The following is a 141,427-nucleotide window of genomic DNA, read 5'->3' on the forward strand; positions in this document are numbered from 1 at the left end:
TACTTCTGCTTTAAGCATTTAGCTCTAAGCACAAATAAAGTCTCATAGAGCCAGATTCTTAATGATTAATTTTTTTTAATTTTAATATTTTACACATCCTGAGGAGATCTTCTGCCTTCCCTCACAGATTGTTGTCTTTTTGTTGTTTTTTCAACCCCTCTTTGCTGCGAGGCTTTTGTTGCTCTACTTTTCACTTTAAAATGCCAATGTTGGGATCATTGTCTTGTTGGAGTAGGAAGATGTAATGTCCTTCACCATGTCTGCTCGGTCACTGACACATACGCACAAAACAGTCTGTTTTACATTGCACGGTTCGTTGTAGAAGTGCATTATTTTCCAAAGAAACCCACTGAACCCTCTATTATTAGTAGCATGGCTCTTCCTGTGTCACCTAACTGCAGCTGCAACCTCCTGACTCGTGTTCAGCAGCCTTCTGTTGCTTGTGCCCTTCCCCCTTCTGTAGAAAGTCTCACAATCTGCCTTCTACTTACTCATTTGTTGAGGCCGTTTCCTATCATGTACAGCCATGCTGCATTCAAAATAGGTCAGGCCAAAATAGAGGAAGTTGTGGTGCACCACTATCAGAGAGCAGCAAAAGAGATTGATGTTTAAGGTTTTAAATGTTAAGAGATTGTCTAAAATGCTGAAGACCACAACTGCTACATCTCACAGCAATCCATCCAGTGTGTTTAGGGTTGACTGCACTGTAAAAAATAAAAAAAAATAAAAAACACAAACAAAGGACACCCACTACACAAGTTTTTGTTTTTTCTCTTGAATTTTATTTGTGCAAAGCAGAAAAGTAGATTTACAGCCAAGATTATTTCTATGCAGTTAACCTGAAACATTTTTATTTTATTCCAATGTATGCTTTCATGAATGCATTCGGTAAAGCTGCATAGATAGCAAAGGTTATCACTGTGAGTCACATGATAATGTAGTTAAGGCTGCTATCAAAGAACAGAATCAGTTTTTCTTTTAAACAAAAAAAAAGTGTATTACATTAATATACATTCTCAAGAATGATAAGGTACAAGTTTGTGTTTCTTCATATTTGGATAATTTTAGCATGAGCCTATATATTTTGTTAGTGAATATTACATAGATTATAAGTTTAACCATTAGTGAGTATGTTTGTTCTCTACCGGGGACAAACTGAAGTTTTACTGAAAGATCAAATAAATTAGATCAACATATTTGTTATTTTGGTCACGATACTGAGAGTTAAGTAACAAATATGGAATGTACTATAGCTACAGACCATGGTGTCCATTTTTTCCTGACATTTTTTTTTTTTTTAAGTGAAAAAAATATCATGATGGAAATAGCAAACAGTGAAAGCTCAGGGCAAATGCTGACTTTTGATACATTACAAAATAAAAGACATCTTCTGGATAAGAAAAATACAGAAGATACAATGAGTGATAATGAAAGGGGAAAAAAGAACTAACATAAAGATTATTGCCTCATGAGAGATGTACCAGTAACATTTTTTAATTATAACAGTTGTAGCATATAGTAGAGGTATTACAAAATAAAGATAAAACTATACATGAACATTCAAAAACAATGTAACGAAGAAATATACAGTAAAATACATTTGCATGTAAAACTAAAACATTTCAAGAACTAAAAAGTCACAGTTATACAACCCCCAAATGTTTAAACATGAAAATACTCAAGTATATATAGTTTCATACATATTTTTAAATGATTTCACTCAATGTGGTAATCAAATCAAAGTTGCCACAGTAGACATTCAAACGCCTCTGGGTGGTTCCAGTATCAACATGTAGGGATCATTTTTAGCTTTGCGATCCTTTTCAGCTCCCATAGATGTGTACACTCAAACACTGTGTCTCACAAAAATTGAGATAATGTACAACTGTACACTTCACAAGAGTCACGTGTTCATTTTGGGGTATAAATCCCATTGACTCCCAGGTAAACAGCGAATATACCCTGACGTATCGATCTGCTACAACTCAACAGGAAGGAATGACCATGGATATGCGTGCTAGCTGTTGTGGTGGTTGCACAGCCTTCATGGGTGGCATCGCAGTCGCACCCCCAGCACAATGTCATAATCACATTAATCTTCCAACAACATTTCAACTCCAGCAAACAAGGGTAAAATAAAGTGTTTCAAACCAGTTTTGTGTCACGCAACACAGATATCTTCGGTTATGGAGACAACGACATGTTGAATATTATAAGCTACTTGCAACCCCAAACAGAGATTGTCCAATCAAGGCATAACATATAAGCAACGCAAAGAGTATCAGTACAGAGAATGCCCTGTGGCAAATTTTTCATCCCAATTATGTGCTTCGCTTTTAGCCTCGGCCTTTTAGCATAGTCTCATGTATGCAGCTATCAAGTGCATTTTTAAAACCCCTTTTATGGAGTTCTTATTAAATAAGAGCTACCTGCAAACATCAACAAGCTATAGGTGGAGGCAGCATTTTCACCAAACACACAGCACTAACGTTAGCTTAATTAGCTAGCTAGCTACTGCAAATAAAAATGGTCACTGGGTCCAAATAAGAGCCCCATCTTTGTCTGTAAAGGAACCATTATTGTAAAAGATCTGTGTAGAAATTCGATGGTGATTTTGTCCTGTTTACATTGCCGAATGCGCACTGTGCTGAAAGCCCGGTCGAAATCTATGTGCCATGGACAAAAAATGTTGTGCGCGCTTTGATAAACAGGTAGATTTTAGACAGGTTTAATCTGTTTGTTCTTCCTCATTGGGTAACACGTGTAGACAACTGAAGTATTTAATGGAAACAAAGCGCTACCGTCACCGTTACCATTCGCAACCAAGTCCGACAGGCACTGCCAACTGTCGTGGCAAGTTGAGGAACTAGCTAAGGAGGAACGCTAACATGAAAAATCTGTTTTCCACCAAAAATGTGAGAAGTGCCAAGCAAAGAAAATAAACTAAAACTCAAAACATACCCAGTTCTCACTTAAAGGCAAAGTGAAGGCTGTGGTAACAGCAGGTGATGTATCGTGAGTGTTTGGTGCACCCTTTAACGGGGTGAGGTAGAATCAAGCTACCCTCGGGATGTTTGGACGAGAGGCAGCAGGACAAAATAGTCACAGTTTTCACTCTCCCATGTCTAATATTTAAACTATTTGGGTTTGACAAGCAGATTACCACCATTTACTGAGCTCGCAGTAGTACAGAGTGGTCTTGGTCACATTTAAACGACTGCCCCGGTTCACAGTTTCTGTCCAGCTACAACTTCTTATCAACGCAAAACTCAGATGTTCAATATGTTTCTGCTTGTGTCGTTAATCTGGATTGTAGGTATGATAATGAGTGAAGCTTGAAGTTGGCAACCAATAATGCCACCAAATAATCCATTCCCACCATAAGGAACCATTGTAATTGAAGTTTCCTTCAATGTAGTGATAACATACAAAAGTAAGAACGCTAAAATATATTCAGTTAGCTCCCACGTCTCCTAGAGACTTAGCAACATTTCCTTGGCTCATAAAGCACAACTGGAATGTCTGTTTGACTACATTTGACAATCCAAATAATACCCAATGTGTAAGATACAGAGATGTGGATCTACTTGTCACAGTGATCCATATATCAATAGCTTACAAACACCAAACTCCTGTTGGTAAAAAGAGGTTGAGAAAAAGTCACAGTACAGCATTTCTAGTAAGGATGCAGCACACAGAACAAGACCTAATTATAATCGAAATACCTGAAGTTTGATGTCTTTGATTTGGGATTTTGGTGGAGTTTAACCAGTCACGCAACTGAATTTGCCCTGGTCTGAAGAAAATGTCAAATACAGCCATTTAAAAATAAAAGTCAAACAAAGCGCAAGTAGTGCAGACATCAGTCTGGCCTGTTTAACAAGTAATGACTCCACTAGCCAACGAGTTAGCCAAATGAGTTTAACCTCAATCCATCTTCCTCCATCTCAAACCTTTGTGTTAGTGATGAGGTTCAAACAAGTCGAGGCAGAGCAGTCCTGACTAGTGATGGTGTTTAGGACAAGTCAATGGTTCTTTTCTCTTTTTTTTGGCTTTCAGGGAGTTACACAGTGTAAACTTCAAGCTGCAATGGATTGTGGAGCGTACTTTAAGCATCCTAGCCATGTGATCAAGTTTTGGCTTTGGTAAAGCACCAACACTAGCCAGCAAATCCTTTCGAGGCAGGGGGGTGAGTAAAGCGTGGATCGTGGTAACTTTATCAGTCCGTGTGTCCTCCTCCTGCCATTCGGCTGAACATGTTGTCAGTCCATCCAATCGCCTCACTCCATTAGACAGCCCAGATCTTCTTCTGCCGGAAGTAGGCATCAAATCTGGCTTGGGCGTACTCCTACAACACAGCAGACAATAGACACAAACACGTTATTGATATATACTGTAGATTTAAATCTAGATAGATAAGATTGCCATTTCTGTCCACCGATCTACACTCAATTGTAGACGACAAAGTGAAAACATTCATAAAAGAATTGAGACTGTGCAGAAGCCCCATTGGCAGCAGTTACAGCTTTAAGGCTTCTTGAGTCTCTACAAGCTGGATTCGGGTAGGTTATCCCATTATTCCTGGCAGATCCTCTCACGCTCCATCAGACTGGATGAAAGTGTCTGTGAACTACCATACAGGATCTCCATGGATGTCCTATGAGGTTTACTCTAAGTCTGGCTTTTGGCTGAGTCAGCAAGGACAGACAGATTTGTCCTGAAGCCAACAAGGATTGTCTTGGCATAGTGCTTTGGGTCATTGTGGTGCCGAAAGGTGAACTCCAGTCTCGGATACTCTGGAGCAGCTTTTCTATGAGAAGCACCTCTATACCATGATGCTGCTACTACCATTATCTCAGATACTTTAAATGCGTTTTTTCAAACTCCAAACAGGTTTTGCTGCTAAACTTCCATGTAACCACACTACTGTAAAGGCCTAATCAAAGCAGTGCTGTTGAGAGCAGGCTCTCCCATCTCTGCAAAGGACTTTTGGAGGCTAAGTTTGCCCAGTTACCCAGTTTGGCAGGATGGCCTCCCAAAGGAAGAGTCGTGGCGGCTTTAAAATGTTTCCATATCGCCACTTTTTCTATTGGTTCCATATCCTTGCCTCGATTTATGCCTCATCCCAATGTTACTGCAGATGTCCACAGTTGAGACCTTGAACTTTGTGGTTTGTTTTTTGTCCTGACATGCACTGTAAAGTTTGGAACCTTACACAATGCCTGCTTTTTCCCACCAATGAATTAAATTTTCCATGACTGGACTCTAGGGGTATAATAACTTAACACAGTAGTCATGGTTCAGTTCACACCATGGTTTGCAACATCACATCACAAATCACAAATGCATTGCAGACAGTTGTGCAGCACTGGAGTAGTTTTATAAAGAGATTTCAGTTGCTTCAAATATGTTTTCACTTTGTCGTTACGGGTAGAAGTTTATTCGGAAATCCTCTCTTTTAACACAAACATAAGAAATGCAATTTTTACTCACCAGGTATCCGAACTGGATGGTGGAGAGCCGGGCCTGGATGATGGACCACAAGCCCCAAAAGAAGTGGGATGCCAGAGAGAATCTACATGCAAAAACACACCAACAATGTGGTTTGCACTTGTTGTTGTACCTCTCTATTGTGTTGACTTGTTTTGAGAATACCACCACACTCTGAGCTCACCTGTTGACCTCAATGTAAAGCTCCTCCTTCAGTTTCATTTGGTCCTCTTCACTCAGGTTGACGAACCCTCTGTCCGACTCGCGCAGGTAGTTTTCAATGAAGTGGAGCTGCACAGAGACATGACCAGTTCAAATGAAGTCAGCTATTAGTCCATCGGCTGAACCAAATCACTGTTAAAGGATAATTACCGTTTTTTACAATCTGGACCTTATTTCTAGCATAAAATACAGTACGATCATTTACTCACCCAGATAACTTTGGTGTCATTACAAGTCATTCCGATGAAATTAGATCCAGCCGAGAGCCGCTGCGAAACTCGTTCATTTCACCAATATTTTGTTATGATATGCTAGTGCTATTCCCCTCCGAGCCCGTGGTGGCATGTTATCAACATCCGGGGTCTGTAGGTTGACCTACTAACCTCTGACCTGGATGATGTCATCTCCGACCACGGTGCGGCGCGGATTGTTGCTACCGCTAATGCTATGGTTAGTTTCTGCGTGTTTCTGACTTGTCTGACTTGACTTGGCTCAGAGGGGTATAGCACTAGCATATCATAACAAAAATATTGGTGAAATGAACAAGTTTTGCGGTGGATAATGTGTTATTTAGAGGCTGCATTGCGCTGCCCTGTGTTCTCACATTATAAGGATATACGCGGCTCTCAGCTGGATCTGGAACGACTTGTAATGACACCAAAGTTATCTGGGTGAGTAAATGATCGTATTTTATGCTAGAAATAAGGTCTAGAATGTATTAACACTGTACATACCTGCTGGGCCTTTGTGGGGTAGCTGTCGGCACTCACTCTGAAGAAAGGAAACTCTTCGCAGTTGTAGTCGTACATCCACTCACAAAAGTGGTTGCCAATATCGAATCCCCTGCAAGGTAAACAGATAAAACAATAAGAGATGATGACTGGAGTTTGGAGGAGTGAGTGAGCCTCTATTATTTTCACGACACGTGTGGGTCTTTAATGGGTTGTTGGACCGGCCTCTGTGCAGTCATGCATTTGTTGTTGACACTGCAGCAAAGACACTTTTTTAAATATTGTTTGTTCAGGAGGACACAAGACTTTGTCAGGGAGGTTTACTCACAGTTTGCAACAAAGTGCATTTATGGGGGTAAAAGTAATAAAACTGAAGCTGATTGGACGAAATGTGATTTGAATCTGTTGTTGGCACTTGATGAAACCAGATCATCAAAGTCTTTAGGAATAGTTCTCTGATCGGTTCCAGGATGTTGCGACATCTCTGCCAGGAACAAAGTGGTTAGTGGAGCAGCCAGTCTACTTTTCTTTTCTAGTTTCCTATTCAGGCAAATAATGCCCTCATCAATATACCCTCATCATGAGATTAAAATTAGAAGACTTGGACATTGGCTCTATGTTATCATTTTCACATTTTGCCCTTGCATTTTTATTCCCATGCTGCTATCAGCAGCTGGGAGATATTTTCCCAACACAAAACCTCCCTCTGCTCTGGGGGAGTCTACTGTATGAACTGGACACATCCCCCTTTTCTGTTTCCACTTCTAACCTATGAGGGGGAAAAAAATCTATACCATGTGTGTCCATTTGTGGGGGGCGTGTTCTTCCTGTAAACGCATGTAGGCACATGTGCTGACATGTTTGGTATGTGTGAGCAGGCAGTCCTTTGTGTACAGAGGGGTCACATGTTCACTCTGCAGCATATGAGGAGACTTAAAGGGGCCACGCTGGTGGGAGCTGCAGGGGGGGCGGGGAGTGGGAGGTGGGAGTATTTCTGTGTGTGTGTGTGTGTGTGTGTGTGTGTGTGTGTGTGTGTGTGTGTGTGTGTGTGGAAGAGATAAAGAGGGGGAGACTTTTGTCGAAGAGACCCACAGTGTGATTTTCCCATGAATCTGAGGAGACTCGAAGGTGCAGAAATAAACGCTCCTTCAAGATCTGCAATCACAGCAGTTTCTCCTGTCCTATTAAGATACATTTTTCCCTGTCCTACTGCACTGCACTGGAAATACACAGCACCACCTCCGGTAGTAACTACGACAGATCTGGTTGAGGCCTTTCCATCGCCTCCATCCTGTGCTTCCTTATCATCCTGCCAAATACTGGTTACATAACATCTGCAGTGAATATTTCAACAGGGGGGGCGGCGGCCATGATTTGTGTCTGCCAGAGGGAAATAGCGATGTAACGCAGACACAAGCCAGATTGCATGCTTTTTTTTCTGTCCTCATTCTTCTTTTTCCGTTTCTTTTTGGCTCAATATCTAGGTCTCTCTCTCTCTCTCTCTCTCTCTCTCTCTCATATATCAGCCTTCCTCCCCCCCTCCTTCCCTGTACTGCAGAGCCAAGGTTGAATAGGAGAGGGATAAGCTAGCAAGATGATGAGCGACGGTGACGCAGCACTGGCAGCAGAAGAATGACTCCATAAATTATGAAATAATCATATAAATAATGTGATAACATGCATAAATGAATCAATAACTTGTGGAATAATTATGATAAAATCAAATTCAAATTTTGTGCAAATACTTAAAGCTGTACATATGATGTAGGACTTCTTCAAAATTACTTAATCAGTGTTGTTGTTGCTCTCGCTGACTTAAGCTAACTAACCACAGTAGCTGTGGCTAACTATAGCTACAGTAAGTGATATAACTGATAGCCATTGTTGCTGAGGCATGTGATTGGCTGAAAGGCGAGTGGGCAGTGACATTAAACTGAGGTGGTTGCTGGAAAAATGTCATTTACGATCGATAAATAAATAATCAAATTTCATTAAAATTAACGCAACCACAAAACTCAAAAATGTTGCTGGTTCCAATGTACACTATTTATCCATATGATTATTCATCTAATTATGTCAGCATTTACTTAAATTAAACCAATTCAGATTCTATAGAAAGATCTATTGACGAGGTGGATCAGTGTTACAGCTTGACTTTATATTTCAGGCTGCAGATGGAAGATGAGATGAGAAGATTTCTGGTTATATAAAATGTGACAGACCAACAGCACTAAAAATATCTGCTCTATTTACTGAGAATTTGCATGAAAGTGGAGTCTCACAGTTCAACCGATGAGACGACCGCACACAGTTTAATAAACAGAGCGAAGAATAACTTTGGCACAGGGACACGAGTTGCCCACCCGGAGTTACTGCAAACTTCCTTTTTCCTCCGTCTAGTTTCATTTCTTTGTGTTAACGTGCCGAGGTCGACTCAGCTAAAAATATTCATCTCCACCTTTTCAAATTTCTCTTTTTGGTGGCCACAAGGAAACTGCAAGTTAACAAAATACCTCCTCTTTAGCTTGGTTTTCACCCAACTCACAGGACACAAGTGACATGCAATGACACAAAACACATCGCTGTAACAGTGTATAACTGGCTTCCGACATTGGGGATTAAACTTAAAGAAGTCTTAAAGGTATAAATCCAGTATTGATATGCTAATACACTAATGATCAGCCTACAAACTGCTTCAAATTTGCCATTTGTCATGTCATTTTTTTAGATTGCTAGGTAATTTCCTCAAACAGCTCAACACTGTCATCGTGGTAGGAGTCACGGTGACTTTCACTGAAAACCAAATGTATCTACAACTACAAATAAAGTAACCTGACCTGACCTGACATGACTCAAACTAGAGTAAACAACAGTGTATTTGCTGGGGACAAATACAGCATTCAGAAGTCAGACGCTGAATCTGGGACTGACTCAAACTGAAATCCAGTGTTGAGTGTTCAATTATTGTCGAGGGATTTGTGAACGATAACAATATAACACAACTCTGCCACACACTTAAAAGTTTGTTTATTACAGCAGTCGCTTGACTTACCTGTAATTGTAGCTGCTGTACTCAAAGTCAATGAGCATCAGTTTCTGTTTGTCTGAGGTCTGGCGGTCCTTCAGCAGCAGGATGTTCCCTGAAGGCAGCACACACAACAGATTTTTGTTTGGACAATGGAAAAGCTAACAAACAGCATAAAGAAGTGAGAAGTGTTTGTATGTTTTTTTACCTTCTTGACAGTCATTGTGGCAAAACACGACAGGAGAGTGGGTGGAGTCCAGTAGAGACCTGATGACACACAGAAGTCAAAAGATTAGATGATGAATCAGGAGCTGTAAACTTAATGCATCTTCACGCTGTATCTTAACTAACATGATACACATCAATGTAAAGCCCCAATATTCTTATTCTATACTTGCAAATAGTTACCCCCCACTCACAATAATAATAATAAAACAGGGCGCAATAAAAAATGAAACTGAAATGTCTGGAGTGTGGTCACAGTTCTTCGGGGACGACAGATGGTTACACAGGATTAATGACGTAAAACCACAAGAGCAGCTCAAACAAATGGCTTTATCCCTTTACATTCCCAGTGCTACCCTACATAGCATGAGATGTCTTGAAAGGGTCGATGTAAATGCTTTTATTTCTGCTTTTCAAGATACAGATTTCAAGAAAGGCGACTATTTTAGTAACTGATTGTGTGCAAGGTTGTGTTTAAATAGGTTTTCTGAGGTAAAACACCATCAAGGAACCTACATGTCATGTTAAGCTATAGCTACATCGTGTTACCTAACACGTGCTGTGTTTGTGTGTGTGTGTAGGAACGTACTTGAGCTGATCCATTTCCTGTTGGAGGTTGTAGCTCAGCAGGCGGTTGAAGCGGCGTAGGTGCGACTCTCTGGTGAAGTTCAGCCTCATGACTTGGCTCAGGTACCTGGGCAGAGCATTATGCACAAACACACAGTTACTCTTAACCTCCTCTGAATACAAATTTACTCTTTAGATGTAGAAAGGTGAGAGCAGAGTGATGTCATGACATGTGAGAGTTGACCAGATGCCGATGACACTGACTCACTGATAGTAAATTATGCCACATCTTGACAATTTTGTCAATGATTGATTTTTTTATGGCTGAGTTTTGTTGCTTTAGCCTGATAGCGGCTGAAGTTTACGGTCAACTAATGGTATAAAAGTGGTGTTAATGTTGGCTAATTACTGTTAGCTGCTAATGTTAGCCAACTAATGCTGGTAGCATTGATATCTAACTAATCTTACTGTAGTTAGCGTCAAAAAAAATGTTTGTTAACGTCAACAAATTACGCTAGTATTGTTAGTTTAAGATAATGTCAGTAGCATTATTAGCTATAACTAATCTTATTGTACACAAAGTAAATCTTTGCTAATGTCAAAAATTAAACATTGTAATCTAATTAAAGTTAAAATAATGCCAACTAATGCCAATGCCATTGTTAGCTAACAAAACTAATGTAGGGCCTATTGTTATCTAACGAAATCCATAAATTACAGTAGTTTTGTTAGCTAATTAATGTTAGCCAACAAACACAAATTAAAGTAGCAGTAAAGTAAAGTAAAGTAAAGTAATTATAAAGAATGCAGTAAGGGAAGAGTGTCCTTGTTTTTCTGGCATGAACTGAGTGTCTGAGTTTTTGTTTTATTCTTTATTGCATATCTTGTATGGGCTGATTTTACATGGCTGGTCTCCCTTGTAAAAGATGGGATTTCCTGGTTAAATAAAGGTAAATAAATAAACAAATAATGTCAAGTTGCCATTACATCAAGGGTATGTTACTGTAACTAATGGCAGTAGCATTAGCCTAATCTTAGTCACATTACTAGATGACTTTATTTTCATTTAGGTACTCCTGCTTGGTTTCCTGTTTCAGTCGTCAGACAGTAGATGTGTTTGAAGTTTGAAACAGTTCCTGTTGCTGCTGCCATAATAAACTTCAAGGCTAAAACCGAATATGGAGACGCCGGATATGGGGAGTTCAGCATCTGTGTTTGAATCATCTGAGGAATTTAACACTCACATTTCACTTGTGAAGTAAAATCCTGATGAACTAATCCCACATAAACCAGAACAAATGACTAACGATCATATTACATAAGACGGGAAACTTTAAAGCAGGATTTAGGAACAGGTCTAAATCAGTGGAGTGGGACGATGGACTTTATCACCACACGTCGATAAACATTTCACAATGTAAACCATGTCAACCCGTCAGAAATAAACTTGAAAGCGATGATTCAGACGGAAGTGCATTGATAAGGGAACCGCCACCTCATCGATAGCTAATCAGTGGTGTAATGTGTTTTCTTGGAATTCAAACTCTCCAACTCCAACCCAGTTCATGAGCTTCCTGATGTCTCTGAAGACAACACAGAAGAGACAAGACACGACAGGACGAGACAGGACTTGAACGACTCACTTGTCCATGGTCCCAAAGAGCCACTTGGGCTCCTTGTTGAAGGGCATCCTCATCCCATGAAACTTGGCCATCTTCTCTGCCACCTCGGCCGACATGCTGGGGATGCCCAACTCACACGTGTCCAGTTTACGGCTCTGCCAACAGGATATTGTCATTGATTAGTTTATCTGTTCGCCTGAAGTTCAACAATAGCACCACAACCAAAATGGGTTAAGATAATCCAATAAAAATCCAGTATTTGGTTTAATGTCCAGTTTACTGATATTATGAAATCCTATTTGATAGTATGATACTACCCATGTAAAAATCTGTGTGTATGACTGTGTAAGATGAATTGTGTAACACGGTGTTGTTTAATCCCGGAACATCAGATGTTTCATGGGTTATCATTTTCTCCCTTATTGATATGAGTCACAGATCATTAAATCGTCACATGCAAAGACATATCAAGCCATCAATGGATCATTAATTCCTGAGCTATAGGTGCTAAATGTTAACATTCACACCAAATGCCAAAACATCATTCCAATGAACGAGCCAACAAGTCGGCCCTGGAGCTGCATTTCTAGAATAATTTATCTACCAAGTATTATGTGTGGTAATTTTCCTACATGGTTGGATTTTGGGATGGCTGGTCAGAGAAAAGTCTCTAACCTCTGTAGTTTTTGGTATTTTGTCTCTCTCTCTCTCTACCACGGTTGTTTCACAATGACAGGATTAACCTATAGTGGTGTTCCTATTATTTTGTCCCGAGCCATTTAAAACAATGTTACATAACTCAACAATATGGAAACAAACAGGGTTACTCACAGGGACGTACTGCTCCAGTCGGCCCTGAGGGAAAATACCGTACAGTTTTGGGCCCAACTCTCTCTCCGCCAAGATCGCAAACATCACACTCTCCAGCACCATGGCCTCGGCGCCCTGAAAACACACAACAGAAAAGAGAGACTCACAACGGTTCAGCATTTAGATATGGGAGCAGTGAGTCTACACACCACCACAACGACCACCATCATCCAACCACCATCAGTGCTGTAAAAAAAGACAGTGAGGAGACAGAATAAGGAATTAGTCAAGGAGCATTTTCTGGTCACCGTGTCTGGAAAGGTGAGAGTTGGGAGTGAGATATGGACTGAAACAATTCTCCTGTCAGCTCCTTTCACACACTGAATATGTGACAACGGTTGGTTGGTTGGTTGGTTCGGGTTCAACTTAAGCAAGTCACTTTTTGGCTTTCGAGCTTTTGAGTCTCTGGTAACATCAAAGGCTGGTACAGGAGCGATTCTCATGACAACAGTGAACAGGAAGCAGAAAATGTCACTAAGAAAAGGCTCATCGCTCACTCTCACTGTTGGATGGTGAAATATGAGTAATGTCGTAGTCGTAGTGCTTCAGTAACCCCAGTAGTGATTGTTTGACAAAAAAAAACACATTCAATTCGACTACCCACAAGTCTTAACCCTTCATAGGGAACTCATTTAAATAGTCAGTTTTTCAAATGAGGTACTTTGTATTACTGTATATAAAGAATAAAGTTAAAGTTAAAGAGGAACTATGCTGGATTTTTTACCTCAATTGAACAGCTTACAGAGTAATTGTGGTGGTAAAATAAATGACTTGTAACTTGTTACAGGGAGAATGGAGGCTCTCTGCCTTCCACCTAGCGTCTCTTGGCCGAAAACCAACTTTGCAAGATCAGAGCTTCACAAACGTGTCCCCGTAACCCGTAAACTCTTGTTTATGACAGATAAGACTACACAAATATACACATTGTAACACGTATATGATATATAAAAGTCATCCAACGCTCCATTGATTGCCTCCTTGCCGGCTTCTTTAAAAACAAATGCACATGGCGGGAGGAGGGTTAGCAAAACAGCGGAAAAGTGATCGGACTTGCATAGTTCCCCTTTAAAGGAATATTTATCAATACATAAAAATGTGTAAAAAATGCAAAAACTCTTATTCTTAACTTAAGTACTTTGCTTAAAGGGACAACGAGGAGTTTTGGAAAAGCGAAGCGTTTTCACACTACATTTATGAGCCTCCGCGCTCACCGTGAAATTCTTTGACCGGCGCAAGACAGACTCATGTTTTCATTCATCAAGAATTAAAGTCAGAGGTTCGAAGACGATCACATACCACCGTAGCTCCGACCATAAGCGGCGATTCGGCGGCGTTATTCTCATAACTCGCCGCAAAACCGAAAGTAAAAAACGCTGCTCGGCTCGACCAGCATTTCCGCCACCACTAATAATAACAAAATAACAATAGAGACAAAACGATATATTTATCGAAAATGGGCCCATTAACAAGCGTGGGTAGCGTAGATTCATCCACATTAATGTGAGACTTTTTTATAACCAAATAGAAACTCCTCGTTGTCCCTTTAAACCTAAAGAACTTTTTTATTTTGTCAAAAACAAGCTGCCAAATGTGGTCACTTGCCTGATAAAGGCTTAAAATAATGAAATGCACTTTGTACACAGTATGTGATGTGAATATTCACATTTGTACACGCTTTATCATGTTAGTGCTGTCTGTCCTGATAGGCAGTGAAGTACAGTTAAAGATTTCTGACGACATTAGGAGGGTGGAGGTTCGTCTGAAAGAGGCTCGGGTGGCGACGCTGTGTGGGGGGGCAGGTCGAGGTGAAGGATGGAGGAGTTTGAATGAGGAGACGTGGCCGAGGCCGAGGTCGGAGGTGGTTGGGTTTACCTGTCACAGTGGTGACACACACACAACAGCTCGATTAAAAAACCTCCAGGAGGAGTGGGCGCACTCGGTGGACCAGTCACCGTTGAAAGAGTCGAAGCAAAGCGGACAGCCTTGTCTCTGTCCCTTTATCTTAAGACACAAACAAAATTCACACACCAACGCACGTCGCCCGGAGCCCAACAGGAGCTCAAGGTTAACTGGGAAACCTTCTTCTCGCCAACGCTTCGCAAGAATGTGTCCCAGAGACTAAAACTGTGCACGGACTTCTCATCCACTTGTGTGTGTGTGTGTGTGTGTGTGTGTGTGTGTGTGTGTGGGAGGGGGGGGCTTCTTACAAAACAACACCCTCAGCTCCAAGGCTGATTCATTCTGTGGGAAAGTGGAACTCCAGCTCCAGTGAAGTGAGTTCACTGGTCGAGCTGTCACAGGATGATTAAAGTTTTTTAACGGTTAAACACAGAGAGAGAGCAGGAAGCTGAGAATAAATCATATCTGGAGCCCAAGCCAGAAAATAAAACACTACAACCAAGCAAAACAATTTGGTTTGTTTTTGTTACATTTCGGCTAAGAACCCTAGCATGTAGCCTGTAACACGCAAAAGTTGTTTGCTATTTATATTTTTTCTTTTGTCTTGATTTGAGTTCATTAAAATACAATGAATCATTTTAATTTCTTGATGTTCTTGTTGACGTGTCATGTAAATGTGACATCACCCGAGTCCTGTGGACTGTGCACAGTGACTCATCAGAATTAATTCACATGATATCACACGATGCTAATCTATGAATTACACCCAGATTAATCTAATGAGTTGTGCGTCACAATTATTCTGGTTGCAGTTAATGACATTAGTCATGTCTTTAGTCCTTTCTTTATTTAACTAACTTTATTTTTATTTTTGTTTAACTGGATGTCGTCATGTTTTTTGTGTGCTGAATATGATTCATTTAGATGAAGGTGATCACATACAGCTGCTTGCAGGGCTATCTATCTCTTTATGGTTGCAGTAAAATGCTGTATTGCACTTTAACCCGATTAAAGAAAAACCTTCAGACAAATTGGTGCAGAGGAAGAGATTTTGGATCGGAGCTGCTCAGATCTGTTGGCTACGAGCCAGGGAATGCGTTTCACACTGACCGTCCAGCAGGAAACCGGCTCAAACAAAACAGCGCTGCCCAATTTGAGACCTTCGAGATGTTGCACATGACTGTGAACCGTGCTGCAAGTTCATTTCTGGGAAACAAAAACAGTACTGATCCACCTGCAGAGAGGCGCAAAAAAAAAAAAACATTCACTGATATGGCTGCTGCTGAAGAGCCGTCAACAAGATCGTTGAGGCGGCGTCACACGTGTCTTCTTATTATCTGAAGAGGGCAACTTGTAAAAACAGTAAAGACCTTTTCATCAAAGAGCGACCTGTATCCCAGTTGGCTCGTTGTCAAATGATAGGGAACTAATTAAGCTGCAAACCATTAACTCACTTAATAGATAATTAATCAAGAAGATATGACATGACATTTATAAAAGCAACTGAGTACTCACTAAATCGATTGAAGGCCTCTACTTCTTTCAAGAACTGAGTTCTGTCATCTGCAAACAATCTACACCTCCGTATTTAATCACACTGGGCTAATCAAACAAAGGAGTCTGGACATAGTTTACTCAGTAGATCTCAACTGGATCAATCAACAGTTAAAGGGATAGTTGAACATTTTGTCAAATTGGCCCATTGCCATAATCCCTATGGTCATAGCAGTAGGTTCGTTACCTTTAATTGTCGGTGCAAGCTAGAACGTTACGAGACGGAGTTGTTTTCGAGGTAAATGCAGAGACTGCTTGCCGAAAAACTGCCCCCGACGGGAATGCGCATCAGCTGTTTTGCATAAATTTAACCTCTAAAACAACTCTGTCTGTCGTTATTATCCCGTTATATCTCATAGCGTGGTGAATGTGCAGGTCACAACTTGTCCACCAGAGCGTTTTGGAGTCGTTGGATTGTGTATTTGATGAGTTTGATGAGGGAAACCAAGAAATCCCATGAGTCTCCGTAGCGTAGCTCTGAGCAGCTCGCGGCTCTGCTCCGCTGTTCTAAAAATAGCTTGCACCGACAATTAAAGGTAACAAACCTTCTCCTGAAATTATAGGGATTATGGCAATGGGCCAATTTGCCAAAATGTTGAACTACTACCCCTTTAACCTTCATTTTCAAAACAAATAATCACTCCAGAAACCGTTTTATTTTCCTCCTATCTTATCTGCACAACATCTCCATCAGCATTACGCTACCAACGCTTCAACATCTTGAACACATCGAACATCTGTCTCCTGCACAGTGAGCTGCTACGTTCTTCTTCATTCCCAGGGCGTCTGCTCAGCGAACGCTCCCGTCGGTTATGTAACGCTTCATCTGCACACTGCTGATCACATCCAGTTTAAATTCTCCAACATGACTTATCCACATTACCATAATCGTCTTGACACACATACAGGCAGACGACGGCCGGGGGGCCAGCTGGTCGCCCAGGGCAACCGCAGAGACTCGAACTCCCGAGGGGTCGGATTAGAGGATGTATCCCTCCTCTGAAGTGTTTCACCGAGTCACTGAGTGCATCATGGTTGATGCACTGACCCAGATCTACAGCGGCCCGGCCTGCATGTGGACCACGTCTATAAATTCAGAGCTTCGCTTGCTGCTTCTTCGGCTGCGTGCCAAGTTAACAGTCGGATCAAAGTGTCAAGATAGGGATTATCAAGTCTGTGCATGATCCCTATTAAAGTGATAACCTTTGCAAACAAGCCTCCGTCTTGGCGTCCAATGACAGGGCTTTTCTCTTTTAGATCTATGCCAGAGATAACAACGTGTAATAATGCATTGTTTAAATTATACCAATACCAATTTATTCCAATATTTGCACTGTGCTGCTGATATAGTGAATGGAAGTGATCAGAAACACTGGCTTCAGATCTTGTGTATGATCTTCTTTTTTTTAGAATTAAATAAAGACTGAACCTCACCAGATAAAAACTGAGCTCTAACTCAATCTGCTTCATCATGAATGGGTGAGTTTGGATTTCAAACAACCCATCGTCATCAGATCCTCCATTGACTTGCTATTTAAAGGCTGTAGCAGTGTCCCATATTGACCCTGAACGCCCCACCTGACTCTCTCTCTCTCTCTCTGACACCCCTCCAGGCGTCCATCAACCTCTGTTTCATTTCCTCTGACCTATTTTTAAATGCTACTGTTTGTTTTCGCAGCCTGTTTGATTTGGCTTCCACTTTCCCAGACAAAAACTTCCACTCGGTCAAAAATGTTAATTCTCAACCAGTCCGATCATAGATGTGTAAAAAAAAACAAAAAAAAAACAGAGACGCTCAGGCTCGCTGCTATTGTGTCCCAGTGGCCACTCGTGGTACTGCAGTGGAATTATTTTCACCACATACCATCAACATACGCATAACTTAATCCATAAAGGTTATATATTTATAATGGTGGTGCCGAAACTCCTGTACATGCCAGTTTCTGTTGAGCATACACTCACGCACATGTCACTCAAAGCAGCCATGTCAACAAATTCATGTAGAGGAATTCAATGCAGTGAGTTAGTGAGCTAGTAATCGCATAATCGCGATTGCAAAACGCGATCGCATAATCGCGTTTTTCTGGAGGGACTGACTAACCAAGCAATATATACCTTAATGCATTGCGATTGTCCCGAGAGAGAACAGATAAGACATTTTATTCTAAAAACCCTATCAGACGACACTGATCTGGCATGTTTTAATTGTGCAACGTAATTAACTGCATGTTTTTTTTTTCATTTAAACCAATAAGCTCACTATATACTATAGTCCTATAGAATTCCTTATAAATAGGGAGTATAGTGAATGAGTGATATCCGACGCAGAACAAAACTGGTTGAGTAGCAGATCCGGACGATGTCACACAAATGAATGACTAGATAACTATTCTTTGTGCCAGGTGACAATTTCCATTCCAGTGTGGGCTCCACCTTCGGTCCGCTATAACTGGATAGCATCATATAGGAATTTCAACACTCCTTCCTCCCACCCACCACTTCCTGGTTCCTTCTGGACAGGGGGCCAGAGACTTCCTCCAGTAAATCAAAATGTTTCAATGAGTAGGTATTTCCGTCATCTCAACCCTCACACATCTCTTTCAGTCTTGACAGCTGATCTGGGATCGGGTTGCTCAAACGGTCACACTCAGGCCCCCGTATCAGCGCCAACGCCAACAACGCCAACGCTAACGCCAACGCTAACGCTCTGTTGTTAGACACTTAGCAGCTGGCCGTGGAGCCATGCAGCAGCAGCAGGTGCCCTATGAGCTGCTGACAGCTGATGCTTTAACCTCAATACTTATCTGGTGTGTGATGTGTGTCAGTAATCCAGCCGAGGGGACGGACTGCTAAGAACAAACCAGTCACATCCACCTCGACTGAGCTGAACCACATTTGTCCCAGTTGTCTGGGCGCCACAGTGAACTCATGTCAAAGGACGGAGATAAGGACTTAAATAACGACATTGGACTGTTATGCAATGTTCACGACCACCCACATAATGTATACGGTATGTAAAAGTAAAATACAGGTTAGATAAAACATCATTACATTCATGTAACTTTTGAGGCCTCAATGCATCAACATATAAGTTTTGGAGCACAGAACATAAGGATGCATTTTTATAACTATCCCTTACAACATGGTTATTAAAGTATTGCAACCTTGACATGTACAGGGTTTTTAGGACCAAAATCAATGATTAACCCATTATTAGCAGTGTACAGTGTATGTCAAGCAAACCGGAAACCTCAGTCCAAAGTGTGTTTACAGTTTAGTCTACAATCTGCACTTTAGACGGTTTATCATTTTTATAAATCTGAAGCTGAAAGGAATGGATCAATATTGACTGGTAAGATAATTAGAGGGATTATTAGACCATTAGAAATAAATGTGTGCAGGTCTAACTCTCCTTTATTCTCTCTCCTAATTTCTGCAGCAATATTAACTGCACCACTGAAGATACACGGCCTGTTTTTAACAGGAACATCAATAATGTATGGACAATGCTTTGCTGCAGCTTCTGTTGGTTTTATGAAAATAAACAAGTACTGGTGAACAGATGGCGACTTTTTCAATGGTATAATGTCCTGCTCATAGATTTTTAAAAATACAGACCGTCAACACTGTGGAAGTACAAAACCCTATCATCAGTTAAAAGAAAACATTCAGTCGTATTCATAGGCACAAATTAGTTTTTTTAAGCAGTAAATGAGTTAAAGTACCGTATTTGTTTGTTTTTCACTCTTCTTTGTATCAAATTTGTATCAAATCTGTTTCTGACACGTGATCTGCTGCAGTGACATCTGAAATCACCCCACAGGGATTAATACAGCGTCATCCAATCTGATCCAAATAGGATTTACTCCGACCAGACAGTGCTGCTGCTGCTGGAGAAGGTGGATCTATGCGAGCCGAGGCCATCCTGAGACACGCTGACCTCGGGTCAGTTCTCGGCATTAGCATGACGGGTGACTGGCGAGGACACTCAACCTTCTGTCGAGCAATCGAGCCGCGAGTCTTGTCAGTATAACAGCGATCAGCGATAACAACAGGCTGAATGGCTGTCTCACCTCGATGACATCACTGAGGAAGCCGTGACTCAGCCTCGTCATGTGAGGGTCGACGGTTGGGATCTCATGACATGATGCAGGGTGGAGGAATGTCTAAGGTCAGAGAGTGTGGGGGTTGGCAGGGACTCTGCTGCATGTGTCGCTGTCGTTGTGCTATAGTCATTTTATTGTGTTGCTCCTGCTGAACTCAATTAATAAGGCCCTTACACACCAGGGACGTGACGAATAAAAGACACAAAAACAACATCAAAACTATTCATCTCGGCATCAGGTGGTTCCTTGCCTCCACGTTGTGTCCTAAAGGGATACTTCAACATTTTAGCAAATTGGCCCATTGCCATAATCCCTATAGTCATAGCAGTAGGTTCGTTACCTTTAATTGTCGGTGCAAGCTATTTTTAGAACGGCGGAGCAGAGGCGCGAGCTGCTCAAAGCTACGCTATACGGAGGCTAATGGGATTTCTTGGTTTCCCTCATCAAACTCATCAAATACACAATCCAACAACTCCAAAACGCTCTGGTGGACAAGTTGTGACCTGCACATTCACCACGCTATGAGATAATAACAGAACGTTACCAGACAGAGTTGTTTTAGAGGTAAATACAGAGACTGCTTGCCGAAAAACTGCCCCCGACGGGAACGCACATCAGCGGTTTTGCATTAATTTAAACAAAAACAACTCTGTCTCCCTCAACTTCACCTTCACACAAAACCTGTGTGGACCTCGGTGATGAGACGGGCGGAGAAGAAACGAGGAGGAGAAAACGATGAAACAAGTTTTGGGCTGAGGTAGCAGTGATGCTGAGCTGAAGGTTTATGATGCTGAACAAGCGCGCGCACACGGTGTCGGCAGAACGAGCTCATAACAGCTTGAGAGGTTGTCACGGTGACTGCGTGCAAAATTAGGAATCATCAAACGTCTGAAATCGTTTTTATGGGAAGAGAAAATGCATCGACTTTAGAGTAATTACACTCAGGTAACAACTTCCTGACATTAATTTGGCAAATATCAACAGAGAAATGAACAATTACAGGATTCAAGATGGGGAATGCATTCTTCATTTCATGCAGTTTCATGTTTTTTTTTTTTTATCAATTCAACTCATTTATGGCAGTCACGCATTGTGTCAAAGAATTAGACAGGTGGATGTTGGCAAAAACCGAACCAAGGGATGTTAGACAGGTTTCTCTGAAAGACTGAGCAGCAGACAAGATCAGAGTGAAACCCAGAGTGAGAGGAGAGTTCAGGGGAAACAAAAGAGTGTTTTTCAGGGTGTGTGTGTGGAGGGGAGTGACAGATGAGATGCAGGATGCTGTGGTGACTGGATGGACACTGGATGGTATAACATCTGTGCAGATACAGAGGCTGGATGGTGAGTGACACACCATCAGTGGTTTACTTACTTGGAAGTCATTCTCTTTGTTTGACTGTCGGGAATCCCCTTTATTACAGGACATCTATCAACAAAAGAAAGAGGAAAGAACTATCCATGAATACAGGTGAAGCCGTCCATCAGCGTCCAACATCAACAACCTAACCACGCCTGCGGTGCAGACAGTACAGTATGAGTTCAGAGTTTTTATTCGAGGGGGCAGGCGAGCGTTTATTTGATCAATCTCCTCCACATATCTCCATTACTGAGAAACGCAGTTGGAAGAGTGGGGGTGGTTGTTTAATCATTAGTACCTGTGCACTCTCTGACTATGACATCTGAGTTCCTTAATCATATTAGCTTTTTTGATGAGACATCGCTAATTCCTGAGATGGCGGCAGTCGCCATGGTGGAGGACAACAGTGCCTTTTGCTCCCTCGGACATCCCGAGCAATAAAAGCCAACGGCTTCTGGCAATTTCCGCTGACTTTAGTTAATACTTAATGCAGGTCTCGATCAGGCCGGCCCGGTTAATGAGCACATAAAAATGAAATCAGGCTCAGACAGACGCGCTGAAGCCGTGTCACTGTGACTTTGTCTTTTTCATTTATTTATTTATTTATTTAGGGAGGATGGAACAAACAGCATGTGCTACAAACAACACCTCAGATTGTGAAACGGCAGCAGCAGCAGCAGATTAGAAAGTGCTGTTTTTAGGGGAACGTGTCGTGTGTAAATGTTTTGAAGTCCTTGAACTCTTGACTCTCAGTATTTGCGGGTTGAATCAATCGAGGGTGCGACAGCGACTAAACACTTATCTGTTGCACTTCTATACGGCAGAGATCATCTGCCTTCACCAGAGGAGCCACGTCATCTCTGCAGCAGATAAACGTATCTCTGTGTGTTTAAGTGCAACCTCTGTGAAGTGTCAGAAAAAGTCATTATCTTTCTGTTTTTTTAGTGCAAACTGTGGAGCAACATCAGGCCGAGCTGCACGTAGGGCAGGCTAATGATGAATTTCTCCTGTTGCTGTTTTTCTTTTATCAGCTGCAAATGTGCAGATTCATCCTCGGCCTCCTGCGTTTGTCCACTAATCTCAGAAACTCAGCTGACGAGGGAAACAACAGGCAAAGAGACAGACAGGAGAGGTGTTTCAACATTTTTTCCCTCCGCACTGTGTCGTGTCGTCCCGGCGCCAGAGGCAGCCGGGGGGTTTGTTGTGCTACATTAAGTGTGTGTTAACGTCTTTGTATTAGGCTGAGATTTCAGAGATCTCATACTGTACCGTGTTTTTGGGTGGGTTCACCTGGGAACAAGAGTGCCCAAGGCACGCTCCTTGGGGAAGCCTACGGCAAAGAACACATGCATGTACAGCCATGGGGGTACATCACCATGTACAACAATGGCTAACACGCACACACACATTCATACTTGCATACATTCACACACACATGTGCGCATGAAAGCTTAACTGCACATGCATACACTAACATAAGCATATGCACAGATGCTACAGATGCACACACACACACACACTGGTGGCGACACAGTCTCATCATCACACACTCTGTTTTGTGTATTGTCTTCTGTCTTTATCAACTCAATCACTAACACTAACATAACCTTTAAACTGTTACATGTCATCACTAGATAAAACCTGACCACTCATCTCTATACTTCTACTTCAAAGGTAAACAAAGTTTGACTTTCTCAACTCTGCTGTTTGTGTGTGTGTGTGTGTGTGTGTGTGGTAGAGCAGCACCTTTCTATCTACCCTATGTGCAGCTTAGCTTCAATAACTAATGAGGGGTGACTACTCACTAACTACTGGGAGAAGCTACTTCCCAGCTACAACACAACCTTTGTGTCTCACCTCTGTGTCTGTCCACTACTAACACAACAACAACACCAACAACAACATTCCTCAGCTGTTTTGTCAAACACAGGTGATCAGATGTGGCTCCCACCTGCAGGATGGCCCCATAGAGGCGCAGCAGGACGCTCCTCGGCTCGTCCCCGACCGCGTCCACGCTGTCGGGGAGGCTGCACAGGAAGAGCTTGTTGCTCAGACCACCCCTGGAGGACAGACAGAGGGACACACAGTCAGTGGACATGACTCAGTATCACATGTGTGGCACTATTGTTTTGTCATTGCATCATTGGTAATTCACCGAACAACCAGCTACACTGTTCATTCTTTAGCATGAACTGTTGGTTTACATTTAGTTTTTTAAAGAGTAGGCTTATAACCTCATGGGGAAAAAAGCTTCAACAATAAAACATCGTCTTCATGAGGCGTTTAATGTCCTCAAAAAATACCCTATTTAAAGGGGAAATCCGGTTTTGAAACAGAAATAACATTCATGGTAGCCTACTACATTGGTGAGTTTTTCAAAAAAAAAAAGTACAGACAATATAATGACAAAGGGAGGATTCAAGACCGGGGGGAATTATGGGTGTTTTTTGTTTGTTTGCTTGTTTTTAGGGGGGCTGGTTCCAGGAATATGAATAATTAACAACCATGAAAGCCTAGAAATGAATTTATGTTACAGATATGACATGAGAGCTGCTTTGTTTTAGTGGTGATAAGTAAAATAGCCATGTCTTATCATCACAGTGCTGCATGCAGCTGCATCATTTGTATGAGGATGACATCATTATCCTTATGACTAAAGACTGCGAGGTTGGATCTGATCAACATATTTAAAAAATATTAGCAATTAACATGATGGACATTTTGTATTTAGGCCTTCTTTTTTTTTAAGTCTGAGCGGTGAAAATCCAGCAGCATCATCCCAGCACTAGGCCTTATTGTCATTCCCACAAGTGAACACACTGTACCTTATGATGGTGATGTGGAAGTCCTCCTCGGCCAGGCTCTTCCAGGCTCCGTGCAGGAACTCCCGGCACCACAGGAAGGCTTTGCGGCGGGTGTCCAGGTCCGGCCGGTCGGGGCAGACCAGGTCCAGGTCCTTACAGTCCTCCTGGGTGTCGGGCTGGACCTGCAGGGCGTTCTCGGTCACCAGCAAACCCAGCGACATGGAGGGGGAGGAAGAAACCCCGTTGATGAATTTGGTTTTCATTTTTGGCTTCTTTTTTTTTTTTTTTGGAAAGACAAAAACAAAAAACAAAAAAAAAACCGAAAAGAAGGAAGTAAAACACTAATTGTCTTTGAGCTGGACGCCCCCTCCCTCTGCTTTATTTCGGTTATTCGGTCACAAATGTCTCTTTTTTCTTCTCTTTTTCTCAATATATTAATGCAGATGCTGGAGTTTGTTTCTTTTCTTTCTTTTATTAGTCGTTGGTAAAATGCGTGTCGTTAAAGCGCAGTTTTAAGGAGTCAGGAGACGGAGACGAGCAGCAGCTGCAGTAGCGGTTCACTTGCAGGGAATGAATAAGTACAACGGAGCTGAGCAGCAGACTAGACACTAGAGACTGTGGGCAGGGCGGAGGGGGGAGTGGTCACATGACGCGGCCGCGCCCCTTCTCGTCTCTGATTGGCTGAGTCAGACACAGCCCCGCACGTCCAGAGAGCTGGCCCAAAACAAATCTCATGGCGACTTCAGGGACCATCGGACATACAGAAGCCTCATAGCGCATATCTATCAATTTTTATCTATTTATTTTATTCTTTTAATATTATCTATTAAATCTATCATCTATTATCTACTATTTTTTTGCACAAATGTGACATTTATTTTAAAAAATATTCTTTTTACTCTCAAATGTGCCTTTTATATATTATACAATATGTAGGCTATGTTAGGTTTCATTTAATTTTTTTTAATATTTCAGTATGATGCCTTGAATTTTTGGGGAATATGTCAGCATATTTAGATTTTAGACCACAAAAAAGTCACATATCCTGGTGTACCCTGGTCAAATATCATTTGTGTCTTTATATGGTGACATTTGCCATTGTTGATATAACGTTTAAAGAAAATGTGATGTTTTAGGCTACATTAATTGACACATATAGGTAAAATGTATTGTGATTTCAAAATGTTTTTTGTTGTATTATTATTTTTATTTTTATTTTTTTACATAATATTGAATACTGTTATCACACTTACATTTATATACCTATATGTAGATATATAACCAAAAAAATAGTTTATTATTGAGGAAAGAAATCAGTGTTTTACAGTTTTTACTGCATTTATTTGTTTGAGTAACACTGTGACAATGTTGCACAAAGTACTAAATGTTCAGATAATAGTGTCTGACAATGTTGATTGTAAACTCAGTACTTCTCACCTCACTGACATACCGTGTTGAGGTTTTTACTTTCATAAACAATAACAATAAATGTGTCTCCAGCATGGGATCAGTTGAATGACAACACGCTGTTTACACGCTGCATGTGATGTCTTTTGTCTTGGTTTCAATATGTGTAGAAAGTAAATAACCCTTTCTACTGACCAGCAGTATTTCAACATAACCTGGAGAGTTTTCATTGTAGACAAAACAAACATGGTCTTTTTTTTTAATTAACATCCTTCATGTATTTTGTGAACGGTCTTACAGAGACACTGCATGCCATGGACATCCTGCTTCATAAAACAGTCGCATAGCACAACCTGCATAGATCTGGCATTTGTCGGCAAGTTATTGCCAACTGTCGTCAGTCACTACAGTTGCCAGGAAAATGTGTGTGTGTGCGAGTGAGTATGTCACGTTACACCAGGCTTGTGATGCATCCACCTGCACATGCTGGTGTAACAAAACACTGGAAAAGTTCTCCAAAACATAACCCCACAGCAATGTTAGACAGGGCAAGGACAAAATTCAGACCTGGACTTTCCAAGGAGTCCCTGAATGCAGCATGAGCTTCTGTCAGAGTTTGCCCCCTCACTTTCAAACTGCGTATCAGGATGTGGTCATTTCTTGCTAAAGAAACCCTTGGATGCCGAGATCTTCTTTTTTTAACGAAGTATCTTCAAATTACAAACATGTAAGGCACAATTTGTGATACAAAGATAGAAAATGTTGAACCAGCTTCCAAACAAAGGGAAAAAAACAGAATACAACAAAAAAGAAAAGAAAATAACCATGTGAGGGTCTTGTTCAAGAAAGGTAAACCAGTCCAAGTCCAGTAAAGAAAAGAGTCTCTGGGCATTTTTGTTTGTCATGTAATACAAGGATTTTTTTTGTATTCATGAGTTTCAAATGTAGCCCTACACCTGCCTTGTTGGGAACCAACACAGGTGTTTCAATTTGAGTTGTGTTTCTGATTGCCGTAGAAGTAATTAATTAGTCTGAAACACCTGTGGGTCCCCAACATGGCAGGTGTAGGACTACATTTGAAACTCATGGATAGCTTAAGTTTGTACGCCCAGATCTTGGTTTGCTTTCCAAGCTGTTGGTTCGTCTGTATTTCTGCAGAGTGGATCCAACCGCTGAAGGACTGCATCTGCGCTTCCTGGCTATCTGGCAGCAGCTGTACCCTTCCTGGCTGAGAATCTGTATCTTCAGGCCTGGCGTGTTTCCTGTGTTAGGTTCCTTGTTTTTGCCATTTTTGTCTCTGAAGAACTTTCAAATGTGCTGGCTTTTATATAGACACAAAGCACGGTCTGCAACAAAAAAATTGTGTCTTTTAATAAAAAGCATGACCTTCATTAGTGGATCACTGGTACCAAAATGACGCAATACTCAAAATTTGTGATGTATTCTTATGGAACCAATCCAATCCAATCCATTTCATTTAGTAAAGTCACAGCCAAAATACTAAATAAACCCTAAAACAGCCATTAAAAACTTAAAATTGATTGGTTCTGTCCAAGGGTTTCTTTAGCAAGAAATGACCACATCCTGATCCGCATGTGCAGGGGATTGTGTTAAGTTTTAAGGGTGTTCGAAACCTTTTTTCTACCAAGCATCTCTCTAATGATGTACTTTTAAACTCACTGGTTAAACAAAGAAAGTCTCACATTTGTAATCTGTCACTACAGTACAAGGAATACATGATTTTCTTTAAAGCTAAATCCACTGAACATATTTAAAAATGCCACGGCCCTGCCTCTGCCTCATTGCGTCATGACATAATATCTGGCACTGAACCAAGAGAAAATATTATGTATCCAGTAGTAAACACTGTTTTCAGTCTGAGGTAACATTTCTGAGCCCAACACTGTTTCTAAACACGCCAACTGTACTAAGACGTGACCAGTGCACAGAATTGCTGCACTTGTTCTTGGAAACAGGACGTAGGAAGGAAAGGGGGCAGTCTCAGAGGATGCATTGCCAGATACATTTGCCAATTCAAAGGCACACAACCTGCAGCACCAAGCCTGCAGCTTTTGAGTGCCATCTACTGGTGGGAACAAAACAACAGCCAACTATTAAAAATAAAAAGTTTTCCCAGATTAGAATAAAAAGCTGCAGTTTCACATGTTGGTGGCTCCTGTTCTTAGTGTTAACATAAACATTAGAAGTCTTGTAAGTATTTTGACTTCTGTAAACTGCACAAAGCAAGATAATACCTTTTACCAATGCAAGGTAGTTTGAGGTGAGAAGATGAGAAGCCGGAGATCTGGATGTGAATGAGTAGAGATGATGATGCAGGAGAGAGGAGAGGTGATTTTAAAGTATGACAGGGACAATGTGATTGGCTGGTTGAGGGAGATCTGATTGGTTACCGAACACCTGAAGTCAGCTGAGTAGTCAGCAGATATCTTGACTTGTCAAATACAGAGGCAACTATGGGATGTGATTAACTATGATTGTCTTATCTGTTGTAGGCTAAGTAAAGTGCTGTGACACTGGCAAGGGCACAAAAGTGACATAGCCTACATGAGTTTTTTCAGCTTCCAAAAAGGGTGAATAAGTCTGGGAACCACTGCTATGAGATGTTTTTGTGTGCATATGTCACTTATTGTTGTTCAGGTTAGTCTTAAGCCATGGTTCATCTCTGTGATTTGTGATTTGACAGGTGAACAGTTTCCAGAAGCTCCTGACCAAACTCACAAGACGAAACAAGAAGACACGTGTATGAAGGAAAGGGGCAGTCTCAGAGGATGCCACATACATTTTCCACTTCAAAAGGCGGACAACCTGCAGCACCAAGCCTGCAGCTTTTGAGTGCCATCTGCTGGTAGAAAAAAAATACCAACCATTAAAATAAGCATAGTGTAATACTTTATCAACGCAGGGAACATACTTCAGGTGGTTGGAGCGACATAGAAATTGTGGATAAAATACGTAAAATACAATATTTGAAGCAAACAACAGACAGAGAAAAGCTTTCTTCACTACCATTTTTTCATGCAACCAACAGAGGGCGCTTGTTCTTTCTTCCGGAATCCCGTTGAAGATTACTATTTTCTAATATTCCCCATCACCTTCTTACCTTTAATCTTGTGTTTCTTTGTTTTTTATTAATCCCCATGTGTCTTATGTTTATGCCGACCTTAAAAACACCCGTTCTCCTACACTTTTCCTTTTCAAAACATTAACCCCCGCCCGACGGCGCGACGCCGAGGAGCTAAACGCGCAGCCCAACGCACTTTGATGACGCCATCACCAACGAGCCACAACAAAAACAACAACAGAACTCAGCTGTTCGGCGGCTAGCTAGTTAGCTCATGCAGTTACTGACTGCTTTTTAGGCTTCAGCGTTTGTATATGTTACTTTACAGCCACCAGTTTACACGAATATTAAGCAGATTTTTATAAAATATTCAACATTGCGCAGTAATTTGCGATATTATTGTAAACTCCTTTGTTTCCTCTGTGCTAGCTCCTAGCAGGTTAGCTGTTTAAACTGAAGACGAGGGGGAAGCCTGTTCCGACCAAAAAGGTAAAGACACGACTTTAGTCTCGATTATTCTCACTATCTATTAAGATTACGATACTTTATTGCCATTATACATGCATGTACAACGAAATGAAGGTGCACAGTCAGGATGCAGACTCATAAAAAAAGAATAAACAATGTGCATCAGTCACACATCAGCATTTATTCACTGACCACACAGCAAAACATCACAAACACACATCAGTACCAATGTATGCCAAAGTACAATGAAATGTCTGTTAAAGGGGTAGTTCAACACTTTGGCAAATTCACCTATCACCATAATCCCTATAGTCATAGCAGTAGGTCCATTACCTTTAATTATCGGTGCATGTTGTTTTGAGATCGACAGGGCAGAGACGTGAGCTGCTCAGTGAACACAATGGAGGTGAATGGTATAGGTCCCCTGCCCTGTCCCTCATCAAACTCATCAAATACACAATCCAACAACTCCAAAACGCTCTCGTGGAGAAGTTGTGACCTGCACATTCACCACGCTATGAAATAATCATGTAAAATTATATAACATTACAACACATGAAGCAAATACTCAGAACTACTTGCGCTTTTGAGATCACTCCACCCAGCCGCTGTGTCTGGGGTGTAGTTTGCCTCTAAAACAACTCTGTCTAGTATGTTTCATGATTATTTCATGGCGTGGTGAATGTGCAGGTCACAACTTCTCCACCAGAGCGTTTTGGAGTTGTTGGATTGTGTATTTGATGAGTTTGATGAGGGACAGGGGAGGGTACCTATACCATTCACCTCCATTGTGTTCACTGAGCAGCTCACGTCTCTGCCCCGCGGATCTCAAAACAACATGCACCGATAATTAACTGCTATGACTATAGAGATTATGGCAATAGGTGAATTTTCCAAAATGTTGAACTATCCTTTTAATCACGTTTGCTTCACTGTTGAGTAACAAATATTATAAAAGGTGTGAGTGTTTGAATGTGCAGCTGCTCTGGACAGCAAATAGGAGCAAATAGAACAAAGATGACCAAGCAACCTAGAGTCTTGTCACATAACGAGTGTCACAGCATTAAACTGTAATGTAATTCCCCCACAACCACTGAGCACATGGAGATCACATTACGTGTAGGTTATTTATTGATCCTTTGGGTTATTTATTATTTAAATGCTAATGTTACACCGACCTGGTCAGCTAGCTGCACCTGGAGTCACTTAGTCAAATGATTCACATTCGATACAAATTCATTTACTAAAGAAAGATGAACCACAGTAAATTTACATACCACAGTCACATCAATATGAGAATATTAGAGCTATAGCTACTGAGTGTTACCTGGTGCAACTACCTATAGATTAGCTTTACAGTTTTCTAGCTTTTACAAGAAGTTAATCAAGTTCACAACCATCAAATGAGCTGTTCAGCTGGACCAAAATTATTATCAATGATGATGATTAGGTTCCCCATTCAGTGCATAATGTATGGTAAATATGGTGTGTTTCCTGTGTTGAAGCAGACCACAAACTGAACCAGAATGGATGTGTTTCTGACTCTAAACTTTAAACACTTTCAGAAAAAAACCCCCAAATAACTTAAATTGTAAATGATCTTCTGCCTGTTTATCTTCTAACTCTAGGACTTCATCAGACCAGAGACATTTATGGCAGATCCAGACCAGAAGACCGGCCGGTGGAGATTCTGACCTCCACCAATGACCACCAATATAATTTCCTCATCCGTCGTAATGTCTCCCCGAAAAAGACCCCTGGTCCCCGTGAGCTGCCGGCGGAAACCAGCGGACGACTACTTCCCTTTCAACTTCCTGCCGGTGGAGTGTCAGCTGCACGTCTTGTCCTTTCTGAACGAGGTGGACAAGTGCAGCTGTGCTTTGGTTTGCCTGAGCTGGAGCTGTCTCGTCCGCTCGTGGAAGCTGTGGCGGGTGGCCGACTACTCCCGTCGCGGCGTTTTCCACCTGGGCCAGGAGGGGCTGCTGGTTTCCAACCGTGAGTTTGAGAGGTGGAAATCCTGGGTGCACCACTACACCCACCACCTCATCTCCCGCCGGGCGAGCCTGCTCACGCTGAAGGCCAGCTTCGACCTCGGGGACCGCTGCAACAAGTGGTGCGAGCTGCTGAGCCACCTGCTGGACAACGTTCACTGCAGAGACCTCAGCCACCTGGACCTCAACTGGACCTTCACGCTTCTGGAGCCGCTGGACCTCAGGGTCCACTCCAGCTCCAGTTCTCACCAGGACAGCATCACCAAAATGGACCAGGTAACTTGGTTTAGTTTATTTCAGCTTTCACAGAGAATCCAGATTAGAATTTAATGGGATAGTTCAAGATTTTGGCAAATTCTCCTATCACCATAATCCCTGTAGTCATAGCAGTAGGTTCATTACCTTTAATTATCGGTGCATGTTGTTTTGAGATCAGCGGGGCAGAGACGTGAGCTGCTCAGTGAACACAATGGAGGTGAACGGTACAGGTCCCCTGTCCCTCATCAAACTCATCAAATACACAATCCAACAACTCCACAACGCTCTGGTGGACAAGTTGTGACCTGTGCATTCACCACGCCATGAGATAATCATGTAACATTACGAGACAGAGTTGTTTTCGAGGCAAATGCAGCCGTAACTACATCCAGACACGGCTGCTGGTGGAGTGATTTCAAAAGCACAAGTAGTTCTGAGTATTTGCTTCATGTGTCATAATGTTACATAATTATACATTATTATCTCATAGCGTGGTGAATGTGCAGGTCACAACTTGTCCACCAGAGCGTTGTGGAGTTGTTGGATTGTGTATTTGATGAGTTTGATGAGGGACAGGGGACCTGTACCGTTCACCTCCATTGTGTTCACTGAGCAGCTCACGTCTCTGCCCCGCGGATCTCAAAACAACTTACACCGATATTTAAAGGTAATGAACCTAGCAGATATCTTGACTTGTCAAACACAGAGGCAACTATGGGATGTGATTAACTATTATCGTCAAAATCTCTTTAGTAAGTAAAGTCCTGTGATGCTGGCAAGGCCATGAAGATTCATTTTCTTATTAGGGGGGTAAAGAAAAGTTGGACAAAGACAAAGTCAAAGTCAAACAAAGACAAAGTATCTTTATTGTCCCAAACAGGGAAAATGGAGACAGAGACATTAATTTCAAACACACTGTACAGATGGACAACAACAGATAACATGTCATAGCAGGCAGAATCAAAGAGAAAAGTTGGTGACTTACATTAGTTTTTTTCAGCTTTCAATGGTGAAACAAGTTTGGGAACCACTGTTATTCGATGTTTTTGTCCACATTAACATGTCACTTGTTGTTTAGATTAACCTTAAAGGGATAGTTCAACATTTTGGTAAATTGGCCCATTGCCATAATCCCTATAGTCATAGCAGTAGGTTCGTTACCTTTAATTGTCGGTGCAAGCTATTTTTAGAACGGCGGAGCAGAGCCGCCAGCTGCTCAGAGCTACGCTACGGAGGCTAATGGGATTTCTTGGTTTCCCTCATCAAACTCATCAAATACACAACCCAACAACTCGAAAACGCTCTGGTGGACAAGTTGTGACCTGCACATTCACCACACTATGAGATAATAACGTAACGTTACGAGACAGAGTTGTTTTCGAGGTAAATTCATGCAAAACAGCTGATGCGCGTTCCTGTCAGGGGCAGTTTTTCAGCAAGCAGTCTCTGTATTTGCCTCTAAAACAACTCTGTCTGGTAATGTTCTGTTATTATCTCATAGCGCGGTGAATGTGCAGGTCACAACCTGTCCACCAGAGCGTTTTGGAGTTGTTGGATTGTGTATTTGATGAGTTTGATGAGGGAAATGAAGAAATCCCATGAGCCTCCGTAGCGTAGCTCTGAGCAGCTCACGGCTCCGCTCCGCCATTCTAAAACTAGCTTGCACCGACAATTAAAGGTAACAAACCTACTGCTACTGTATGACTATAGGGATTATGGCAATGGGCCAATTTGCCAAAATGTTGAACTATTCCTTTAACATGTCACTTGTTGTTTAGATTAACCTTAAAACACCTGGTTCTTCTCTGTGATTTTCCAGGTGAACAGTTTCCAGGAGCTCCTGACCAAACTCACCCACAGCTGCCCGCGCGTCTCCAAGATGCGACTCCACTTCGACTGGTCGGACTTGTCCGTGTCGCTGCTCACCCAGTTCCAGCAGCTCCGAGTCCTGGAGCTCAAATACTTCTGGGTCTTTAAAGGGGTGACTCCCTCCACGCTGCAGACCCTCACCAAGTCCCTGCCCAACCTCAAGTCGCTGACGTTGCACATCCTGGTGCCTCTGAGGAACCTGGGCATCTCGTACACGCTGGAGTCTCAGTCGCTGGAGTTCCTGGACGTGTCGCCCAGCCGAGGCCTCGTCTTCCACTGCCTGAAGCTGCCGGCGCTGCGCGAGCTCCGAGCCAAGAAGATCGTGCGCGGGATCACGCTGGACCGGAGGACCAGGCTGCGGATCCAGCACCGGTGGCCGTGCCTGTACCACGTCCTCCGGGAGGGAACGCCGAAGCTGCAGGCCCTGAACAACGAGCGGCTCCTCCCCACGTGGCGGGAGGAGAGCTACGGGGATCTGTCCGCCATCCTGGAACAGTCCTGTTACTGTGTTCAGCATCTCGACAGCTGGCTTTGGTAGTCGGTCGGCCTGTAAATGAAGTACAGATGGCGGATTCCAGAAGAAACCAATATATTTCCTTTTAAAACTTTGATTTACAGGGATAGTTCACCCAAAATTCAAATTTCATTTCTCATTATCTACTCACCCTCATGTCGACTAAAAGCTGTGAGAATTTTCAGAGTCCTCCGTGCCTTCTCTGAGTTACAAGGGGCGGGGGGGGTCCGCACAGCAGTATTTGTCCATGTAATGGTTGTCAATGGATACCAACTTTCTTCGTCCAAAAAGACACACCAAAAAACATCCAAATACCTCCACACTGCTCGTCTGTAATGTCCCTCTGGTATTGAAGCCCCGACATGAGAAATTGTTCCGAAAAAAATTAAATAAGTCTATATTTTAAGCTTGTTTGTAGCGGAAGCTCCCAGTGTCTCGGTTCGCTGCTCTTCCTGTGTCAGTGCACTGACCGGCAGAACAATTTCTCATGTCGGGGCTTCAATACAAGAGGGACATTACAGACGAGCAGTGTGGAGGTATTTGGATGTTTTTTGGTGTGTCTTTTTGGACGAAGAAAGTTGGTATCCATTGACAACCATTATATGGACAAATACTGCTGCACGGACCCCCCCGTAACTCAGAGAAGGGACGGATAACTCTGGCCTTAGTCGACATGAGGGTGAGTAGATAATGAGTGAAATTAGAATTTTGGGTGAACTATCCTTTTAAATGAAGTGAATGTCGTGCGCCCATGGGGGACGCGGATAAAACTTGAACACTTGAAGTCGAATCAAACGGCTGCAAGCTGTTTCCAAAGCAGTGAGCTGCTGCTGCTGCTGCTGTTAATGAGGAAACATGTTTGTGTCGACATGACAATGACAAACAGCAAGTCTGTAGTTGGTTTTTATTTTATTGGTCCAACATTCCCCCCCCCCCCTAATAGAAAAAAAAAAAAAGCTGATTGTACTGTTTTCGTGCCGGCCCGGGGATCCGTTTCCACTCAGGCTCTGGAAACTTTGCTGGAAAAGTGACGACAATGACTGCAACTTTATCTGAGCGTCTGAGTGCGTGTGTGTGGCCCGTGTGTGATGAAAAGAGACTGAATGACTGAGTGAGTGAGTGTGGTGGCTTCTCTGTGGAAAAAAACTTAAAAACTTTTAAACATCAGAGACAGAAAAACCAGGGCTCAGTGTCGAGGGAAGAAAAACAACAACCATCCGAACTAAAGGCAAAATATTTGGAGAAAGAACCAACTTGACACGGAGAGAGAGTTGTAATTTAAAAAAGAGTTCATTTCATTTCAATTACGTGCTGTGTAATTAAAGTGATAATTTGAAGAAAATCTCAAAATATCACATTTTTATCCTTCCAGTGTCACATTATTATCAATATTACGACTTTTTTTCTTGAAATATACACAGTTCCTTTCTAGAAATATGACAAATGCACAACTGTTCAGTTTTTATCACTGGTTTATTCTCTAAATATTTTGCCTTTCTTCTCTGTATCCAGTCACCAACAATGTTACAACATGTTCTCAATAGCAGAAAACTGACATGTACTGTACTGTATTTTTTTTTTCTTTTACTATTTTTGATGATTATTATTGATTGAAATGAGTCGTTTACTGTTGATAATTGATGAACAAAGCTGTCAAGGCTTTTATTAGAAAATGCGACGTGTGTGATCCCAGGCTCCTGGAACAGGTTTCCACATTGATCTCAGTGACATCAAAACAAAATAATCAATCATCTGTGTTTGGCGGAGACACAGCAGGGACCAAAACGCTTCTCAGATCCACTGTGCACTGAGTCCTCTTTTTAAATTCCTCTCTCAACTCGACGCAGGAAGTGTCATCACCAATTATGTTGTTGAGTTTTTTCACGTTTACCGATACTCAGACTCAGAGGCGACGTTCGGCAGCAGTCGGGGTTTTATTGAGAGACACGAGCGAATTTGACAAACGGCGAAAGCCAAAGAATCAAAACAAAAAACAGCCAGAGGCTCAGACTCAGAGGTCCATCCCTTTAAAACCCGATCAAAACAGGATACCGATAACATCTTTGGCAACTTTTTTAACACGTTGTTACCAGAACTGCAGTCGTTTTTTGGCTTTGTTTTTGCTCCACAGCGTCAGGTTGACTCCTAAGAAGAAGAAAAAAACATATCTTAATTGTTTCAACCAGACCATTTTGTTATTAATCACTTAGTTACCACACACACTCTGGTCAATTAATCAAACAGCCTGTCTGGAACCAGGGCTCATTCCAGTTTGCACCAGATGTGTTTAAAATGTTTTCTTTCCTGCGTTGTTCAGTCTTGAATGTGTGATGTTGGTGTTTTTAGTTTTTAAAAAGCGGAGAGAGCTGATGTGTGGATTTTATACGAGGTTTGAGGACATTTTAACCTGCCTGTCTTAAAAAAAAAAAGACATTTGGAGACTTTATTTGCACATTATATTTCCATTGCTGTCGTCAAAAGTCGATGTGGTTTTCGAATCGCTGCAGCAAACAAGTGACCAAAAAAATAACAACAACCACCTGTTTTAGTTTGCGATCAGAGTTTTCCATGAATGTAAAGTTTTAGATATTTTATTTTTCTCATCATGAGCGGCGACTGTTTCCGGAGAGAGATGAAGTAGTCGGTGCCTTTTGCAGTTTCCCTCCCGATCAGCAGAGGACCTCCTCCGCTAAGACTTGACCGACAGGACTTCACTCCCTCTCTCTAGACACACGGGCGTGTTTACAGCTGGACTAGTGACACACTCGTGTGTTCAGATCAATGGATTCTCATCAGTTCACTCCAGTCACTTGTTCTGCAGATGTGTGTATGTGTATGTGTGTGTGTGTGTGTGTGTGTGTATGTGTGTGTGTGTGTGTGTGTGTGTATGTGAGGGTATTTATTTCTCCTGAATATATCAAAGTGTGCGTGAGGTTTGGTCGATGTCATGAAGAACTTAAAGAGTGTAGAAAAATCACCACGAGATCCTTCATAAGCGATTGTACCCTGTCTTTATTTTCACTTGTGAGTCTGTCTGTATGTATGTGTGTGTGTGTGTGTGTGTGTGCGTGTGTACTTGTATAGCTATACATGTGAGGACCAGTTTGAGTTTTAAACCATCAGAGTGAGGACATTTTGGGAAAGTGAGGACATTTTGGCCAGTTCTCACTTTCTCAGACCCCTTAAGACTTTAAAATAACTAGGTTATTATAATTAGGTTTAAGTTAGGTTAAGAGTGATGGTTAAGGTTAGGCATCTGTTTTGGATGGTTAAGGTTAGGGTAAGGGGCTAGGGAATACAGTATGTCAATGAGTGTCCTCACAAAGATAGCATTACAAGCTTGTGTGTGTGTGTGCATGTGTGTGGCAACATCGTGGCTCGTCGTTTCACAGAGAAACATGAATATTAATAATATGACCAATGACAGGTCTGATCCCGGATCTCCTGCTGTCTGAGGAACAAATCCTCCCTGAAATAACATATCACAGTGTGTGAGTAGAACACCCTGACAGATGTTGTAACATCTGGACCATAAGACTTTTTTTTTTTTTCTTCCACATAATAAATGATTTAAGTTTCTTTTTGAATTCACTGGAATCTGATATGGTCGTTTTCTTGTTTGTTTTCTATTTGTGAGTGGGATTTATTTTATTTTACTTAAATATTTATTTATTTCTATATTTCTATATTTATTTGGAGATGTGTGTGACCAACAAGTGTCAGAACCATTAGAGATGATGTTTGGTGTGAAACCAGGAATGTGGCCTCCACCATGATGATGATGATGATGATGAGCGACCATTGTTGTGCCATCTCACTGTTCCAACATCTGTTCTCAGTACAAATAACCCGTCACCTCCTCAGGCGACTGTTTTCCGTCACCGTTGCCATTTCGTGCCCCGTTGTGTGTGTGTGTGTGTGTGTGTGTGTGTGTGTTTCCTCTGCTGAGGTGAGATCTCCTCCAAGTGTGTGTGGTGTGTGTGTGTGTGTGTGTGTGTGTGGTGTTGGTCGTCACGGTCATGGTGGTCATGGTCGCCTGAAGCTGGGGCTTTCCAACCAATTCAATGATTTCCCAAATCACTCCATCTTCTATTCTCCTCCTCTCTCTCTCTCTCTTTCTCTCTCTGTCTTTTTCTTTTTTTTTGTATATTCCTCTCTCGCTCTTATCCAGCCCACTCAGCACTCCTCCCTTCATATGCTTCTCGTTTTTTAGTCGGGGAGTTTGTCGGTCTCACAGGATCTGTATTTCCATTTATGTTTGGAACTCATCATCATCATCATCTGGTTTCTACCTGGACGAGGTGGATTGGGATGACGGCAGGCGGTCGAAAGGGAACAGACTCAGGACCAGTTCACCACCACCACCACCACGGTCGTAGGTGATGACAGTGATGACCATGTGAATGTGAATGTGATTGTGATGGTTCGGTCGGTGTTTGCTGTGTGTGAGGAAGTGTGTGTGTGATGGGCTTGAGAGTGTGTGCCGACTCAGAGTGAGGAGAAAGTAAGTGTTCCTTGAGGTTTACCTAACCCCTGCATTAGCGGAGAGACCACAGTAACCAGCTCCAGATGTTTGGGAGCAACAATCTGACTGATTATTTACAACAAGAGCGAACGAACATCGCCCTCTTCTTCACAGTTTCACAGAGGTTTTTTTTTACTCTTTGCTCCTTCGCCGATGCCCAAGTTAATGCTTAATCTCAGCACAGGCCCTTAATTGCTGAGGCCAAGCCCTGTTTATGGGAGGGAGGGAAGGAGGGAAGGAAGGAGGGAGGGAGGTGACTTGGACTTGTTCTGATCAGTCACTGCAGACCAGAGACAGAGAAGCTCAGGGACTCATCTCCAGCACTCAGGCACCGGGACTCAGCCGACCAGGAGACGCCACCATGCCCAAAGGAAGCCACATATCCAAGGGCCTCGCCGCGGCCTTCGTCATCCTGACCCTCTCGGCCATCGCCTGCATGGTCACCATGATCATCTTCTACAAGGTGAAACTCTCAGAGATCGACCCCACGCCTCTGCCGACCTTCCAGCCCACCACCGAGCCGCCGCCGCCCGACCTGCGGCTGCCGAGGTACGTGATCCCCCGGAGCTACGAGGTCTTCCTCCAGCCCCACCTCTACAGCAAGATCATCGAGGAGGTCAACGTCACCAGCCCCAACCAGACAATGCTCTTCACTGGAAACTCCACTGTGAACTTCTACTGCGCCCAGAGGACCAGCTTCATCTACCTGCACAGCGTGGACCTGGCCGTCTCCAACGCCGCGGTGAGGAACAAGGACAAGAACGTCATGCTTAAGGTTTCCGACATGTATCACGACGACAAGGGCGACTTTCTCGTGGTCGGATTGGAGGAAAGTTTGGACGAAGAGGGAAACTACAGTTTGTCTCTGGAATTCAAAGGAGAGATAGCAGACAATCTGAAAGGGCTTTATGTGAGCTCCTATGTCGACCAGAGATATGAAGAGTATGAAGACGATCCAAACGCAGATAGGTGAGTAATATCAAATCAAAAATCAAAAAAGTCTAAACTCAAAAGATTTCAACTTTCTCTGTGCAGAAAATGCGTACATTTTTATGTCTGTAAAAAATACAACAGGTCTGTAGAGTTCTCCTCCAATTGAGCGTAGCTATCTGTTCATCTAAAAGATAAAAGTGGCGGTTTTGATGTCCGACTCTATAAACAAAGATGGCCGCCAGAGAAGGTCTCGGACAGTCTACAGAAATACAGTTTCTCTAATAGACACCTTAATGTTACCTGTGCTGATGGACATATTAGTGCCAGGGTCAAAGTGGTTTAGTTTAACCCAGGTGATCCCTGAACGCAGCCTTACCTGTGGAACGGCGTTAGCGAACGTGTTTTCCTAATGAATTCTGGGGGATTGAACTGACGTAGCTACAGGTGTAGGCTACGTCAAACTCCCGTTCAGAGAAGGAACAAGCGGAAACAAAAGAGGTGGAAAAACGATGAAATCGTATCGCAAACTTTTCCCTTTTTTGTTTCTTTTGTTTCCAAAACCCAACATTAAGTAGAATGGAGTAAAAAAAATAATAAATGAAAACAAACTATTGACGAAAACACCTTTCTCTTGAAATCTAATAACACTAATCAGGAATGAGACTCTGTGTTCAATAAAATCAGTCTAATCATTGACATGACATGAAGATTTTACTTTCTGTTTAGACGAACCTGAATACTTCACTTATCTTTGATGTGTGGTGCTAAAAACAGATAAAACCAAATACGTATATATAGAAGATCATTCTACTTACCCTTTTTCTATTAACTATATTAATATCATAATTTAAACAGGAAGTAGGTTTGAATAAACACAACGATGATTAACATGAGTCATAACAATAACTTGGACATCATAAAATGTTGATATTGCTTCAATATAAATGTCATACAGACAATGATTTAGAGCAGTCTGATTATTATTGCCAATTCATTTCAAGTTGACAGGTCAAATCACTGTTGGAAAAGTCGAACACTGTCACGTACACACTAGTATTTTTTTTTATATCGCATTCAATCCGATTGGTTTCCCTTTACACTGAAGGTCTTTTTACCTGGTTAAATAAAGGCTAAATAAAAATAAAGGTTAAAAGTTGAATTATCTTTATTATCCCCAAGGGGCGAATTGTTGTGCAGCCAGTAGCATTTGACTACAGTAAAACACTCACACACACACAAAGAAACCTAAAATCTAAATAAACATAGGTCCAACTGGTAGAAATGTGATCCCATAGCTCTAACAACAACCTCCAAAATCCTTATGAATAATGATAATAGGACAACACAGCACCAACTTAACATAAAACCACCATTGTTTATTTTCTCCCACCAACCGTATATGAATTAATATGTAATATAGCTATAAATATTAGAGCCCAGATGTTAATGCTGTGTAATGAGTCCAGTTACTGCACCACAGACCTGCATTGTTACTGACCCAGAGGAGTTAATCATGAAGCTCAAATCACTTCCTCATGTGTTTTTTTTTAATATGAGCTGCTGAAATACTCACTGTCTTTATACAGATTCCTCGCCGTCACCAACAATGAGCCGACTTATACCAGGAGGATTTTTCCTTGTTTTGATGAGCCCGACATGAAGGCAGTGTTTCACGTGACCATCATCCACAGGGCCGACACCACAGCTCTGGCAAACGCACGCTTTGGTAAGAAAATATAAATAATAAAGTTATGGTCATTGTACAACATACTATAACTGGTGTATGTGTTTATTTGGCTTCTGCTCACACAGTAGCTAATAAAGAAATAACAGCACATCTTTCCCCTTGTTCCTTTCCTTGTCTCCTCTTCTGCAGAAAGCCAAGTTAATCGTGATGGTTGGACATACACCAAGTTTTACCCGACGGACAACATGTCCACGTACCTGTTCGCCTTCGCGGTGTCAGAGTTTACGTCAAAAAAATCCACAAACCATGAACGGGTGGAAATTTATGTACGTATTTCACTGTGGACCAAATGTTGTAAAGTCCATGTTGTTGTTGTTGTAGTCGTTGTTGCTGTTGCTTCATCTTCTTTTTATCTCCCACGCAGACCTACGCCCGTCCTGAGGCCATCGATGCCGGACACGCCGACTACGCAGCCGAGATCACCGGGGAGATCCTCAGCTTCTACGAGAAGTTTTTTGAGATACAGTACTCTCAGAAAACGCTGGGTAAGAGAGACCAATGTTAGAAACTTCTCTTCTGTGACAAAGTGGGGTATGCTCAAAGCCACAGTTTGCTACCCGTCTCATTTTTATATCATTTAATATCATCACTACTGAGAATTTATTTAGACATTCAGGTTGAGAATGTAAATCATATAGACAATGTAATGAATGAATGAATGAATGAATATTTGAATATTTTGTTGCATCTCTCTCTGACATCTGAAGTAGATGCAAAAAGATAAAGTCCTTGTGTCATCGGTATCGGCACTGGTTATGAGAAGCAGGAAGTTAGGGTTAGAGTTATTGTGCATCCCTGTTCTAAAAGGTTTTATAACATAGCGTATATCCAAACACAACCCAGTGAGAGGACTTTCCCAGATAAGACTCCTCTCTCCAGGTCTCAATGAGCAGTAAAAAATCCCCCACAGCTCTGAAAACACTGGGGTCAATCGCCCAACAGCAACATTTAGTTAAACTGACCATGTATCTGAAATCTAAATTGTTACCAAAGTCCAAAACCACTGGAATAATCATCAGGAAATATCCTGTTTAGGTTCTGGGTCTGATCATATCTGGAAGTCATAGTTTGAAACATCTGGGGAACTGTGTCTCTGGACTCGGGGGTAATTTGTGCACCAAAACAAAAAACAAACGGATAGTTCAGGTCTGATGAGCATCACCTCCTCTGGCTTCACTCGGTGTTGTGGTTCTTTTTTGCAATTGTGTTTAATTTTTTCTGGCATCTGGATCTCGAACATTGCCCGTAATATTTGTGCCTCCATACGTGTATGTGTCTTGTCCTTAAAGGGATAGTTCAACATTTTGGCAAATTGGCCCATTGCCATATTTTGGCAAATTGGCCCATTGCCATAATCCCTATTAGTCCTTGGGCCAAGACCCAAAATTTCACATATCGGTATCACCTGGGAGGGCAAATTCTAGTTGTGATTTTTTTATTCCTACACACCCCTAGATTAAGTTTTGATATGATAGACCTTGCTGACTGGCAGCTTTATAGTATTTATCACCTCTTAAAGTAATAGACTGTTGCTGTTCAAAAACGAAAAAAGTGCTTTCCCAGGAACTCATCTTTCTTTCATCATATCCTCTCCTTTGGGTGTGAACTATTGGCCAGCCATAGAGACTTGTAATAAACCCTTAAGTAGTGTTTCAAGTAATTTATCTACAGTAATATAGGTGTAAATAAGCTTCAATTATCCGATGGTCAGGTCTAAATCATTGCAATGTATCTTCTAATTAAGGATACTTTTTGACAAATTTTATTTCTTCCCAATACCTTATTTCAATTAGACAGATAGATAGATAGATAGATAGATAGATAGATAGATAGATAGATAGATAGATAGATAGATAGATAGATAGATAGATAGATAGATAGATAGATAGATAGATAGATAGATAGATAGATAGATAGATAGATAGATAGATAGAAACTATGCTGGGTGGGGTGGTGGTGGTGGTGCCAGCTCACAGAACAACCATGTGGTGTACTGTGCACATTAAAACATTGGATCAGTTCTTTATTTTGGTAACTGAACAATGATGAACGCAGATCAACAAAATGTGAACAAAAGGTGGTGGATGTGAAAGCCCTGTCAATTAAGCTTGAGGCAGCGGATAATCTAAGGTTCTTCCTTCAAGTTTCTCGGTCTGTTGCCTCACTGTATGAAGCTCAAGTTGCTCAGGCTCTCCCTCCAAGCCCAGATATTCTGCTGATCCAGGTAACAACATTGTGCACTCAGATCCATCATCTAAGATGGCATAGGTATCAAAGGTTTTATCCTTGTTAGAGAGTCTCACTTTAACAACGTTAAATTCTCAATACCAAGAATGCAAAGAACAATGAATTTGGGAGATCACAGGTACACAGAATGCTGAGACGATGCGTTCTCTTGATCATAGTGATTGTAACATTCCCACCAATGATCTCACTCTGACTGCAAAATTCTGAAATTACTCTAGGAAGATTTAAAATGGTCTGCATCTCTCTCATGGCCAGCTGGTGTGGTTGACCATACTGTCACTCTAAGGCTGCTAATGCCATAATGAATGGTTGTGGATCATGTGCATAGGAAAGGGCAATATGGCGGGCAGAGAGGAGCTGTAACTGATCTAATAGGATATGAAATTTTTACAGTTCAGGTTCCTCTGTTGGCAACAAGTAAGTCAGAGCCATCTTCAGCAGTACCCATGAGGGTCATCATGGCTGAAATATGGGAATGAAGATCCCTCTACTCATGTTGAAAACCTGGAGCCCATAGTTTGCTGCACAGGAGCCACAGGTAAAGAGAAGCTCGGATTAGCAGGGGGAAAGCTCCAGTAAAGGGTGGGGCATATGAAAGTGGAGCTGGCTGAGACACAGCACCTTGAGCTTGAGGTTGCTGTGCAGGCTGAGGGGGCATGTAATGGAATTGATACAACACTGCTTGGGTGATAAGCAAATGGTTTGGAAGACAGGGAAACCTTTCTGGGGTTCAGAGCAGATACAGGTGCTGATTCAGATAGGTTAGGTTCAGACTGGGCTTTCTCACATTGGGGGGGCAGTAGGGGTCGTTAGAGCAGCAGGTCACAACTTGTCCACCAGAGCGTTTTGGAGTTGTTGGATTGTGTATTTGATGAGTTTGATTAGGGAAACCAAGAAATCCCATTAGCCTCTGTAGCGTAGCTCTGAGCAGCTCACGGCTCTGCTCCGCTGTTCTAAAAATATCTTGCACCGACAATTAAAGGTACGAACCTACTGCTAAGTCTATAGGGATTATAGCAATGGGCCAATTTGCCAAAATGTTGAACTATCCCTCTAAAGTCCACTGTATTATTCTCTGTCATCATTATTTTGACATACATCTGGTTATGTGTGTGTGTTTCCTTTAGACCAGATTGCGCTGCCAGACTTGGCCCCTGCAGCGATGGAGAACTGGGGCCTGGTCACCTACCAGGAAGGAACCCTGCTGTACGACGAAGAAGTTTCCTCATTATTGCTCAAGGAAACGATCGCTTCTATCATCGCGCATGAATTGGCTCATCAGGTCAGGGGAGAGAGAGAGAGAGAACAGTTTGTGTTTTCCCTGCAATAAAAATGAAATAGTTTTATGAGGCCGATTTTACGGGTGAAGCACCTGGCGTCAATCTTTGTCCATCTGTGAGAGGATTTTTTTAGATTCAGATTCAGATTCAGGATGGATGGATGAGATGTTTTTGGAGCACCAACTCTCTGTGTTGTCGTTTACTTACCCAGTGGTTTGGGAACCTGGTGACGATGAAATGGTGGAACGAAGTCTGGCTGAACGAGGGCTTCGCCACCTACATGTCCTACTTGGCAGTGGATCACGTCGAGCCTTCATTCAGCATCGTGAGTTCAGATTTCTGCTGCAGATTCTGTTTCAAAAAAAGTCACTAAAGCAAGTTTTTCTTTCTGGTTGCAAAGCTTTCCTGAGTCATGTGACATTTGCGTCCTCCTTATCTTTGCCCGTTTCAGAGAGACAGATCCTTCATGAGCGAACTCCACGCCGCCTTTGAGGAGGACGCTCTGGCCTCGTCCCACCCACTCAATCCTCCAGCGGACGACATCCAGACCACGGATGAGATCGCTGAGATGTTTGATACTATCACCTACAGTAAGGTACAGTAAGAGTCGTTGTGTTCAGCGTTTGTGCAAACAGTGTGCGACGCAAAATCACACACAACCATGGGATCAGCATGAGAAAACTGTGGCTTTATATATGATCTATGCTTTTCTGGTCTCTGATCCATGCATCAAGTGCCTCCCCAAGCACCGGCAGGAAGCTCTACTTCAACTTGATTTCTTACCTCTTTGTGCTCAAGTCATTCTGGGTCATTTAGCTCTTTATATTTATCAACCTAGTGAAATAAATCTAGTCCATACGTTTTCTTCTGGCTCGGTAAACGGCACATATCTGGCCCCGTGCAGCAGCATTATTTCCACATCTTCTGGCTAGATAATAACCAGAATCTGCCCAGATATGGAAGTATTTATATATATATATATATATATCCAGATGCGTGAGGACAAGAAGTTACATTGGGGACAGCTCTTTTGATACTGTGCAGTGGTGTGTGTGTGTGTGTGTGTGTGTGTGTGTGTGTGTGTGTGTGTCATTAAACTGATATACATGCATGTTTGTTCTTCTACAGGGAGCCAGTGTGTTGAGGATGCTGGCCGACGCTGTGGATGAGAGAGTTTTCAACCAGGGGATCAGAGTAAGCAACAGTTTCATTCAGTGGTTGTGTAGTTGTGCTACAAACAAACCTGTGGAGGAAGTAGTGACCCGGAAACTTTCCTCTACCAAAATAAAAGCCCAGAGCTGAGAGAAGACCTAAACCCAGAGATGTATGTTAAAAATAAAGAGATAAATTCTCCACAATTAACCCAAATGGCCTGGATTAACCAGCTTTCATCCTGTTCTTCTACCTCTGCTTTAACCAGATTTTCTCTGAATATATGTATGTATATATAGAGAAATATACTTATTTGACCCCAGTTGCTCCTTGTGTAAACACCAAAATAGAAAAAGTTGGAAAATATATTTTTTTTTTTACATTAGTGATATTAAATCTCCATGGATCCTGAAGCTGCGAGGCGACCTCTGACACCGGACCGCTAGAGACTGATCTCAATGTCTGTCAGTCAAGACAAAGTTGTTGTTTTGTTTTGTTTGTTGGTGAGGAGATGTGGACACTGTAGCGTACGACGACGACGACATGACTTACAACATGGGCGGGGAACCAAACTACCGCACCGGAGATTTCTAATTTGATGCTTCAGTTTGCAGTAGGAGGGGGAAAAAATAACATCTACATCGTAACTCACACACACTTTATAATATTGTGTTTTCCTGGTCCAAAAAAACAGAAAAAAAGAAAGAAATGTAAACCACATCCAGCCAACATAATCAAGGGGTTTCCACTTACTCTTTGGATACACAGGGATAGTTGTAGACGGACGTATATAAAGCCTTCATACACACAAAGACAAGAGCAGGTTTGATTCGTCCGCCCTCAGATTCCCTCGTGATACTCGTGCAGATTTTCCCTCTGGACCGGACTGAATTCATCGCTAATGCAACAAAAGCTCCGTCTCAGTTACATAAGTTTATTTGCACATCAATAAACAACATTTCCATCATATATCCAAATCCGATCTGTTGACAATAACATCGTATTACTGTTACTCTGAAGTCAAACATTCCAACATCTGGTTCATGTCTGTTGCAGTGGGGAAAAAAGGCAGCACACACACACACAACAATGTTTTTTATCCACTTGTACTCATGAAAATCACCGGGGGTGTTGAGTTGTTTCCCTGTGGGATGGTGCAGACGGTCAGAGTGATCCCGAGCTCCTCTGCAGACCTACAACACCTGCTCCATCATTCGCTAGCCTGTGTCCAGAAAAATCATAGAAAGCTTGTTTTCGGCAAAACATTTATTTCATCATTACATCCTCTCGTGCTCCGCTGCTGGCAGCTGTGTTTGGATATCTCCATCCAGTTTTCAGCATCAGTTATGAATACAGTATTTTAATTGTTTTGACTACAGAGTGAGGTGTGTTAACTATAAACCTGCCTCTCTGTCTGTTTCTGTGTCTTTTAGACGTACCTCAAGGCCAATGAGTATGGGAATGTTGACCAGAAGAACCTGTGGGAGCATATACAGAAGGTCAGGCCTCGTGAGATGTGTTTTGAAATTATTTTTACCACCTCTTGTTTTTAATAATAATTTGAATACAAATATTACTGTCTGCAGGCTGTAGACGAAGATAAAGGTAAGATGAAAGTCGCCAAGGTGATGAGCACCTGGACCGATCAGATTGGTTATCCAGTTGTCACCATCAACACGACCAGTGGAGTGGTCTCCCAGAAACGGTTCCTCTTCAATGACACGGCTGAATCAAGGTTTGTGCTCTACTGTCAGTCGATAAATTATGATGTTCGAAGTGCAGATGAGAAAAACCACAGACCAGTGTTTCTACGTCCTCTAAAACATAAACCATTAAGAAAAGAAGAAGGAAAGAAGCTTGTATGAGGTGAATGAGGAGCAACATGTGTGCATCGTTAAATGTGGCGTCCCACAGGGGTTTCTACTGGGGCCACTACTTTTTTTTAAATTTTTTTATTAAGCTACATTTAATTTAACAATGATTCAGATGACTAATGGTGATGGTTGTAGCTTACATTGATGATCTTACCATCAACATTGTGCTGTAGTTTCCCTGAACTCTACAGCTTTTTAGTCTCTGAAAGTGTTTAATAATGCTTTCCTGATGCTTAATTTTTTGTACTAGTTATTGTTTTGGTGATGTTACCAATATCACAGATCAACAGTTGGACAGTGTCACCCTCTATTTGTAGACAGTTTAGATGATATTACATCTCACTGGGATCTGGATAATTGTTGCCAAACACATAAATAGGTCATAGTAATCATAACTTCTTCCTCCATTGTAATTTTATGTCTTCTCTATGATTAGAAAAGATTGTTTACCTTCACTCCAGTATCTCTCCAAAGGCCAAAGTTCAATCATGTCATTTTATCATGTCACGTTCCTTCTGGGAGGAGTAGTCGCAAAAAAAAAAAAAAATTAAGGAGTCAATTTCCCCACGTCTGTTTTCAGCTGGCAGAAAACCCAAGTCATTACATCAGCACCACCTTGTTAACCAAGTATGTTTCTGCCAGGCCTGCATGAATCACTGCACTTGGCCCTATGGAGTGTTTCTGAAGCAATGCTTTGTAACTATGAGCTCCATAACACCACTGTGCTTGAGTTCAATGATAGATCAACACTGTGACCTGGTTCAGAGTTTAGACAGGAGAACAGCTCTGGAGACTTGATGGTACACATCACTGGACCTTTATTTTGACTTTTCACTGTGTCAGAGCTTTGTAATTACCATGCAGTGTTTTAGGGTTACCACATGTACCTGTTATATCTTGGCTTTGACATTTGTTTTTTGTTTTTTCTTTTGTCCATTTAGTCTTTTGTGGCATATCCCGATGAGAGTCATGTCAAATAAAACTGTATTTCCCCTTTTCTTCTTCTGGGAGAGTGGCCCAGGTAACCGAATACACAGCACACAACAGAGGGAATAAGGGCCAGATGCACTAAAGGGTTTTAACAGGGGTTGATTATTCATTCTGCTGCATGGATGAGATTGAGAAACAAAAATGAAGCCAAATCCTGCAGCGTGATCCCACTTCTTTTAGTGCATCTGGCTCCACGTTTCTCCAAACACTCAATTTTTAACAACTTTGGTTTCATATTTGAGAAAAACAAAAACATTTGAATAGGTAGTCACTGTGTTTTTTTGATTGAGTACAAGTCAGTCATCTTTTTGTTCTAACACTACTTTGACATTTTCTACCATACCAATGATTTTTTTTTTGTTATGTATGACTTGTCTTTAACCAAAATGTGTCTTGTGAACAGTATCACTCCACCAGTTCCACTCTAAAGACGGAGATTGGATCCTGGCAAACGTGAACTGTACTGGATACTACAGAGTCAATTACAACCCAGAGAACTGGGACGCACTCCTGAAGCAGCTGTTAACAAACCCACATGTGAGTACGGAGCCAGACAACGAGTTAACGAAAACCAATCTCCATCTAGATACTGTCCATTTTACAAGGTGCCTTTTTTACGAGGAAGTAAAATTACACCAAGATGCCCGGCTGAATTCTTTGCCCTGAAGTTCTCAGAGAGAGATGGTGGAAGAAATGAAACCTTGACTCATTAATCCAGAATTGAGAAAATTGTTAACATACTTATGTGATTGTTAATTTTGCCATAGTCAAGTGGTTTCTCGACACAAATGCAGAAAAAAGCCGGCAAACACGAATCAAAACACAACCAAGGCACACAAGGAAAGTGAGTCAAAGGGTATCGAATGAAAAGAAAAAAAATCAGCAAGGTTCACACAGTCAGTTTTTGCATTATTGTGAAGATTGGATCAGTTTTGTATAAGAGGAAGGGGAAAAAAAGGCAGCTGAATGTTGTGATTGAAGGAAACCAGACGACTTACAACTGAACCTGACTCCAGAAAGAACCTCGAGGGGAAATAAATGTTTTGACAAGTGAAAAGGTTCAAAAGTTACTGGCAATTAATTTTGGCCAGATCGAGCCCTGGAGGGATTTTAATCCAAACAGTCCAAACTGTGTACCTGCAGGTCATGAACTTGGTGCTGATGATTAGACGCCCCGATCGCTAAAGACCATAGAGGCCTGGGCCCCACTCAGAGAATATAACAAATCAACAATACTAAGAAACCTGCTGTGGTTTGTTCACTGAATTAGGGCCTATAAATTAATTATGTCATCAACATCTGTTTAACATCCCGTGTCTAGTGGAGGCTGTTTGGTCCAACACCTCATCCAGGCTAAAATATCTGATCTTCCTCAAGTACAACCAGCAGATCAAAGGTCATTACGTTGAGCCATTAGTGAGATTTGATGGCATCAACACTTAGTTATTCCTGTCCATGCTGTTGGGAAGACAAACATCTGTACCAGAAAATACAGGAATCTCTTGAATCGTGTGAACGCGAGTAAGAACAAGTCTTGGTCTGGGGACCAAAGAACGCCTGTGAAAAACTTTACGACTCGCTGGTGGAAGGTCAGGGGATCAATAAAGTCGCTATGAATCCTCTTTTGGTGGGAAATGTATGGCTTAATAAAAAGTCAATACATCAAATAGTTGCGGAGACACGTAACTGTAGACCAAAGCGTTGAGCCAACAGATAGACAGTTAATGTCATTCACATGGAAAAGCCTCTGGATCACTGGACAGCTCAAAACAGAAACAGCCAAAACTTGTATTTAATGTAATATTCAATCTTTTTATACAGTTGATCCCAGTGATGAGCAGAGGACAGCTCCTTGATGATGCATTTAACCTGGCAAGGTAAGAACTACTCAACTATTTTGATCGACACTTTCAGTCCACTGGGATCCTGTTTATCCAGGTTTCTACAGCAATGAAAATTATTTTTCTTTCAAACATGAAGTACTTGCTGCACTATCAGGTACTCTACCAGACTTGTAGGGCGTACAACCCCTTCCATACAAGACAAACTTGTAGACTGTGACAAGACCTTTAAATCAAGCTCCCAATAACAAAAGAAGTAACAATTGGTAACAATGATGATCGAGTGTTAATCCAAAATTTATTGATTTAAGTCTTTTAAGTCTTCTAATTGTTGTCGTTTTCTCTTTTCACCTCTGAACTCAACTTTTGCACTGATAATTGATTTTTGACATCTTTTCTACTTGCTGCACTTTGCAGAAGTTGTTTGGTCTCAATACCTAAAGAGATGATTGAGATTGAATGGTCATGTCGGCAACTCATTTGTCATCCTCATTTGATCTGATCAAAGTCTGATTTCTGTGTTCCCCAGGGCCAAAATGGTTGACGTGACTCTGGCCCTGAATATAACTCGCTTCCTTCGCAATGAGAGAGCGTACATTCCCTGGGAGGCCGCTGAGGAGAACCTTCGGTACTTTGTCCTTATGTTTGACCGCACCGAGGTGAACGGACCCATGCAGGTATGTATTGGAAATTTTAGAAACACCTGTTTTGTTACACTACAGTACTTCACTGTTGGTATATTACTGCATGTACTTCAGAAACTCTGCTTTAAAAATGCCTCCTCCTGCAGGCTTACCTCCGACAACAAGTGGAGGTACTGTACAACTTCTTAAGTAACTACACAGATAATTCAACTATCCCTGAGGACCACTCCCTACAGTAAGGAAATATTAATTTTACCACAGGTTATTATTATTATAAGTGGTAAGTTTAGCTGCCACATCATACTGAACACATCTTTAAGTAATTCATAACCATCTTAAGTTGCCAAATTATGTCATATTTCATTCTATTACATTTAAAATACAAGTTCGTTTTCATCTTCATCAAGATCAGTTACATTACATTTACCATGAATTAATTAATTTATACAGTATCTGCTCTCTGTACACTCACTGTAGCCTACATGTGTATGTAAATTGAATTACCGTGTTTCACCCGAAGGCTCAGCCAGAGCATCGCCATAAAGCTGGCATGTTCCAGTGGACTCCCAGCATGTGTAACCATGGCGACCACGCAGTTTGCTCAATTGATGGAACCCAACGGTACCAACCAGTAAGAAAAAACATTACCGGATTCTTTCTACCACCTTTAAAACGCACATAACTGACATGATTATGTTGTAAATTACTGGTTTATAAACCTCTGTCTAATTGTAATAGTTTTCATTATATTCTGTAGCTTTACTTTCCAGAAATGATTTTGTAAAGGTAGGTTCTGGTTAATCACCTTTTCTATGTGTTTATGACTGTTGTATGCATTGTGGGTATCTTTAAAGCTGCACGTGGCAGGATTTTCATGCGAAGATGGACTATTTAAAACTAAATAGTAAGATCTCTAGGAGTGTGATCCTGGTCCTATTAACTGAAAGTAACAAAACAATAACTGGACTCAGTCATGTTTCCAGATGCAGCTTTAAATGACAAACCCATCGACCTCTCATTACTATATTGTTTAATGCTCATTACTTTGACACACATGCATCTGTTTGTATGCATGGCAATTTGTTTGTTCATTTGCCAACATTTGTATGTAGATGTGTGTGTGGTATTTGTATGTGATGCTGCATGTTCAGTAGGCCTAACATGTCCAACTTCAGAAATCGTCAGTTTAATTTCACTTTAAGACTCAACAAGATTATTTCCAGTTGGATTAAAATAGCTTTTTGTAAGATTTGCTAGTGCTAGTAATAGCAATGCCAAAGTTATCTCCTGTTTCCTTATTTAACAGAGCAGTTTCTAAATTATTGCTACATATAGCTAGGATCAGCATTAGCAGCTGTTTACCTTGCAGTCTAAAAGAAATATTCAGCTTCCAACTTGGTCAAATTTTATTTGGTTACTCACCAAGAGCCTTTCTCCAGTGGTAGAAAGTAAACGCCAATGTTAGGTCTCAATTTCTTCTAGTGAAGTTAGTATGCTAACCAGCTAGCGCAGGCCAGCCTGGTCTCTTTTATGATTGTGTTTGGCAGCAGAGGAAAGGAAACATACAAGTGGCCCATTTAACTACACCCGAAGAAGGTAAAAACTGAAATGATACTGACACCTGAAGATCACAACAGAAATGATGTAGATGGATTTCTTTCTTTCGTTCTTTCTTTAAATGGAGAAATTTTGTCATTGAAACATCAACATCTGTAGAAGTTCATGTTCAAGACAATGGGTTAGACGACTGAAAAAGATCAAGTCTGGGAAAACCAAGAGTTATTAAGTTCGGAAAACTGTTTGTGTAATAAAAGTGTGTGTTTATTTTTGATGCAGAATCCACCCCAACCTGCGATCTCAAATCTACTGCCAAGCTTTGGCCTATGGTGGGAAGGCAGAGTGGGAGTTTGCCTGGGAGAAGTATCTGAGCACCAGTGACACGTCAGAGAGAGACGAGCTCCGAAGTGCTCTGGCCTGCACCAAGAAAATCTGGCTGCTCAACAGGTAGAACGGCAAAAAAAAAAAGGGCCTGAAAAACGCACAGTTTTCATTAAGTGAAGAGTGAATCGTCAGTGTCTTCTTATCTTGCAGATTACTTGAGTACACCTTGGACCCTGAGAAGATACGTCTAATGGATGTTGCTTCCACAATAACGGACATAAGCGCGAACGTGGCAGGGCAAGCGCTGGCCTGGAACTTTATCAGGGCTCACTGGGAATATCTCAGTCAGGGGTAGGTCCATTGGGTTGTGCCCCTGTTTTTCTGACTCATGAAAGTCTATCTAAGATTGTGCAGTTGGGTTTGACCAGTATTGATTTGAAGTGGCAGACATGACGATATTAGTTTTGGTCTGAGGTTGATGATGGGCAGTGTTTTGCACCATTGCTTAATTTTAAAGTTTCTATATTTTGTTGTTTTCAATTTAGATGGATTAGTGCAGATTGACTACACGACACTATTAATCGTTTTTATACATGAATTTACCTTGAAAACAACTCTGTCTCGTAACGTTCTGTTATTATCTCATAGCGTGGTGAATGCAGGTCACAACTTGTCCACCAGAGCGTATTGGAGTTGTTGGATTGTGTATTTGATGAGTTTGATGAGGGAAACCAAATTCCATGAGCCTCCGTAGCGTAGCTCTGAGCAGCTCACGGCCCTGCTCCGCCGTTCTAAAAATAGCTTGCACCGACAATTAAAGGTAACGAACCTACTCCTAAAACTATAGGGATTATGGCAATGGGCCAATTTGCCGAAATGTTGAACTATCCCTTTAACAGAAACCCATCACATCTCTGTTTTGTTTTGTTTTTTGCCTTAAGGGCATAAATTACAACTAATCCAAGTTAACCAGTAACTGGGTTTAATTTTGTGGCTTATCAATAATACCAAAGTCAGCAAAAAAAAACAACCTACGGTAACAATGAATTATACAGCTTTAAATGTTTGCGTCTCTAGTATCAGAGTTGGCCACACAATAATCATTGATTACACAGCCACACAATAAAACACTGATTGCACAGCCACGTGATTAAGGCAATAATATCTGCAAATATGGTGGCAGACTCGGGTTCATAAAGCAGTAGCACGCAAACCTATGGTGTCGTGATTGGTGAATGTTGTTGGTGTAGTCAAGGAACTGATGTGCTGATGAGTTACAGATAGACCAATGGTCAATTGAAGACATTTCAATAAACAAGCAGCCTCCATAAAAAGAAGACAACAATGGTGTTTGTATCGTCAAGTACAAAGGTTCCTCTCATTTAATCAGTCCTTATCATTCACACACCTTCATAAAAACCTCACGGTCTGCGTCGTTACCAGGAAGCCTGACTGATCACTTATCAGAGTTTAGATAAACTAAAATAGACTGGGTTTCATTTCATGAGCAAACAGAGACACCTGAGATTGATCTTAATCAAGCAACCAGCAGGGATTTATCCTCTTATAAATACACATTATGTCTATTAAGGCTTGTTCGTATGAATAAAAACACATCCCAGTTTATTCTAGATTACATCTATCTGCTTCTAATATTCAGTTTGTGTTGAAATTCCTATAGAGAGGTGTTTATTTATCTGTAATCCATTTGCTGCTGTTGCCTCACACTGAAAGCTGTTCCTAATAATTTGCTTTATGTCTTTCTTTGTGCTGACAGGGGTGAAATTGGGCTGATGGCGGGAGTGACCAGCCGGTTCTCAACACAGTTTGAACTGGAGGAGGTAATTACTCATGTTTTATCATATAAACATGATAACACAGCGCGGATTGACGTCAAACAGGATGATTGGTAACCAGCCAAGCACCAATTATTGATGAACACCAATAGGCTACACCCTGATATCTTATCATCAGTCCATCTGTCATCAGGAGTTTCTGACTTTTTACCTGTTGAGATGAGACATGGCCTAACTCAGAAATACTCTTGCTCAGTCTTTTTTTCTTCAACAGAGCAGTTTGTAAATTATGCTGTAGGGTAGCTGCTTAGCTAGCATTAGCATTAGCAGCTGTTTACGAGAAGAAACATTGTGAGTTTAAGGAGTAAATCAGGGTTGGGGCGGTGTTTAGCTCAGTTGGTAGAGCACCCGCCCCATATGTTGAGGCTATAGTCCTCCCTGCAGGCGGCCCCGGTTCGAATCCCGCGTCGGACGGCCCTATCCTGCGTGTCATTCCCCTCCTCTCTGCCTCCTGTTTCCTGTCACACTCTCGACTGTCCTATCTAATAAAGGCATAAAAAGCCAAAAAATATACTTTAAAAAAAAAAAAAAGGATGTCAAACTTTATTCCTGTACTCACCAAAGCTTTGAAAGCAGCACCTCTTTTCTTTTCCTCCTACTCCTTAAGTTAGCATGCTAACAAGCTAGCGTGGCTCGTCACTTTCCGATACCGAGTCACTGTAGGCTACAATCCGCCAGCAAGATGAAGCGCAGCTCGGAGAATGTGTTATTTGACTTACAAATATTTTAAAATTAAACATATTCAATTCTCATTTATAGACCTAGAAAACATTATTTTAGAGTAATTCATTGAGGGTGATTACATTTAATATCTTTCACAATGTAAACTAAAATGAACATGAACTGATCCAATGAGTATTTCTTTGTGAACTCAAAGCCTGACCTCTAATTGTTGTCCAGATGTTCAAAACACATCATTTAGTCATGTTCTTTTGTGTTTCTTTTCTCTTTTTTTTTTAGCAAATTGTCACTCAACCGGGAATAACCTTTTGTACATTGTCAGTCATTAATTGTCAATAGTTCCTGCAGCACGAGGGCGTGTGTTATGTGTATGAGTCGGGGTCAAAATGAACTACAATGTGTGTGTTCCCAGTGATGAAGGATCATGTCCCAGGATTAGGGTGTGTGTCCCTGATGTGTTTTTAATAGTATTTGGACAACAAGTGAGTTCAGTGATAAAGATGAATAAGGAATAATCAGAGTAATCAGGCTCTGGCAACACAGGCAACACTCAGGAGGATTATTGATTAATTCTGCTTTTGTTCTTTGCGTATCTGATGAAGAGTAAATGACTGTAGCAATGTATTACGATTATGTATATTTTCTCTTAATTATGAGGACAGTGTGTCATTATTAGTGCATCAGGCTTGTGTGTTTCCTCTTCTTTGGTATAAAGCAGTGTGCTCCTTTATACGAGTATTGCCCTAACATCGCTTTATCATCTGTTTTTGTTCATGCAGCTGCAGCGGTTTGCCAGTGACTACACTCTGGGTTCTGCCACCAGGATGGTGGAACAGGCCATAGAGCAAACCAGAGTCAACATCGAGTGGGTCGGCGAGAACAAAGAGGCTATATTGGAGTGGTTTGAAGGAGAATCAAATTCGTAGAGTGAAAGAAATCCACGTCAAGAACAAGAACAGATCATTTCCAGGTCTACTTTGTGGACGGGGGAAAATAAGACTTGAAAAAGAAAAGGACAGCATAGAGAGTATTAACTCATGTACATTATTTATATTCAGTATATTCAGTGGAAAAACGGGCAAAGTAAATAGATTTCTTAACTCCGCTGTTTGTGATTTTGCACATGATGCTGCTGCGGCATCGATTTTTACAATCAAAGTTTTTTTTTAAGTGTTTACAGTGGCAAATATGAATTTGATGGGGAAAAAACAGCTCCAATTTGATTGCTGCTACTTTCCAGACCAGCCAGAGCCAAAGGACAGAACCTCATGTGTTTGTTTGTTAGTTAGTTAGTTAACATATCTGTATGTGTATAGTATAAGTTTTAATCAATAAATCAATTTATTCTTGTATGTCCCTGAAATTGTTATTTTTAATTTTTTAATAAAACATCTACATCATGTTAAACAAGAGGCCTGTCATTCCTTATGTCAGCTTGATTTGCCTGGAGAACATTGTGCATGTTGTTTTATTTACAGGTCACTACTGAAACAGCTTAGAGGTGTGATTAGATTAAATAAATGACTAATTATGTCTCGCTTTTTGTGTTTTTGGGATGTTCTGATATCAAAATTTCCCTAAAATGCATATTGGCCGATGGAAAATAATTTATTTTGGTGCTCATCCTGTATGGGTGTGCTATGATTGATATGGCGAGGTAAGGTTAAACTCAAATTAATGCGTGAATGCAATTTAATTTCTGTTTTATCTTGTTATTTGAGTTTCAATCATAAAAAAATAAATCCAGGAATGACTAACTCTTCCTACACTGGTCGTCCTAAAACAAAAACCACTTTGAAATTAAAGCCTTGTTGCATATTTTCCTCAGTGAGACCACAAACTGTCTCAGTGTGTCCCCGCAACCCTTTAACCAGTTACTAAAGACATTTCTGCAGCTTCATTTAATGATAAACTGTCAGAATTTTTTTTTTTTTTTTTTTTGGTGCTTGCTATATTTAATCACCCCCGAGGCCAATCCATGACTTTGGGCTGAGCTGCAACTAAAACACTTTTTAAATTTATGTGATGACGCTGTAAAAATTAGGGAGTGTACCGACCGAGTGTAATTACAACACAACCGCTGTTGTTCCACTCTGTCTCTGCTGAGTTATAATCAGGACAAGATATACTGTATATGCAAGTCTAATTCCTGCCTCTATTTGTATTTGTTGTCAAGGGATGTCGTCCAGGGAGATTAGATAGTGACACCGAATCAGTGATCGCACCACTGAACCATCCGAAGCTTCGTTCAGACTACATCAATATTCCAGGAAACACAGCTGCGATAAATATTTACTCCTTTAATTCATTATTCCAGATGCTATTTTATCTGTAGCAGAATAAATGTCTTTTATTTGAATATTGTGAGTGGGAGCTTGCCATCGCCTTTCTTGTGAAATAATCAACATTTAATCAACATTTGCACATTTTTTTAAAGAGTTTAAATGAATAAAAAACAAATAGGAAAATACACTGAAGGTTTTTGATACGTGTCTCTCGCTGCATTTAAATCAGTCACCCACTCTCCACCAGAGAAGTCAATCCCATCTGTGTGTAGTTTACGTAACATTGCTTTATTGTTGTGGTGTGGTCCACACACCGACACAAACAAAAGGAGCTCCAGTCGTAGAAAGGTTGGGATTCAATCCAAAGTATATAAGAAGAAGGGGTGAAGCCTCAAAGACTCGGTCGCAGGGAACAGCCGGATACACGGAGGAGCTGGAGGGATCAAGTCCTGCACTGTTGAAGTGATGCAAGGTTTCAAAACCCCAAGGCCACATGTGTAAGAGGTTCAATACCCAAGTGGAAACGTGGGAGTCCGGTCCAAGGACAGAGACACAGGAACAAAGCCAAGTTGAAGTGAGTTCAACCCCGTCGAGGCTGGATGGAGGCCACGACTTCCCCCGGCTGATGGAGAGATGGTTTCCTCACTCATCCTGAGAGAGAAAGACAAGTGAGGTGAAGTGAAACATCTCTGGTTTCCCCCCTTTTGTATTAACTAACAACATCACCACCTTCATCCTGGAGTGCAGATGCAAAAAAAAAAAAAAGAAAAAACAGAATAAAATAAGCATAACGTGACTGTAGGTGCCAGACGAGCTCCTCTGAAACTGCTGATCACACGTCTCCAGAGTTTTTACCCAGAATGGTGAGAAAAAAGAAGAAAAAGAAAAACATCCAGTCAGCAGCAGCAACAGCAGCTCTGTGGATGGAAACCAGATCAGAAAACCACTCTCTGACAGTGAGGAAGGCTGAGACCGGTCTCAGCGTGAACCACCTATGATGTTATATGTTTTTGTGTCAGAGGAGTGGATGGTGAATGAAAACACTTTTCATTTTTTACTAATCAATAATCTATTTCACTTCCAGGAGCTTCTGGACACTTTTAGGGTGGAAGGTTTTCTTGCTTGCAACTCAACGCAGGATTTTAGTTTGGAAATCAATTCTTAGATCACAAAACAAAACAAAGATGTGATGGGTTTCTGTTAAAGGGATAGTTCAACATTTTGGCAAACTGACCCATTGCCATAATCCCTATAGTCATAGAAGTAGGTTTGTTGTCTTTAATTGTCGGTGCAAGCTATTTTTAGAACGGTGGAGCAGAGCCGCGAGCTGCTCAGAGCTACGCTACGGAGGCTCATGGGATTTCTTCCCTCATCAAACTCATCAAATACACAATCCAACAACTCCAAAACGCTCTGGTGGACAAGTTGTGACCTGCACATTCACCACACTATGAGATAATAACGAAATGTTACGAGATGGAGTTGTTTTAGAGGTAAATTCATGCAAAACAGCTGATGTGCGTTCCTGTCAGGGGCAGTTCTTCAGCAAGCAGTCTCTGCATTTACCTCTAAAACAACTCTGTCTGGTAACGTTCTGTTATTATCTCATAGCGTGGTGAATGTGAAGGTCACAACTTGTCCACCAGAGCGTTTTGGAGTTGTTGGATTGTGTATTTGATGAGTTTGATGAGGGAAACCAAGAAATCCATAGCGTAGCTCTGAGCAGCTCGCGGCTCTGCTCTGCCGTTCTAAAAATAGCTTGCACCGACGGATAAAGGTAACGAACCTACTGCTATGACTATAGGGATTATGGCAATGGGCCAATTTGCCAAGATGTTGAACTATCCCTTTAAACTATTGGTTAATTTATTTATTTCACCTTTATTCTTTCCCTTTCACCAACTCCAGCCCTTGCACACACATACACAAACCAACTTTCACTACCTTTAATACACTTCATATTAGAATAAAATTAAGTTTTTGTCTTGTGTTACTGTATCAATAGTTCATACTTAGTTTTATCTTCCATGCATTTATGTTGTTTCTACTGTTTCTTACCCGTTTTGTACCTGCATCAAAAAATGTAAAAACTAAAGAAAGGAAATCAATCGATACACCATGAATATCAATGAACTGAAGTAAATGACAACTTTCATTGGTCTTTATTAGCTCTATTTCATGAGTGACGTTCAATTGTGTCTTTGTATGGAGAATAAACATTGTGGAGCATCATCCTGGTGAGCAAGTCGTCTAAAACAGTAACAAAACCTCTGGGACGTGTTGAACATGTGCACTGGAAATGAAAATCAACAAACTCTGCAGCCGCCATGTCGACGCCACACGTCCAGTGTGTTCCTGGTATCATGTTTTGGCTCATCATGTCTCCGTAGGATGAACTCATGACCGACCAGCTGGTCTTTCTAAACTTTTCCTCACCACTTTCACAGAAATACACATACACATACACTGTCAGAGAAACATCCAGTGCCAATTCCTGCATTATGAGTATGACTATCCTGATGATGCATGAGGTGTTAACAGTTTGTTGTAAGTCTTCAACAAACACCCTGGACATCTGTAGTGAAGTGTTTGCTGCATGAAAACTGGAATTTATCATCCTTTCAATCTCTAAAAAAGGAAAATTTATATAGTTTTTCTTTTGACCTTGGACGGTTAAGCACTGACTAAGATTATTTAGATTTCAGCAGCTGAACATTTCTACAGAGTAGACAATAGCATTGTTATTGCTGTTATTCTGTTATTGTCTCTTTTTTATGGTTGTCGAGTGTCAATGTCTTTACATCTAGTATCACTGTCTTTACATAATTTGTCGTATGTCACTGTACGTCAAATTAACTGCCACTTTGTGGTATGTCATTGCTTTATGTTAGGCCTACTGTCTCTATTCTTCTTTTCTTTTGTGTCACTGTTGTGCTTTTATTGTCTATATTTTAATGTTATACTCCCCCTCTCCCTTGCCCCTTAGGAGGTCTTTCACCTCCTACCAGGCCATTGCCCTAATAAGAATGTATTCTTAGCAATTCTTGCCTGGTTAAATAAAGGTTTACTACTACTACTACTACTAGACAGACTGTATGTGCAGGATCTCGTTGCTCTCACCCATTCATCCTCCTCCGCTCCCTCTCCTTCTCCTCCGGTCTTCTCTGAGCCGCCGGCGTCTGATTTGTTGGCCATGATCTTGTCCGTCCACGAAGCTCCGGCCTTCTCGTCTCCAGCAAAGTTACACTTGGTCACCGTGCCGCCGTCGACCTTGGCCAGGGAGACTGAAGGCACGGAAGAAGTTAAGACGGTGAGTTTTGTGCAGGAAGCACAAGATGAAACAGAAACTGAAGAATAAGAAATAAAAAACCGAACAAACCAACAGAACAGCTGTGCAATGAACGAACCCAGAGGCTTCAAGCTATTTCATGTGGCTCGTTGGTCTAGGGGTATGATTCTCGCTTCGGGTGCGAGAGGTCCCGGGTTCAAATCCCGGACGAGCCCAAAACCACATAATTAAATGCTCTTCTAACTCAGCAGTACATGTGGAGTATGACTTTGGTTTGGACACAAACTGAGCTTTAACCTCCAGCAGGATTTATAGAACATATGAAATTAGCTCTACCTCATTGTGCACACTTACACTGACAACTGCACGTAGGTGGTGCTAAACCTCCTGTGAAGCAATAAAGTATTCTTTTGTTTTGTCGTGTTTCAATATAAAACTATTAGTTGAATGATAAAGTGATAATAATAATAAAAAACTTTATTTGTACATCACTTTTTATACAAGAAATGTCACAACAAAGAAATTACCTTCACATGAAAAGACATAAACATAAAGACATTTAAAGTAATTGATGTAAAATGAAAAACATAGGATGATAAAATAAATAAGTGAAATAATAATACATTTACATGAAAAAATAATAATATATATTTAAAGAAGAAGTGCTGATGAGTTGGTGTAACACCTGACTGAAAACAACAGATCAGGCTGGTAATAAATCAGCTGTTTTATTATGATGATACATTTCTACTTTAGCGGCCTCTTCATGCTCTCCTTGGGATTATAAAACTCCAAAATGGCTAAAAAAAAAAAAAAAAGTGTAAAAGTATAGGGTGTGAAAAGAGCAAAGCACTCCACACCACTAAGAAAAAAAAAAAAGGGTGGATTGGATATCACAGGGCTGGATGGCTCCTGTGAGGTCAGACTGTGTTCAGGCCCTGGGAGCCGACTTATGAAACTGTTAAAGAAGAGAGCAAGGGAAAAAAAAAAAAAAAAAATTCAAGTTTAATTTCACTCACTCGCTCCCCGCTGCCTCTGAGGTCACCGCCGGGACAAAGCCGGGTCGACGTGAAGAGCATGAAAACCAAACGCAGCCATTTGAGGTAGTCAAAACAAATTAAAGAGCTGCAGCTAATCCTGTGCTGCTTTTTAACTTAAGCCCGGTTCACAGCGTTCTTCCCTTTTCAGGCTTCATCTGATACGAGGACGGACGATCAGCGCTTGCTTTTTTGTTTTGTTTTGTTTTGTTTTGTTTCTGTTTCTCAAAACCAAATATGAGGAGGCGGTTAAGCCGAGAAAACAGGCCTGGTGGTAATAACACTACTGACTCACATATGAAGGGACTGTTTCCTCTGGTCTTCAGCCGGACGTCCTGCCCCGTCTCCAGCTCTGTTTTGTCCATCTCGGACTCGGGGTACCAGAAGGCCCAGGCACCGGCCGGTCTGTGCTGCTCTGTTATTTTCTCCAGCTCGGCTTTGTTCACCAGGGCCGACAGCTGATCCTGGGACAGCAGGTCGGACTCGCCCTTGGCCTCCACCTCTGTGTGGACAGAAGGAGTCAGACGTCTGAGATAATAAAGACAGACAGAGTGCAGTGGAAGGAACGTGAATGAACTCTGATGCACTATGACACTTTTTTTTTTTTTTGAATATACACTTTAAATCAGAGTGTTTTGATTGTTTGTTTTTTTACTTTCTGTTTATTTAAGTTTTCAGTTCTTTTTTTCCAACAAATATGCAAAGAAACAAAAAACAAAGAAAGAACAAAAATAAACAGAGAATAAAAGTGAACAGACAGGTTGACACAGGCCATACATTAGTCGACATCGTTCACACAGACAATGAGTTACATGTTAAAGAATATGAAGTCCAGTGAGCAGCCAAGAGCACTTTATAAAGATAGTTGTCGTGGGCCATAAGTCCAACTGGGATTTTACCCAAATACGGTGTAATAAAAGAAAGTTATTGATTGTTTTCTGATTCAGATTCCTCTGCTGCACACAGGACAGGCATTCACTCCAAAATCTATGATTGGAAAAGCATCTTAAACAGTTTATCATTCAAAGTCCTCAACAAAAACACATTGGGTACATTCAGAGCTCTGCTGTAATGTTGCTTTTGCTCGTGTTTTATCGTTTTAATATGGTTATTTAAACTTGAGTAAAGCTCTAGATAGATAAAATGTATTAATAAATAATCAAAACTCAGAAAATTGCTGTGTGAGACAAAGCGATACATCACTGTCCCTTATTGCTTGATTAGCTATACACACATCCACTAAATCCTATGAGTGACTGTGGCTGAGGAGGTACAGGTGGTGGTTCGATCCCCGGCTTCTCCAATCCACATATGAGAAAGGGCAAAATACTGAACTCAGACGTGATGTAGCATCAATGTATGATAAATGAGTAATAGAAATATGTTGGGTAAATGTAACTATTAGTGTAAAATGCTTTCAGATTAGATGTGTTTATATAACTCACCAGCTGTTACAATAATAACACTTTCTGTTTTCATCAGAAGAGTGATTCACGCTTCCAGATAAGACTTCCCGACACACTCCTTTTTTATCTTTAATGACTTTTTTGGACCATTTAATGACAGCTCCAGTGGAGACAGACAGGAAGTACTGAGTCAGTATAGTTGTGGAGTGGATCCAACGACCTCCTGCTAAAGGCTCAATACAAACTCATGGTACAGAGACAGTGAACATGTGACGCATTCAGGTCCTTAACTTAAAACAACATTATCCACTTTGCCTTTCTGTAACTGATAAATAACATCAGTGAAGTGGTTTGAGGTAAAATAGAGATGTAATGTATCCTAGATGGGCAGCACTCAGTTGTCCTACGTTCGGAGGAGACTTTAAAGGGATAGTTCAACATTTTGGCAAATTGGCCCATTGCCATAATCCCTATAGTCATAGCAGTAGGTTTGTTACCTTTACTTGTCAGTGCAAGCTATTTTTAGAACAGCGGAGCAGAGGTCATGAGCTACGGAGTTGTTTTTGAGGCAAATTCATGCAAAACCGCTGATGCACGTTCCCATCGGGGGCAGTTTTTCAGCAGCAGTCTCTGCATTTACCTCAAAAACAACTCTGTCTGGTAACGTTCTGTTTTTATCTCATAGTGTGGTGAATGTGCAGGTCACAACTTGTCCACCAGAGCGTTTTGGAGTTGTTGGATTGTGTATTTGATGAGTTTGATGAGGGAAACCAAGAAATCCCATTAGCCTCCGTAGCGTAGCTCTGAGCAGCTCGCGGCTCTGCTCCGCCGTTCTAAAAATAGCTTGCACCGACAATTAAAGGTAACGAATAGGGATTATGGCAATGGGCCAATTTGCAAACATGTTGAACTATCCCTTTAAAGTGGATCCCAAATAGAGATTCATTTAGCTATGTGCTTAAAATCGAGACAAAGAGTAGCTCAGTCTCAACATCAACCTCTCAGCTGCTTTATTCTTATTTTAACCTATTTTTGGGCCGTTTTTTGCTTTTATATTGATAGTGAAGTGAGACAGGAAACAGGTGGGATTCAAACCTGTGCCTCTACATCGGGGCTAAGCCGACTACATCCCAACCTCCTGGCTTCATGATGTGTTTTGAACCGTGTCACACACACATACACAGAAATCTGCAGCAGCGTCTTATTAGTGTGACTGCTGAAGCAGTCACACTATTGTTCTTCTGTTTGGCCATTTTCTTCCGCCTTTTTACGGTCTTCTTCTAGTCCTTCATACTTTGTGCTATTTCAACAATTCATATATCAAAATGTGCAGCTTTTTTTGAACTTTATCGGCATTACTTTTCTCTTTTTAACTATTTATACTTTTTAAAATATTTAACTTTTTCACAAAAAATCTCACATTCATCAAAGTCTCAACCTCTCTTCTTCACAACTCCACTGTAGTGTAGGGGTTAGGGTAACTGCCTGCCAATCCTAAGGTCCCTGGTTCGAATCTAAGGGAAGAACTCTTGTTATGTTATGTTGAATTCTGCTCTCCTCCCCCGCCTTCAATTGGTTACAGGTGTTTGTTATCTCCTTGATTACTCGTACCAGTTTGCAGCACATCATCACATTACAATGAATGACAACAGTTTTAAAAGCAGTGTGCTCTCTGTAGCCGAGTGGCAGAGTAAAGGTTTAGTGATCATATGGTCATGGGTTCGATTCCTGCCTCAGTCTTTTCACTTCATTGCTTGACTTTTGATTCCAATTATTCAGCTGTCATTGGACAGTCTTTGATTCCTCATAGTATAAAGCTCATTGTAACTCAGGTTCTCTGTGGCCATATGGTTAGTGCTCAGCCTGAAATTCACAGACATTTTCATTCTAAGTCATTCAAGCTTGACTCTCAAGCTTTCTTGATGTTGACAGTGTGAAGATCATCAACAGACAACAGTCTCTGCAACTGTGTGTGCACCGTGGCCTAGAGGCAGAGTGGAAGTCTACTGACCATGAGGATGTGGGTTCGATTCTGACCTTGGTCAAACATTTGTATGGTGATCACAGCTTGCACTATTTGCTAATTCTGCAACAGCGTTCAGTTGCTGTCAGCAGTCACACCATTTCCATTCTTGGAAATGCTTTTTCTAGTTTATTTTCACGTTCCTGCTGCTGCAGAACATCAGACTCTGTTTCATTCATCTGTCGTTCTTCGGCAGCTCTTCACAGATCTTCACAGATCTGTCTGTTCGCCTTAAAGGCCCTCGCATGTGTGATTTAAAGACACAGCTGCAGTTCATAAATCTCACCCCCACACACATATACACACACCACACTCCAAATAGAAACTGGGGATGGAGATGGAGACGTTTGTTTTCCACTCACTGTAGGAGGACATGAGGAAGCCGGTGTTGACCTTTTTGGTGTCACTGAAGTTTGGCTCCATCTCTTTCCCACTGGCATCGAACTTCCTCTGGTGGATGCGGCCGGGTTTTATGTACAGCACGTAGAAACGGACCTGCCAACGAGGGGAAAATGAGCAAAACAAAAACAAAGTGTGGTTTTCCGTTCGTCTGTCTGTCTGTCTGTCTGACTGTGTGTTTATGTTTAGTCTCTGCAAAAATACAAACACTGATAAGGATTTGGGAAACGCTCTCAACTTCTTGTGACAAAACGGTGGAAGAGTTTCTTTCTAAGGAGGAAAGATGATGTGAAATTGGGGAAATCCTCATTAAATGTATTATTATTTATAAGGTATTACTTTATATTTACTTTTATAATGACATGTGAACCTATAAAAGCAAACGGTTCCTTATCATCCTCAAAATCAAAAGGAAACAATATTTTATTTAATTGAAAGGACAGAAAGTGCTGTCAGTGATTCATCCATCCATTCATTTAAGTTAACCACTATTTTAACACCAAAATGTAGGTGGAGCTGAGTATTGGAAGTTAAAAAGTCCTGGATACAAGACGCAACATTGAGCAGCAACACAATAAAATCAAACAAGTGTCAAGAAATAAAACAACAATAAAAGCAACTAAAACATTCAAAATTTATTTAAAAAATAAAAAACTTACTTAAAATATTAAAATAAGGCTGCATAAATCAGCTAAAACAGGAACATCTGGATGAGTTTTAGGATTTTTCATTTTGTACCTTTTGATTGTTGACATCAGTGATTGAATGTCTGGAAACATCCAATAACTTTCCCTCCAGAAGAACTCCTGGGCCACTGTGTGAAAAATAAATAATACATTTTAAAAAAAAGATCTATCTATATCTATTTATACAATACAATACAATAAAACCTTATTGTCCACCATCGTGGAAAATACATGATCTACTTCTATTTATTGCAATGCTATAAAACAGACTCAGCTTCTAACCTAAAGGTGGTTGTTCTGTTTAATGTACTTGAACACATCATGGAGGGCGTCAGATAAACAGGAACAGTATTGTATAAATACCAAAACACTATTTACAGCTTTATTCAGATTAAGTTTTTTTTTAAGGCCGAATGCAAGAGCAACAATTATTTATTACAAATATAATGTTTAATATTATGTAACTCACTGCTAACTGCACAAAATCTCTAAGAAAGCTTAAATTTGAGGTTATTTTAGATGAGGTTTGGTTCAGTGTCCACTAAACACGGAAGATGAAGCAGCCACAGAGAGATAATGAGATTGACAGTAATCCGATTATCTGATAATCAGATTCCCAGTCAATATGTTTCCATACTTTATCTTTAAAATCCAGGGGGCGCTGCACGGAAACCTGTTATTATCTGTCAGGACCAAACCTCGAACTACAATTTTAATTTATTTATTTAGCTATTATCTAAGTCAACAGACAGAATTGTCTCGTGCCCCTACCTTTCATACGTGGACGGAGCCCACGCGCGGTCATATTTCTCATTGTGGACAGGTTTGTTCTGTAAAGACGTGTTGTGGTAAATTCGGCTCATTATTTTATTTAAAAAACAAAAACAAAAACAGTGTTTCTCTAACTTTTCCCGTCTCCGAGATTTTTTCCCCCGTTTCCGGACTTCCTGGTCCAGTCGCAGCTGAGGTGCGCTCGGTTTCAACCAGAGCGTGCGCCGGCGGCGAGTGACAGCTGTGAGAGCGGGGCGGAGTTAGGTTCACAGAGAACTCAAAGAGGACGAGGTTAACACAATATGCCACCTATAAAAGTATATATTATTATATGTGTATGTATGTATACCTTTTTTGTAAGTTTATATCATTTATAGTTAATTGGTTTTACAAATATCAACAAAAATAGATGCATACAATAAATTAAGTTACAACATAATGTAATGTATTATGTATTATTAATTAAAATGAAATAAAATATAGGTTAATGTCAAAATGAATCATACAGACAACTGGTTAAAGCTTGTTTTCTTCAGGTAACCAGTAACTTCAATCTTTGTGCATCATCCATATTGTGTGATAAATCATTATGCTTTTATTTGACTTAACAAAACCTTTTTGCAATTCAATTCCACATGTGAAGAACAATAGAAAGCAAAATGACATGTTCTATATATCAGCCAAACAGCACATAAAGATTATGATAGAGCATTATGATAGCACACATTGTTTTATGTGGTATAACATGTTGCAACCATGAACATTCACTTTTTTTATTTCATTTATACATGTTAATTTTTATTAAAACATTTAATAAAACATATATATATATATATATATATATATATATATGTTTTATTAAATATATATATATTAAATATATATATATATATATATATATATATATATACTTGTGTATGCTTACCTTATTCATTTCTTATTGATGTTAAATTCCCACTCTCTTCCCAGTCTAATAAAGTGGTCTCTGACCAGGGTACACACTGTTTATAATATTAACGCACATGTTTACAGTCTTTAGGATGGATATACTGTTTACATAACATGTAGCTACAATATAAGATCATATACATCAACATACATAGTTGTTTTGGCTGGAAATATATGTGGAATTTGTAGAATTATAAATATGCTACTACAATGTATTAAAACTCTGCATGAGGAGTATTTTGCAGCCTTAGGACAGAGTCATTCTTGCTGTTTCCCAGTTGTTTACCTCCATCACTTCCTGTTTATCCTTTTCCTGCTGCAGATACCATAGTGTGTACAGACCAGTATACTTAAACTCACATCAGCCAGTGTAATTAAAACCTCTGTTTGCTTACTGCCTGGGCCTCCCCGCGGTTTCCATTTGCAGCAATCACAACAAAACACTAAATATCACATTGAAATAGTTTATTTTTACAACAGGCAGTAGTACTTCAGTGTAAAAAGGTGTGCAAACTTTACTCCATGAACACGGGGGACAGACACATTTGGGCAGAATCCATGGTTTGACTCGTCCTTCTGAGTTGTTTTGGCAGAATCTGTGTGTTTCCTCTGCATCTGGCCTTTCTCTCTCTCGAGGCAGAGCAGGAAGATGGGGCTGCAGATGGATTCCTGCATATAAAAACATGTGAGTTTGTTGTTTGGGGACCGGTGTGAGGTCCAGAGCCCAGATCAGTGGGCTTGTGGGGATACATCCTGTTCCAATCAAGGTGTTTTTGTGTTTTGTTTCACTCTGCTGCTTAAGGAGCTTTCTCTTTGGCCCGGATCGCAGGAGTTTAATTTGTTGTGGAGAGGATCCTGTTGCCGGAGGGATGCTCACATCTTGGGCGCTCAGGTCTCGTCTGCATCTAAAAAACACATTAAACATTACGATTAAATCTTCATCATCATTCAGTGGTAATTTGACTCCATATCAACCACATCATACAGAACTGATCCATGACTTTTCCTCGGAGCTTCAACTGTGATTCACAGAAACGCCTCATGCCGAGAAAGAGACTTTTCTTTTTTTAACTTGGATGCTCGGCCTCTGATTCAGAGTTACTCTACGGGCTCTTCATTCATAATCTTTACAGGAATTGTCACAAATTGTCCCAGTTTTTGTCTCGAATGCAAAATCAATTTCCTTGTGATGACAGAGAGTTTTGCACAGAGATGGCAAAAGTACCCAGATTCTTTACTTGAGTAGAAGTAAAAGTACCTGTGTAAAAAACAACTTAAGTAAAAGTGAAAGTACTGATCCAAATATCTACTCAAGTAAAAGTAAAAAGTACAGGCTCTGAAATTTACTCAAAAGTATTATTAAAAGTAAAAAGTATTTCCATTGCACGATTCACTGCAAAGCAAATAACCACACGATAATTTATCTTGAATCCATTTCATCAATGTTATTGTTTAAACAAACATTGTTCACATAGCCTAAGTTTACCTGCCGGACACAAAATGTATCTTAATGTACTTCACTATGGTCAATCGTAGGCATTTGTATTGTGGTTTACACATCACACTTATGAACATTACGTTGTGGACCAGGATTGGCTTCTAAACTGTGGTGTCACAAATCATGCTCGTAGTCCCAATGTAATAATCTTGTGGATTGAGACACTTTAGGGGGGTTATTATTTATGGCCCTTTTCCACTAGCGCAACTCGGCTCAACACGTCTCTATTAGTTTTGTTTGTTTTTTTGTTGTTGTTTTTTTTTTGCTTTTCCACTAGAACTCAGCTCAAGTCGAACTGTAATTTTATTTTGCCGTAAATTTATTTTGCCGTGGAAACCCTAAATATATTTAAAAAAGTAACAAGCATTTTGGGGAAATGTAAGGAGTAGAAAGTACCGATATTTGCGTTAAAAATTTACTGAGTAAAAGTAAAAAGTTGTCAGAAAAATAAATACTTCTAAAAGTACAAAGTACCTGACAATTCTACTTAAGTACAGTAACGAAGTATTTGTACTTCGTTACTTGCCATCACTGGTTTTGCAATAGTGTCAAGACAACTTCTTTTTAATTAACCCAGATGTGAACCTGCACCTGCTTCTTCCAGTTATTGTTGTTGGAGCAGCTGGGGCCCAAACCAGTTTGCACTTCAAAATAAAAGTCTCCAACAAATTCATGGGTAAATTAATGCAACAATTTAATGTAGCGTGTATTATTTGTGTCACTACAATAACTCTGAGCTCTGCTAAAGGAGAATCTACGGTGGCCTTGAGAGCTCAATGCACTGCAACTTAAGAAAACACATTTACACTGTAACTTTTGTGTCCCAGAAACACTTCAGTTGTGTTGTGAGTTTTTGTTGCAGCACATGTGGGATTCTCACCTTTTGAGACGACCTTCTGCTTCACTCTTTAGGGCTGCTCTCCTCACTGATACTAGAACGACACAAGTCAAATGAGATGAGGAACACTTCATCTACTGTATGCCCCTTTCCCACCTGCCAAAAAAGTAGTTTAAACCCGCTAACTATCGGTGAGAAAGGGTCACTGACCCGCGTTGCCTTGCGCAAACGACTGAGGTTTCAGTCGGCTGGCCTCTGATTGGTTTGCAGTGCGATTATACAGGTCAACCTGCTAATTTCTACATGATGATGTATGGCACTATGTGCACTGGCGCTGACAAGACAGCGAGATAAAAGAGCTTCTCATTATCGGTGGGGAAGAGGAGGTTCAACGGCAGGTCACAGGGGCCGTGCGAGACGCCGCAGTCCACGCTGCTTCCCATTGTTTACGTCGCTAATTTTCTGTTGCACCGGACGCGCTGCAGTGAACGGCCAAACATCTTGGCAGCTGGAGATCAAATGTGGGGTTTTTTTGGCCAGTGGGAAAGGACTGTTTGCGATTGGGCCTGCGTTTAAAAGACCGGTGTCGACCTGCTAATTTTAGTGGGAAAGTGGCTTTATCATATCATATAAATTATACAATACACAAGTTCTGGAAGTCAAAGTAGAACCAGCACGAGACTTGAAAACAGTCTGCATGGTTTCTTACAGGCATCTCTGCAGCATTATACTATGCTAATGCTAGCTGCTTGGTGCCTCAGGTTTAAGTTGCATTGATATCAGCTTAAAAACCCTTCATAAAAAAACACACACAAACACCCACATATATAATTGATTCATCACTTTTCCTCGGAGCTTCAACTGTGAATGATTCACAGAAACGCCGAATGCCGAGAAAGATATTTTTATTTGTATTACTTGGATGGTCGGTCTCTGATTCAGATTTACTCTACGGGCTCTTCCTTCATAATCTTTACAGGAACTGTGACAAACTTCCCAGTTTTCTTCCCAACTGCAAAATTAATTTCCTTCTGATAACAGAGAGTTTTGCAATAGTGTCAAGACAACTTTTTTTTATTAACGCAGATGTGAACCTGCACCTGCTTCTTCTAGTTATAGAGCAGCCAAACCAGAGTGCACTTCAAAATAAAAGTCTCCAACGGATTAATACAACAACAATCTGAAGCAGCCTGTATTATTTGTATCACTACAATAACTCTGAGCTCTGCTAGAGGAAAAAAACTCAACAAGAAGAACTCATTGCACTGCATCTTAAGAAAACACATGCTAAAAGACACAAGCTTCATCAATTTGACAAGACATGCGCTGTAAAATCTCACAACACCTGTGACTTTTTTTTGTCCCCAGAAACACCTGTTGACTGAGATTCTCACCTTCAATCTGCAGCTTCTCCTGATGTCGGGCTGCTCTCCTCATTGATATCTAGAAAGACACAAGTCAAATGACTTATATTATGCAATATACAAGTTCTGGAAGTCCAACTAGAACCAGCATGAGACTTAAAAACAGTCTGCATGGTTTCTTACAAGCCTCCCTGTACCATTATGCCACGCTATGCCGATGCTAGTTGCTTGGAGGTGCAAGGTGAGAACAGGTTTAAGACTGTTACACTGATATAAGATCAAAAAACACTTCAGTTTTGTTGAATATAAATGAAAAGTGCTATTAATATCTTGACATATAAAGGTAAAAGATAAAATATATATATATATAATATACTGTATATATAAATAATATATATAATCTCTACTGAGGGGGTAGCGGCCGAGCTGGATGTTGAGCCAGATGTTTCGTCGTTGAGTCCAGCCGCCTGGAGCTTCCACCTCGTACAGACGCTCCTGATGTTCCTCATGCTGCTGCAGGAACCTCCTGCACACTGAACACAGGAAACACACACACACACACACACACAACCTGTCAACAGGTTTCTGTAGAGTAAGAAGAAGAAGAAACTTGCTATAGAAGGGAGGTTTACTTTGCCTAAAGCGAATACAAATGTGATGAAAAAATCTGTTTTGTTCAGAGCTATCTTAGAGTGGAATTCGTTGCCACTTTATATTGTGTTAACAGATTCTAAAGAGAGGTATACATTCTTGCTCAAACAGTTTCTTCTAATGTTGCAGCTGCAGTAGTTGGTATATGCTATATGATGAGGTGCCTGTTCTCTTCCCTGCCCTATGAGATTACTATTTCGGTTTTTGTATGTTTTATTGTGTTGCCTTCCCCTTGTATGTGTATATTTATTGATTCTCGATTGTATTGTACAGGTGGTGTACCGTCTCTTGTGCTATACGTATGTCTGTGTGTTGGGAATTGGGATTGTGTTAGTTGTTTTGTTCTACTTTATCCTTGATGTACCTGGAGGAATAGTGGTCAACTTTGACTGAATGTTTGGACTCCAGGGAGAATAGCCAAGCTAATGTGCTGGTGCTAATGGAGATCCAATAAATAAATAAATAAATAAATAAATAAAACTTCAGCCGACCTGCCGCCATGCCGGGTGATAACGGAGCGCTGACTCCCAGGAACTCCTCGGTGGGGAAGGAGGAGCAGAAATCCTCCAGCATGAGGAGCCCCAGGCCTCTCCTCCTCCAGCTGCTCCTCACCAGCACCGTGTCCAGAACCGGCAGCAGGTAGCAGCAGCTGCTCCAGCCGTCACACAGGCTGCCTGACACACAGGCAGCGGGACAGTTACTGTGACATGTAAAACACTTACTACCAACTTCTTTTAATTAAGACTTGTCTTGGAGTCAGACCATTCACTTCCTGATGAAGGCTCCCAAACCGAAACACATCAAAGTGCTTGTTTTTACTATGTTCTGCCCATATTTAAATAAAGGCATTTTAATTTTATTCGTCAAGATATAAAGATGCGTGCTTTGGTATTTTTTCAGTTTTTTGCCATTGATCCAGCCCTGAGCCAAAGAGCACCACCATAGCAAAAAGGCAGCACTCCTACTCTTCGGCTTTTTCCCTCCTGTTTGTTTCGTTTTATTGAACTTGTCTCAGCGAGGCGTTGATTCAACAGTAGGTTCATTCTCAGGGATGTGGTGTGTGAAGCTGTTGAGTTTCATAGCATTATACAGATGTTTTGTTATTTAGCTATTTATGGGGTGGACAAAATCACGGACACACTGGTCTGTGGAGTTCAGTACTATCAGAAAATGTGATATTTATTGCACAACTGCTGTTTTAGACTGTATCAAATTATTTTTTTCTTCACAACTTTTTCATGTGGTGGCTTCAGGACACTTGGGTCAGTACAGACGAGCAGTATGGAGGTATCTGGATGTTTCATAGTGTGTGTTTTGGACGATTCAAAAGTGAACTCTATCCGCCGCCATTATATGAAAATACGTTGCCAGCTGGACCCCCCCCCCCTGGAACTCCTAAAGCGTTTTGATGACTCTGAAAGTTCTCCAAACCCTTCCTTGGCATGATGGTCAGTAGATGATTGGTGAATTATTGATTTTGGTCTCTTTTTTTTTGTATTTTTCACTGAGATATAAACAGAGTAACACATCAGAAATGAAAACAAAACTAAAAGAGAAAGATATGGAAACAAACGACAAACATAACGATTGTCCTCCTCCTCCTCGTCCATGGTACCTCTGTGTTTGACGGTGTAGAAGCCGAGCGCCTGGCCGTCTCTCCACAGCAGCTTGCAGCTCTCCGTGCGGGGGTGCAGGGAGAACAGCGCCTCCTCCTGACGACTCTTCTCCACCACTCGACTGAGCAGGAACACGATCACCCGCTCCATCAGGGACTGCACCTGGACACAACGTGGCGACTTAGGAGAGGGAACCACCAGCACAGATGAAAACAAACACCAGCATGCACATCATGGCTCTGCTCGAAAAATAAATACAACGGTCAAACTGTATAAAAGTCGTTGTTCTGAGGCAGTTTTGATCTCAAAAGACTGATTTTTTTTTGACTTGTGGATTTAGCAACATGAAATATACTTCAAAGATAAATATTGTGAAGCATAGGTTAGTACTTTTTGTTCTGTTCCTGATCAAATACTTTAGTTCAAGGCCTTGACTTCAAAAAGTAGCCTTTTGAAAGAGCAGTACAGATGTTTCTTTGCACACTGTTCAGACCTGTGTAGGATTTCTCATCAGTTTGCCACTGTGTTGTATTGATGCTGACAGACAGTCAGATGCACCAGTGCACAGTTACCAACATCAGGCCACTTCTGGATCCGCTGGACGTCCGTAAAAGGTCGTCCACACGCCACCACTTCTGATGCAGATACAAAGCCACCACTGAAAGGTGCACACAGGAAAGCATTAGTCTCTGTACACGCACACACACACACACACTCGATTAGCATTTATGAGGAACAACATGCAGGCTAAGATCCAAAAGGACTTGATTCTTTGTGCCATGGATTTCACAAGACGTTGGAAACATTCCTTGGAGATTTTGCCCCGTGTTGACATGACTGCGTCACGTCATTCCTGCAGTTTTGTGAGCTGCACAATCTCCTGTTTCGAAAAGGTTTTCCACTGAATTCAGGGATGCACTGATGCATCATCAAGTTGCGTAAATTCTGACCTCAGTGACTCTATGAGTCTATATCTGAGGATGCAGTTTTAAACCTTTATGTTTATTTGCACGATTAAAAAAGCAACAATAAAACTGAAAACAAAATTAAATTGAAAAAAAGACATGTGCAGGTGAGGTAGAAACCCACTACAGGCTTATATTTAAACCTCACCTATAAAAGCAATTGCACAAATAACAAAACAAAGCAAACAAAAGAAACATTAATATAACTTAAATAGCATTATAGACAAAAAGAGAGAAAGAAAATGTATTTGAATCTGGGTAAAGACAGAGAATTAGTAAATAAATGCATATTTTTGTTCCAAACCTTGTGTTGGATCATCGGGAAGGTGAAGCGCCATCACTGCACCGTCAGGTTGGTCATCTTCAAAGAGCTGCAGCCACTTCACATTACTTGCTGTTATCTTCACCTGAGAAAACAGGACAGGACAGCTTTATGTTTAGGATAATAGCACATGAATTATAAACATTTTAAAAAGAGTTACGGTACCTTTGATGTCTGTGACACTTCCAACCACTCATCGTTATCGCCACATCTCGACTCCAAAGACGAGAGGTGCTTCTCAGATCCTGATGTCAGGTCACTGCCATCCACATCTGGAAGGTCGACAGGGTACATGGCCTCTCACGGGGCGGCGGCAAACAGCTGTAACTGTTCAAGGAGCAGTTGACAGATAGATTTTTGCAATGGACATCGTGCATCAACAAAGAACAACAATATCTGCACTGACTTTATAACTGGCACCATGTTTGCCAACAAATTGAAGTTTGATCTCAACACAGAAGTGCCTTTGTTTTCTGTCTCAGAAAGTCGATAAGACCTGAATGACTCTGTTCTGCAGATCTTTTTATTGAATCGGTGGCACTGAACAGAAAAATGTCCTACAAGGTATTGTGAAGGTGGAGTTTGTTGGAGGGAATTGCTTATTTAAGTTCAGTTCAGTTCAATTCAGACAACTTTGTTTATCCCGCAAGGGGCAATTCATGTGTACTAGGTTTCCCAGTGCACATTCGTTCACACATTGAGGAGGGAGGAGTCAAGAACCAGATAAAAACAAATGAGCTAAAAGCAGATAGTGTAGAAGCTGAAGCAATAAATAAAACAACAAGTCATTAAGAAGCAAGTACTGTGGAAAGCTGGGAGTATCTGTATCCTCCCACTTCCATTAGGGAAATGAACCTGGTTGAACAGGAACGATGATGATGGTGATCCTTTACTGTGGCTGAATACAACACATTTTTCATAAACCTACATACCTTAAAATGTAATGATCTTGTGGACTATAAAACTGCTCAAATGATGTATAAAGTAAATAATAATATGCTTCCAGGTGGCGTCCAGGATGTTTGAGACTTTCAGACCAGTAGATATGAAGTAAGTGGGACTTATGTGTGTACAAAAGCAAAGGTACGAACAAATGTGAAACAAAGATTTATATCAATTAAAGGAGAAAGAAATAGAAACTGTGTAACACATTTAACAGAAAAATAATATATAAAACTGAATTATAAATACCAGTGTGCTCATAAACTGCTGTATGTAGAATATGCAGGCTTTTTGTTCTGTGTTTGTTTTGTTTTGTATATTTTATACTTTGTCTATTGTACTTTGTACTATTGTTTTTACAAGATGGAAATAAACCCACTACTAAACTAAACTACTTCACTTGAGACTGACATTTGTTGCACTGCTGTTTTTATAGTGGGGCTGTGATCGGTTGTTTGTTTCCTCAAATGTATGTCTTGTTTTCTGGGGGGTTTTATACACCTACTGCAAATAAATTGACAAGTAAACTATACTTGACTGGACTTAATCATAGACAGCAGGGGAGGCATGATGTCTCTTCTGCACCCAGACCACATAAAATATTACGTCACTTTTAAAGTCTCCTCCCTCGTGCCAACACATAATAACAAGTAGCAGATGACTTATGATCTTTGGCAGGTTTGTTAGTTCCTTATTATGGCAAGATCGGCCCAGTGTGTTACCGTAACTGACGCAAATGAACTGAACATTAACCTTTTAGTCACACACACAAACACACGCGCTATGCTAACCTGGCTTTGTCACGCTAACTTTGCTAAAGATTTAACAATTAATTTACTTACTTTACAACAACAACCACAACTTGCACAAGTTTTTAACTATCCACCTCTCACATGCTGTCGATAGAGGTTGTCAGCTTCACCTCACCTGTGGTAACTAAAACTTCCCTAACTAGTTTTTCTTAGAAGCTGCAGCAGCGCCACCCTACGGTAGAAAACAGGAACTGCGTCACCGGAAAACGTAAGGTGGACTTCAAAATAAAAGCTCACTAATTTCAGGCATTCAGGTGTTTTTTCCTGAGAAAAATGTGCCAAATTAATATTTGCCCGGTCCTACTTCTTACATCTGCAAAAGAAAAATTATGTCATCGTGATTTACAATAATGAAATAAAATGTAACAAAATAATACATATTATACAATATATTTTTTGTTGTATTGTTTACTTTTAATTGAACAAGAAGTTGACCGCTCCATGTAATCTTGCGTCTATTTATTTGTCTTTGCTTTATTTCTTTTCATATATTTATTTATTCACTTATTTATTTTTTGTTTTGTTATTTATTCTATATTAGCTTTTGCATTTTTTGCCGGTTTCTCTCTTCTTTTACTCTGACAAAAAAAAAAGTACGAGCGAAACCATTACGCCATAAAAAGCGACGGACTACCACCCGACGTCATCATTTTTTTTTTATTTTTTTTTTAAATATTTTTTTGGCTTTTCATGCCTTTATTCGATAGGACAGTTGAGAGTGTGACAGGAAATGGGAGGCAGAGAGGGGGGGAATGACATGCAGGACAGGGCCGCCCGACGCGGGACCCGAACCGGGGCCGCCCGCAGCGAGGACTGCAGCCTCAACACATGGGGCGGGTGCTCTACCAACTGAGCTAAACTCCGCCCCACCCGACGTCATCATTAGACGACGACTCAGTCCAACATGGAGGGGATTGAGTGTTTTCTGCTGGTGGTTTTGCTTCATGTTATGGCACATGGATTCATTAAATCGACGGTGGAAAGTAGGCGAGAGTTTCTGGCCAAGCGGATTCAAGACGCCCGCGATTCACGACGTCGAGCACGAATACGACTTTTACAGATCGTAGGAGAGTTAGACCACGAGCTGGCAGAGACTCATATCCGCCATCGGGCACTTAGGAGGCGAATGGTAAAAGCATTTCAACATCTATTTCAGCGTCACATACCTTGTGTTGTAATGTTACTATATAGCTAAATCACCTAAATCAACTTATTTTGGTGCTGTTGTGTTGTGTGCGATTCAGATATGCGATTACTACAGAGGACGTTGAGCTTCTCCTTCGGGCGCACAATAGAGCAACGCAACGAGTTGGTGTGGGAGTGGTGGGAGACTGAGACTGTGGTTTCCGACCTTTACCGAAGCTCAGTGGATCCAGAGTATGTCCAAGGAGACATTTCAGTATCTCTGCCGCCGGCTTGGACCAGAACTGAGGCGACACGACACAAACTAAAGAAAGGAATCGCCATGGCATAGGGGGAAGCTTGCAACACCAACAAGGAATAAATACAGGAGCAGGAGCTTGTCGCATTTGTTTGGAGTTGGCGTCACCACGGTGTGTAACTGACTGTGTACGTGATTTCTGCTCTTCTGTGGAGAAGGTGCTCATCATGGCCGACACAATACAGCTTCCAAACGCCGGGAAGTTAAAGTGATAGTTCAACATTTTTGCCAAATTGCCCCATTGCAATAATCCCTATAGTCACAGCAGTCGGTTTGTTACCTTGGCTTTAATTGTCGGTGCAAGCTATTTTTTAGAACGGCGGAGCAGAGCCGCGCTATGGAAGCTAATGGGATTTCTTGGTTCCCCTCATCAAACTCATCACATAGTTACACAATCCAACAACTCCAAAACGCTCTGGTGGACAAGTTGTGACCTGCACATTCACCACGCTATGAGATGATAACTGAACGTTACCAGACGAGAGTTGTTTTGGAGGTAAATGCTGCTTGCCGAAAAACTGTTTTGATAACTCTGAAAGTTCTCCAAACCCTTCCTTGGCATGATGGTGAGTAGATGATTGGTGAATTATCGATTTTGGGTGAAGTATCCCTTTTTAAAAAAAAAAAAGGTATATTTTTTTGGCTTTTTCACGCCTTTATTTGATAGTACCGTTGAGAGAGACAGGAAATGGGGGTCGTCCAATGCGGAATTCGAACCAGGGCTGCCTGCACGAGGACTACAGCCTCAACATATGGGGCGCCTGCTTAACTCACTGCACCACTTGGCGCCCCGTGAAGTATCCCTTTAACATGTAACTCATATTGGTAAATGGGTGCGTACTGCTGAACATCACTGTTGTCCGTACCATTTGTTCTTGACAATAAATGGTTGTCATGTCTGTATGTCTCGTGTGTTTTCACTTGCTCTGCCAGTCACACTTATTATTATTCAGTTTTAGCCAGTTGGATTATGTTTTTAAAAGTCATAATTCACATGATTTTCTGATACTTGTAGATCACACAATATATGAAGAACTCCCAGTACACATAGTTTCAAGTCTATTTTTTTATCAAGAAAACATTCAAATAAAAAAGATGAGCAGTGCAAATAAGAAATGTCCAAATGTAGCGAGATAGAGTCTTGAGTCAAAAGTCAGTCCAACGGGGAGTCGGCTGGTTTGTTGCGGCTGAGGGCGCTGGCTAGCTGCCCAAGAACGGCCAGAAAGCCGACCTGGAAGTCCTGCTGAAGACGCCGACTTTCAGCGGCGTCGGCCTGGAGGAGCTCCAGTTCCTGCCTCCTCATCTCCGTCTCCTGTGCCTGCGCCTCGAGCAGCAGCTGCATGTAGTGGTCACGCTGCTGGTTTCCCTCGTCAATGACCACTCTGGTGGCGTCCTCCAGCTCGCGAAGTGCGTCCAGGAAAGACTCATCGTGATCTCTTTTCCTTTTTCCTAAGCAAGCGACACCAAAACACAAAAAGTAAATACACGAGCGTATCCTCACACAACTCAGAAATGCTGACAAGTTAAGGCCCTTACACACCGGGGACATGACAGATGAGACAATTTTTAATCAAAGTTTTGTTTGTGTCGGGTGGTTCCTTGCTGTGCCTTAAAGCAATAGTTCGACATTTTAGCAAATTCGCCTTTTGCCATAAAAGTAAAATGAGTAGGTTCATTTTACCTTTAATTGTCAGTGCAAGCTGTTTTTAGACTGGTGGGGCAGAGACGCGAGCTGCTCAGCTCACACAATGGAGGTGTGCGGTACTTTTCGCCTTTCCCTCATTGAATACACAATCCAACAACTCTAAAACGCACTTGTGGAGAAGTTGTGACCTGGACATTCACCACGCTATGAAATAATGTGTTTTACAGATTTTCAATGAAAAAACAAACATGCATTTACAGCGACTACTGAAACCAAAGGAGATGGTGAGAAGGAGCACGTGAGAGCTGTTTCCATTCCATTGTTGTCATGGTGTTGTGACGTACCTCCTTTCACGCTACATGATTGGTTGATGCGTTTAGTCGCCGGACGAAAGCTCAGAAGAAAAATCAACCTCACTCAAAAATGATGTTGCATTTTCACTGCGTAACATTCGTGGTCGATGTGAAAGTATTGGATCCGTGATGAAAACCGGTGTTTGGGAAAAAAATTATATATATATATACACATCGATGCACGTAAAATACGTCCCCCGGTGTGGTTCAATGGGCCTTTCGGCGTAACGTTGCACAGTTTACCTCGGCGATTGTGTCCGTCCTCGGAGGACCGGCGAGGGCTGCTGGCCGCTGTCGGTGCTGGGAACGAGGTCGAGGCCGGCTCAGTGTGAAATACGTCCTCTCTCTCCTGGGTAGTCTCATCTGGACAGCGCGGACAAAGAAAAACATTTGCTGCTGGTTAGCACTGGGACTAGCATACGGGTTAGCATTACGACTAGCATGTAGCCGGTTAGCATAAGGACTAGCATATAGTCGGTTAGCACTGGGACTAGCATGTAGCCGGTTAGCATCATAGATAGGACTAGTATGTAGTCGGTTAGCATTGGGACTAGCCTGTAGCATTTAGCTTTTGGCTAGGGTAACAAAACACTTCTGTTAGCAAAGTATTACACGCATTTTAAAACGGGGCAATGGTTTACCTTCGGTGTCGTTTGATTCCGCGTTGTCCTCTCGCCGTGGAGCTTCCACCAACAACGTTGCCGGGTCCTTTTTGGCTGCCGAGCCGGAAAACGCCGGCTTGTGCCCCAGCAAGGAGTCCAGTCGGTCGTACCACTTCCCGGAGCGCCAATCTTCTGGACTGCTCCGGTTGTTGTGGTCTTTTATTCTTCTGTAGTCCTGCTTCAGCTTCTTAAGCTTTTCGCGGATCTGCTTCACGCTGTGGTTAATGTCCATCTTCGCCAGCCTCGCTGCCATCTTCGCGTAAACTATGTCATTTCTGGTCGAAGATTCAAGCCCTCGCTGGATCTCCTCTTCGGCATAAATGAAGAGCAAGGCCTGCACCTCGTGGTCCGTCCACCGGTCCAGTGATTTCTTGCTGGGCTCCATTATTGAATCTTTAATCTTTAAACAGCTGCAAGCGTCGAACAGGTAGAAAGTAAACAGTGGGCTTGCAGCCAGAATTAAATGCAAAACAGAAATCGCGTTTCCACTCAAAGTTTCAGGAACCTGTAGTTCCTGGAACCTTTCGTACCCGGAACTAAATGGTTCCTTATTGGCCCGCTGTTGTCTGCGTTTCCACTGGGGCCCGAAGTCCCGGGGAGATTATGCAAATTACTAATCTTAAAGGGATAGTTCAACATTTTGGCAAATTGGCCCACTGCCATAGCAGTAGCCAGGTTCGTTACCTTTATTTGTCAGTGCAAGCTATTCTTTAGAACGGACGAGCGCAGGACGCGAGCTGCTCAGAGTTACGCTACGGAGGCTCATGGGATTTCTTGGTTTCCCTCATCAGACTCATCAAATACACAATCCAACAACTCCAAAACGCTCTCGTGGACAAGTTGTGACCTACACATTCACCACGCTATGAGTTAAGAACGTTACAAGACAGAGTTGTTTTCGAGGCAAATGCAGAGACTGCTTGCTGAAAAACTGTTCCTGAAGGCAACACGCATCAGCGGTTTTGCACGAATTTACCTCTAAAACGACTCAGTTTTGTAACGTTCTGTTATTATCTCATAGCGTGGTGAATGTGTGCAGGTCACAACTTGTCCACCAGAGCGTTTTCCAGTTGTTGGATTGTGTATTTGATGAGGGAAACCAAGAAATCCCATGAGCCTCCGTAGCGTAGCTCTGAGCAGCTCACGGCTCTGCTCCGCTGTTTTAAAAATAGCTTGTACCGACAATAAAAGGTAACAAACCTACTGCTATGACTATAGCGATTATGGCAATGGGCCAATTTGCCAGAATGTTGAACTATCCCTTTAAAACTACAACGGAGTATTAGGCCACATTGGGACATTTTTTCCACAGACTTTGAGAATAAAGTAATAACATTACTTGAAAAAAGTCATCATTTTATGAGATTCTTTTCAAAGTCCTGATACTGATGACAATGTGGTGCTGATGTGCCAAAATATTAAAGCCCCACTATGTAGGATTAGTTGTGTTGCTTTTACTCTGGTTGAGAAGAGCAACTGTCAGGGAAGCAAAGTAGGTACTGTCCTGAATTTGTTCCCGTTTACCGTTTTACAAAACATCTGTCGTGATCTACAATAGAATAAAATTTCCAGACAAAATAATATATATATTTAACAAAATATGAAAAATAAAATGCACATTAATAAATCAAAAATCCTTGTTAATCTTTGATTATTTATTATGTTGATTGTATTGTTTTTTCTGAACGTAACCACTCAATAACATACAAACATAAACTGACTTTACAGATTGTTTCATTACTGTATCTTTATTTCCAAAAGATAATATTAAAGGAAAGATTGTGATCAAAGAGACATGGAATGTTATTTCATATACAGCATGATGATCATGGTGCATAACATGTGAATGACACAGTAGCAAAATGGACACACTGGTCAGCCTAAAAAACATCCTTTAACCTGAAACTGTGGGTTTCTTACAAACATCCCTTTTTTGAATGTTGTTAATGATTCTTGTCACCTGAGAGTAAATTGAGTCTTTTGTGCATCATGGCAGTCAGTGCCAGTATTTTTGATACCTGTCCTGACATTTATACAGGACATTTTCTAATAGAAATAGAAATTTACAGATGCTGGTAAATATAACTCACATGAATAGTGACAGGGTCATATCACCACAATGTATGTGTATAGTATATAATGTTAGATAGAATTATGGATTGGTCACCACAAAATATTTGATATATTAAATATTATTAAATTATATTATATTATTAAATATTTATATTACTGAGCATCTATTGTTTTCATGCAACCCAAATCGATGGGTTTTGACACTCCAGATGTTCATAGGTATCCTATATGAGTGAAAAATAAATCATAGATTGGCCATAAAGTAAACATTTGAGATTGAATTTATAACTTGCACTATCATTAAAAACAAGACCGCATCAAAAAGACATTTAATGAGAATCCTGTACAGTTTTGTACTGTAGATGCTAGCAGGGCAACTTAATGGACGTGATATCAAAGTGTGAGCACTGCATTATGTCGCTGTGGGCTACCCGTGGTCACGATTATCTGAGCTGTGGAAACAAAGACATGAGATTGAACATTAAAATTTTATATTTAACACTGTTGTAGAATAGCAGGAAAGCTGTCAGTAGGCTCGATGCAGTACTTACAGTTATATAGGCTATGGCGCTGTCTGATCCCACTGAGTCATATTGTGCTGAGCTCAATTCAGAACATGACTAGAAAATAGATTTTAAGCAACTCATTCTCACAATCTGACAAAAAAAATCCATAAAATAAAACAAAAATCTTAAAAAAAATAAGACACCTTCTTGGTTTTTAAAGTGCACTCCCACCCACTCCCACTGTGTACACAATAGCAGCAACCCACATTCAGCTGATTTAGTGGGTTAAAAGCACAGATTTTAAAAATCAGTAACATTGACTTCAACAGGAATGTGCTTGGAAAGAGTTAGAAGAAAGATCAGATACACAAATTATGTCCCAATAAGGCAGCAATGAATGATCCATAATGTTAATCACTTCATTAATTTTTTGAAATCTGTGACTCAGTAACCTAAGAGGCCAAGACACAAACACATCCCTGTTGTTCTGTCAGTTTTGTAGTCTGAGTGCCGACAGAGGACGGACGGTCTGATTGAAAACATGCAAAGAATTCTTCATCTGGAAATTAAATTGTCTCGACTTTGTGGAAGTGGCTGAGGAAACGAAGAGTCAGCAACCAGGTCAATCAGTTTCTGAACTCACTGAAAAAAACTTAAAGCATTCCCCCAAATATAGACGATCTGTTTGCTGAGATACAGTAGTGATCTTCATTTAAAAAGAATGCAATTGTTTCATACAGTTGAGAAAATCTTTTGTTTTTCCATCTTCTGTGATTCAGCACAAAAAAATAAAACAAATTAAAGTTTTAATTTCAAAAGCTTTGCATCAGTGTAGCAGTAATTCTGTGAGAGGCTCAGGCCCTTTTCACATCATGTCAAACAAAATCATCATATTTCATATTTTGTGGAAAGAAGAAGCAGGGGAAGAAAAATCCAGTGACTGCCAGAAGTCGGCATCAGCGTCTCCGTGGTGACAGCTAAGGCTGAGGATTTAAATACTGTAACATCGTCCAGTGACTTTGATGGATTTGGCTGAATATGAAGGACACTGAGTCCAGGCCCTTTCCACGGGTTTTATGTGCTGAAGCTCAGAGAGACTGAAGAACAAAAAAAAAAATAGATGTGTAGCTTTCCAAATACTTGTGGTCTGGACTGAACTGTAACGTTGCTGGGATTTTCATTATCTCAGATGCTGTGAAACTCATTCAGATGAAGGGAAGGACAGTAACGGAGATCCTTGCTACAGTTTTATCTCGTTAGATGGCAGAGAGATCGACGATGAGACATGGACGGACGTGACTTACAAAAGAGTCACTAGAGCAACGTTAAAGGAATAGTTCACTCAAAATTGAAATTTCACTCATTATTTACTCACCCTCATGTCGACTAAGGGCTGGGAGAAGTTTCAGAGTTATCCGTGGCTTCGGTTGCAAATGGATACCAACTGTCTTCGTAACAAAAAGACACACCAAAAAACATCCAAATACTGGCGCAAATCTCGCGAGATTTGGGCGGACCAGGAAGAGGAGCTTCCGCTGCAAACAAGCTTGAAATATACAGGGATGCAAACAGCGCGCCGAAAAGCGAAACTCGCTTTTTTCATGACCAATTAGGTGACTTGTGTGAATCGTTCAGATCCGAAGAGTTTTTGTTTTGAGGGGAGGGGTCTCAGCGTCTCAGCTGGGGTCAGTAAAATGTTTTTCTAACAGGCTGACAGTGACAATCACGTGAAACTGAGGCGAACTCATTCATGGTCTCTGATTATACTGATAACAGCCGACCTCCAATGTAGACGCGACATGCGCGCTCATTAAAGCGGCGCGTATCCGCGTGCAGTCGGTGCGACGGCAATGCCGTTTTTCCCCCCGTGCTCCGTGGAGCTGTGCGCCGCGGACATGCACGGTTCGCTACGTTGCTGTGTCAGGCAGGTGTTTCCACGGAGCTCTGCCCCGTTTAGAGGTGAAGGAAGCTCTAAAGACGTCGCCTCCGCGATGTAGAATGTGTTCAATTAAATTGAAACTAACACATTATATAGGCCTATATGTCTATTACACACTGAATGAAACATCCCATGTCTTTATTTATTCAGTTTATTTTAATAGTAATAATTATGACCAACATTCAGTGAAGACTTAAAAATCAGTATCTCCAAAATGGAAATATTGCAAAGGAATTTTTTTTTAAGTATTTTATTATAGAAATGTTGGCCTTCTGAAAACTATGTCCATCTATATGCACTCAATACTTGGTTGGGGTTGACTTTTCCGTGATATTGTAATGTAATCATTTGTTAATGGTGAACCCCCCCCCCGGGAAATTCCTCTCTTTTTTGGTCCTGACCCGTTTGCATCCCTGAATATAGACTTATTTAATTTTTTTCGGAACAATTTCGCATTTCGGGGCTTCAATACAAGACGGACATTACATACGGGCAGCATGGAGGTATTTGGATGTTTTTTGGTGTGTCTTTTTGTTACGAAGACAGTTGGTATCCATTTGCAACCGTTATATTGACATGCACTGCTACGCCGAGACCCCCTGTAACTCAGAGAAGCCACGGAGGACTCTGAAACTTCTCCCAGTGAAATCTGAATTTTGGGTGAACTATTCTTTTAAGTGCCGGTTTCAGTCATTGAAGAGTTAGTTTTTTTAAATACTTGGTTGAATGGAGCCACCACAGAGCGACACGTTTACCTTTCCTCCCCACATCAGCAAGACAGGAACACCCCAAAGGAAGAAAATAAACCATCCCCGGTCTACTCTACATCTGAGGCGTCGCTGTCAGAGAGGAGGCGGTTGCTGCCTTTTACCCGGATGTAGTGGATGTGACGGTGGCCGTGGGGCGAGGAGACTCCGCAGGAGCAGAGCGGACCCGTGAACAAGCTCTCGATGTCCTCCAGCTGCAGGCCCTGGGTCTCCGGGAGGCAGCCCTGCACGAAGAGGAGACCCAGCACCACCAGGCCTGTGTACAGGAAGAACGCCCCTGGAAGAAGAGTCATGTGTTCATATTCACTGAAATAAAGTCACAACATATATATTATTAAAAATTTTTTTAAAGGGACAACGAGGAGTTTTGGAAAAGCGAAGCGTTTTCACACTACATTTATGAGCCTCCGCGCGCACCGTGAAATTCTTTGACCGGCGCAAGACAGACTCTGTGGGCCCATTAACAAGTGTGGGTAGCGTAGATTCATCCACATTAATGTGAGACTTTTTTATTGTCGTGGAATTTTTCGTTCTGCCGATGGAGAAACTCCTCGTTGTCCCTTTAAATATATTTTAGATAGATAATTTATTATATATCTTTCTTCAAATTGACTATATTTGCACTGATGTGAATACCTGCTGCTGAAGCACAATCGTTTTTATTCATTTATTTTTTGTTTGTTTTTTATTGGGTTTTCAAAAAAAAAAACTGTAGTGAGAAAAACAAAACAATCGAAACTGACAAAGAGCTAATAGACACAATTGCATGAATGCCATACATGGATACAATCTCCTGTGTGCGTCGGATATAATATACATACTGTACTTCATAGACTTTAGTTTTTTGTTTCAATTTGTTACATTTTCAATGTGAAAATTGAAAATGTACAATCATTTTTAAAATATCTCTTATCTTATCCACAATATGACAAAAAGTGTTTCCACATTTGAAGTGTTTAGTTAAATGCAGCTGAAAGTGTTATTAATATATAATATTTGACGTTTTGTTTGTTTTGACATTTTTCAAGTGTGGCTCAAGTGTGAAAATCATTTCTGGGGCCACTGTGCAGACTTAAATTTGATATACGTTACGTTTTAAATAGATTTCATTGTGCTCTCTAGGCCTGAGAAATGAAATTGCAGAGCGGGGCCTTTTGCATTTCACAACGTTAACTCATAAATGAGCATGAAACAGAAGTGGCAGCAGCAGCACCCTCCGAGGCTTGTTTACCACAGCAACTGCTAAACACAGGGACATTTGAGGTTGTTTATAGCTTATTATTAAATTTAGCTCTTAGAGTCTGGGCTTGTTTTTGACCTGCTCATGCTTCAAATCAGTGGGAGAAAGTGAGGATTCATGTAGCTGATGGACAAACGTTCACTGTTCCTCAGATTTTGTCGTCTATAGCTTGGGTGAAGCAACGGTTACAGTTTAATATGCTGCAGCTGTGGTATTCTCCTCACCACTTCTCTGTTGCTGTAAATAAAGACGGTGTGTACAGTGACCACACCTGGTTATATAAAAAAGAATAAAGATAAACTTTAAGGATCAGGGTAAAGCACAAGTGGGGGAGATGCTTTCACTGGCAACATACTCTTAAAGGGATAGTTCACCCTAGAATGACATTTCGCTCATTATCTACCCACCCTCATGTTGACTAAGGGCTGGAAGAAGTTTCAGATTCCTCCGTGGCTTCTCTGAGTTACAGGGGGTCTCTTAAATACAATCTTAATTACATAACAATAATAGAAGAAAGTGAGTTAAATAAACAGGAAACTCTCAATACTCATCTGAACACTTATCACAAAGGATTTAAGCTCAGAGTGACTTAAAGTTGAGTTTGAAATGGCACAGCAGCAGAGAATTACTTCATCCTTGAACCAAGCTCTTCTAATTAAAAATATCTCACCTCTGAGATGTAAATACCGACCCTGATCTGATCCTCCTGACTAGTCTTACCATAGTAGGTCAGAAACTCGGCGATGTGCAGGAAGGTGAGAGACACCAGGACGTTGAAGATCCAGTTGACCCCGGCTGAGCAGGCGTTCCCGGTGCTGCGGGCCCACAGGGGGTAGATCTCAGAGTTCACCGTCCAAGGCATCGGTCCCATACCTAACACACACACACACACACACACAGGAGGATGCATAGTTAATATACATAAAGACACAGTATTTTTACAGACAAACCAACATTATGTTCACTATTTGCTTTTATTAAAAGTTAGTCAAATACACACCTGGAGCGAAGAATGCGAGGTAGAGGATGAGGCCGACCAGGACGACCCAGGAGTAGGACGTGGGACAGTAGTTGTAGGCCCAGATTGGACTGCCAGCTGCCTCTGTCTGGTTGGAACATCTGGATTTAAAATGAAAAAAAGAAAAGGCAAGATATTGAAAAGCATTCTTTCAAGGGAGTCTTAATTATCCAGTATAAAGATCTGGTTTGCAAGAAGCTCTATCTGCTGTATTTTATAAAAACCTCTTTTCAGATTAAAATGAGGATGTTGCTCCTTTAACTTCAGCTTTAAAGGGATAGTTACCCATTACCATAATTCCTATAGTTTTAGGAGTATGTTACCTTTAATTGTCGGTGCAAGCTATTTTTAGAACGGCGGAGCAGAGCCGTGAGCTGCTCAGAGCTATGCTACGGAGGCTCATTCTGTTATTCTCATAGCGTGGTGAATGTGCAGGTCACAACTTGTCCACCAGAGCGTTTTGGAGTTGTTGGATTGTGTATGTGATGAGTTTGATGAGGGAAACCAAGAAATCCTGTGAGCCTCCGTAGCGTAGCTCTGAGCAGCTCACAGCTCTGCTCCGCCGTTCTAAAAACAGCTTGCACCGACAATTAAAGGTAACAAACCTACTGCTAAAACTATAGGGATTATGGCAATGGGCCAATTTGCCAAAATGTTGAACTATCCCTTTAATGCAGATGCTGAAAGTGAAATCTGCCCGTCACGACTTCGAACTGCTGCTGTTGTTGTTGATACCATTTCATGCACAGGGTGTAAAGTTTCATCATGTCCCAATGCGACACACACAAAAAAAAACATCTCACCTTCCCCACGCTGCGTGGTCTGTGGCCTCTTGATTGACGGGAACGCAGGAGGAGTTGTACACTTCGAGCCCGTTGTCGCGGTAACAAAATCCACAGTTCGGATCCAACATGCAGAACTCACAGGAGCTGGAGGAGAGAGAGAGCTCATGGTGAAACATGAAGACCGACACAACAACCAGTTCACTGGAGAAGAAGACGCTAAGAGCCGTTTGAGTGGTTTGTTCACATGAGTGGCTGGAAATTGATATTCTCATATTTACCTAATAGACATTAAATGGAAATATACTTTAGGACACTTGCATTGGGGATTCAGAAAAGGTCAGAAATTAATAATAATTGATTCAAATATTCTTTCAGTGTTTGTATATTTTCAGTTCATGATAGTAAAGACATTCAATTCTTCATAAAGATCCCTGATGATGAAGCTACCTGTTGTTTTTTATTCAGCTCTAAAATTTAATATGGAGAAAAAGTGCGTTGTGTCTCACATTTAAAACCCAACATGACCCGTCTTCTCTACATTTCCAACATGATTGCTACCTACATGTTAATTAATGGAGTGAATCGAATGCAGAGTGATACTGTATAATCTTACCTGTATTGATTGCAGGTGGAGTTCAGACCGTCGATCGGGTGGAGGGTGACGGATGGAGAGTTCAGGGCAGAGAGCAAGAACCCAACTGCCAACAAAGCCAGACTCAGACAAGTACCTGCATTAGAGGAAATAACCACACTCATATTAACTGTGTAATAAAGGCCCTGACAACTAAAATATATCTGTACATCTTCTATTTTATGCACTAACTAAATGCCAATGCAGTAACAACTACACTATCACAATAAAATAGCAAATTGCTTTATGTAAATTGGTTTTTAATTAACTATTTATTGAGAAAGAAGGAGAATATCAATCACAATTTGTGAATTTGAGAAATACAAAATCCTCTGATTGCTCTGAATCTAGGTCACACACCTAGCAGACTGCCCAGCGTCAGCTTCCTGCGGCCCACTCTCTCCACCAGCCACACCCCGACCATCGTGAACACAAAGTTGGTGGCGGAGGTCGCAGCAGCCAACCAGATCGCCTGTTTGTCGTCCCGCACCCCGGCCATCTGCAGGATGGTCGCACTGTAGTACCTGAGAAGACAGATCACAGATCAGTTTGCAGTCCCGTTACCTCCCCCACCACAGCTCAGCCTGGACCAGTTCTTCCAGTTACACAGGATGAATAGATGACCTACATGACGGTGTTTATCCCAGACAGCTGCTGAAACATCTGGAGGCCGCAGCCGACGATGAGGGCCCTGCGAGTCGGCCCGTGGCTGAGGATCCGCAGAATAATGGGACCTCCTACAAAAACACATTTAAAGAAAAAAAATCAAGAACAACTTGTGTCGTAAACTTGTGTCTTATCTTCAGCTCCAAGTTTTCTCTTCTTCTTTTTTTCCTTTCTCATCCTAATTTTCAGAGATGTGTCACCTCCACCCGCCTCTTTCTCCTCCTCCTCGATGCTGGCTCTGATGGTGTCGTACTCCTCGTCGACGCTCCGCTCTCCTCTGATCCGGGCCAGGACGCTGCGAGCCTCCTGGCTCCGCCCCTTCTGGAGAAGCCAGCGAGGGCTTTCGGGGAGGAAGAGGAAGCCGACGAACTGCAGCAGAGCCGGGACGATGGACAGACCCAACATGTACCTGCAGGAGGAGGAGGAGGAGGAAGGGGAAGAGGAGCATGAATGGGAGAAAATAGACTTCAAACTTTCAAACTTCAAACTTTATTTATTTATATAGCACCTCATACATATAAAAAACAGATATTGTACCTCCAGCCGTCGTGGCTCAGGTAGCTGAAAGCTCCGTCCACCACGCTGGCGATGAACTGACCACCGGTGATGAAGAGGGAGTTGACAGTGACCAGCTGACCTCGCAGGTGAGTCGGGGAAACTTCAGCGATGTACACAGGAACTGTCATGGAGGCGAGGCCTGAGGGGAGGAGGAGACGGGATGTCAACAAGATCTCCCACACACTTCACACATCCAGCAACATAATAGAGTGCCTAAGCGGAAGCAGGGAGTAACGCTCGCCATGGGACCTCAATTCGGAAGAAATCTCCATGTGAGTGAACGGGAGTCAAATTTTTATTTTGTGATCCAATTGAGTTGTGCCATGAGAAAAATATATGACCTTAACTTGTTTAAAACATCGCGTTTCATGCCAAGAAATCAGCAGTTTGTTGTAAAACTATTATAAAATAAAATTTTGAAAATCAGGTGGCGTAGGTGACGTCACACGCCACATGTCAGCTTCTCCACTGTTACTGTAGTCCGTAGAGCGTTCTTCACACAAAATACATTCTTCCGTTGCTCTTTTACGACAAACTGCTGATTTTTTAGCATGAAACGCAATGTTTTAAATAAGTTAAGGTCTTTTTTTTTTTCTCACGACACAATTCAATCAGATCCCGAAATAAAATTTTGACTCCCATTCACTTACATGGAGATTTTTTCCGAATCGAGCTTCTCTTCCGCTTAAGCTCTCTATCATTTTCCTATGAGGCATTCAAGCAAACAACCTCACAACAGAACTGGATAGGCAGGTGAGACGAGGTGAAGCTGCTCGGTTTGTTTCCACCAACAATGTACAGATAGGTTAGAACAACAGGAGGCAGAGAATAGATCCGCTCATTTGACAGGCACAGCTTGTTGCTTGTGGTTCGACTTCTTCACTAGATCACACTGTAAGGAAGTGAACAGGTGGTGACCTGAGGGCTGAGAATCTGACCTCCTCGTTGTTGGATGAGCCCAAAACAATGAAATATTGGGCATTTCTAACATGTTTTACAATATTTGATATATAAATATTTGATCAAAGAAGAGGTAAAAAAAAAAAAAGCTTCTGCATGTGACAAACAGCTGATATCAAACCTCTAGGTTAAGGGCTCTAATTGTAGCAGGAGGAGCTATTAATTGATTATCTGTATCAGTATGAAATAAAGCAATGCTGATAAACATGTCACTTTACCTGTATAAATAAAGACAAACAATATGTTAATATGAGGCAATGTAATATTATTGCCTCATTTTATCTCACAGTTTTACTAAGACACTCTAAGTTTTACTTTTACGCCTTCTTCTGATTTAACTCATTTATCCCATCTTTTCGTAACTCATTTTATCTCCTTTTATCATGTATTCCCCCCCTTTTATTTATTTTATCTAATTAACTGCATCCTGCATTTTAATTTGAGTCCTTCTGGTCTCAATTTGTTGTTAGGGTCTTGTATTGGGTGTGTTGCTGTAATGCTTGGACAGCCCATCTCCTATGGCTTGTGACTATATGTGACTTGTTGCTTTAGTCAAGCACTTTGTAAACTTGTGTTTTTAAAGTTGCTATACAAATAAAGTTATTATTATCATGATTATAAAGATGAGTGTGATTTCCAACCCACCTATGCCCAAGCCAACTGTGATCCTGCCCACCAGGAGGACCACCTTGTCCGGGGCGACACTCAGGATGATGCCGCCAACGCTGAAGATGAAGCTGGACACGAGGATGGCCACCCGGCGGCCCAGCCTCCCGTTCAGGCAGCCGCCGCCGAGGGCCGACAGCGCCGCGGCCCCCACGGTGCTGGACACCAGCAGCTCCTGCCACAGGGCGCTCAGGTTCATCTCCTTCTTCAGGAGCAGCATGGCCCCGGACACCACCCCGGTGTCGTACCCGAAGAGAAACCCTCCCAGGGCGGAGAAGAAGGCCAGCACGTACACGAACCCCGGTGTGGAGGCGTCCTGGTCCTCCAGCAGAGGAAGAGGGTCCTGGCCCCCACCTCCTCTGCCTCCTCCTCCTCCGATGAGACTCCGCTCTCCATCGTCCACCGACCTCTGCCTCCGGCTGCTGCTCATACGGCCGCTCATGTGCTTCAGGCTGAATTCATCGTGGCAACTGGACATAAGGAAGCAGTTATTATTTTAACAGCAGCAGCAGCTTCTTATTCTCACTCCTTCATTATTTAGATTAGTTGACACCACTGCCCTACAAAGGCAAAGTGCAGTATCTGCATTTTTTCAAAAAATGTTTTTTGACCAATCGAAAGTGTGGCATATTCTCTTCAATCTGGTAGAATTGGATATTGGTACTGCTAAAATTTCCAGAGTTATTGGACTTTTTTTAAATTTTGCTGTCCATCCAAAAAAGCACTGTGAAACCAAGGCAAAAATACAGTATCTACAAAGAGTACTGTACTCCCTACATTCTATAATTCCATTGTAAAACCAAGTATACCAAACCAAGTACCAGTATCTGCACCAAAACCAAGCCAGAAGTGCAGTATCTGCCATAAAACTGTCTAAATTGGTCAGGAAGACATACAAAATACATTTAATTCAGTCCACCTTTATCCAATTATAGACTTGGTAGTTATTCATAATTTGATGCTTAAACCTAACAATGAAAAACACAAAAAGCTGTGTCTCAGTTTGACATTTTTACAGATAGCCTACACTTTGCCTTTGTAGGGCTGACCAGGAGGGGACTCTGATGTCTGCAGCCATGTCATGTGTAGTTAATAAAATGCCATTAAGACACATTAACAACAACTGATTTAAAGCGGATCCATAAGGAGAAAACTTTTACATAAACAAAGATAATGTCCCGATAATCCCCAAATAAAAACTGCCACCTGAGTGTTTTCAACGCTGAACCCCGAAAACAGAAAGTCTGTAACCAGCAGCCATAGTTAACTTAATATCTGACAACGACAACGCCTCGTTTTAAGTCCCTGTGGTTAATGAAGTGTTTATGCCGCAGGTTTGTGTCACATCAGGTGAAAAACTCGCCCAACCGGTGAATTTAATGAGCTTAAACCGCGTTTGTTTACCAGCGACTCTGCTGCTGTGCTTCCACCACGCTGTGCGGCCATGTTTACGTAACGTCACCTGATCGCCGCGCTGCGTTCAAGTCAGTCAGTTCATTAAAAAAAAAAATTAACAAAAATAAATAAAAGTTCCCCAACAACCTTTAAAGCAACATCTATCTCTAATAACTTACTTACACGCGTAAACACACTAAAAATATTAGCGGTCATTAGAGAAGTAGGATGTGTTTTGAGCGTCTAATAACAACACGCTGGCACTTGACTGTTGCTCTTGAACGCAGCACCGAGCTCCGTTCAAAATCTGTCAATTTATTGAATCACTGTTCTTCTGCAAAACAGACATTTCTAAAATCATTGTGTCTTTTTAATTCGTCATATGTTGCAAGTTCCTTATCCCAATCTTTTTTTATTTAATAGCTGTTTATTTTATTTTTTAACTTTTCCCAAATCAAATTCACCCACAAACAGATGACAAGTCACTGAATGAAAGAGCGAATGAGAGAGACCCTGTGATCCCTTTGGATCAGTAAAATAGGCTATCTCTACTCCAAGTCTAATAGCTCATCATTTCAATGTGAGGTGAATGAAATTGTCTGTGGTGAATGGTAAATAGAGGCTTAGGCTATAGCTACTCCTAATCAAATTCATCAATGAGCTGTAATGCAGGCTACAGTTATTCAACTAGAGGTTGAAAAATTAAACTGGAATGACAAAACAACACAATTCAGTCATAAAAATGTGACGCCATAAAATCTGACAATGCCGACAAGCCAATCACATTCGCTTTTTTTTTTTTTTTTTAACTGAACGACTCACAGGTAAAAACATGTCGTTTGGATCATGAAATAGCCTACGACATATGGCAGGTATAGGTTATTCTTGTTATTAAAGAGCCTCGACTGAACCAAACAGTTGATATCTGTGCAAAAAACTCACCTTTGAAAAGCTTATTCCTGGAGCTCTGCTGCAGCTGGCGTCCTCCTTGAACGGGAAGTTTGTCTCATGGACCTCGATCATATGACCACCAGTTGCCGCAGGACAGGACAGGACACGCCCATTTGTCTTACAATGTGTAGTTTACCTGTGTTCCCAGTGACCCTATAGTAGGCTATAGCAGGCAGACAGGTGTGTTTACCTTTGACAATTTGCATTGTTGAGTAGTAGGCTATAGTGTACGATCCAACTATCATATAACAGCTTTTATTTGGATATTCCTCATTCACCTCTGGCTATAAAGACTTAACAACGTCTGAAATTGAGTTTTATTAGCTTAGGGGCATAATTCCCATGTGACATGGGTGCGGCGAGCAGCAGCAAATTGATTCATATTCAATTTTAAGCTTGAGACATTTTATAAAGAAACCCGTTGATGCAGAAACTGTCTTGTTCATTTGTAAAACTTCACATTCAGAATCTGAATATTTTATGTTTTATGCCACAGCGCATAGGCCTACACAAAAAAAGATAACATTATAACCTATAGGCCTACTCAAAATACAAACTGTAGCCTAAATAATGAACAATATAATCTATATGCCATTTACAGTCGGGTGAGTTACCGTAGGCCAGTGTATACAGAGTTGTTGTCAGATTGTTGCGTACGGTTGTGATTACACGTGGGCAAAACTTGTCCAGGGGATCATCGAATTGATTGTTAGAGGGAGGAGTTGCATTGGTTGAATTTGGCTAAATTTCAATGTTGGGCAGTGACGCTGCTATTATCACTGACTCATTATAGCCTTACCAAAGCAGTGCGATGCTGAACCACAGGCTCTGTAAACACTGTGCTTACAGTACAATACAGTAGGCTACAGTCAGGTACAGTCATGATGCGCCAAGTGAGAGTTACCGTAGTTACGTTGTTAGGTGCGCAGCGTAAAAACAAATATGATGTAATTGCCTAATAAGTAAGAGGAAGGTGTATGGCCGAATTTAGCGATGCATCTTTAGGAGTTGTAACATGTATTAAAACTAGTTATATGAAAAAAATAATGGGGCAATTCGGCAACAAAGACGGCAAGTGCGGACATTTTCAATGGAATACGGCACGAATCAGTGCCGCCAACAAAGGGGGTGGATCGGACGACGCGCAGACGTAACTCACAGGCGGCCATCTTGTGTCGGTCCACTAACTTTTTATTTTTTTCCGGTCCGATTACTAGCCACGGAGGATGATCCAGTCATCTGAACTAAAAAACTACTCATAACTCGGTGAAATTTTGACCGTATAGCTATTACTTAGTAGGCTACATTATTAAAATTATTTGTAATTTAAAGTTATATAGCTTCAGTATCATGACTGAATTTCTGGCGTTCATAACCGTTTGAAAATCAGTCAAAAACTGCGCAAGTTCTTGCTATTTTAGTAGATGCACCATTGGAATAACGGCGTTATAAAGTAATGGCGTAAGGTGCTACTTTTTTTTTAGTAAGTTACGTGTTTGCCATATAACGCCGTTACCGTTAATACTGACTCAAGAAGTCCCGTCACAAAATACACCTGTTTGAGTGTACGTTATTTGACGTACGTTCTCCTGGTAGTTATTTTTATGATGATGTAAGTCAATTACTAACTCAGGTACTTTTTTGGGAAAGTAACTAGTACCTATCTAATTACTTGAAAAGTAAAAAGTAACGTGCCCAACACTCAGAGGGAGCTAGTGGACCGACGCAAGATGGCGACCCCGTGGCGACGCCGTGTCTTTGGGCAGCAGCGTCGCGTAAAGTCATCTTGTTATATCTATGGTAAGCAGTCAATCTCACCAAGTCCACGGCTGACAGACATTAGACACCACCTGGGTGGGTGATGCAGGCAGACTGTGGGATAACACGGGTAGCCTGTCTACCACTCGACCACCACAACGGCTAGCCGAGCCATTTTAATCCGAGTTAAAAACAAACAAAACAAAAAAAAATCACTCTGTGTCGCTCCCCTCGGCGGCGGTTAACGCCGAGTGCCGCGTCGCTCACATTGAGATTACATTGGGCCGCGAAGGCGATTACTTCGCTGCGCTAAGCATGCTGGGATACCTAACGGCGCGACCCAATGTAATTTCAATGTGAGCGACGCGGCATTCGGCGATGTCGTCGCGTGTAGTGGAGCTTCGCTTAACCGCCGCCGCTCGCACTCGCCGCACGCTGTCTATTTCCAGCTTCTTCCTCCTCACCAAACGGGAAGTTTTTCTGACCGGAGTCATATGATGTGATGTGACATCGAGGCCGGGGGGAAGGAGGAACACCACGCCTGGCAGCCAGGAAGAAACCACCCGGACTTCCCCACAGAAAACAACAGAAAGTGTCCGATGAGTCGACAAAGCAAAGAGCAGCAGCATGTTTTTCCCTGAGCTGGGAGAAAGTTACGTTACGCTGGAGCCGTGATGTCAATGTCGGAACCGAAACTGCGCGACATTGACAGCTTCCTCAATCAGTGGGTGACAGCAACTTAGCTTTGCTGTAGCTTATGTCACATTGTGTAACACAACTTTTACTAATGTGATGTAATGATTCGTGGTTTTAGTAGCACTTTACTGTGTCTTCCCCGCCGCTGCTGCTGCTCTTGTTGCTGCTGCTGCTGCTGCTGCTGCTGCTGCCATTAGTCGGTAACTTGGGAGGGACAGCACTGATTGACCTAAATGCAGGTCAAGTCATCCACTGGAAAACAGTATTTCAAAGACCATGGTTAACAAGGAGGAGCTGGAGGAGAGGCTGAGGAGGCTGCTGGTGAGGCTGAGGACCCCGCAGGAGGACAGACAGCTCAGCACCCTGATCCAAATCATCCAGGATCTGCTTTTCCTGGCGCACACAGACCATGGTAGGAAAAACACATTGTTCCCTCCCGCATGCATGTGCATCATCATCCGCATCCTCATGCTGCTGCTGCTCATAAAGTGAAGTGACCCCTAACTTAAAATTGTAGGAGCACAATCAGAACATTTAGGGGCGCACACTGTAAAAAGACCTGCAAAGCAAATATTCACATTTCCTGTTCATTCATGATCACACACACAGTGGCATGCAAAGGTCTGGCACCTCTGGTTAAAAATTCTGTTAATGTTAATGTGAACAGTTAACCAAGTGGAACATTAAATGATCGCCAAAAGGCATACAGTTAAACATGAAACACTCTTCCGCAAAACATTTTAAGCAATATCGGTGTATTATTTTAGTTTTCTACAGTTTTAGAGTGATAACAGGAAACAAAGCAGCATCCTGCAAAATAATGTTAAACCCAGGAGACTTGAGCTCTCAGATAACTTTGACCAAGGTATCACAAACTTTTGCATGCCACTGTATTGACCTGCCACCTTACTGCACCAGATTCTTTGAGTCGTCCCCTTCCACATTTCACCAGAGTTTAAAAAAACAAAACAAACAGAAAATTCACATGTGCAAGTAAATGAAAAATTTACTTGCACTGTCTCAAATAGGGGCAAAAGGCCCCCATTTTGGGGCAGTCTGGAGCCCTGTGTTGTACAGACATAGAGGGAAAAGTTGGCAGATCCTTCACTTCAACTAAAGTAGTAACGTTTATTTATTTGCACCATTAAAAATCAAGGACAATTACAAAAACAGAAATGAAACAAGAACAGTAAGTATGTGGGAGAGGTTAAAAACCCTATAGGAGCGTAGTATACAATCATACCTTCCCAAAAATATGCAAAGAATCAAGAACAATTCAATAACAAAAGCAACAAAAAAGGAAAGCAATACAACTGTCTTAGTATAACAAAAATAATCAAAATAAAATCATGAGTATGTAGCCTATAAGTGTGAATTGATTGTGTATGAGTGGGTGAGAATGTATAGATTCACTAGGAAAGGAAACTATTGTGAGTCTTGTTGTATCAGATACAGTAGACCTTCAGTCTTTGTCTTCAGTGTCGGAGTTGAGCTGAAAAGATACAGGATAAAAACTTACAGTCCTTTGTTATGTTACTACGCTGTAAGTGCAGGATACATCCAGATGAGCAGCTGTACAGTAAGAGCACTCTGAAATTAGTTGTTGCCAGTTTTGGTTCCTGGTCCACAGATTAGAAAGGAGTTTAAATATGTCTTAGGGGGGTTTCCACTGTCTAAATTTTGTCTTCAGTTTTATACTGTCTGTACTTTTGCTTTTACAGCTGAGCTCAACATTCAACTCATAATTGTAGTTGCCAGTCATGTACTATAAAGATACGACTCAAAGTGAAAATGATGCATTGCTGTAGTTTGGTTTGGGTAATGTAACCTTTAAAACATCTGGTTAGATGCACCCTGAACCTATAGAACAAAGTTTATGTTTTGTACTAAAGTGCACGTTATTGCTGAAAATACCTTTTTATTTAGTTGGAGGCGAGAAAGCAGGACTGAGAATGATTAGTTAATATATTGATTAGTCAACTTACAGGAACATAATTGAGCTAAAATAGAAAATATTTCTGACACCCAGGTCAATAGTCAAGATTTGTTGTTTCCATCTGTCCTTTATGATAATGCTTAATATCTTTATCTTCTCAATTGTGATGGTTTTATTGAGACAGTATTTGATAGATCAACATGTGGGCCTGCTTTCAATAGAGTATTTCTTATATTGTGATATATCTGTATTTGAATGCAGCTTCTATGACTGCACAGACATAATTTCATCTCTTTGTCTACTTGTCAGTGTGTTGACGGAGCACCTCTCTGAGTCTTCACAGTGTTTTGCAGAGGAACAAAGACACCGACACTTGCGGCCTCATAATGGCTCCTTGTTATTTCTAGACTGTTTTCCAAGGCGTCCCGCAAAAATAGAAATGAGTGTGAAGAGTTCAAACTGAACCTGTGACATCACGTCTTCTCATCTGTTGTTGTTGGTGTTGTTGTTGTTGTGTTGGTTTTTTTGTTTGTTGCAGCAGCTGAACTGTTCGAAGACAAAGACGTCCACGCCCCTCTCATGGTGATGCTGTCGTCCTACATCAGCAGCAGAGGAGTCCAGCAGGTGAGTGATACCACACGTCGTCAGAGACACGCGAGACCTCACAGTTGTGCACTTTATTTTCTCCCTGTGCGTCTGTAGTGAGTTTTTCTCTCACAACAACATAGACTGTTTTCAAGTTTATCCAGCTAAACCGAGATAACAAACTCCACGTAACACTTCATGTTAGTTTTCCAGATGTTTCCCACCTTCATCCAGGCTCAGGGACGTGTGAGTGTGAACAACAACAGCATCACCATCATGCTCGGACAGTTTGTGCTCTGTGTAGATACAGTGGCTCACAGCTGACAGGCCCATGCCTGATCCAGCGTGTTTATGGCATCTCGTGACTGCTCAGCTTATCAGACCAGAGAAAGAGAGGGAGAAAGAACTAAAGAGAGGTGTCAGAGGGCAAGACGGCACAAACTGAGAGACCCGTGTACAGGTTCAGTCATAACAGAGTCGTTCCAAGGTTAAACGTGAACTGAACTCTGTTCCCACGCTTGTCTTTGTCTCGTAAAGTGCACAAATGAGGGACTTTGTCCAAACTGTACTACATTTTTATTGAGTTTTCTCCACATTCAGATCATTAGGATTCGGATAGATAGATAGATAGATAGATAGATAGATAGATAGATAGATAGATAGATAGATAGATAGATAGATAGATAGATAGATAGATAGATAGATAGATAGATAGATAGATAGATAGATAGATAGATAGATAGATAGATAGATAGATACTTTATTTACCCCGAGGGAAATTCAGTTTCTCAGCTGCACAATAAACATCATCATTCAACAACAAGACAACAGACAGTTCATAAAATTAGTGCATAGAGAATGAGAATGAGAATGATTTGCATTTTTATTGATGTATAAACATTTTTTCCTTAATTTATCATGGAAGTTATGACTTATTTATATACAGATACAAATACAAAAAAAAAAACTTGATTTATCCTCAAAGGGCAATTCAATTTCTACAGTTCAAGTTTTCAACCATTCACACAACATAAAACCTTCCAGAAGAATAAAAATAGATAGATAGATATGGCCAGTGGTGTGCACAGAGGGGAGGCAGGGGGGGTCGTCGCCCAATTGTTGAAAAACACGTGCAAAAGTGTCCTCTTAGGAGCCAAAACACATGCAAAAGTGCCGCCTTCTGTGGCGAGAACACGCTGTTTGTGCCCTTCAAAAAGTCTGTGCACGCCGATGGATATGGCCATATGAATAAATAAATAAATCGATAAAACAGTATTTCACCACAGGTTATGTTTTCTGATGATGAATATAATAATTATATCCATGGTGACAGGACCTAGCCTTGAAGGAGAGTGTGTGATGATGTGATTGTTGCCACAGGTTGGCTGGTCACTGCTGTGTCGGCTGATTGAAATATGCCCTGGTACGCTGGACCAGCTGACTCAGCCGCTGCAGGCCGCCAAGGAGTGGGAGGTACTGGCAGTGCACCAGTAAGTAACTGAACTACTTTTTTTTTTTTAAACTGAAGTTTTGATATCAATAAGGTGATATAGTTAAAGGCTTAAAAGACCAAAAACTATCTCAGTCAAGTTTTACATCTCCTCTTTCTGGAGCTTTAGCAGCAACATGTAGCAACAAGGGAAATCAAATCTTGTAAATGTTTTTTTGTTTTTGTGATGAACTTTTTATTTAATTTTTACTGAAAAATATAGAAAGGTACAAGTGAGTCAATGTTACTTACAACAATAAATCATAAGATATATATTCAGATATACCCATACCTATACATGTGTACAGATAGATATACCGGTAAACAACAAAACTAAAATGATAAAGATATAGGAATAAGTAAAAATAAATAAATAATAATAATAATAATAATAATGAATTATATTATGCTAAATAAATCGTGTAAATGTTGAATGACCTGACCACTCTTTTCAAGGCTTTAAGCTGTGTGGACTCAGGCTTTAATACTTTGTTTCACAGGATTAATGTAGAACCTATTCCTGCTTCATAATCAAAGAAGATCACATGGGAATTGATCTTAATAGCATATAGGACCTTTAATGAATTCATATTTTCTTCTCACACAATGTGTCATGGAATTACATGTCAATCGCAGCAGTGTGGTCGTCCAGGTTACATAAGATTCATGTTTAGAAGAAGCCATGAAGTTTGTCCAGTGAGCACATATTTATGTAACTCTGTACATCATTGTCAGACAAAGACACACACAGTATCTTCATACACAGTCGTACATTTTGCCCTAAGGTATGAGATGTTAAGATTTTCTCTTCATTAAAAAAAAACAAAGCTTACGGTAATAAAAAATCTGCTTTTTATTTAGTTCATTTATGTTCTATGGATGAAATTTCTCTGAATATCCACCAGAGCTTTATGTGGAGTGGACATCAATATGTTGAAGTTGCACTCATATGTTCATTAGTAGCATGGGTTTTCAGATTACTTCCACATGAGCTGTGCATGCCTTTTTTCCCCTGCTCTCTGGTGATATGCAGATATGCAGTTGACTTGGAGTCATTTTTTTCGCCCTTCTGGTCAACAGATTTTTATCTCTCAGATGACCAAGTTCTAGATAAATATTTTTAGTTTTTTTTTGGATCTTTTATGCTTTCACTTCCTGTGTATTGTAAGAAACCAGTTTTGCATCATATATTATGGTGTCACGCAATGTCAGTTTTACTTTTGGATCTTATTTCCAAGTGGCCCTTTCAGTTCCTTTATAGTGCCATCTCACTTTTATCTAGTTCTTGATTTACACTTCTCTAATGACAGGGCTCTAAATCACAATATAGTTCAAAGGAATTAAGATGTTTGGTTGAAGGGATAGTTGAACATTTTGGCAAATTGGCCCATTCCCTATAGTCATAGCAGTAGGTTTGTTACCTTTAATTGTCGGTGCAAGCTATTTTTCGAACGGCGGAGCAGAGCAGCGAGCTACTCAGAGCTACGCTACGGAGGCTCATGGGATTTCTTGGTTTCCCTCATCAAACTCATCAAATACACAATCCAACAACTCCAAAATGCTCTGGTGGACAAGTTGTGACCTGCACATTCACCATGCTATGAGATAACAGAACATTATGAGACAGAGTTGTTTTAGAGGCAAATGCAGAGACTGCTTGCTGAAAAACTGCCCCCGACGGGAACGCGCATCAGCGGTTTTGCATGAATTTACCTCTAAAACAACTCTGTCTCGTAACGTTCTGTTATTATCTCATAGTGTGGTGAATGTGCAGGTCACAACTTGTCCACCAGAGCGTTTTGGAGTTGTTGGATTGTGTTTTTGATGAGTTTGATGAGGGAAACCAAGAAATCCTATTAGCCTCCGTAGCGTAGCTCTGAACAGCTCACGGCTCTGCTCCGCCGTTCTAAAAATACCTTGCACCGACAAATAAAGGTAACAAACCTACTGCCAAAACTATAGCGATTATGGCAATGGGCCAATTTGCCAAAATGTTGAACTATCCCTTTAAGCGTTAATAGTAGCTTTTGCACAGAAAGAGACAGTAGAATGGATCCTACTGTCTTGGCCACAGCCCAGGTTTTAGTTTTTCTTCCTCTTCCTCTGTGTTTTCCAGGCAGATCCTGCGGGTGCTGTCTCAGTACCGGGCCGACTGCAGGGTCACCATGGTGGGACTCCGCGCTCTGGCGCTGCTGCTCACATCAGGTACACGCGGATACGCAGGGGACACGTTACAACACACGGGGGCGATGACTCGGGCTGCACGCTGTTACGCACTAGAAAGCAGAGAGTCGATTCGCTCCCCTTCCCCGTGACCCAGGCCACAGTTTGTGCGTTTTAATGGAGATTCTACGTCTCACGGGGGGAAAGTTGATCCGTATAACAAGCTCACAGAAAGGTTTACTGTATGTTACACTGCAGTGACGTCATTGGAGTGATTTTTTAGAACGATCAAAAGTAATATTGCAATTAAAGAAAAGAAAAACTGTGTATAAAACATCACAGACACACAACACAGATGTGTTTATCCGACTGTAATTCTGTATATTTAGCAGTATGTAATGCATCTGCTGTGTGGGGTTTCCCCTGTGAGAGCCTCCTTCAGCCGATTTTTATAGTGAATTCCTAGAGCAACATGCCATCTTTGTTCCTTAATCAACCCCTTTGGTTCTGCTTATTCCCCATCTTATGTGTAATGACCTATATTTCACGATTCATCATAACGATTTGATGATTCTGAGAAAGCCGGAAGGGGGGATGGCGTCATATTGTTGATTTTGATTAGTAAAACAGTCAGCGGTTATGCTGCCGGGAAAATATTTACATAATCTTGAAAAAAAAGGTAACCTCATATCTGCAGCTGGGTCCAAATATTTCTGACTTATCACATGGCAAATTGTGAAAGTGAAAGTATGTAGATAACATTATAGTTAATCTACAGTATAGGTGACAAAATAGTTTGGTTATGTATTGTGCTTTAAAAATTATTGATTCATTTGTGACCCGTATGTTGAAACTTGTTGGATGGGAGGAATTGATCACCGATTGCCATATAGAAGAAGTGTTTTTTATTGAAGCTGTTTTTATTGCAGACTTGATTCCTCTGCTGGTGCTGGAGGAGGAGGAGGATGTGTTCAGCCTGGTGGTGCACGCCATGAAGACGTTTCCTGCCAGCGAAGAAGTGCAGCTCCAAGGCTGTGCAGCTCTGCAGTTCCTACTGGAGAGCGGTGGGCAGACACACACCAAAACCTTTTTATATATCATCAAAATAAGATATAACACTTAAAGGGATAGTTCAACATTTTGGCAAATTGGCCCATTGCCATAATCCCTATAGCCATAGCAGTAGGTTTGTTACCTTTAATTGTCGGTGCAAGCTATTTTTAGAACTGCGGAGCAGAGCCGTGAGCTGCTCAGAGCTATGCTACGGAGGCTCATGGGATTTCTTGGTTTCCCTCATCAAACTCATCAAATACACAATCCCACAACTCCAAAACGCTCTGGTGGACAAGTTGTGACCTGCACAATCACCACGCTAACAGAATGTTATGGGACGGAGTTGTTTTAGAGGTAAATACAGAGACTGCTTGCTGAAAAACTGTCCCTGAAGGCAACATGCATCAGTGGTTTTGCATGAATTTACCTCTAAAACAACTCTGTCTGGTAACGTTCCGTTATTATCTCATAGCGTGGTGAATGTGCAGGTCACAACTTGTCCACCAGAGCGTTTTGGAGTTGTTGGATTGTGTATTTGATGAGTTTGATGAGGGAAACCAAGAAATCCCATTAGCCTCCGTAGCGTAGCTCTGAGCAGCTCACGGCTCTGCTCCACCGTTCTAAAAATAGCTTGCACTGACAGATAAAGGTAACAAACCTACTGCTATGACTATAGGGATTATGGCAATGGGCCAATTTGCCAAAATGTTGAACTATCCCTTTAATTTAGACCCATATGTTCAAGATAAACAGATAATGTAATACCAATATATAGAAACAAGGTCAGTAGGCAGTAGCCGGTGTTTAACTAGTGAGCAAGCGAACATGCAGAGTCTTTGTCTGCGTATTCAACCACAGGTGTATCATCAGAGCAGAACATGACGCTATGTAATGTATTTCAGTGAAGGTGACATCATTGAATCCACACATTACTCATCCGACTTTACTCTGCTAAATATACTATATATGGTAGCCTAACAGTCTGTCCTGTGAGGCTCATTATGTAGAGTAAAGCTTCGCTCTCACTTTGTTCTGGGGGCGGCTCCTTAGCATGAGATAAGAGATAAGATAAGCTCGCCCTTTATTATAAGATTGTCCTTTATTAGTCCCACAGTGGGGGAATGTGCAGTGTCACAGCAGTAAAGTGGACGGGACAGAAAAACAAAGCTGCAAATGTCTCTATCAAACACTGAGACTTTATATAATATTTAGATTTAGCAAAAATAGCTGGATTATTGCACATGGTGTGTGTGTGTGGTCTTCTGAGTGCAGTGTTGTGACGACAACAGGAAGGAAAGGCCTGTGATATCTTCCCTTCACAGCCTGCAGGTGTGATTCAGATCAGATAAAGATTCATTTTATCATCCCAAGTGAGAAACACGAATTACAGTCATATAAAACAAACAGATACGACATTTTCAGTAATGCTCACAATACAATAAAACAAACAAACAGCACAATAAGATCATCAGACGGAACTGAAACTAAAATGAAACTTGCTGAATGAAGATCTCAGCATTTTTTTTTATGTCAGTAGGTGAATATATTCCCTGTGTGTGTGTGTGTTTCCAGTGAGCGATGACCACCTCATGGAGTTTGTGGAGAACCAGGACCACCTCGCGGTCTTGGCGGCTCTGCAGAAGTTCCCCGACAGCTCGGAGCTGCTGCTTCAGGCCATGAAAGTGCTGCTGCCCCTGGCTCGCCCGGGTAACGACCTCATTACACCTCAACAGGGCTCATGAGGGCAAGAAAAGAACTGGAGCACTAACCTTTTTTTACGACTTGATCATAGATTAATGTATAGATTAAGTGGATGTGTCCATGTGGAGAGGAACAGGAATGTGTGCTGTTGTGGTCACTCCACTAATGTCATGATTGATGTGTTGTTATGGCACAGGACTCTCAGTCGTACACAGAGATCCTAAAGAAGCACATTAATCAACATCCTTGTCTTCATCTTTTTTCACACAGTCTATTTCCAGCCTTTCCTTATTTCTCCCAGTCTATTTCTAGCCCAGTCTCACTATGATGTCACCGTGACGTTTTGATGTAAATTAGATTAGATGACAGTAAACACTTTTGGCGTTGTGCTCCTGCAGAGTAAGAGATACTGTTTTTTGCTGGAAAAATCGTCAAATCTTAGTGGAAATTCCCCCCGTGGGGAGGAGGACAGCGAATACTCTTTGTATTTGCTTTCTAAATACATAGTAGTTACGCAACAGATAATTGAGTCCTCCAACATTTCCATTAAAACTTTATTTTAAATTGTTTTGGAACAGCAAATGTGATTATCAGACAACCTCTGCAAATCCTGGTATTACTAGAATTTAATTTTTCTGACGTCGTCAGAAAGGGTGCTGTCAAAGTGGGAGGTTGTTGCTTGTTTAAGATGTTATCATTTTTATTTTGAAGTTTTATTCACACACAATTACGGTCTGTTTCATAAAATCAAATGCCACTGAATTAATCTCAAAGGTCCCATACAGTATAAACATAGATGTCTATGTGTAGTGTGATTATAAAGCAGATCTAGGTTCTATATTAATACTGTAAAAGTATTAAAGTGTTAAGTCTACAGACAAATGCACACAGTCTGTATTCAGAAACTGAGCCTTAAAACCAGCCGTGAGGACTTCCTGTTACTTTGTGATGTCATAACAACACAGCTTTTAGCCGTGCTTCAAGCCCCGCCCACCTGGACACACCGTCTGCCCTCGCAGGATTTCGTTTCCCTGAGTGTTTCCCTGAAATCTCCGAAAGATTTTTTATTTTTCATCATCCAGAAAACAGTCAGCCAATCAGAGAGGAGGCTCAGAAATTCTGTTCCGATTAGATTATATGAGGTTATTTATCAGTTTGAAAAGTTAAGCACAGTAACGCAACGTTATATCATCCATTATCTCTTAAAAAGCCACCAGCTGACTTACGAAGAAAAATAACAGCACAAAGATAAAAATAAATAAATACATCAATAAATAAAGAAGAACCAACTGAGACGTTGCTTTTCTCTGAAATTCTAATTATCTGGATGATTCCTGTGTGGATCGTTGACCTGAACACGAAGAAAAGGAGGGAAAAAAGTGCAGAGGACAAAAGTGGAGGAGTTTCAGTCATGAACATTTTTTTCCACATTAATCTTCACAGATGTGTGATTTGTCTCGGTCATGGGGGATTCCAGCCTGTTTGGAGATAACACTCTCTGTCTTTATGAAGGACTTTTTCTGACCTCCTGCTTCATTTCCTTCGCTGATTCTTTTTTTTTTTTTTGACAGCTGAAAAGATCCTTATCTTTGTCTCTGTTAATCAGCTCTTATCACATTACTCATACTATCTGGACTCTATATATACAAATTTATATTTATGTATCATCTGTCCTTCGATTGCAGACTAGAATTTAATTAAATCCCAACCAGAAACACAAAAAAATGTTGTTCATACTTTGAATTTACAACCTTTTTTTTTTTTTCCCCCACAGTCAGCAACGTGGAGGTGCTGATGTCAGGAGGCGCCCGATGCTACAGCATCATCATCGCTGCCATGGACGCTTTCCCCGAGGTGGAGGAGCTGCAGGAGACGGCCTGCTGCCTCTTCAGGAGGTTTACTTCAGGTCAGACCCCGATCGTAACATCCATGTAACATCTTAGCCGCCCCCATGCCTCCTGCAGTATAACACAATAACTGACATTTATTACATTACATACTGGGAAGAAGGGACTTGTATAACAGAAAGGCATTTTTACCTTCTTAGTGTATTTCTTTTAATTCCTTTACTTTAATTTCTACTTTTTTATTTTCTGTTTTATTTATTTTGCTGCATGTATTTATTTATTCAATTATTCTGTCTTTGTTGTGTTTTCTTGTCTTCTTTGTTCCTGTTATTATTGATTTTTATAGTGCTTGTCATTTTGATTTTGTAAAGCACTTGATGTTCTCCACTCATGATGCTGAGTCTGTCAATAATTAACTCCGGTGTATCATCTCACTTGTTGACAGTCGCTACCATGACAGTGATAACACTGTTTGTGAAATCAAACAGTGTTATCACTGTCCACACAGCAGTGTTTGGATTTCACTCACTTAGAAGAGGCTAATGTGTTTTATTGACGGTTGACAGATTAAAGAGATAGTTCAACATTTTGGCAAATTGGCCTATTGCCATAATCCCTATAGTCATAGCCAGATGCAGAATGCAGAGATTGCTTGCTGAAGAACTGCCCCCCGATGGCATCAGCTGTTTTGCATGAATTTACCTCTAAAACAACTCTGTCTCATAACGTTCTGTTATTATCTCATAGCGTGGTGAATGTGCAGGTCACAACTTGTCCACCAGAGCGTTTTTGAGTTGTTGGATTGTGTATTTGATGAGTTTGATGAGGGAAACCAAGAAATCCCATGAGCCTCCGTTCTAAAAATAGCTTGCACCGACAATTAAAGTTAATGAACCTACTCCTAAAACTATAGGGATTATGGCAATGGGCCAATTTGCCAAAATGTTGAACTATCCCTTTAAGATTGATATTGAATCAGTAGAGGCATCTGTTTGTGTCGTCTCGTAGAGAGTTACTACAACATCCTGGTGCTGAACGGCGTCCAGAGGGTCGCGGTGAGGGCCTGTCAGACTTTCCCCAACAACGCCGTGCTGCAAGCAGCCGCTCTGTCCTGCCTGGCTGACCTCAGTGAGGACACACACTCAACACACACACACACACACACACACACACACACACACACACACTATACTATATATAACACATTTATTTATTTATGTCCTCATAGATGGATTAGTTATGGAGAACAATGAGTTGACCTCAACGTCGAGAAATAGCAGCGTTATCTTCAAAAAGATCCTCTTTACATACAGAAAGAATGCCGATTGATTCGATTTGATTTGATTTACCCCCGTCAGCTGCAACCATCGTGCAAAGCAAGGCGGTGGCGGAGCAGGGTCTGGAGGAAGGAGAGGAGGAGGAGAACAGGGGTAAAGAGGAGGTGGAGGACATGGGCCTGGGCTGGATGGAGGCCTGCTGTGTGGCGCTGGAGCTCCACGCTGCCGAGCCAGCAGTTCAGGTCAGTCCAAGTCACTTCCCAGCGTCAGAGCCACGGAAAAATATTTAACCTCGTGTAACCCCCCGGTGGTGAAAGCCTGTGACTTGTGTGAATCCTCAGGAAGCTGCCAGTTGGGCCATTCACAGTCTGTTACTGCACAGAGCTGGAGTCGGCCACTCAGAGGAGGAGCAGGAGGAGAGGTGCTCACTCAAACACAATGACACATCAAACACATTTGATCCTTTTTGAATATGTACGTATTTGAACTTTTATAAACTTTTTAAAACTTTTTTTTTTTATTTTTTTTTACAAAAAATAGAAAAAACAACAACATACAAAACGGGTATACAGCACCTGACATTGTTACATGAAGTAATTGAAGTAATAAAAAGAAACACAGAGGCTATATGAGGATATATACAATTAGGGATGTGTACCAAGTTCTGTACTTTTTTGGTACCGACAAAATTCCCACCAAAGTACCGAGTACCGATTGACGTGAAGTCAAACGGTACCACATTTCAGTACCTGAACGAACCTTAACGTGCGTCAGCGAGAGTGGATATAGTCTATGGGAGAGTCTGCCGCCACGCAAATATTAGTCATCACGGTCTGCAGCTTGCAGAGTTTGTGCTGCTCCTCAGTTTCATTGTTTTTTTATTTACAGAGTTTCACAGAGTCTTTCCATGTTTCTCCCTCTACCACAGTAAAAAGGGAACATTTACATATTTTCGTACAAGATAGTCTCATGAACTATTAATTTCTTTTTCATTGAATGACTATTTGGTATTCAAAAATCATTTACCATTCCTAAAACGTAAAATGCTCTGTGATGTTGTTGAAAAATAAATATTCAAAATTCAGAATTTTGACTATTATTTATAGACAAAATAACTTCATTTACCACACCCAGGTACTGAGTATTGGTACCGTATTGATTCAAATGTGAAAGGTTCCCATCCCTATATGCAAATAGCCAAAGTAGTCCAGTGCTTCCTGTCCCCTGCTCCCGTCAGGGGTACGGATAGTTTGGTGCAGTCCATCTGCTAAGGCGTCCTAATCCGTTTCATCCTAGAAACAAAAAACATTTCGTTGAGCCACCTCCTACACACATTTTATCCTTGAATGAATAAATGAATGAGAGAGTGTAATACTGTATGTCTGCTGTTGTGTTGTGTGTGTGTGTGTCATCGTGTGGTTTTGTTTCCAGGACGCCGGTTCACAGACAGTTGATGGCGGCCATGCTGCTCCACTCCTCCTCTCCCAGCGTGTTTAAAGCTGCTACCAGTGCTATCGCCACTCTCATTACTCACAACAGTGAGTACATATAAGCAACCACTGTATCTACACATGTATCCACCCTCCTGTTTTGTAAATCTAAACGACATTGACTCATCTAATTACACTAATAGGTTCAGTGATTAATAGATAGAGTGCTGTTTTATCTGCTTGTACAATAAAAGGTCTGTTCTGGGTTGCAGGTAAAATGTGTTCTTTGCTGCTGTCCAGTGGCCTCCATGTTAACCTAGTGGAGATGATGAAGAGACATTCATCCTCAGCAGAAGTTTCCATCAGCGCCTGCAAACTGCTCACCCTGCTTTTCCAGTCGAGGTGAGCAGCACAAACACTCTTTGAACCCAGCGTGTCCATGTTGGTTGAGTAAGTCACAGGAATAGATGAGGTCAGATGTTAGCGTGAGGGGGAAATATGGTAATTTTGAGGTCAATGTTGTTTGAGTATGAGTAAAAGAGCCATTTGTAAGGTCTGCTATTGCTACAACATAGCTAGTGTTTATCAAATCAGCATAAATGTAACTATTTGTAATGTTTGCGTAGCTTTCATTTGCATTAGCAGCTGGTTAACTATTCTGCAACTGAAACAGCTTCAAGTTTCAACATTAAACTTCACCAACATCTGTCTGTAGCAGTGAAAACCAGCTGTTAACACTTATGAGACCTTTTCTCTTCTACTGTTAGCATGCTAACCAGCTAGCACTAGCGGCTAGCTTGTCTCATCACTTGGAGAAATCGAGTCTCTGTAGTTTCCAGTCTGTCCTGATGATTTATCGCTGCTCAGAGGGTTTCTTATAACTTCTAATGGCAAAACCATATTCAGTGGCATCGATATGTATGAATAGGTTGTAACAGGTGTAAAAAGATAGTTAAAGGAGAACTTCATAAATTCATATAGCTTCAAATCCATCTTAAAACAGCGGTCAGAAGCCCATTCAAACACTGCAGATATGTTCCTAACATGATCGTCCTCCTGTGTCTGCAGGACGGCCAGTCTGGATGAGTTAAACATGGCCATGAGTCAGATCCTCAGCGCCATGAAGGTCCACAACTTCCAGCCGGAGGTTCAGCTGGAGGCTCTGCAGGCCAGCCTGGTCTTCCTCTGCCCAGGTACATTAAAACCTCCTCCCTAATTTTATTGTAGCCACTGAATTTGCCCGGAATTGTCCTTTAATTTATGGACTAACTCCCCCCCATTAAATCAAATAACGGTTGTATCCTCTTTTCCCTGTTATCCTAGTTATTTTGTCTGTGTCTATAAGGTTCAGTTGAATCTATTCCAGCAGTGGACTGTAAGTTTTATTGTTTTATTGTATTAGAGACATATTAACTAAATAAACTGACATTTTACCAAAGCATTAGTAATGACAGGGCTAGTATCAGACTCCCATTCATCAAGTGGCTGAAACACAACTCTTTATGAAATAGTATGCGATTACATTATGCTCTACATTTTGTGTTAACTCCAATCTGCTCCAGACTGAAATCAATTTACGGCATTAATGCCTTAAATGCTAACATTTAAGGCATAAAATTGCAATTCAAGCAATTGAAATAAATATAGGGCAGCACACTTATCAGGATCTGATCTGTTAGCTAATTTTCAAGAAGGTCAGGAATGTTTACATGAGTCCATGCACTGTGTGTGTGTGGTATAACAGTCTCTATCTGGTGAGAACAGAGCAAGACAAAGCTCACAGACGTATATGGTGGATATAGATCTTAACTTCTGTGAATGAATATCTGTAATTCAGTTTTGCCTAGTCAAAAAGAACATTTCAGATATCCACAACTACATTCTTCCTAAGACAAATTATATCACTTTAACCATTCATGTGTATGGGGTTTGTCATTACAGATATCTACAATTCAGTTGCAGATATCCAGATATGCAGATTGCAGATGCAGATTATGGATATCTGTAACTGAACTGCGACTAGTACTAATTCCAGTTTGAGATATCTACAATTTGATTCTGACTAGTCATAATTCCAGTTACAGATATCTTTAATTCACATCAATTAAAGATATCTACATGTCCCTTTTCAGGTATCTTAAATTAAGTTTTGACTAGGCGAAATGACGTTTCAGATATCTCAAACTGGAATCACTACTACTAGTTGTAATTCAGTTACAGATATCCGTAATTCACATAGTGGATATCTGCAACTGAATTGTAGATATCTGTAATGACAAACCCCATACACATGAATGGGAAAAGTGACGTCATTTATCCTAGGCACAATGTAGTTGTGGATATCTAAAATGTTCTTTTTGACTAGGTAATACTGAATTTCAGATATCTTGAATCAAAAATCCAACTACTCAAAATGTAATTACGACTAGTCATTAAGACGTTGTTGATATCTACAATGTTAATTCCAGATAGTCAAACTTGGATATGTGTGTCCATGTGTATATGTTTCCTTGTGTCTTTGTCTTCACTTGTGTCTCTGCTGTGTGTGAACTCCCAGACAGGAGCTTAAGGGAGCACGGCAGCTCGGTCCCAGATCCCGACATGGTCGACGTGTCGCTGAAGGTCCTGAAAAACCAGTGTGTGGTGGAGGGAGCTCACACTCTTTACCTAGAAGTTCTCAACAGGGTACGACTTCCCTAAAAACATCTCTTTGTGTAATCTGACCCATCTTCTTTCAGTTTTTTTATCGGTCTCTTTGAATCTGTGGCCTGATGTGATGGAGGGAGACAGCAGAGGTTGAAAAAACACCAGAAAACAACAGTGGGATTTGTTCTCCTCCAAAAGAGAAACAGCGTACGTCCATAGACTGTACATATAGTTCCCAGTCAGTACATAAATTAAACAACAGTTCATCCATTCATTGCAGAAATTATACAGTAGCTTGTCCCACAAGCAGAACATCGGAAGGATGTAATTACATTTCTAAAAAGAATTTGCTATACTTGCTGGGATGAATGAATGGGTGCACATGTTTGTTTTTTTTCCCCTCTCTCCTCTCTCTTGTTGGTATCGTGAGCCCGAGGCTGACGTGGTCGACACAGACAGAAACAATATCAGCAGGAAAGCCAAAGGGCAAAGACTAACAATAAAAGCTTTCAACCAGTGTTTTTTTTGTTCCTAACTGAGACATAAAGCGTTTGACAGATATGACAAAGTTGTTCATCTTAAACCAAAGATTTCTTTTTTATGAACAATTCAATAACAGACACTAATGCGGCCCAGTGCAGTGAATCCTGCCTTCATGAAGGTTTTTATAACGCTCAGGTTCTCAGCCTCCACAGCTGGCGACAGCTGCTGTAGCCTGAGGCTCGTTCTCCTCCTGAACCGCAGCAACGTCTTGAGGAAATTCCTCCAATTTGATACAAATTCTCAAGGATGAAGTGATTAGATTTTGAAAGTCAAAGGTCACTGTTGCGTGATTGTTGTATCATTTTTAGGGAGGATGTGAATCAGTCCCATTTATAACAGCAATTACATCAACAAAGATGTTGTGCCACGAATTTTATGCACTTTCTTATCCAATAATATACTATTTAACATATAAATGACAAATATCTCCATCGTTATGCACAATAATGCATTAATATGGAGATATTTGTTATTTATATGTTAAATAGAAGCAGATTCAGTATTAACTTCTGTGCAACATTGGTCCTCCCAGGTCATAATTTTCTCTTTGATCTGTTTATCTGTGAATAAAATAACTTAATAACTTGATGCCAACGCATTACTGCCCCTTTTACATTTTCCTTTGATATTTTATTAAAGAAAAAAACAACGAAGAAGCTAAAATTTTAGTGATTTGAATGACGAATGATGACGTTCAGTCAGGTTGCTGTGTTGAAACCGCTCCAGTAGTGTGACCTGCATTCTCATGACCTGGGAAAACCACAGATGTTCAATGAAAACAGTGATTGTTGATTAGATCAGCAAAAACAGAAGTAAGGATCCATTCATGTTACTATCAGGTTGTTATGTGAAAGAGAAACATCGTCTCATTTAGTGCTCTGTGTGTGTGTGTGTGTAGTTCATCAGCAGCCCCGTCATACAGCGGAGCGGTCTGAAGGTGCTCTCTGCTCTGGCCGACTGCTCCGGTGCAGTGGACCTGCTCTGCCAGCAGGGGGCCATAGACACGGTGCTGCACACACTACAGATGTTCCCACAGGACCGAGGTACAGTATAAGCAATTGTCGGTAATGGCCCTTTAACAGCCCAGAGGCTAAATGAACACAAATTAGATTGTATTATTGCATTGTGGGCAACACAGGGACAGTTTGTCTTGTTATTAACACGACAGCCGCTCCCTCGGGGGTCAGTCTGTAAAACCAGGTTTAGGTCGATGAAGAAGATGATTATTATTATTATTTATCTGTTCCATTCAACGTGTTTGTATATCGGACCTTGTGCTTTCACTAACTTTCCCCAACGTGCTGCAGAGATACACTACTGGGGACTGACCCTGCTCAACTACCTCGTATCCAAGAAGAAGCTGTCGAGGATGATCGTGCCTGTTCTGGCCTCCGTGGTGGTGGTCACCCTCGTCCAGTACAGAGAGGACTCTGAGATGCTCCTCAAGGTGACCGGCCGCTACTTCTTTCTGCTTTAATGCTTTAATATGTCACGCCTACCCTGACATGTCCCTTGGTCAAGATGCTGTTGCAGTTTGAGGATGCAGTTTTAGGCCCAACACAACACATCCACATCCACATCCCACTTCCTGTCAAACACCTGCATCTTCTTACCTGACATGATGGGAAAATGATGCTTGTTTAGTCAATGAGACGAATCATTCATAACGACTGTAGGCTACATGTGATATTTGTTTTGAATTAGGTAAATTAACCTGAAATTACGTGACCTCGTATCTGTTTGTTCTTTTGTTTGTTCTTCACCTCATGTTCTCATGGTGTGATGAAATGTTCATAAGTGAGATGAGTTGGATGAGTAGATAAGAGACTTAAACTCAGAGAAATGAAATTGCTTGCAAGTTACTTACATATTAAAGCAAAGTAACTCACTACAACGTTTAAAATGTTGTAATTCTAACGCACGTTACACCAAAAACAGTTGTGCACAGTGTATTGTCACTCCCACATCGTGTAGTTTTGCTTCAGTCTCATCATCTTACATGTTCTCACACATGGTCTCCCCACTTTCTGACTGACTAACAGGTTCGGCACCGTCTCTGTCTCCTGTAACTCACAGCTCTGTTCTAATATAAGATGTTAATGTGATTGATGGGGAGCTCCAGTTTGTTGGATGCAGATTGTATTGTTTTATTATCATGAGCTATTTAAATAAAACTGACCCGTCTCTGGTGGTGTGTGCTGCAGTGTTTTCAGGTGGCTCTCAGGATGCTGGATGCTTGTTCAGGAGCAGCTGCTGAGCTGCAGAGAGAAGACTTTGACAGGCACATCTTCCAACAACTCAGGGATGAAGGTCCAGACCAGAGCAGCAACCCGGTGAGTCAGACCACCGCCGTGAGCGGAGCCAGACGTCTGTGCTGACCTGAAATCCAAGACATAGATTTGAAAGTGTGATCTCAGGCTTTCTGCTGGTGTTGTTTGTGTTCATTGCAATGAGTTTTGGGATATTTTGGGCCATGAAGAAGATCCCATTGGATTGCATCCTCTTGTTGCATCGCTTTGATAAAATCTTTAGTCTTCAAGTGCAGCCTCAGAAGGATTCAGCCCCAGAACTGGGATAATGATTGAGGGCTGTATAAATATGTTTTTTTCTGTGATGCAACTACAAATGTCAGGAATTTCAGTCATGTTTAAACAGAAGTGGCTTTGTACGCACACACAGCCCCCACTGAAAGGACCATGTAGTTCCCAAACGATTGCACAGGACACAACAGACATTTTTTCGAATACTTTTTAAATTGAGCATGAAGTTCTTAGAAAATCTCCTGCTGAAAAGATTGGGGAAGTTCAGAGTAATTTAATAAACAGAGTTGTGTGGGACCATTTTAGTCGTCCTTGACCTCTGCTCCCTCGCTCCCTCAGCTGCGGAAGTCTGTGTGCCTGGCTCTGTCTAAGATGTGGAGCGACTCGGAGCTACACTACAGGATGTTAGAAAAGGCCTGTAAGGACGGAAACACCACGATGGCCGAGTGTCTGATCGAGATGGGAGCCGACATCAACAAGAAGACGAAGACGGAGTCTCTCATCTACCAGGTGGGATTATCACGATACACGAAGGCGGGATTAGGGATGTGACGAACTCAGCAGGTCACATGTGAAGTTGTTCGACCCACAGATATTTGATCTTATTTGTCAATAGTTTTTAACATTTTAAAGTTGTCGTAAAGTAACAGTTATGTAAGATAAGATAAGATAAGAGGCCTTGTCACTGCCTTAAAATACAATGAAATTGCAACCACCCATCACAGTGGTATTCTGGCATACATACTTACAATCATCACACATCATAGAAGCAGGAAACAGAAAAACACTCTTCAACATAAAAACAAGAAACAAGGTAGGTTAAAAGAAGATAAGGAAACAAACACAACATGGCAGGTTACATGGGGTAAAGTGCTTGTAAGTGGTGGTATATGTATATGAGTGTAGTTTTAAATATAGTGTCAATAATCAATAGAGAAATGTGAGTATATTTCCCCGAGACCCCCTGATTTTTATTGAATGAAGCCAAACCTACAGATCTGTACCTTCAAAGTTATCTTTATTGTCCCTGTTGGGAAATTGATTTGCAGACAGGATGTCCAAAACACATAAAAACATCCAATACCCATAAATACACATAAAACACCACAGAACAATCAACTGTTAAGAAAAACAGCACATATAGAGCTCCGGGAGCTGACGTCACGCTGACGTCACGCAGCCCCGAAACTTACAGCGACGCCATTTTGGCAGGAATCAGCAGATTTTCGTAGAGTAGATACAGGGGAGAGCCGGGTGCGGAACGAGAGTAACAAAGCGATTTTCTCCGAGCCCATACAAGTTTTACATGTATAACTTTGTCAGCATGTAGTATGACCCAACAGAACTGCTAAACATATTGAGGATACGTCTTACTTTGACCGAGTTACGTTCAAGAACCAGCCGTTTTCAGTGACAGAAAAAATCACTCGTAATTTTTTTCGATCGATCAGCTGTGTTTACTGTTTCAGGTGTCATAGTTATGATGGTTAGACGGATAAATTAGTCCTCTAACACACCCTAAAGCTTGACATGTCAGGGTTTTTCAGTATAGAAGCAACTAGAAGGGTAAGTGTCGTATCATCCCAGTTAATGCAGTGTAGCATGGCTAACGTTAGCTCATAGCTGTCTGGGGTGCTATGGGGTGCCGGCCGGGAGCTCTCCCTGGTGCTGATCAGCCCACGGCGGATGCGGCGGTGCGCTGGGACCGGCTCTGGGTCAGCGTGGAAAGGCTGGAGGCGAAGGAGACTCACATCTTATATGTGTTTGCCTCTGTCTTTCCTGCTTGTGTCATTTTGTGGAGCACAAAGAGCATAAAGCCGGCTTTTGTATGCTTGTAGAGTAGTTGATCAGGTAGCTGTGTCCGGATACTGCAGGTCTAGGACGTCCTGTTCTGCGAAAATATTTTTGAAAAGCACCCCGAGGGCATTATAAGGGTCGGTAATATTTAATCCATTTAGTTTTTTTTATATTAAGTCCAATGTGTTGGAATTAAAGTGAGATCATGTGAACTCAGACCGCTTCGGCGCTTACAGTCAATGCTTCGGAGCTGGCCAGTTTCCTGCCAAAATGGCCGCTCGAACGCTGGAGGTCACGTGGGGTCCGGAGCTCTATAGCAACATCTTTATAAACATGATGAACTGTCCTGTTGGAGAATAAAAAAAGATCAAAAATCAAAAACAGAACAGAAGTTAACCATAAAACTATTGTGATTCAGTCCACCTCCTGACGGACTCATCAGTACTGAGAATAAACATTAACATCCCCGTGTTGACGTGTGCGTTGTGTCTGCAGGTGTGTGAGAGGGGCGGGCCTCTGGAGCTGGTGGAGCTGCTGCTCAGCCGAGGAGCACACGAGCAGCATCTCCGCAAGGCTCTGGCGGTGAGCGTGAAGCGGGGCGACGGGCCCACGGTCATCCAGCTGCTGGGCCGACTGGGTCTGGACCTCAACAACAGCTCCCTGTGCCTGGGGGGCTTCAGACTGGGTCGCCTGGACGCCGCCTGGCTCAGCCCCCTGCTGGCCGAAAGAGGAAGAGCACACAGTCTCCGTTATAACAACAGTGAGGAAGAGTCTATGCTTTTCTCTGTTTTATTCCATTCCACGTTCATTATGTTTTGATTTTAACTTAAAGATCCCATTATGCTCTTTTTACTCAATTTCACTCAGCTGTCAGACGTCCAGCTAAACTGTATTCGAAATGTATTGCCCCAAACTGATCCGTGGTCCTGAATGTCGGCTGTCTAAAAGCTCAAATGAGCTCTACTGAGAACAAGCTGTTTCTGTGCCTGCACCTTTAAGTAACATGGTTACTGTACACAGCAAAGATTATTGCCACTTTATGACTTAAAATTGGTCGGTATTTCTTGCTGTATACTGTAGCCATAGAAATAGACGTGGTAGGCGTTTTATCGCGCTGAGGGGCCGGCCTCACTCCCGTCGTGACATCACCACAGGAGCTAAGTCTGAACAGCCTATATAAGCACCGTTTTATCAGGCAGTGGGGCTGCAGAGTCGATGCAGGACCCGTTTGCTTTCCTCATTCTAGGAGTTGGTAGGCTCAGGGAGGATCAGTTTATGTAAGTAGAGACCAGAAAAAACCTGTTTTTCATAATATGGGACCTTTAAAGGTGAACCATGTTCTTGTTTTTTTTCTTTCAGGTAAAGGTATGAGTCTGGCCAGGTACATTCAATCCCTCCAGAAGTCCAAGAGCGTCAGCGGCACCCCCAGGTCGGTGGGCGACCCCTGTCTGACCTCTGGCTACATCTCCGACGAGAGCGACGACTCCAGCTTCAGCTTTGTCTCCATGGACGACAGCCTGCTCTTCAACGACGACATGGAGAGCGATGGTGAAGTATCAGACTCATCAGACACATGCGTTCTTTTCTTTTTTTTTTTTTGCTTTTTTTCAAGAACAAAGTTACAATAACAAACTGACACAACATAATCAAATCAGGGGAAAATTCAATGTCCACAAGGTGGCAAAGTAAAAATAAAATGAACTCACAGTGACAGGACAATAGAAAGTGGAAAAATAAATAGAAAAATTAACAATAATAATGACAGTAATAGATGAATAAATAAATAAAGTACATTATACAATAATCAAAGATACTGAGATAGACATAGTGTAGCATGTGCTGTCAGATTTTCCCAATAAATTAAAAATGGTGGCCATATTTTGTAAAAGGTCTTACTTCTTGACACGTGTGTTCATTCATTAATATCAGGAAGTAAAGTTCATAGCACAGTCTCGGGGGGGTTGTTAATCTCAGACAGTTTGAGTCTATAGAATGAAGTGGAACCGACACTTTATTAGATTTACACACTAGAATCACAGTAGGTTTGTTCAGACAGCAATTTAATTCTATTACAGGCTGAACTTCTCAGACTGTAGTCGTATTGTAACACCCCCTCACTGTCCCCTTGTCTTCTCAGAAGCATCATATACTCTCACATTGTGCATTTTTTCAGAGAGTCACATTGATTAGTTATAGATGTTTTGACTTGGCATTAGTCTCAGTTCATTCTGCCTCAGAGTTGTGATGCGACATTAGTGACTCATCTGTTCGTTTTGCATGTGACCTTTTCTTTTCTTTTCTTTTCCTTTTTTTTAAATTAATAAAAAAAAAAGAGCATCTGTAGGCCGGCTATCCGACATGACACTAATGTGACTCTGTGCTCTTTCCTCTGTCTATAAATGAGTTCTTCCTCCTTTTAGTTGAGCCTCCACAAACAAAAAAAACTTATTTTCTTAATATTAATGGGCTTTATTTAAATCAAAACTCTTAGGCCTGACTATAATATGGCTGAATATTAACCATTTGTTCTCTTGTGCGTTTTTCCTTTTGCAGGCAGTGATTCACTGTCTGGTGTTCTGTCTCCAAAACCTCACAATAACTCCACAGAGGAGCTGAGGGGGGGCTCCTTTAAGAGGAAGCAGGGGCGACGCAGACATGCCAGTGCAGAGGTAAAAACTATTTATTATTATTAAGCACTTAAAGCTTGTGTGATGCTGTTTTCTTGTGTATTTTAGAATAGATTGAATTACATTGTAGTTTTTAATGTTGTTGTTGTTGTTTCTCTCTGTCTCTCTGTATTTGCAGAGTGGTCAGACTGAGTGTGAGCACGGTGAGTCTCTACACAGGAGATACGGGAGGACTAACTCCGCCCACAAAGGTAACTGCATTAGCTTTTGATTCGGTTCAGCTTTTTTCCCATTTGTCTTTCAAACAAAAACCTTTCTTTTTTTTTTTGTGAAGTGAGTGAACTTGAAAAATGTTCAAATGTTATTAATCTGCCTCTGAACCTGGAGCTGCTTCAAATACACACAGTTATAGACGAGGACGGAAGACGTGTGCCACAGAATCTTTCACACTTTTTTTAATAGACTCTATCACTTCTTTATTCTCCATGGAAAAGATGATTTAATCCATTACCGGTGGGACAAGGCTAAAAATTAGGATTGAGAGACATTTTTTAAAATCCTTTTAACCAAACACTGTCTACTGACGTCATGTTTCTGCACTTGTTAAATTGATTTTCACAGTATTTTGTACCATCCAGTGGCAAAACCCCTGACCTATGACCGTCTGTAAATCAGATCAGATTGTACCTAATGATTTGCCTCCTGTGGCTCGTCCTCCTCAGTGCTGGGCTCTGGTGAAAGCTCCGCCGCTCTGCCCAAAGAGCGGGAGAGGATCCGCCTGCTGGACCTGTCGGGGAACGAGCTGGACTCTGTGTCCTGTCTGATGGACGACGGCTTCGTGCAGCAGCAGCTGAGCCACGTCCTCCGCCTCGACCTGAGCCACAACAGTCTGCTGGAGTTTCCCTCAGAGCTCTGCCAGGTACCGGCTCTGACCTGTGCCGAATCACTGTCATCGCTGTTTATAAAATCACGCACATTTGAAATTTATGGATTTGGTTAAAAAGTTTAAAACAGCACAGATAATGGACAAAGGAAGAAATAATCTACTGCCAAAAAATATGTTCACAGAAAGAGACAGAGGCATTAATCTAAGGGGGAAAAAAATAAAAAGACCAATAATGAAAAGCATGTGCATATTAAGCAATGCAAACAAACCTAAATATATTTAAAAAGAGGTATCAAAAATTATTTCAAAATAGGTATATGGAAGATGAGGGATAAAAATAAATTGCTAAACATGGGATATTATAAGTTCGTATGGATATTTATCTAGTATATATATGTTATTCATTTGAATGGATGTGGTATATGTTTATTTATATGGATATTTATGTAGTATACAGTATATCTGTATTGATATGGATATTTATGTAGTATATGTATATAGATGATGTTTATAGATATATATGTATAAACCATGAGTAGAAAGTGGTGGTAATTTAAAAAAAGTGCATACTTTTTCCTACTTCTTTTTCGAACTTGTGTATATTATGATTTGTTGATAATTATATTTCTTTTTTTCATTTTAGACACGTTCATTCAAAATCAATTCATTCATTATTCATTCATTCATTCATTCATTCATTCAAAAAGAAATACACATTGAAGCTTTTTTTTGTTTGTTTGTTTGTGACCTGGCAGGGTTTGTACAGTCTGACTCGACTGGACCTGCAGAGCAACCAGCTACAGTCGCTGCCGGTGGAGCTGCTGTCTCTGCCCTCGCTCAGCATGCTCAACGTCTCCCGTAACTGCGTGGGTCCCCTGCTGACCTTTGACCCCGCAGTCACCTGCCCGACGCTGCGCCAGCTCAACTTGTCCTTCAACAAAATCACCACGTTTCCTCACGAGCTGGGCCGCGCCGTGGATCAGCTGGAGGAGCTGTTCATGGAAGGGTAGGCTGCCGGGAAAACGCTGCACTGCAACAAAACTTAAATATTTAAAGGTTGAATATGATTATAAAAGGCTTCATTGAAAACAAATGCACACGACCGGGAGGAGGCTAAGCAAAACAGCGGCGAAGTGACGGCTATTGGCTGGTATGATGTAAACAGGAAGTCCTTGTCGAACCCGTCAAATTTTCTTGAATTAATTAATTCAGAATAAATATAAATTGTTATGGAAAAGCAATACTTGTATTCTGCACCCCTCTAAACGCATATTCACATCATCAAGGACAGTTATATACCGCTAATATGTAGTACGTAGTAGTAGTAGTAGTAAGACAGGAAGTGGATGCCCTCACATTTATGTCACTTTCGTTGTTTTGATGTGTTTGTTGCTATGACACCAATAAAACCCCACGTATAATGAGATTTTCCCTGGATTTTGCATTGAAGGAGGAGGGAAATGTGGAAAATTGTGAAATTCGATTTATTTCAGTCCATTGCACAACAGAGAGTCAGCCATGTCTGCTGTGGTTACAGTGAATCGGCTGAATCAGGTCAATGCATAAATGACCTACAGTATACCATGACTCTTGCAGCCACTGACCTGAATTACAGTGATATTATGTTACTGGCTGCCGAAGGTCAAAACCATAGTAACATTATTTTATTTTCTCTTTATGTATCTTAGATGTCTCTAATAGAAACACGTAGTACACACAGCTGCACCAGTGCTGCACAATCCTTTGTTCAACATTTGATAGTTGATAGTTCAACATTTTGCCAAATTGGCCCATTGCCATAATCCCTATAGTCTTAGCAGTAGGTTCGTATTTTTAGGAGTAGGTTCGTTACCTTTAATTATCGGTGCAAGCTATTTTTAGAACGGCGGAGCAGAGCCGCAAGCTGCTCAGAGCTACGCTACGGAGGCTCATGGGATTTCTTGGTTTCCCTCATCAAACTCATCAAATACACAATTCAACAACTCCAAAATGCTCTCGTGGACAAGTTGTGACCTGCACATTCACCACGCTATGAGATAATAACAGAACGTTACCAGACAGAGTTGTTTTAGAGGTAAATTCATGCAAAACCGCTGATGCGCGTTGCCTTCAGGGACAGTTTTGCAGCAAGCAGTCTCTGCATTTACCTCGGAAACAACTCCTTCTCGTAACGTTTTCGTAACGTCTCGTAATGTATTTCTTTTTGGAGTTCATATGTAAAGGCTATACTCGCTCGCCATCAGAGAGCGACTCCTCCAGCTGAACTCATACAGTCATAACAGGCCCATGATGCTCCTTCTCGGCCACAGTGTTTTTTAGATGGACGTCGTCTGTCGATGTCGCCCCTGCACACATGGTGATCTCAGTCGGTCCGGTCTGTTCTGGTCTGTGGTTCCCAGATGGTGGAACAAGTGTCTCCCTCTGTTTCTGCAAGAATCTCTTCAGGCTTTAGAGTTTAATGTCACTCACACTGAAGTCACTGGTTCTTGGCCAACCTTTCCAACACATCTCATTATTATATTATTATATATCCTGAGACAATTAGACACGTCAGACTAAAATCAGTATCTCCTCTGCAGTTTCTCGTTTCCCTCCTCAAATTCTTGCATATTATTTTCTTTTTCCTTTTCCTATTTGTCATGTCGAATCAGGTTTTTCACACACCATGATAATTCACAACAACCGTGCTTCCATCATTTTAACTCCGGAAACGTTTCTCTTGTCCCTCTTTTCAGCAACAGCATAACCGAGCTGTGCACCCCCCTGTGTCTGCCCGAGATCAAGCTGCTCGACGTGAGTAAGAACAGCGCGGAGAACATTTCCCCAGACTTCCTGAGCGGCTGTCCCAAACTGGAAACCTTCAGCGCCTCCATGAACCAAATCTGTGAGTGAGAGCTTTGTGCCTTCCTTTTCTCCCCGCTATATGCTCGGCTGTTATTTAATTTTTTTCAAAGTTTAATTTGAAAACACTCTGAGGAAAAAATATTTTTGTCAATCAGGTCAGTCCGGGTCGTATTTGAAGTATGTGATCACACAGAAAAAAGAGGAATCTTGTCTCAAAATAGATAAAAATAGAAATCTCTGCACCTCTCTCCAGGTTCCCTGTCTCATCTGCCATCTAAGATCACCACACTGAAACTAGCCAACAACAGTTTCACGTATGTTTCTGAGGCCATACTTGATCTGCCAAAGTAAGTCAGATTCTCAGCTACTCTTCTCCATGTCTGTGTATTTCAATATACAAGTGTGTGAAACTATTGTACTATAGAAATGTATTTATCTTAATAATTACCTGGGTTTGGTCTTATCTGACGTTATTGGGGTTAATTATTTTGCTATTGTACCCAGCTACAACCTCCTGGAAATTATTTGGTGACATAATGGCATACAAATTCAGAATTATGAAAACAAATGATTAATTGCACGATTTAATTACATACACATCTATTTACTCAAATGCCACAAATTATTTGAATTTTTTTTTTTACCGAGAAGTCTGGAATAATGTGTGAACTTGTTTTTCATCCGTCCAGTTTGAGGTCAGTGGACATGAGAACCAACAACATCGCAGTTCTTCCCGGCCCGCGGTTCTGGGCGTCCAGCAACCTGAGGGAGCTGATGTTCAGTCAGAACTGCATCGCGTCTGTGGATCTGAGCGGACCAGTACACAAGTGGACCAGACTGGAGAAACTCCACCTGAGCGGCAACCGGCTCAGTGAGGTACAGCTCAGCCCAGAGCACTAGATGAGAACCGAGACACTGGAAGCTGGAATTTCAGGTTAATCGCTATAACGACGAGCTGTGACGCGGTGTCGTTTTTTTTTTTACACCCAGGTTCCTCCGCAGATCGGCCTGTTGGAAGGTCTGACCTCTCTGGACCTGAGCCACAACACCAACCTGCGCTCCTTCCCCGATGAGATGGGGAAGCTGAGCCGACTGTGGGACCTGCCTCTGGACGGCCTCAAGCTCCAGCTGGACCTCAAGCTCATCGGCAGCAAGACCAAAGACATCGTCAGGTCAGGAGCTTCACTCGCTGCATTCACATTCATGTTTTCATATATCCATTCATTCTTTTGTAAAGAGAAAGGAGTTTGCTTTTGGTCATAAAAAAGACTCATATTAATGTGGATGAATCTATGTTACCCACTTGTTAATTGGTCAATTTTTGATAAATATATCGTTTTGTCTTTATAGTTATTTTGATATTACTATTTAGTGGTCGACTCGCCCAGCATTTCCAACTTTCGGTTTCCCGGACACTGCCCAGCGGGTCATGGGAATAACACCGCCGAATAGCCGGTTGGCATCGTTTATGGTTGGAACTATGACGGTATCTGATCATCTTCAAACCTCCGACTTTCGTTCTTGATTAATGAAAACATTTTTGGCAAATGCTTTCGCTTTCGTCCATCTTGCGCCAGTCCAAGAATTTCACCGTGCGTGCAGAGGCTCATGGGAAATGTAGTTTGAAAACACTCCGCTTTCCGAAACTCCTCGTAGTCACTTTAAATGATTCATCTTAATTTAGTGCATGAATAACATCAGATTTACATGGATTTCATTGCTTGATTGCTTGGTTTTCGTCTGAAGTATATTGTATATTTTCTTTATTTAGATTTTTAAATCAGATTTTATTTTATTTTCATAACAACAACCATGCATATAACCATACATCAATAAGTAGTGGAGCTAGGGGAGGAAAAAAAAGAAAGAAAACGAAAATGAAGTAAAGTAGAAAATGAAGAGAAAAGAATAAAAGAAGACAATACCACGAACAAAAATAAAGCAAAAGACAGAAAATAACAACAATATGTGTCTTTGAACATGTTAAGAAATATTTTTTATGTTTCCCCTCTGGATAATTTCATTTAGATCCTGAGGCAGGTAATAAAAATAAAAAATGTCGTAATTTCCTTTTAACTCGGCACTTAAAAATGTCTTTGTACTACTGAGTTCTAGTGGGAGGTTTCTCACAGATCCAATTAAATAATCTCACTCATTCTTGAAGTTGTAGAAGAAGACATTGAGTTAAGTCTCCGCCTTCCTCTGCGCTGCAGGTTCCTGCAGCAGCGGCTGAAGAAGGCGGTGCCGTACCACAGGATGAAGCTCATCGTGGTGGGGAACGCCGGTAGCGGGAAAACCACCCTGATCCATCAGCTGATGAAGCTGAAACGCTCCCAGGTGAACTCCAAGAAGGCCGCGGTCGGCATCGACGTCAGGGACTGGGCCATCAGGGAGCGGGACAGGAAGATGGTGCTGAACGTCTGGGACTTCTCAGGTCGGTCCGCGAGCACAGAGCAGCTGGATACGCACACGTCTTAGTTAGGAACTGACAAGTAGCACAGCGGTAGTGTTTTAGTCTAGTCTTTGTGTCAAACTGTCATTTTAGTTTTTATTAGTTTTAGTCACTTTTTTGTCTAGTCGAGTTTTAGTCGACTAAAACTGAGCATTTTAGTCAGAATAACCCATGACTATAGTCTAGTTTTAGTCAATGATTTTCATCTCTTTCTAGTAATATAATTCTATTTAACCCAGTCAATATAGTATACTTACCTAGTATAGTATAGACTGCACCAAATGTTTCTTTTAGTCAAACCCATTTCACAATTCAAACATGGTGATCTTATTATTATTATATTATTGTTACCTTCAAGAAAACATCCACTCCAGACATGGAAGATGCTGCTCAACATATTTATTTTCAGTTTCCACACATTATATTTACCAGATATTTTGCAGAAACCCACTTTACATGCTCTCTCTCTCTCTCTCTCTCTCTCTCACACAAATAAAATACACATACATGCTAGTCACACACGTTTGTCTCGTTTGACGATCACCGACTGCCTGGCCATCGGTCCATTTCTTTGTTTCCTAAACTGTGGTTAATGGTTAATTTAGGAAGTGACATCGCTGCCTAGGAAACAGAAATACTGCAAAATAATAATAATAATAATAATAATAATAATAATAACATGACTTATTTCGTTATTTCGTCTTGTGTCGTTTTGGCGACATGACGAGACATTTTAGCAGAGTTTTTATTTTGTAACCACATTTCGTTACATTTTTTTTCGTCAACAATATTGCATTATATATTTCATTATAGTCCTTGTCACATGACCACCTTTTATGTTGCGTCTCGTCTCGTTTTCATCATGTGATAAAGGTTTGTTCGTTGACGAAAGCAACACTACACAGCGGCTTTAAAAATATCAAGTCAGGCGTGTTGCAGGTGCAGGTGCATCCACATCCTCTCATTGCTCCTTCCACACCACAGGTTGCAACTGCAGAGGTAGCTTAAGCAAAGCGAGAGTAAATCTAAATAAAAGCAATGCATGTTGTGTAGATTTTGTTTTTAATTCATATAATTTAATAGTTTGACTTGTATCTTCTCTGTCCAGGTGGAGAGGAGTACAGCGGCTCCCACCCTCACTTCCTGACGTCCAGAGCGCTGTACCTGGTGGTTTACAACCTCAGCAAAGGAGCCAGTCAGGTGGACGCCCTCAAACCCTGGCTCTTCAACATCAAAGTAGGTCCTGGACCAGGTTTCATCCAGACCGCCTTCAGGCCTTCAGAGACCCTAACTTTGAATACTGATACTCTGTGTGTGTGGTTTTCCACCTGTCCTCCAGGCCGTGGCTCCGCTCTCGCCCGTCATCCTGGTGGGGACGCACACCGACGTGAGCGACGAGCAGCAGCTTCACTCCTGCCTGAACAAGATCACAGAGGAGCTGCTGAACCACCAGGGCTTCCCCACCATCACCAACTACAACCACATGGTGTCCGTCTGCGAGGACTCGGACGCCCTGGCCCGACTCCGCAAGGCCATCGCCAACGAGGTCACCAGCTTCAAGGTGAGAGGAAACGAGGAGCGGGTGAGATACGCTGAATCCAACAAAAAATGCTATGAATTTTATTCAAATTACATTCAGTGGGGGCGGTGTTTAGCTCAGTAGAGCACCCGCCCCATGTGTTGAGGCTATATTCCTCACTGACCCCGTTTCGAATCCCGCACCGAGCGGCCCTATCCTGCATGTCATTCCCCCCTTCTCTGCCTCCCATTTCCTGACTCTCTCTCAACTGTCCTGTACATTAAAGGAACAACGAGGAGTTTTGGAAAAGCGAAGCGTTTTCACACTACATTTACTATGAGCCTCCGCGCGCACCGTGAAATTCTTTGACCGGCGCAAGACAGACTCATGTTTTCATTCATCAAGAATTAAAGTCAGAGGTTCGAAGACGATCACATACCGTCGTAGTTCCGACCATAAACGGCGATTCGTCTGCGTTATTCTCATGACTCGCCACGAAACCGAAAGTAAGGAAACGCTGGTCGGCTCGATCAGCATTTCTGCCACCACTAATAATAACAAAATAACGATAGAGACAAAACGATATATTTATCGAAAATGGGCCCATTAACAAGTGTGGGTAGCGGAGATTCATCCTCATTAATATGAGACTTTTTTCTGAGAGCAGAATTTTTCGTTCTGCCGATGGAGAAACTCCTCGTTGTCCCTTTTAAAGGCCAAAAAGCCCCCAAAATATACTGGGAAAAAAAAAAATTTACATTCAGTGAAGTTGTCTGCCACTTTAATTTGCCTTATACTTATAATACTGCTATAATTTATTTATTTTTATTAGAGCTATTTACTTATTTAATTTATTCACTCATTTATTTTGTCATTTCTTCTTTCTATTTATCTAAATAATTTGATAATCTTTGTCCTTATATCATTTCGATGTGTGCCTTTGTCATGTCTTTTTTCCTTTTTCACTTGTTCATACTATTTGATGATGTATTATCTAATGATAAATAAAGTTTAAAAAAAAAAAGAGAGAAATGGGTGAGATGTTTCCTTCCTTCCTTCCTTCCTTCCTTCCTTCCTTCCTTCCTTCCTTCCTTCCTTCCTTCCTTCCTTCCTTCCTTCCTTTACGTCCTCGCTCACCACCTCTCTCCTCCCGGCAGATCCAGGGTCAGCCCGTGATGGGCCAGCTGGTTCCCGACAGCTACGTGGAGCTGGAGCGCCGGGTTCTGGTGGAACGGGCCCGGGTTCCCTCGGAGTTCCCCGTCCTCCGGCACCAGCAGCTGCTGCAGCTCATCCAGGAGAGTCAGCTGCAGCTGGAGGAGGCCGAGCTGCCGCACGCCGTCCACTTCCTCAGTGAAGCCGGTGAGTCCACGTCACAGCGACTTCACTTTATGCCACACAGGCCTGAAACTGCTTTTTAAACATCAACCTTCATTTGTACAGATTTCTCCATCGCTGATAGTAGAAGAAGTTATAATACGTATTTAACTATTCCATAGCAGACTGGCAGATTCCAGGTGTGTTTTATGCTTTAAGGGCATTTCCAGTCGTAATCAATGTTTACCTCAGCTGTCAGGTCACCTATGATCCGTTCATTTCATAAAAAGGAACTGAAAGGAACAATGCAGAAGCCACAGTAAGTCCAAATTTTGATTTAATTTAATTGTAAAGCGTGTTTTAAAATCTAAATAATGGTCAAAAGGACGTTACTTGCGACCACAGAACAATTTTAAAATTAGTCCGGAGCCCATTAATGAACATAGAGTCTTGATCAAAAACGAATATAAACGTCCACACGCTGCAGTTGGGAGTGTGGATGGTATGAAATGAAGTGATCATAGGTGACCTGATATCTGACTGGAAATGGCCTTTATCAACCTTCATTTGTACGGAGCATTTCTCCGTCGGTGATAGTAGAAGAAGTTATAATACATGTTTAACTATTCTATAGCAGACTGGCAGATTCCAGGTGTGTTTTATGCTTCAAGTATAATTTCTGCCTTTTTCATCATTAAATTCACTCATGCCTGTGTTTTTGTCTCTGCAGGGGTTCTGCTGCACTTCGATGACCCTGCACTTCAGCTCCAAGACCTTTACTTCATCGACCCACAGTGGCTCTGCAACATCATCTCCCAGGTAACTGCATCCCTTTCTTCATTATAACTGCACGTTACCCCTTACAATGTGTTTTGTTTTATTTATTTATTATATAGGTTTTTAGTTTATAGGTTATTTATTTTCTTTTTTTTAATCTTTTTTATCTCACTAGTTCTGAGAAACACTTTTTGTTCTCTGTGTTTTTAACATGTAGAATGACAAATAAAGAGTCTGAGTCTGATCCTCACACACATAGTATAAAAGGCATCCACACAGTGAGAAATGGCTTTTTTTTTCAGTGGAACCTCTTTTAGTAGCGACACAACTTTGTTTAGTTTTTATTATTTCTTTCTTCAGCTGAGGTTTAAGGCTGACTTTCAAATCGTATTTGTATTTGTAAGGTGCTGCCTTCCCCACACACACATCCTAAATTCAGAAATGCCTGTTAACTGTCTCACCAAGATCTGATCACTTCTAAAATGGGCACAGGATGTTTTCCAACATAAAAGACCTGTACTCAGATACGTAGCTGTTCTTCTGTGTGTGTGCAGAAGCTGACGTTGAAGAGCTGCGGCCTCTGGGAGCATCCCAAAGGAGTTGTCCAGCGCTCGATGGTGGAAAAGTTCCTGTTTGACACCAAATGTTTCCCGAAGAGCCACCTGACGCAGTTCTTCAAGCTGCTGGAGAAGTTCCAGATCGCTCTGCCGTTCGGAGACGACCAGCTGCTCGTGCCCAGCAAGTATGTTCAGATTCCTAGCTGGAGATTTTATTTCTCCAGGATCAGGTTTAGTCTAGTTTAGCTTAGTTTAGTTTAGTTTAGTTTAGTTTAGGAGAGGTGGAAGCCAAAAAAGGCTTATGAAAATACCTCCCCTATGTAAAAACAACAATGGTTGTCTTAAGACTCAGAAAAAATGATAATACAAAAATTCATTAAATTAAAAAAAACAAAAAACAATTTACATACAAAATGAAAGATAAAGATTCACCGATCAAATAAAGTGCTACAAGTCTTTGTTAAAAGAAAAAAAAAAATCAGTTGTTTTTTGTACAATGACGGTGTAGATATTGTTTGTAGTGATGCAGGTAGATTTTGTAGAGATCCAATGATGCAGCAGTTCACATATGATATCTAACTGCTTTGCCCTCTCTTGTGAAGTTTGTCCAAACACCGGCCGGTGATCGAGCTGCCTCACAGCGAGAACTCAGAGGTTATCGTGCGTCTGTATGAGATGCCGTACTTCCCCATGGACTACTGGTCCCGGCAGATCAGCCGCCTCCTGGAGGTGTCGTCGTACCTGCTCGGTGGAAGAGGTAAAAACACAGGGAGACGCACTCACACACTGGTTCATCAGTGCTGTTCTGACCCAGCCTGACTGTTTGTTGTGTCGTCTGCTCTCCAGAGAAAGTAATGAGACCGAACCGAATCTACTGGAGGAGAGGCATCTACCTGAGCTGGTCCCCCGAGGCGTACTGTCTGGTGGAGGCCGCCTCGGTGGAGGAGAACCCCTCCAGCTTCGTCAGGATAACAGTTCCCTCCTCACGGAAAGGTGCTGCAGCTTTCCCCCAAAACCTCAGTCATACCGTGAAACACAAAATACTGTAAATGCCCAGGCGTTTATTTGCTTAAATCACTCAAATCAACAGGCGTTTATTTGGGACCTGCATTTTTTTTAATGTATTTATTTATTTGTTTATTTCGGGCATGTCAATTAAATCATCATCATCACACTTCATCTTAGTTCAAATAATACAATACACATGGCCGAAAGGGAAAGCGGGAGAAGCAAAAGCTTATCTAGTCCCGCCCTTTAGTAATAGTGTGTCTCCATTCAAACTAAACCCAGTTATATCTAGTTTTTTTTTTTTTTTTGAGGGAATGAAGTAACTACTACTACTACTACTACTACTACTACTACTACTAATACTAAGGTAGCCTAACTTAATAAGCGTACGAGTACAGTAAATTGTTTATGCTACTTTTAAAAGGAGTAATAAGTAATTTAAAACGAGGAGCGAGCCGAGATGAGCCGACACTGTGCAGCCCCAGGACAGGTGCTGGAGTGCGGATGAGAGGAGTAGATGGACAGACCGGGCAGGAGCAACCAAACCAGAGGCGTCTTGACTCGTTGGTCCTCAGCCGTCTTTAATGTCTCGAGACACCGTTTTCAACTCGTTTAAGGTTATTTGTTTGTGTTTAGGCATAGGCTATATTTGCGCAGAATATTTTTTGGCAACCAGAAGAACAATGTTTGACCTGGCGTTCATTTGGGATGGGCATTTAAAGCAGAAGTAAGCGGAATGTTTGTGTTAATATAAGTCTTAAATAGTTATATCTTCCGACGGCAATCACTTACGTATATAGAGTGTTTGGTCTGAAACACGGGTCTGTCAGTCACTCTGCTCTGTTGTAAGCTGAGGAGAAAACTTTCCTTGTATCCTACAACCTTTATCCAATGAGGAGAGAGAACGGCATAAAGGGGCGGTCCGTTCTGTGTGTGCAGCCAAGGGATGCGCGTGAATGTGGTGACGTAGGGACGAGGGCGGGGACTGCTAACTCCATCGGCTGACAAGAAGTTAGCCAAAACGACCGGATCGCTTACTTCTGCTTTAATACAAAAAAATGTTGCTACACCCGGCGGCAAATTGGGAGTCGGCCATTATTTGAAGTTTTACCTGTTCGTGCTGATCTGTTGTCTGTGACGTCTCACCTCTCGTCTCCCTCCGCCCCTCCTCCCTCAGGCCGGATGCTGATGGGTCAGGTTGTGGATCACGTGGACTCGCTGCTGGAGGAGTGGTTTCCCGGCCTGCTCAACACCGACATGCACGGCAGCGGCGAGGCTCTGCTGAAGAGGTGGGCGCTGTACAGCTTCGAGGACGGACAGGAGTGGAACAAGATCCTGCTGGAGGATCTCTTCCCGTACTTCGACAATGGTACAGAAAATCACACTGTTAGATCAACATCTGTGTTTCTGGTTTAACCAGGTGAAAAATTAATTGATGCTTGATGTTTTTCATTAACCGAAACTTTCCATATTAGTGTTTTTATTATTAATAACTTTTATTTATATAGCACCTTTAAAAACACAAGTTTACATAGTTTTTTTGTTTTTCTTTTACATATACTGTATATATATGTTATATTTTGATATTGATAAGTAATATTAACAATAATTATCAGAGGATAATACGATAAAAAGGACAAGGGGTAGGATCATATATGTTTTTTACTCCTTCCTACTCCCTTTCAAGCATGTTAAGACTATTGATGAATATAACTTATGAATTCTATTTGTTTTCTATTACTATTTGTTTTGTTTTTGTCTTTTTATTTCTGTGTTTTATGTTGTTGTTTGTTTTGTCTTCTGTCAGTCTCTTTTAAACCACCTTACATGTTCGAAATAAAGGTTTAAATAAATAAATAGATACAACATACCATATAGGAGACAAGTTACAAACAAGTGCCATAAAACCATAAGAAAATGGACCACCCAAGCCACAACGCAGTTAATACAGAAAACCCAACAACAATTTGAGACCAAGAGGACTCAAATTAAAATGCAGGATGCAGTTGATTAGATAAAATAAAGGGGGGTATACTTACATGATAAAAGGAGATAAGAGGAGATACAATAAGATAAGAAAAATGGGAGAAAAGAGTTACAACAGAAGAAGGCGTAAAGGTGAAACTTATAACATAAAAAAGAGTAAAACTGTGAGATAAAGTTGGGCAATATTGAAGGGCGTGATAGTGAATCTAAAAGTAGAGAGGGAAACTAAACCAACTAGGAGAATAAGGGAATAAAAGTGATAGGAAATAAAAGGAAAACAATAAGAAGATGATAAAAAGAAGATTATAAAACATAAAAGCATGTCTGTAAAAAATGCTATATAGTTATTGGTTGGTTTATTCTTGTAGATTTCCTGCTGGTGGATCCGGAGGACTCGCGCTACACGCTGCCCATCTCTCAGATCGCCCCCGACCTGGTGCTGAGCGACCAGCCGGCTGGAACCATCCTGGACAGCGAGGAGCTGGATGTGGACATGTCGCTGGAAAACAGACTTGGTGAGGTCTTTTCATTCATTACCATCTATTTTAATTGCCAATGCTTTTCTTAAAAGATCAGGATGTTGTATTTTATTTTCTTATTTAGCTGTTCTCATGTGTATAAGTACTGTACTGTTCTACGTGTGGTTGCAGGGGACGGCGGCTTTGGAACCGTTTATCGAGGCGTCTACAAAAACGAAGAAGTAGCAGTGAAGATATTCAACAAACACGCATCTGAGCTTTACATCTACAGACTCCTCAGACAGGTGCTGCTTTACAGACGTAACAGACTACGATATTCTGTACAGTCGCTGTGTCCTGGACAGCACTTTTACAACCAAAGTGTCCTTTTTCTTTTTGTTTTGTTTCTCAGGAGCTGGCGGTGCTGGGGCGCCTCCGTCACCCCAGCCTGGTCGGCCTGCTGGCGGCCGGCTCGGCTCCTCAGGTCCTGGTGATGGAGCTGGCCATGCGCGGCTCGCTGGACTCTCTGTTTCAACATGAGAACGGCAGCCTGAACCGGAAGCTGCAGCACAGGATCGCCCTGCACGTGGCCGACGGACTCAGGTAGAAAGTTACAGAAGAATCAACATCAGGTTCCTGGTTCTTTGTCGCCCTGTTTTCGGTTCATCTTCTCAATCTTTGGGGGTTTGCACACACAAAACAATAAGAGATGTAAAATAAAATCTAGAAAAAATGAATAACTTAAGTCATCATCAGTATTAAAGGGATAGTTCAACATTTTTGCAAATTCCCTATAGTCATAGCAGTAGGTTCATTACCTTCAATTATCGTTGCATGTTGTTTTGAGATCCACGGGGCAGAGACGTGAGCTGCTCAGTGAATACAATGGAGGTGAACGGTACAGGTCCCCTGTCCCTCATCAAACTCCTCAAATACACAATCCAACAATTTCAAAACGCTCTGGTGGACAAGTTGTGACCTGCAAAATTATGTAACATTACGAGACGGAATTGTTTTAGAGGTAAATGCAGCCGGAACTACATTCCAGACACAAAAAACATTTCAAAAGCGAAAGTAGTATGCTGAGTATTTGCTTTGTGTGTCGTAATGTTACATAATGTTACATAATGTTACATGATTGTTTCATAGCGTGGTGAATATGCAGGTCACAACTTGTCCACCAAAGTGTTTTGGAGTTGTTGGATTGTGTATTTGATGAGTTTGTTGAGGGATAGGGAACCTGTACCATTCACCTCCATTGTGTTCACTGAGCAGCTCACTTCTCTGCCCCGCGGATCTCAAAACAACATGCACCGATAATTAAAGGTAACAAACCTACTGCTATGACTATAGGGATTATGGCAATGGGCGAATTTGCAAAAAAAGTTTAACTATCCCTTTAAGACTTTGTTCATACTCTCCGTTCATACTTTAAAAATGTGGATAACATGGTCACAGCCATTGATGGATGTGTGTGCGTGATCAGGTACCTTCACTCGTCCATGATCATCTATCGGGATCTGAAGCCCCACAACGTCCTCCTGTTCAACCTGAAGACCGACTCCGAGATCATCGCCAAGATCACGGACTACGGCATCGCTCAGTACTGCTGCAGCATGGGAGTGAGGAGCTCGGAGGGAACTCCAGGTCAGATGGCTCCTCACCGCTCACACACTGAAGCTGTTTACCATGCACTGCAAAAACTTTTTTCCAAGAATATTTGTCTTATTTCTTGTCAAAATGTCTCATTTCTAGTCAAAACTAATCTCTTTACACTTAAAATAAGACTCATCACCTAAAAATTTACTTGTTTTTAGATCATTTCCACTTATTTCAAACAAATTTTCACTTGAAATAAGTAGAAAAATCTGCCAGTGAAAGCAAGTTTTTTGTGCTTGTAATAAGAAAGAAAAACTTGCTCCACTATCAGTCTGTACCAGTAAAGTTCCAGCCTAAATGTGAAGCTGTCATTAATTCATCGCTGTGCATCACGCAGGTTTCCGAGCGCCGGAGGTCGCCCGGGGCAACGTGATCTACAACCAGCAGGCCGACATGTTCTCGTTCGGCCTCCTGCTCTACGACCTCCTGACCTGTGGCGAGCGCATCTCCGACGGCATGAAGTTCCCCAGCGAGTTCGACGAGATCGCGGTGCAGGGGAAACTGCCAGGTAACGTCACCGAGGAGGAGGAAACATGAGCTTCACTCGCTGCCTCTAGGTGGCATCATTAACAACGAATCATTATCATTATTAAACAAATTAGTCAATAAATTTGTTGCAGCTCATAATGGAAATGTTAGGCTTGTCTATTGCTTTGTTTACACTTTCGGTTTTTGTATTTTTGTAATGCAGCAATCAATTTAGGAATGACGACAAATCTCCTAAATTGTGACGTTTGTCCCATCTGCTTTGTTTTATTTCAGGGAATGTGCCTTTAACTATGATGTCACAGCCATTCTTTAAACCTGAACTCTAGATAGAAGATGTAAAAAAAAAACCCTGATTCAGATTTTCTGAGTATTTGATTTTTTTTTTTAGATAAGACCAGAAGATAATAATAAAAATCAATTTCAACGATATTCAACCGCCACAGAGTTACAGATGAGACCTTTTCATAACTCCGTTATAACGCAAGTTTTTCACTTCACAGATCCAGTGAAACACTACGGCTGCCCTCCATGGCCGGGCTTCCAGTCGCTGATGAAGGACTGTCTGAGGGAAAGACCACAGGACCGACCCACGTCTGCTCAGGTCAGAACCTGGAGTCAATCAATCAATCAACCAATTTTATTGAATATGTCAAAAATAAAAACAAAACAAACAACAACAACAATAAATAAGAGCGTATTAATAATCATCATCTCAAATGAAGATACCTGTCATGTTCAAAAGGGGTAAGAAGAAGTTGAAAGCTTTTCTAGTCCTACCCCCTTGTACTTATACTACTATATACAGTATAATACTAATAGAAAATAAACATTGAATTTACGGCCATCAGTCCATGTTATCTCAGTCAATACAAACAAATCAACTAATTTGATCAGAACAAGAACAACGTACCGTATTTTCCGGACTATAAGTCGCGTTTTTTTTCTAGTTTGGCTGGCCATGCGACCTATATTCAGAAGCGACTTATATATATATATAGAAAATAAAAAAAAACCTACGCTATGACCACAAGAGGGAAGCAAGGCTTTTATTTCTAAATCCCTCCTCATTCAGTAGCTCATCTTCATCTTCCTCACGTGCTGTTCTCCTCGCTGCGCTGTCTGACCTGTCTCCGTTGCGCTGTAGGACTTCACTACCAGTCAATTCAGAGTATTTTCACAGCGTGTTCTGCGGCCTGTCTTCGGTCTCTGCTCCGGTCCCGACCGGGCTCCGGACACGGAGCAGAGACCCAGGTCCGACAGTGCAAGCCTGTCCCTCTCTGAAGCAGAGGAGAGGTCGGGTTCACTCCCGTCCGTCTTCACAGACAGTCCACAAAGAGTTTCTGATCACAGGGTTTCCCGCAGCCCCCCCCCCCCCCCGTCGGACGATCGCCTTCATTCATCTCCGCATCCTCTCCGCATCCTCACACACACACACACACACACCACAGAGAGGCGCGCATGCATAACAGCAGCGCGCGCTATAGGTGCCGGCCTTTCGTGTAAACAAAGCCCCGGCCATTATATGATACCCGGCTATTAATTAAATGTTTGAAAAATAAATGCGACTTATAAACCGGTGCGACTTATATATGTTTTTTTCCTCTTCATGACGTATTTTTAGGCAGATGCGACTAATACTCCAGTGCGACATATAGTCCGGAAAATACGGTAGTCAAAATGAATACGCCAGACGGTTCATACAGTCCACAAAATATAAGAACAGAACCAGAAAAAAACAAAAACAAAAACACCAGTCCATCTCATAAACACTGTCTGTGTTCAGACTATTTCTTTCGTTTTCAGTGAGAACAATGGAAAGGTATGAGGAAGCAGAGCGGCGTGGAGACGAGCTGTAGACGGACAGGAATGCAGAGATACACATGATCAGAGTGTGACTCGTAGTACCAGAGTCTTATTCCTGCCGCGTGTGTGTGTGTGTGCAGGTGTTCGACCGGCTGAACTCAGGGGAGATGCTGTGTCTGATGAGGGAGCTGCTGGTTCCCAGGGCGCTCAACGCCGAGTGCCTGGCGGTGACCTCGGCCAGCGGCGACGGCCCCTCCCCCGGCCACAGAGCCTGGCTGGGAGGGGGCAGCGGCGTCAGCAGCCAGAGGGTCGGCACCGTCACGGCCGTGGACCTGGACACCAACACGCGCACCACGCAGGAGGTGGACACCAGCCCCGTCCTGTGTCTGGTGACCGTCCAGATCCCCAACGAGCCCTGTGATTGGCTGGTGGCGGGCACCCAGTCCGGCTCCTTGGTGGCCATCAGCACCCAGGACGTGACCACGTGGCACCACCTGCAGAGCGTCCCGGATGCCGTCACCTCGCTCTACTTCCACGTGCACCCTCGTCGAACGTGAGTAAAGATCCACTTTGATTTAGATCATTTCTTCTTTTTTTTTGTCATTTACTTTTTTATTGATTTTTGATTTTGTATACAAACAAACAAACAAACAATGAACATGAAGACCTATATTGATTGATTGAAATGTTTATTTCGAATATGTAATTAAAAAAGACAATAAGACAAAACATTTAAACATGAGATATAGAAATACATATTTGAAAAGGAGTGAGAAGAAGTAAAACCTCTCCTTAAATAATGAATAACTAGTACCTAAACCTGTCCTATGTTACAAAAACAGACCTATAGACGAGTGCAAAAATATCAGGGGGAAAGTAAAAAACGTACATAAAGAGACTTGTAAACACCTCCAGTCAAGAAAATAAGCAATACAAGTAAAAAAGGGTAAAGACAAAAATAAATAAATAAAAGTATTAATAATAGTCAAATCAGAGATTATATTAGATTAGATTAGATAAGGATAGATAGATAGATAGATAGATAGATAGATAGATAGATAGATAGATAGATAGATAGATAGATAGATAGATAGATAGATAGATGTTAAAAACAACATTGTAAGTGCAATCCTCCAATCATACTAGAAAGAAGGCGGCTGTTAAAAGCAACACGTGTCTATCTATAATATTGTTATATCTGCTCTATAGCAGTTTTAATGAACCAACCAATCCACAAGGAAATCCAAAGGGATGAAATGAACAGCGACTCATATAACAACAGATTGCATCTGTATCCATCATGTCATGTCACATTTTGTACATGTTGAACAAAATATCTCCATCTTTTTTATTTCTTTTCAGCCAAAGGAAGAACTACTTGCTGGTTGGAACAGCCAACGGACTTCTCACTGTTTATGAGGACTCTATTCTTATGGTAAATATGAAGAATTAAATAAAAGATCAAGTGTGTTTGTTTCCTTTATTTTTTATTTTACTCTATTTGTTCATTTAAATCCAGAAGTCCGGTTTGGGATCTTTATTTTTCTTCCTGTTCTCTATGTTTTCCAGCAGGAAAAAGGCTGGCCGGTTAAAACCATCTCTGTGGGAAACGTCAGCACGCCCGTCATGTGTCTGGGCCAGTCGCTGTATTCGCTAGACAGCAGGTGTGTGTGGGCCGGCTGCGGCACCAGGATCCTCTCCTTCACCGCCGAGTACGACGTCTGCAGGGCCATCGACACCAGACCCAACCTCATCTTCCAGTGAGTC

At 41.4% G+C, this 141,427-nt stretch overlaps 8 protein-coding genes and 1 non-coding gene across 14 annotated transcripts in view; 4 read left to right on the top strand and 5 right to left on the bottom strand.

Moving 5' to 3' along the window:
- Positions 1-4,032: 4,032 nt before the first annotated feature.
- chka (choline kinase alpha) lies at positions 4,033-25,048 on the bottom strand. Of its 2 annotated transcripts, XM_085780109.1 has the most exons (12): positions 24,494-25,042; positions 23,620-23,728; positions 21,684-21,737; positions 12,714-12,827; positions 11,904-12,037; positions 10,283-10,387; positions 9,677-9,735; positions 9,496-9,583; positions 6,447-6,555; positions 5,675-5,781; positions 5,494-5,575; positions 4,033-4,348 (listed from the first exon to the last, which is right to left on the bottom strand). In XM_085780109.1, the coding sequence occupies exons 1-12, from the start codon at positions 24,733-24,735 to the stop codon at positions 4,289-4,291; spliced, it is 1,263 nt and encodes a 420-aa protein (XP_085636235.1). In that variant the 5' UTR covers positions 24,736-25,042; the 3' UTR covers positions 4,033-4,288. The 2 variants fall into 2 exon arrangements, with proteins under 2 accessions (XP_085636235.1, XP_085636237.1); XM_085780111.1 differs by lacking the exon at positions 21,684-21,737 and having other exon boundaries at positions 24,494-25,048.
- Positions 25,049-29,192: 4,144 nt separating this feature from the next.
- On the top strand, positions 29,193-34,159 carry LOC146986338 (uncharacterized). Its single transcript, XM_085780112.1, has 3 exons — positions 29,193-29,450; positions 31,058-31,696; positions 33,498-34,159. Exons 2-3 carry the CDS (start codon positions 31,133-31,135, stop codon positions 34,083-34,085), a joined length of 1,152 nt encoding a protein of 383 aa, XP_085636238.1. The 5' UTR covers positions 29,193-29,450; positions 31,058-31,132; the 3' UTR covers positions 34,086-34,159.
- A 4,702-nt stretch (positions 34,160-38,861) lies between these two features.
- On the top strand, positions 38,862-56,649 carry anpeplb (alanyl (membrane) aminopeptidase-like b). Of its 2 annotated transcripts, none has more exons than XM_085780113.1 (20): positions 38,862-39,555; positions 41,106-41,245; positions 41,396-41,532; positions 41,631-41,751; positions 44,641-44,795; positions 45,005-45,118; positions 45,245-45,388; positions 45,922-45,987; positions 47,379-47,454; positions 47,539-47,680; positions 48,761-48,840; positions 49,213-49,346; positions 50,631-50,686; positions 51,180-51,327; positions 51,441-51,529; positions 51,815-51,925; positions 53,131-53,298; positions 53,386-53,526; positions 54,953-55,016; positions 56,492-56,649. In XM_085780113.1, the coding sequence occupies exons 1-20, from the start codon at positions 38,948-38,950 to the stop codon at positions 56,636-56,638; spliced, it is 2,841 nt and encodes a 946-aa protein (XP_085636239.1). In that variant the 5' UTR covers positions 38,862-38,947; the 3' UTR covers positions 56,639-56,649. The 2 variants fall into 2 exon arrangements, with proteins under 2 accessions (XP_085636239.1, XP_085636240.1); XM_085780114.1 differs by having other exon boundaries at positions 47,379-47,444; positions 47,532-47,680.
- A 1,350-nt stretch (positions 56,650-57,999) lies between these two features.
- On the bottom strand, positions 58,000-67,838 carry arpin (actin related protein 2/3 complex inhibitor). The gene is made up of 6 exons (XM_085780115.1): positions 67,609-67,838; positions 66,890-66,965; positions 66,115-66,247; positions 62,619-62,825; positions 61,118-61,281; positions 58,000-58,648 (listed from the first exon to the last, which is right to left on the bottom strand). Exons 1-6 carry the CDS (start codon positions 67,698-67,700, stop codon positions 58,640-58,642), a joined length of 681 nt encoding a protein of 226 aa, XP_085636241.1. The 5' UTR covers positions 67,701-67,838; the 3' UTR covers positions 58,000-58,639.
- Positions 61,430-61,501, top strand: trnap-cgg (transfer RNA proline (anticodon CGG)). Its single transcript has one exon. It is a non-coding gene; the product is annotated as a tRNA-Pro (tRNA).
- A 1,369-nt stretch (positions 67,839-69,207) lies between the features above and the next one.
- fam169b (family with sequence similarity 169 member B) lies at positions 69,208-77,721 on the bottom strand. 3 transcript variants are annotated; one of them, XM_085780117.1, is made up of 9 exons: positions 77,595-77,721; positions 75,976-76,137; positions 75,793-75,895; positions 75,096-75,181; positions 74,523-74,685; positions 73,399-73,581; positions 72,664-72,789; positions 72,287-72,335; positions 69,208-69,461 (listed from the first exon to the last, which is right to left on the bottom strand). In XM_085780117.1, exons 2-8 carry the CDS (start codon positions 76,102-76,104, stop codon positions 72,289-72,291), a joined length of 837 nt encoding a protein of 278 aa, XP_085636243.1. In that variant the 5' UTR covers positions 76,105-76,137; positions 77,595-77,721; the 3' UTR covers positions 69,208-69,461; positions 72,287-72,288. The 3 variants fall into 3 exon arrangements, with proteins under 3 accessions (XP_085636243.1, XP_085636242.1, XP_085636244.1); XM_085780116.1 differs by having other exon boundaries at positions 69,327-69,428; positions 72,267-72,335; XM_085780118.1 differs by lacking the exon at positions 69,208-69,461 and adding an exon at positions 70,961-70,980.
- Positions 77,722-80,059: 2,338 nt separating this feature from the next.
- LOC146986343 (uncharacterized) lies at positions 80,060-82,208 on the bottom strand. The gene is made up of 3 exons (XM_085780616.1): positions 81,645-82,208; positions 81,247-81,366; positions 80,060-80,454 (listed from the first exon to the last, which is right to left on the bottom strand). Exons 1-3 carry the CDS (start codon positions 82,048-82,050, stop codon positions 80,159-80,161), a joined length of 822 nt encoding a protein of 273 aa, XP_085636742.1. The 5' UTR covers positions 82,051-82,208; the 3' UTR covers positions 80,060-80,158.
- A 4,641-nt stretch (positions 82,209-86,849) lies between these two features.
- LOC146986344 (proton myo-inositol cotransporter-like) lies at positions 86,850-96,037 on the bottom strand. Its single transcript, XM_085780119.1, has 11 exons — positions 95,812-96,037; positions 93,454-93,944; positions 91,828-91,987; positions 91,491-91,699; positions 91,253-91,361; positions 90,985-91,148; positions 90,607-90,721; positions 90,012-90,137; positions 89,191-89,309; positions 88,911-89,063; positions 86,850-87,227 (listed from the first exon to the last, which is right to left on the bottom strand). Exons 2-11 carry the CDS (start codon positions 93,914-93,916, stop codon positions 87,001-87,003), a joined length of 1,845 nt encoding a protein of 614 aa, XP_085636245.1. The 5' UTR covers positions 93,917-93,944; positions 95,812-96,037; the 3' UTR covers positions 86,850-87,000.
- Positions 96,038-97,984: 1,947 nt separating this feature from the next.
- The window catches only part of lrrk2 (leucine-rich repeat kinase 2), a 46,746-nt gene continuing 3,303 nt past the window's right edge, over positions 97,985-141,427 (top strand). The window contains exons 1-46 of one of the 2 annotated variants that reach the window (XM_085780120.1): positions 97,985-98,686; positions 100,749-100,834; positions 102,176-102,285; positions 104,401-104,489; positions 105,377-105,511; positions 107,073-107,207; positions 108,976-109,107; positions 110,057-110,176; positions 110,407-110,567; positions 110,667-110,746; positions 111,757-111,863; positions 112,028-112,157; positions 112,824-112,948; positions 114,313-114,440; positions 115,843-115,987; positions 116,252-116,391; positions 117,149-117,277; positions 117,824-117,994; positions 119,777-120,041; positions 120,641-120,829; positions 121,835-121,950; positions 122,087-122,159; positions 122,631-122,827; positions 123,550-123,800; positions 125,530-125,678; positions 125,892-125,985; positions 126,328-126,514; positions 126,629-126,810; positions 127,852-128,072; positions 129,199-129,326; positions 129,430-129,651; positions 130,767-130,968; positions 131,654-131,742; positions 132,255-132,442; positions 132,860-133,014; positions 133,104-133,250; positions 134,443-134,634; positions 135,620-135,766; positions 135,902-136,014; positions 136,122-136,312; positions 137,196-137,356; positions 137,706-137,876; positions 138,358-138,458; positions 139,801-140,213; positions 141,023-141,095; positions 141,230-141,420. In XM_085780120.1, coding sequence (XP_085636246.1) covers positions 98,551-98,686; positions 100,749-100,834; positions 102,176-102,285; positions 104,401-104,489; positions 105,377-105,511; positions 107,073-107,207; positions 108,976-109,107; positions 110,057-110,176; positions 110,407-110,567; positions 110,667-110,746; positions 111,757-111,863; positions 112,028-112,157; positions 112,824-112,948; positions 114,313-114,440; positions 115,843-115,987; positions 116,252-116,391; positions 117,149-117,277; positions 117,824-117,994; positions 119,777-120,041; positions 120,641-120,829; positions 121,835-121,950; positions 122,087-122,159; positions 122,631-122,827; positions 123,550-123,800; positions 125,530-125,678; positions 125,892-125,985; positions 126,328-126,514; positions 126,629-126,810; positions 127,852-128,072; positions 129,199-129,326; positions 129,430-129,651; positions 130,767-130,968; positions 131,654-131,742; positions 132,255-132,442; positions 132,860-133,014; positions 133,104-133,250; positions 134,443-134,634; positions 135,620-135,766; positions 135,902-136,014; positions 136,122-136,312; positions 137,196-137,356; positions 137,706-137,876; positions 138,358-138,458; positions 139,801-140,213; positions 141,023-141,095; positions 141,230-141,420 — 7,067 coding nt within the window. In that variant the 5' untranslated portion in view covers positions 97,985-98,550. The remainder of the gene's footprint in view (positions 98,687-100,748; positions 100,835-102,175; positions 102,286-104,400; positions 104,490-105,376; positions 105,512-107,072; positions 107,208-108,975; positions 109,108-110,056; positions 110,177-110,406; positions 110,568-110,666; positions 110,747-111,756; positions 111,864-112,027; positions 112,158-112,823; positions 112,949-114,312; positions 114,441-115,842; positions 115,988-116,251; positions 116,392-117,148; positions 117,278-117,823; positions 117,995-119,776; positions 120,042-120,640; positions 120,830-121,834; positions 121,951-122,086; positions 122,160-122,630; positions 122,828-123,549; positions 123,801-125,529; positions 125,679-125,891; positions 125,986-126,327; positions 126,515-126,628; positions 126,811-127,851; positions 128,073-129,198; positions 129,327-129,429; positions 129,652-130,766; positions 130,969-131,653; positions 131,743-132,254; positions 132,443-132,859; positions 133,015-133,103; positions 133,251-134,442; positions 134,635-135,619; positions 135,767-135,901; positions 136,015-136,121; positions 136,313-137,195; positions 137,357-137,705; positions 137,877-138,357; positions 138,459-139,800; positions 140,214-141,022; positions 141,096-141,229; positions 141,421-141,427) is intronic. The other variant, XM_085780121.1, reaches the window with a different exon arrangement.

This window comes from Trachurus japonicus, chromosome 6 (assembly GCF_045865225.1).
Source record: "Trachurus japonicus isolate A0001 chromosome 6, Traja_1.0".
NCBI lineage: Eukaryota > Metazoa > Chordata > Actinopteri > Carangiformes > Carangidae > Trachurus > Trachurus japonicus.

Coding starts and splice junctions, on each gene's coding strand:
- LOC146986343 (XM_085780616.1), bottom strand. CDS start 82,050: ATGGAGCCCAGCAAGAAATCACTGGACCGGTGGACGGACCACGAGGTG. Junction 81,367..81,644: donor GGAATCAAACGACACCGAAG/GTAAACCATTGC, acceptor CGCGCTGTCCAG/ATGAGACTACCCAGGAGAGA. Junction 80,455..81,246: donor GGACGGACACAATCGCCGAG/GTAAACTGTGCA, acceptor TCGCTTGCTTAG/GAAAAAGGAAAAGAGATCAC.
- anpeplb (XM_085780113.1), top strand. CDS start 38,948: ATGCCCAAAGGAAGCCACATATCCAAGGGCCTCGCCGCGGCCTTCGTC. Junction 41,752..44,640: donor GTACTCTCAGAAAACGCTGG/GTAAGAGAGACC, acceptor TGTTTCCTTTAG/ACCAGATTGCGCTGCCAGAC. Junction 45,389..45,921: donor ATACTATCACCTACAGTAAG/GTACAGTAAGAG, acceptor GTTCTTCTACAG/GGAGCCAGTGTGTTGAGGAT.
- chka (XM_085780109.1), bottom strand. CDS start 24,735: ATGAAAACCAAATTCATCAACGGGGTTTCTTCCTCCCCCTCCATGTCG. Junction 12,038..12,713: donor GACTGGAGCAGTACGTCCCT/GTGAGTAACCCT, acceptor TCCTGTTGGCAG/AGCCGTAAACTGGACACGTG. Junction 5,782..6,446: donor ACCCCACAAAGGCCCAGCAG/GTATGTACAGTG, acceptor GTCTCTGTGCAG/CTCCACTTCATTGAAAACTA.
- arpin (XM_085780115.1), bottom strand. CDS start 67,700: ATGAGCCGAATTTACCACAACACGTCTTTACAGAACAAACCTGTCCAC. Junction 66,966..67,608: donor GCTCCGTCCACGTATGAAAG/GTAGGGGCACGA, acceptor TTTTTCACACAG/TGGCCCAGGAGTTCTTCTGG. Junction 61,282..62,618: donor AGGAAACAGTCCCTTCATAT/GTGAGTCAGTAG, acceptor CCGTGCCTTCAG/TCTCCCTGGCCAAGGTCGAC.
- LOC146986344 (XM_085780119.1), bottom strand. CDS start 93,916: ATGAGCGGCCGTATGAGCAGCAGCCGGAGGCAGAGGTCGGTGGACGAT. Junction 91,700..91,827: donor CTGAGCCACGACGGCTGGAG/GTACAATATCTG, acceptor CTCCTCCTGCAG/GTACATGTTGGGTCTGTCCA. Junction 89,310..90,011: donor GACCACGCAGCGTGGGGAAG/GTGAGATGTTTT, acceptor TTTTAAATCCAG/ATGTTCCAACCAGACAGAGG.
- fam169b (XM_085780117.1), bottom strand. CDS start 76,104: ATGTACCCTGTCGACCTTCCAGATGTGGATGGCAGTGACCTGACATCA. Junction 74,686..75,095: donor CCAGAAGTGGCCTGATGTTG/GTAACTGTGCAC, acceptor CGTTGTGTCCAG/GTGCAGTCCCTGATGGAGCG. Junction 72,790..73,398: donor ATCACCCGGCATGGCGGCAG/GTCGGCTGAAGT, acceptor TCCTGTGTTCAG/TGTGCAGGAGGTTCCTGCAG.
- LOC146986338 (XM_085780112.1), top strand. CDS start 31,133: ATGACCACCAATATAATTTCCTCATCCGTCGTAATGTCTCCCCGAAAA. Junction 31,697..33,497: donor GCATCACCAAAATGGACCAG/GTAACTTGGTTT, acceptor GTGATTTTCCAG/GTGAACAGTTTCCAGGAGCT.